The sequence below is a fragment of the Ranitomeya variabilis genome, chromosome 8, assembly GCF_051348905.1.
Source record: "Ranitomeya variabilis isolate aRanVar5 chromosome 8, aRanVar5.hap1, whole genome shotgun sequence".
Lineage (NCBI taxonomy): Eukaryota > Metazoa > Chordata > Amphibia > Anura > Dendrobatidae > Ranitomeya > Ranitomeya variabilis.
This window is the reverse complement of record NC_135239.1, coordinates 169575560-169719738: the sequence shown is the minus strand read 5'-3', so window position 1 is coordinate 169719738 and position 144179 is coordinate 169575560. Positions and strand designations below refer to the sequence as shown.

Here is a 144179-nt window from a genome sequence, read left to right as displayed (position 1 = left end):
GCAGCCGAGATCCGCCTCCTGATTCTCAATGGTGGGCGGAGACAGAGAAAACGAAACCGCCCACGAAGGAGAAAGCGGGAAAAGGACCAGGAAGTGACCCACGTGGAGGACGCCATGGCGAGTAGCTCGGAACCCGAATGTGAGGTGGAAGCAGAGGTCTTCCCCAACTACCCGAACGAGCACCGCAGCCAATGCTCCACGGACAGCGCTGGCCTCTTGCAGGCTGAGATGGAGGACTTGATCCACCAGCTCCTTCAGCTGAACGTGAAGGCCCAGGCTCTGCACCAGGTGGCGCCGGAAGGAAGACCTCTGGCATCGGATCCCGTACTGCTACCGGAGTCGCTGCTGAGACCCTCGCCAACACAGCCAGCGGAACCCGCCGCGGAGGAGGAGCCTGTATTGGCTTGTGAGTCCGCCGACCCCGTCCCGCTGGCAGAGGCCTTGTTAGTAGGCCCCATTGCGGCACCCCCTCTCCCTGGGACCCATAGACGCCAACGCCTGTTACCATGGGAGGAGGCAACGGGCATGGAACACCGCCTGAAAGCCCCGATCACGCCAACTACCCTGTTGTGTGAGACCCGTGCGAAGCGCACGGTATGCCGCTGGGTGAACCCAGGATCCAACCTCATGGGGTTCCCCGGGGTGAAGACACGGGAAGGGGAGATGGTGCAGGCCCTGAGCTGGGAGGAATACCAGGCCCAGCTGGAACAGCAGTGGGAGGAGAAGGAAATGGCGTACCAGGCCGGGCTGGAGGCCTACCATCAGAAAGATCTGGCGGTCAAGGACCGGGCCCGCAAGGACCCCACCGCTCACCAGGCCCCGCGCAGGCAGGGCATCATCACCACCTTCAAGCTCCGCGGAGGCTGGGGCTTCATTAAAGAGCCGGGCCTGTATGCGGAGGTGTTTGTAAACCGAAGGGATGTTGAGTCGCATCTCAGAGAGGGCCACCCAGGCCGGGATCTCTACCCGGGGGACGAGGTTAGTTACACCAGGCACTTTGGGGAAAAGGGGTGGTTTGCCCTGAATGTCCACAAGAGGCAGAACCCTGTGACGCCCCCGATTAAGGTGCCAGTGAAGCTGACCCCTGTAGCAAAGGTGCGCCCTTGTGGCCAGCCCATGATCACCACCAGGACCACCGAGGTCACTCCAACGTGCACTATGGTCAAGACCACGACATGCAGCATCGTCACTTCAACCACCATCGTGGCCAAGGAGGCGCCTCCTCAGGTGGGTGGTGCTTCTGCTGCTCCAGCACTGAAGACAGTGGGTACACAAACCCCCAGATGGGACAGTACTCCCCCTTACGCAGTACCAGGCGGCGGGCAATATCCAAAGGGGTTGCCTCCGCCGGTGCTGCCCCCTGATTGGTTTAAATAAATATCTGAACACTTTGCCAATGTAAATAGTTAACTGTTTGTTTTCCTGCTGTTTGCTGCTAAAACCCATCCACGGTTAACTCTTAAAGGGATCCCTTTGTTGACCCGGGATCCCTATTGCCTTTTTGTTTGTTTTCTACTTGTTGCCTCAGTTATCAAGAGACTGCCGAATCATGGACGGTGAATGATTCAAAAACTGATGTTGTAAATAGTTTGCACCTTCTTAAAGGTGCTCTCTACTGGTTTTATAAACGGAAGGACTCTTTGCGAAGACACTGGTCGCAGAACCAGCACCGGAGTCCTTACTGCAAACAGACTTGCAGCTTGAGAAGTTGCACTACCTCACAGAGACTTGGTCCCCTCTTAAAGGGGATGTTCATCAAAAGCACTTAAAGAATGATGATGTTTTGAAAGAAAGTACTGATAATGTTGATATGTGAAAGTTATATATAGCTAACTGGTTGATTGTAAGAAATGTTTACTGATGTTGATAGAAAAATGAGGACAGAAAGTGAGCCCGTACGGGGTTAGTCAGTGAGTCCTCCTAGGAGCCGCACAGAGATGGCTCAGTAATCTTGAACTGAAAGATGGAAGATATGTTCTATACTGTGTATAGTAGTGGAAAGACAGTAGGCCCGGGCAGAAAGGGGCGGTCCTGTAACAGAAAGGAGAGGCAGCAGGCCTGGAGCAGTTAGGACAGGCGGTCCTGCAGACGTAAAGTAGGAGAATGTAGAAAAGTTGAGTAGCCTTATAATGTCTTATAAGAGGGTCTTTAGTGGATTTAGCGAGTACGTCCTTAAAGGCAATGTTAAATTATTGTTCACAAATTTTGCACTTAGTAGAATACCCGGTTGGGTAAAAGAAGTTATTTATAGTATGTTATTTAAGGTATTTAACCATGTTTGTAACGTTCAAGTGTCCTTACCTCCCATAAAGGGAAGCTCTGTTAAAAAGTTTACTTGTACTTGCATTTTCAAAATTGTATGTCTTTTTGCTGACATGTATTGTTGTTTTCTTCCGACGCCAAAATGTAGCGCCCCCACTGCCGCAGGGCCGAGGGGTACCCGGTACCGGGCCTCTGAGTCTCTGCTCCGGGGTTGTCACGGTGGCTAGGCCCGGTCCGTGACCCTGCTGAGGGGCGCACAATCAAAGATGGTGGTATGGTGCTGATGTTATGGTGCGGTGTAGTGCCGGTCGCGGTCAATAACGAGGACACCAGGTTGCAGTCTCTTTACCTCTTTACTGAAGGCTTCTGAGTCCTCAGTCCGGAATACGGTTAACCGGGCTGCGCAAGTCCGGCTGGTCCGATGGCACCTCCAGAGTTCCCTTTGCAGGTGGAAATCTGTGCCTACCTTCCTGCGCTTGTGTGTTGTGGTCCTCCCCTGCTGTGCTTACGGGATAGTACCCCACAACTGTTGTGTCTGTTTCTCGTGTTCCCTCACAACTCGATCCTGATGTTCTCCCTCTACGTCCCCCTGATCTTACGGTTAGGACGCACCCGTATGACGGGGAGGCTCGGAGCTCTTCCGGGACTCCAGCGTCGCCCCACTCCTGTTGTTACCCCCCTGTGTCTTCCTGGGTCTGAGTGAGACAGCCCGCCTGTAACTGACTGTCCTGCCGTAGGTTTGAAGTTTGGCTTGGAGCTCTATACTTCCTCGGCGTTCTGGCCACCGGTTATGCGCCTCAATAGGATGTTGCCTCGTCTTACAGCACGACTCCTACTGGTATTCTCCTTGTTGCGTTGATCTCGTTTCTCACTCAGCACAATAAACCTCGCTTCTTGTCCTTCCTTGAGGTACCGCCGCTATATCGTGCAGGCGCGGTCCCGTAACGTTCTCTCTGGTTGCTAGGCCTCTGTCAGGATCCCACCCCTGACAGGGACCCCTCTGAATCTTCCCCTACAACACCCTCTGCCACAAGGTGTTGCCTGGTTCCAACCCAGTCAGCTTTCTGTTCTAACTTCCTGCCTAACCCCCAGTTTTACCAGATTGTGAGGAGTGGCCTAATGAATAGTACCCTTAGCTCCCCCTGGAGGCCAGACTGTGAAATGTATTGGTATCTGTGATACCTGGTCAGATGAACTCCTTCAGTGCCATCAGACGTACCATAGCCCCCCTTAGCGGCGGAGCATCAGTACTGCAATGACCAGGACTCTGGGGCACTGCAGGAGCAGTATATGGATCCAATTATATATGGAGCAGTATATGGGGCCAATTACATATGGAGCATTATATGTTGCCAATTACATATGGAGCAGTATATGGGTCCAATTATATATGGAGCAGTATATGGGGCCAATTATATATGGAGCAGTATATGGGACCAATTACATATGGAGCAGTATATGGAGCCAATTACATATGGAGCAGTATATGGGGCCAATTATATATGGAGCAGTATATGGGACCAATTACATATGGAGCAGTATATGGAGCCAATTACATATGGAGCAGTATATGGGACCAATTACATATGGAGCAGTATATGGAGCCAATTACATATGGAGCAGTATATGGGGCCAATTACATATGGAGCATTATATGGGGCCAATTACATATGGAGCATGAACCCTACCATTTCATTTTCTCAGCTATCATTTACGCTTGGATTAAATTGGCAAAGCCAATTAAAAGATCCAACAAATATGAATAAATAAAAAATTTCCACTTAAACTTAATCTCGATTATGAATGAATCCACTGTTCCTTCCTTCCTGGCTCCAAATTGGATTAAAAAAAAGAGTAAGGGTCATTCATAATGGAACTAACTTTATTCCCTTTAAAGGGAACCTATCACCCCGTTTTTTAAAGATTAGATAAAAATAGTGTGAAATAGGGGCAGAGCTGGGCTTTACATTAGTGCCTTTTTGGTGCCTTTATTAGGCTGCCGAAATACCTGTGTGAAGTGGCCGTTTTGTCCTGTCACTCAAGTTGGTCAGGTCGGATGGGCGTGGTCACAGCGCTGTTTCTCCCCCAGAATCCAGCTCATCATTACGTTGGTGGCGTAGTGGTGTGCGCATGTCCAAAGAGAAGATCCACTGACCAGGAGATTCAAAACAGCGCGGTCTTCGCTATTTGCCGTTTACCGGTGGGCGCGGCCATCTTTCCTGTGGCCGCGCGTGCGCAGATGGAGCGCTCTGCTGCCCGGGGCTTCAGGAAAATGGCCGCCGCGATCTCCATCTGCGCACGCGCGGAATCCCGCGGCCATTTTCCTGAAGCCCCGGGCAGCAGAGCGCTCCATCTGCGCACGCGCGGCCACAGGAAAGATGGTCGCGCCCACCGGTAAACGGCAAATAGCGAAGACCGCGCTGTTTTGAATCTCCTGGGCAGTGGATCTTCTCTTTGGACATGCGCACACCACTACGCCACCAACGTAATGATGAGCTGGATTCTGGGGGAGAAACAGAGCTGTGACCACGCCCATCCGACCTGACCAACTTGAGTGACAGGACAAAACGGCCACTTCACTAAGGTATTTCGGCAGCCTAACGGGGGAATAAAGGCACCAAAAAGGCACTAATGTAAAGCCCAGCTCTGCCCCTATTTCACACTATTTTTATCTAATCTTTAAAAAAAACGGGTGATAGGTTCCCTTTAAGGAACTTAAAACAAAATTTAATCTCCCATCTAGTGATTTTTTACACTTTTTATTTATTAAAGATCTGGTACATAACTTACTGAATAATAAATCCTCTATCTCTGAGATAATTTATATAATTTTTTTTATGTTTTACTTCTGAGATAATTTATATATTTTTTTTTATGTTTTACTACTTTTGCCCAAGAATATCACCTTTTAAAAAATATCCCACAACCTCCTATCAGTATATAATTTCTAATGCCCTCATATGTGTACACCCCCTGATACACCCTCCATCACATATATCATGGAACACTTATAAAAAGAGACTGGTAGTGAGCAGTGGAGCCGCCGTGCTGAAGCGACAGAAAATTTTTCAGGATCTTTTTTGATATTTTATGGAATTTTCCTGTTTAGAATTATTTTTTTCCCATTTTCAATACTATTATCCAATGGGAAAGTCTTGGATTTTCTAGACAGCTCTTGTACATAATTTTTTCACTAAACAGACATTTCCCAATTTTTCCCTGTAATTTTGCCGCTTCTCAGAAGATCAGTATTTACTGAGAAATCCTCCAAATTACTATTTCCTTGGAAATTGTGACGGCCAGCACCCGTATCACCTATATACGGGTGGAAATGCTTAATGACAGCTTGTGACTCCTGAGTCACTATTTCCTAGAACACAAAAGCCTATGTGTGCATAGTAGTATTGACAAATCACAAGGTAGTAACATTACACCACCATCATGAGAATACGGGTAAGTCAGATATTACCGCCAATGCTTCGTCTCTCTTCTTGTTTTAGTAATCATGTCTGCCCAGATCTAGCTGCTATAGTGACAGACAGGATCGGAAGGTCAATGGAAGATCCTAAGTGACACAGAACATCACCACGTGGCATGTCACTAACACACTTCATGGAGAGACTCAAGAACACGGTTAGCAATAAACCACATTGGATATCTTGTATTTTAAGCCCTTAATGCTCTCGTTAATTAGTGCTCCATGACTTCTATATACAGCATGGTTCTTGAACAGGTACTGTCTATGCACTCCCGCAATAAGAGCCCAGATTAAGTCGATACCGACTGCAGAATTTGAGGGGTTTGACAGAGGGAGAGTGCTCCCTCTGTCAGCCCATCAGCACCCTAGCAGCATCACTACGGCATGCAAATGTGTTGACATGGCAACTGAAACCCTAAGGCCGGGGTCACACTTGCGAATGCCTTGCGAGAAACTAGCGCGAGTCTCTCGCATCAATACCCGGCACTGACGCCGGCACTCGGGACTGGAGCATGCAGCTGCATGTATTTCTATGCAGCCGCATGCTCCGGTCCCGAGTTTCGGTGGCAGTACAGAAGCCACTTGATTAATGGTAACGTCTCTTTTTTGGCCACGTTCATACGTTCAGTATTTAGTCAGTATTTTACCTCAGTATTTGTAAGCCAAAACCAGGAATGGAACAATCAGATGAAAAGAGTAAGAGTATGTGTCCACGTGCCGTTTTACATCCGGAATAGCAGCGGATTGTACGCTGCGTGGAGCCGCAGCGTTCAATCCGCAGCGTCCAGATGTTACAGCATAGTGGAGGAGATTTTATGAAATCCAGTCTCCACTATTCGTGGTAACATGCACCCGGCGGCCCTGCGATTACGGACATGCGGCGCGTCTTTTTAGATCGCAGCATGTCCGTTTACCTTGCAGCGACGCGGCACCGCCGCAAGGTAAAACACAGGGCCCTAAAAATGATAGTGTAAAAAAATAAAATTTGTAAGTGTTTAAAAAGGAAAAAAAAAAATCTTAGTTTTCCCAATAAAAAAAATGGTTTTATTTTGAAAATAAAAAACAAAAGGCCCAAGGGCACAGTCAGAGAGCCGCATCAATTAGACCAGGATTGGAACGCAGTGTACGGACTGGCCGGCGGCTCTCCCGACCCAAGCGTGACAGCTGCATAGAAATACATGAAGTGGTCACATTCAGATTGGGAGAGCCGCCAGCCAGTCCGTGCACTGTGTTCTGATCTATGTCTGATTTCTACAGCTGTCTGAAGAAGTGATTAAAAAGCCAAATCAATCCAAAAATGATACCAATAAAAATTATAGCTCATCATTACATGAGAAAAACAAGCCCTCACGCAGCTCCAGTGACAGAACAAGTTTCAGTATATGACTGCAAAGTTTTTTTGCGTCTTAAAAGGAAATCAAGATTTACTTCAAGACCTATATTACCAATAATTCCACTATGTAAAATTAAATATTACCATAATAATAATATTATAGAAGCACAAATATTGCAATATAACAGACAAATACCACCAGACCATAACAACATACAGTAGTCAGTGATATTACCGCCACACTGATCACTAATAAAAAGCACTATACAAAGACATTCCACCATTCAATGATCATATACCGGTAATGATAATATCAGTTTTACCCCAGGGCTCTGCAGGCCATATGTTGTGTGTACTGTAGAAATACTCAGCAGTGATGCTCGTTAATTGCTGTCATATCATTTCCCTTCATTTTGTCATCGTGAATGATACATTCCTGTTCTTTGTGTAAACTTTTACAGCCCCTATAAATTGCAGGAGATGTCACTTAACTCAATTATATTTCGCCATTAATTCCACAGCGCTTTACAGACATTGTCTTCACTGTCACCATTGGGGCTCACAATCTAGATTCCCTATCGGTATGTCTTTGGAATGTGGGAAGAAACTGGAGAACTCAGAGGAAACCCACTCAAACACGTGGAGAATATACAAACTCCTTGCAGATGTTGGCCATGGTGGGATTTGAACCGAGGACCCCAGTGCTGCAAGGCTAACCACTGAGCCACCGTGCTGTCCTCCAAGTAATCTTTTTGAAGGTGAGATTGTCCAGTGGCAAAATTTGAAGTTTAAGTATTAATGCCTAGAACAAAGGGTTTTTTTAAATTAAAAGTTAAAAAACTTTGTAAAGTTTTCGTAAAAAAAAAAAAAACAAACTTTTTTTTCCAATCAGAAGAACAACAAATTTGTCATTTACTTCTGATAAGTTTTCATTTCATTAAAAAAAAAAAATTGCCAATTTATTAATTGACAGATTTCTTGTGAAGCAGTTACAACTATTTGGTCAGGTGGAATGTGGATTTTCGGGTCCGAACTTGTTGCCAGAGGGATATCTAAGGTACAGTGTCAGTACTGAACTGCCCCAGAGCACATTCCAGCTCCTGTTCCCACATGATCAGCGTGCGCACGGTATATCAGGACATTTTTCTTTTTTTCAGGCTATTAGGCAAATGTCTGCCCAGGGTTACTTTATGAAATTGCTATTTTTTTCTTTCATTCACACATATGCATGATCCAATCACTCATGAGACAAGTTATTGTAATTCTGCAGTTCATCTGCACACAAGGCCGGAATAACATCCGGAGAAATCGCACAGAGATCACCAATATCACTTGGTAGTTTAGGTCCATAATTTGCCATAACAGACTGTAGGTAACATTAGCCTATGTTACAGAAAAATAGTAAAAATTGTATAAAATCAAGAACAGCTTGGACTATGCTAGAACAGTGCAATAAGCCTCAAAATCAGACAATGGGATGGAAGGTAAAAGTCTGATTTTAGCAGTGTTTAGTGGTTGTGTAGATGTAGAAACATTGACAGGCGCACAACTTGTGCTGGTTCGGGGGTGGTAGGTGTCTTGCAGCGCCGGTTTAGTTGCGGTAGAATATGTTTGTAGGTGTAGTAGACGTATAGTGGCGGGGGAGCACCAGGATTCATGTTGCAAGTGGTTGCGGCTGTGGCAAAGAAAAGTTAATAAAGTAGTAATGTTGGAAAAATGTTACCATTTAAAAGAATCTGTCAGAAGGCTTTGCTATGTAATCTGAGAGCAGTAAGATGTAGGGGTAGAGAACCTGATTCCAGTGATATATCACTCTCTTTAAAGGGTGCTGCAGGCTTTTTATTTAAAACAGTTCCTTCTGCCACAGATTTGGCAGTTCTCTGAATGCTGAGCCCTGTATAACCCCGCCCACGCTTCTGATTGGCAGATTTCGGCTAATCAGTGCTGGGGGCGGGCTGGACCAGGAAGCATGAGAATAATCTCCTGCTGATAAAATACTGATTGTATTAAAAGAGCAAAGCACAGCCTAGTAAGTGACACATCACTGGAATCGGGGTCTCTGTCTCCACATCATACTGCTCTCAGATTACAGAGCAAGAAAATGCTGACAGATTCCTTTTAATTGAATGGCTGTGTAAAGGGGACTGAGGATTCGGAACTTTGGATCAGAAAAGCAAATCATGCCACTTCATCAACACCTGTGCCCCTTATAGTCACCCTATGGCTCTACCTTTATTCTCCTTTTCCTGACTCTGCCCTTCCCCAAACAAACAAACAAAAGCCCACCACGTAGTAACACCCCTCAGTCTGTAATTCTCTACTTTACTCAAAAGGGCTTTCACTTTTCAACTCTTTTTACTCCATGCGTGCCCGCATTAAAAATAATAACATCAGCGGCTACTCACCTTCCCCAGGTCCAGCGCTTCTACTTTGCTACTGACTGCAGAATGCAGTGGTGACATCACATCAACAGTGCACTTCACTGCTGCAGTCAATCACTGGGCAGAGCCGCTGAGCTTAGTAATTATTTACAGCCGTGACAGGCGCTGCTGACGTGATCCCTTTGCTGCCGCCTGGATCAGTGGCAAAGAGGCAGCACTGGACCTGAGCAGGGCGAGTAACAGATGATTTTACAGGAGCAGGCCAATGAAGTCTAAAAGCTGAAAAGGAAAAACCTCTTTAAAGAGTAAAGTCTTTTTCATTTTTATTTCATAAATCAATAGTACACATGGAAATAAGTAACTTTGTAATTTATCTTATCAGGGAAATCTGCTTTTTTCACCTCCTGGACTGATCATTTAATCTCAATTTAATGGTAAAATCTGTATTCAGTGGTAAAAAAAAAAGACTTTCCTATAACTGAGATAGGAGATGACAGTTGGTGCTTATAAGACTCTATGGAGGAAGCTAGAGGCAGACGCAGGCATTCTGCTGCAAGTTCTCCTGAAGTGACGCTTACAGTTCTCCATAAAATTTTATGAGCACCAACCGTCACCTCCTCTCTCAGCAATCGGAAATGTGTTCACTAGAACCACACTTTACCCTTGAATTGAGCATTTTGAAATTGAAAGATCAATTCAGGAGGAGAAAAAAGCGTATTTCTCTGATAACATATATTACAAAGTTTCTTATTTTCATGTGTACTATTGATTTATGAAAAAAGATTAAGTGAAACAACAGTTATTCTTTAAGTCCTTACCCCCCGAGCCAGTTTTCACCTTCATGACCCGGCCAACTTTTACAATTCTGACCAGTGTCACTTTATAAAGTTATAACTCTCGAATGCTTTCAACGGATCCCGATGATTCTGAGAATGTTTTCTCATGACATATTGTACTTCATGATAGTGGTAAAATACACAAAATAGTTAATAAATAACATTTCCCACATGTCTACTTTACATCTGCATTATTTTTTAACCCCTTCACCCCCGGAGCTTTTTCCGTTTTTCCGTTTTCGTTTTTCGCTACCCTCCTTCCCAGAGCCATAACTTTTTTATTTTTCCGTCAATTTGGCCGTGTGAGGGCTTATTTTTTGCGGGACGAGTTGTACTTTTGAACGACATCATTGGTTTTAGCATGTCGTGTACTAGAAAACGGGAAAAAAATTCCAAGTGCAGTGAAATTGCAAAAAAAGTGCAATCCCACACTTGTTTTTTGCTTGGCTTTTTTGCTAGGTTCACTAAATGCCTAAACTAACCTGCCATTATGATTCTCCAGGTCACTACGAGTTCATAGACACCTAACATGACTAGGTTATTTTTCACCTAAGTGGTGAAAAAAAATTCCAAACTTTGCAAAAAACAAAACAAAACAAAATTGCGCCATTTTCCGATACTCGTAGCGTCTCCATTTTTCGTGATCTGGGGTCAGGTGAGGGCTTATTTTTTGCGTGCCGAGCTGGCGTTTTTAATGATAGCATTTTGGTGTAGATACGTTCTTTTGATCGCCCGTTATTGCATTTTAATGCAATGTCGTGGCGACCAAAAAAACGTAAATCTGGCGTTTCGAATTTTTTTCTCATTACGCCATTTAGCGATCAGGTTAATGCTTTTTTTTTATTGATAGATCGGGCGATTCTGAACACGGCGATACCAAATATGTGTAGGTTGGGGTTTTTTTTTATTGATTTATTTTGATTGGGGCGAAAGGGGGGTGATTTAAACTTTTATATTTTTTTTATTTTTTTCACATTTTTAAAAACTTTTTTTTTTTACTTTTGCCATGCTTCTATAGCCTCCATGGGAGGCTAGAAGCAGGCACAGCCCGATCGGCTCTGCTATGCAGCAGTGATCATAAGATCGCTGCTACACAGCAGATTTGCAGGTGTGCTGTGAGCGCCGACCACAGGGGGGCGCTCACAGCCACCGGCAATCAGTAACCATAGAGGTCTCAAGGACCTCTATGGTTACCTTCCTGACTCATCGCCGACCCCCGATCATGTGACGGGGGTCGGCGATGCGCTCATATCCGGCCGCACGGCCGGATGCGGTAGTTAAATGCCGCTGTCTGCGTTTGACAGCGGCATTTAACTAGTTAATAGCGGCGGGTGATCGCGATTTCACCCGCCGCTATTGCGCGCACATGTCAGCTGTAAAAAACAGCTGACATGTCGCGACTTTGATGTGCGCTCACCGCCGGAGCGCACATCAAAGCGGGGGTCCCGACATGTGACGTACTATACCGTCACATGTCGGGAAGGGGTTAAACATTTTTTTTTCGGTTAGGATGTTAGAAAGGTTAAAAGTTGACCAGCGATTTCTCATTTTTTAAAAAACAAAACAAAACAAAACCATTTTTTTTCAGGATCACATTACATGTAAAAAGACTTTGGGAGAATATGTAAGAGAAATTACCCCAAAGTTACCCCATTTTGGAAACTACACCCCTCAAGGAACATATCTAGATTCTCATGTGCTTCACAACATTTTATAAGATTGAGTTGTGAAAATGAAAAAAAAAAAAAATCACATTTTTCCCACCAAAATGTTCTTTTATCCCCAATTTTATTTTCACAAGTATAACAGGAGAAATTGCACAATACAATTTGTTGTGCAATTACTCCTGAGTACGCCGATACCTTAAATGTGGGGGAAACCTACTGTTTGGGTGCAGGGCAGGGCTCGGAAATGAAGAAGCACCATTTGACTTTTTGAACGCAAAATTGGTTGGAATCGTTAGCGGATGCCATGTCGGGTTTGGCGAGCCCCTGATGTGCCTATACAGTGCGTCAATCTGGGTCATCCTTGCCGAGATGCTGCAGCAGCTGGATTTTGTAAGGGTGCCATTTGTGAGTAGCTAATATTCACCGAAGGGATGTTCGACTGATGCCAGATCGCCGCGCTGAATTTGCAGAATGGGCAAAACAAAAATTGGAACAGGACCCTCAGTTTACATAGAACATTATGTTCAGTGATGAGGCAAACTTTTTGGGGTTGGCCATTTATATGGATACGCCTAAATAACATGGGAATGATCACAGTTTTCTTGCGCAGGGTGTCTTACATTGAAATCTGCTGCAATGACCCAGGTACTGCGTTCACCAGACATCACCATAATTTCTATCCGCTCCTCACGTGTTATCCTCTGCGACATGTCAATGGCTGTAAACAAAGAGAAACTTGTAAATAACTCATGAAAGAATAAAGTTATGTTAAAACCAAGCACACCATTGTTTTTCTTGTGAAATTCTCAATAAGTTTGATGTGCCCCTCTTCCCATTGGAAAAAATAAAGTTGGATCCAAAATGTCTGACTTCAAAATGGCCACCATGGTCACCACTAGTGAGGAGCGAGTGTACTCGTTGCTAGGGTTTTCCTGAGCACGCTCGGGTGTTCTCCGAGTATTTGTTAGTGCTCGGAGATTTAGTTTTCATCGCGGCAGCTAAATGATTTACAGCTACTAGCCAGCCTGAGTACATGTGGGGGTTGCCTGGTTGCTAGGGAATCCCCACATGTAATCAAGCTGGCTAATAGCTGTAAATCATTCAGCTGCAGCAATGAAAATTAAATCTCCGAGCAGTCATAAATACTCATAGACTACCCGAGTGTGCTCGGGAAACCTGAGCAACGAATATACTCGCTCATCACTAGTCACCACCAATCTTGAAAAGTTTTCCCCCTCCCATATACTAATGTGCCACAAGCAGAAAGTTGATATCAACAACTATTCCCATTTTATTTAGGTGTATCCATATACATGGCCCACCCTGTAGTTTAGGTGCACTGTGGGGCTCAGAAAGGAGGGGGCATTTGGATTTGGGAGTGGAGAATTTGCTGAATTTCTTTTGGTGGGTGAGGAGCCATTTCGCTTTTCCAGAGCCTTTATGCTACCAATAATCTGAAAGCCCCCTATATTTCCGTTACCAGATGACAGACATGAGTGGGGACTTGCTTTTTTTGTGGATTGAGTTGAAGCTTTTGTTGGGAACATTTTACATAACATTTGGATCACATTTATCCTGCGCTCTACGCTGAGCACTTCCTTTGGGGTTTCCATCAAAATCTCTGAGTGACGACTTTATTCTTCAGATCGGTGCGATTACAGCGATACCAGATTTATATAATTTTTTATGCCTTGCTTCTGTCACACACTAAAAGACACTTTTTTGCAAAAACTTGTTTTTGTGTCACCATATTTTGAGACCTATAATTTTTCCATATTTTGGACAACAGAGCCATGTGAGGGCTTGTTTATTTACTTTATTACTTAGTCTCTCTTTGGGACTTTAACTTTTTTCACTTTGATCGCTGTTATAAAGCATAGCAATGCACAAGCGCTGCTGTACTTTATAAACTATCAGTGCTGCACTGACACACAAGCTTGTTAGCCAATACTCTGAGCATGTTCTAACAAGCTTGCTAACCTGGTGACCTGGACATTGTCATGATGACCTCGGGTCACCATGGCAACGATCACACTCCTGCGATGATTGGACGGTAGAGGGAGTTCCCTCCCTCTCCTTGTCTTCTAAATGCTGCAATCGATATCAATCTCAAAAATTAGGGGATTAATCTGCTGGGAGTGATGCCAACTATCATGTTAGCGGAACACCCGGCGGCGATCACACACACGCGCGCAACTCCTTTGCATGCAAAATTGCCAGTATGTATCCATACGTCCAATGTCAGGAAGTCCTTCCCAACCAAGATGTATGGATATGTCTAAGGTCAGGAAGGAGTTCAGTGAAGAATGGGGAAAGTAAATATTGGGCTTATGACTGTATAGGTCAATGGCTATATTATAATAACACTCCAGAAAAAAATGCTGCTCTGAATTGTGTAATGAAAGACCTGAAGCCCAATGGACCCTTACATCTATGAGCGGAGGTTAGAATCTCAGGATTCACAACCTCCTCAGCAATTTTTTTTAGGACAACTGAATGTAAAAAAATCACTGATTGACCAAAATTTTTACAAACGTAAATTACTCCGATTGTGTAAAGAGGCTACACCTCCGTGTTCCACCCCAAAGCCTCCCCAACATAGCTCTGAGACTCATACAAAGGTAATTTTCTTACATGTTGCGTTAATAATTGTAAATACCCTTTATTTATTATGCTTTGCTTATAAAGTGCAGTCATATTATGCAGCGCTTTAAGACCTTCAGCATCACTGTCCCCATTGGGGTTCACAATCTAGAATCTCAATCAGTATGTCTTTGGAATGTGGAAAGAAACTGGAGAACCCGGAGAAAACCCACGCAAACACGGGGAGAACATACAAACTCCTTGCAGATGTCGTCCTTGGTGGGATTTGAACCCAGGACTCCAGCGCTGCAAAACAACAGTGCTGCCCCTTTGTTTGAATTTAGAAAGTATCTTAATGAAAGCTTGTAGCTTCAGATATCTTTTCAGAATAGGCAGTCCTGTATATGTACATGAGAAATACCAGTATCTTGCATTTTTCACCAGTCTTCCCTTCTGACAGTCTCTCTATCTCTGATTTTAAGCACTGTCTGATTTGGAGGGAGTATATTAGTTGCTATGATGTCTCCCATACACAACACATTCAGACAAATGGATTCCTGCTCTTCTTTCTCTATAGCGCATACAGAGATGAAATACAGCATAGAAAATATATAGCAGTACTGAGCTATGTGGCTGCGAATCCAGAAATTTAGTGAGCTAAAAGTGGCTTAAAGTTGGAGCTCCAACTGCCTGCACCTGTCCCTATCAGCCCCTATCTGCTTGTCTCTCACAGTGCTGTCTTAACCTGACACCTCCTCATTATACTGGCTCTTTATGTTGCAATGACCAAGATGGATTTAAGGTGTTTTTCAAAGTGGATGGTGAGTTCAGGAGACATGGGGGAGGGGAAAACATGGCTCATAAGTGGAGAAAGAAGCAAAATTTCCTGATAAGGATATATTGCCAAGTGTACAGGTCCTTCTCAAAAAATTAGCATATAGTGTTAAATTTCATTATTTACCATAATGTAATGATTACAATTAAACTTTCATATATTATAGATTCATTATCCACCAACTGAAATTTGTCAGGTCTTTTATTGTTTTAATACTGATGATTTTGGCATACAACTCCTGATAACCCAAAAAACCTGTCTCAATAAATTAGCATATTTCACCCGTCCAATCAAATAAAAGTGTTTTTTAATAACAAACAAAAAAACCATCAAATAATAATGTTCAGTTATGCACTCAATACTTGGTCGGGAATCCTTTGGCAGAAATGACTGCTTCAATGCGGCGTGGCATGGAGGCAATCAGCCTGTGACACTGCTGAGATGTTATGGAGGCCCAGGATGCTTCAATAGCGGCCTTAAGCTCATCCAGAGTGTTGGGTCTTGCGTCTCTCAACTTTCTCTTCACAATATCCCACAGATTCTCTATGGGGTTCAGGTCAGGAGAGTTGGCAGGCCAATTGAGCACAGTAATACCATGGTCAGTAAACCATTTACCAGTGGTTTTGGCACTGTGAGCAGGTGCTAGGTCATGCTGAAAAATGAAATCTTCATCTCCATAAAGCATTTCAGCCGATGGAAGCATGAAGTGCTCCAAAATCTCCTGATAGCTAGCTGCATTGACCCTGCCCTTGATGAAACACAGTGGACCAACACCAGCAGCTGACATGGCACCCCACACCATCACTGACTGTGGGTACTTGACACTGGACTTCAGGCATTTTGGCATTTCCTTCTCCCCAGTCTTCCTCCAGACTCTGGCACCTTGATTTCCGAATGACATGCAAAATTTGCTTTCATCAGAAAAAAGTACTTGGGACCACTTAGCAACAGTCCAGTGCTGCTTCTCTGTAGCCCAGGTCAGGCGCTTCTGCCGCTGTTTATGGTTCAAAAGTGGCTTTACCTGGGGAATGCGGCACCTGTAGCCCATTTCCTGCACACCAGACTCAGTCCACTGCTTCCTCAGGTTCCCCAAGGTCTGGAATCGGTCCTTCTCCACAATCTTCCTCAGGGTCCGGTCACCTCTTCTCGTTGTACAGCGTTTTCTGCCACATTGTTTCCTTCCAACAGACTTACCATTGAGGTGCCTTGATACAGCACTCTGGGAACAGCCTATTTGTTGAGAAATTTCTTTCTGGGTCTTACCCTCTTGCTTGAGGGTGTCAATGATGGCCTTCTTGACATCTGTCAGGTCGCTAGTCTTACCCATGATGGGGGTTTTGAGTAATGAACCAGGCAGGGAGTTTTTAAAAGCCTCAGGTATCTTTTGCATGTGTTTAGAGTTAATTAGTTGATTCAGAAGATTAGGGTAATAGGTCGTTTAGAGAACCTTTTCTTGATATGCTAATTTATTGAGACAGGTTTTTTGGGTTATTAGGAGTTGTAGGCCAAAATCATCAGTATTAAAACAATAAAAGACCTGACAAATTTCAGTTGGTGGATAATGAATCTATAATATATGAAAGTTTAATTGTAATCATTACATTATGGTAAATAATGAAATTTAACACTATATGCTAATTTTTTGAGAAGGACCTGTATTATATTCACTTGTACTATAGATTTATGGAGAGTTTGACTTAATGCAAGTGACCACTGAATCCTTTAGGGATTGCCCACTGCTTCGAAAAATATTATGTGCTCAGGATAGTGCAAAAAAAGGGATACCTACCTACTGGATCTGTGTCTCTGTCAATCTGTGGGTAATAACACAGAGACCGGTGATTTGCCGCAAAATACATGCATGCTGCCATAGTGAAAGGTTACCCTTTCCATGTAGGAGCTTTTGTAAGAACAGGATAATATGGGAGTGAAGTGTTTGTATAACAAAAGTACAAAAAGCAGTAAACCATTAATTGCCAGTGACTGCTATTTCATGATGATGACACATTTCCAGTTCTTGATCGTTTTCTTAAAAGTCTCAGACAACTCCTTTAAAGTCAGAGAATATAAGATCAAGATAATGCAAAATCTGAGCACGTCCTCGTTTCCTTGGCATTGCACAAGAAGTACATTGTATGTACAGTAAAGACCAAACGTTTGGACACACCTTCTCATTTAAAGATTTTTCTGTAATTTCATGAATATGAAAATTGTACATTCACACTGAAGGCATCAAAACTATGAATTAACACATGTGGAATTATATACTTAACAAAAAAGTGTGAAACAACTGAAAATATGTCTTATATTCTAGGTTCTTCAAAGTAGCCACCTTTTGCTTTGATGACTGCTTTGCACACTCTTGGCATTCTCTTGATGAGCTTCAAGAGGTAGTCACCGGGAATAGTCTTCCAACAATCTTGAAGGAGTTCCCAGAGATGCTTAGCACTAGTTGGCCCTTTTGCCTTCACTCTGCGGTCCAGCTCACCCCAAACCATCTCGATTGGGTTCAGGTCTGGTGACTGTGGAGGCCAGGTCATCTGGCGTAGCACCCCATCATTCTTGTCACGGGGAAACTAGGTGAGCGAGAGCTAAATACCCGGGCCCCTGCAGTTTCCCTCAGACTAGGGAAATCCTGACTGACCCTCTACCTGGAGTATACACTGATGGTGTGCATGTCCAGGCCTCGAACCTCACCCTAACTCCTGTAAACCCTAGGCTGATACCTCCGCCCTCCACCCAGTGAAGAGGTAATATTCCAATACCCACAGATAGAACAGACAAGGCTAAAGGAAAATATACACCACGCCGCAGTCACTCAGAAATACACTATAAGTGTGCAGGGCAAAATAAATACAAATATAGGAAGGAGTAAATAAGACAGAGGAAAATACACCACCAGCAACGAATCTCCAAACCAGCTCACCACTCCAGACCGAGATAACAACGCACAAGACAGAAGCTATAATCGGCAACGCCCAATAAACAGGAGAACTATTTAAAGGCCATGGGAATGGCCCAGCTTCCAATCCGAGGATCAGGTAAATTAACCCCGGAACAGCTAGACAAAATCTAGCAGACGCCAATGAGCAAATAGTGGTCAACAGCGGAATTACCGCTGTCTGTCGGACGACCTAGTCTGAACAGCGTCCGACATGACAACTCTCCTTCTTGGTCATATAGCCCTTACATAGGCTGGAGGTGTGTTTGGGGTCATTGTCCTGTTGAAAAATAAATGATAGTCCAACTAAACGCAAACCAGATAGAATAGCATGCCGCTGCAAGATGCTGTGGTAGCCATGCTGGTTCAGTATGCCTTCAATTTGTAATAAATCCCCAACAGTGTCACCAGAAAAGCACCCCCACACCATCACACCTCCTCCACCATGCTTCACGGTGGGAACCAGGCATGTAGAGTCCATCCGTTCACCTTTTCTGCATCTCACAAAGACACGGTGGTTGGAACCAAAGATCTCAAGTTTGGACTCATCAGACCAAAGCACAGATTTCCACTGGTCTAATGTCCATTCCTTGTGTTCTTTAGCCCAAACAAGTCTCCTCTGCTTGTTGCCTGTTCTTAGCAGTGGTTTCCTAGCAGCTATTTTACCATGAAGGCCTGCTGCACAAAGTCTCCTCTTAACAGTTGTTGTAGAGATGTGTCTGCTGCTAGAACTCTGTGTGGCATTGACCTGGTCTCTAATCTGAGCTGCTGTTAACCTGCAATTTCTGAGGCTGGTGACTCGGATAAACTTATCCTCAGAAGCAGAGGTGACTCTTGGTCTTCCTTTCCTGGGGCGGTCCTCATGTGAGCCAGTTTCTTTGTAGCGTTTGATGGTTTTTGCCATTGCACTTGGGGACGCTTTCAAAGCTTTCCCAATTTTTCAGACTGACTGGCCTTCATTTCTTAAAGTAATGATGGCCACTCGTTTTTCTTTACTGAGCTGCTTTTTTCTTGCCATAATACAAATTCTAACAGTCTATTCAGTAGGACTATCAGCTGTGTATCCACCAGACTTCTGCACATCAGAACTGATGGTCCCAACACCATTTATAAGGCAAGAAATCCCACTTATTAAACCTGACAGGGCACACCTGTGAAGTGAAAACCATTCCCAGTGACTACCTCCTGAAACTCATCAAGAGAATGCCAAGAGTGTGCAAAGCAGTCATCAAAGCAAAAGTTGGCTACTTTGAAAAACCTAGAATATAAGACATAATTTCAGTTTGTTCACACTTTATTGTTAAGTATATAATTCCACATGTTAATTCATACTTTTGATGTCTTCAGTGTAAATGTACAATTTTCATAGTCATGAAAATACAGAAAAATCTTTAAATGAGAAGGTGTGTCCAAACTTTTGGTCTGTACTGTATGTGTTAGCAGAGTGTTTTCATCATTCTCGTGTCACCTTCTGTTAAGGAAATTCCTGTCCTAGTCAGGAATGGTATGACTAAAATAGCAAGTGCTTAGCTTTATAGTACAGAGTTAAGCCCAGCCCAGTTCTCTCCACCCATAGAGGTAAGGCCAGCCTAGTCCTCTCTGCCCGCAGAGGTTGCCACTTCCTCACAAGGAACTCCACTGATACACATCTACTGTTACTACTTGCTTAATATCAGTCTTACCTGCAGTAAGGAAATAGCAGAACATAGATTAACGGACTTCGTATCATTTCTGTGAGATTCTTCATCGCATTTCACCATCTTTCATCTTAAGCAACAATGGAAAACATTTGTCACAAGTTATAAGAACAGTACACCTAGAAATAAACGATAGAAGTAAATGCAAATGTGTTCCCTGACTTTAGTCAGTCTGCAGGATTTTTTGCATGCTCTTTAAAATAAATCAAATTTGTAGACATTTTACAGACAACGCGTTTTAATTTCCTCTTGATACTTTCTACTTTGAGTTTGGAGATGATTAATGGTTGGCCGGGATTAGCTGTCCCATCTATTGCAGATAGATGTGGGGGAGAACTCCTGCTGCGGTTGTTCGCTATACAGATATAGAGAGATAGAGTTTATCTGAAGTTTGAAAAAAGAAGTAAATGAACTCCTGGGACACAAGCAGAAGAATGCAATCTATCCATATTTCCCGTGATACTTGATAAGATCCAAAGTTACTGAAGGGGAAACGGTTTCCTTACTTTTAGTTTTAATTTCTTACATTAAATGTCACAAAATGCTTTGTTTCTTCAACTATATTTATATTCTGTATTTGTGGTGATTCAGTGTATCTGTCCATTTCACCCAATGACCGACTGCCATTCATTGGGCCCCCAGAGGATAGTTTTCTAAGGGTACCGTCTCACTATACGATTTACCAACGATCACGACCTGCGATACGACCTGGCCGTGATCGTTGGTAAGTCGTTGTGTGGTCGCTGGGGAGCTGTCACACAGACCGCTCTCCAGCGACCAACGATGCCGAGGTTCGCTGGTAACCAGGGTAAACATCGGGTTACTAAGCACAGGGCCGCGCTTAGTAACCCGATGTTTACCGTGGTTACCAGCGTAAAAGTAAAAAACAAACAAACCGTACATACTCACCATCTGATGTCCGTCAGGTCCCTTGCCGTCTGCTTCCCGCTCTGACTGAGTGCCGCCGTAAAGTGAAAGCAGATCACATCGGCGACGTCACCGCTGTGATCTGCTCTCACTTTCCGGCCGGCAGACAGTCAGAGCGGGAAGCGGACGGCAAGGGACCTGACGGACATCAGATGGTGAGTATGTACGGTTTGTTTTTTTTTTACTTTTACGCTGGTAACCACGGTAAACATCGGGTTACTAAGCGCGGCCCTGCGCTTAGTAACCCGATGTTTACCCTGGTTACAAGCGATCGCATCGCTGGATCGCTGTCACACACAACGATCCAGCGATGACAGCGGGAAATCCAGCGATGAAAGAAAGTTTCAAACGATCTGCTACGACGTACGATTCACAGCAGGGTCCCTGATCGCAGTAGCGTGTCAGACACTGCGAGATCGTAACTATATCGCTAGAAGGTCACGAATCGTGCCGTCGTAGCGATGAAAATGCCACTGTGTGACGGTACCCTAAGGGCCACTCTGTCCATGCAGTCTATATATTTATTTATTTCACTTATAAAGCACCATTAATCCCATAGAGCTTTACAGACATTATCAACACTGTCCCCAATGGGGCTCACAATCTACATGGTGTCCCTAAAGTCTGGACACATAGAAACTTTTAATTTTAATTAATTGAATTTAATTAATAATAATAATAGAATTTTGCAAAGCGCATCAAACTTTGTATCGCAAATCAAATTATGGAAATCAAATTGAAGAAGTTATTTAATATTTCTATTAAATAAAATGTTGCCTATGTGTCCAGACTTTAGGAACACCCTGGATATTCCTTATCAGTCTTTGAAGTGGGGGAGGAAACCCATGCAAACATGAGAACATACAAGCTCCTCACAGATGTTGTCCTTGGTGGCATTTCTACCCATGACCCAAGCACTGCAAAGCAACAGTACTGACCACTGATCCATCATGCTGCCCTGTGCATATGCACTTTTAATTTTATTATTGACCTTGTTATAATGAAAGGAATTGTCTCAATTTCCTATCTTGAGGAGCACAGGATTCCTCAGTCTACCCTGGCTTCTTACTTGACGGGTATGGGGTGTGCCTTAACACTTGACAGTTTGAGACGGTGGCATGGCTGAGCTACTGGCCCAAAGGCAGCTTAGTCTCTGCTGCATAGGAGGCCACAGGGGCACTAATGCTGACCAGATCCAGCAATCCATCCAGCTTCAGTTTGGTGCCCGCAAGCTGTAAAGCAAACAGCTTGCAAGTAGGGATGAGCAGTCACGTTCTCACTTCTTGCTTATGAAACTGGCTGTCACAATACTGTAGCAGAATTTTCATGGGAAAATTGGCTTCTTCCCTGTCCCTCAAGCTTGGAGGACACCATGCTATCCCTGTACCCCAGAAGGTGGAGATGCTAGGGTCTCGTACCGTGCTATGCTCTTATATGCACACTCATCTGTTTCCTCCCCCACCCAGGGACAGACAGGGGAAACAGACAGAAATAAAAGAAAACTACAATCATACAAAGGCACTCACAAACTACCAAGTGGAAATCAAGAGATCAGTAATTGGGGTAAACCAAATGGGTAAATAATTAGTATAAACACACAATATCAAATCCATGCAGATATCTTGTGTAAACTACACCAACTGACTGCTACTAATTCAGAACTCTCCTTCACCACCAAACCAGGAAGTTGTAAACTATCACCAGCAATACCTGAGAGGAGTGGCCAACTCAGAACAGCTGAAACAATTCAGGATTGAGAGCTCTAGGAGATAAACAGACCTGATTACCCCTTGTAATAACATAACAAGGATCAGAGACTCAGTTAAAAATTGGACTCAGATTTTGGGACGGACTCGTCAGTCCACAAAAATACATGGACATGTGAACAGCCCCATAGACTATAATACATGTTCTACCCATGAAAAACCTGGATGGAACTCCTACATAAAAAAATGAAGTCTGAATGAGTCCAGAGTCTTATTACTTTTCAAAAAGGTACAAGCTGTAGGAAGAAGAGTAGTAAGAAAATGTCTATTGGACACATACAGATATTTTTTTTCTTTGGATATTGGAAAGAATAGGATTCTGAAAAGGAATCATGGTAAATCTTGTAGTGTGCTTACAATATGCCTTTAATGTCGCTGCAGGTGTAATATAAGAGAAACTTACCTTTATGGAATATACTAAAGTATCCACATCACAATATTATTGTTACCTGATAATATTTGTGAAAATAATACATATACCCTACACTGGATAAATTCTGGATCCTATCTAAATATTATAAACTCCTGTTCTTAGATGTTGCTACAAAGAATCAATGCTCCATCATGTTTCCATCAACTAGTCAAGAATGCTAAAAGCTTTCTATAAAATGTTAATATAAATTATTGCTTCATTGTGGACTCTTGCAAATATATGCATAAACTATTCACAATTTTTAAGCTTTTTAAAATATTAGAATGATTGTGCAGTAAAAACAAATGTCAAGCGGTGAAGAGACTCAGAAACGGTGCGGTATTTGCATAAACTATATCTTCAGATTTATTTCTTGTATTTTAAAACTACAATTTCAGGGCTAGAATACGAACAGTTGAAATCGTTTATAAATCTTTGGAAGAAGAGGGGACGGCACCCCTTACCAGTGTCACCAACACCATTTGAGAACCTATTCCTTCCGAGCTCACTGCCCTCCCATTTGATTTCCCTTGTATGTAGACTATTAAACCATTCACTTTGTTCAGTGGACCCCGGATTTGTGCATGCATGGGAAACCGAAATGGATACTACCTTATCGGAAGAGGATATACAGAAAGCATTTTTGTTTACACACAAGATGTCGGAGGATGGGTACTTTCAGGAGAGGAATTACAAGATCTTGACAAGATGGTATCGGGTACGAACAAAGTTGCATGTGATCTTCCCTTCGGTGTTGGATGTGTGTTGGCGTTGTGGAACAGATAGGGGCACAATGTTGCACATTTGGTGGGATTGTGACCAAATCAGACCTTCTTGGGATGGGGTATTTAATACATATTGTAAGATCTCAGAGGAAAGAATCACTCCCTCCCCCCAGATTCCCCTCTTATCTATGCGTGGCACCCCAGGAGTCTGGATGCCACAGTGGCAATGCCTCCCTCACAGGGGGTGATGTCATGCCTGGAAGCAAGAAGGGATTCTCCTAGCAGGTACGCTGGTATGCAACACCTTTCCTGACTCCAGACCAGAAGGAGGAGCTCTAAACCCGGTTTCAGGGGAACTTCCCTAAAAGTTCTGGTCTGTAGGCGGGGTTAGTCAGTGGGAGTTCAGTGTGAGACAGTGAAGGGAGAGGAAGCGTGTGAGGAGAGAGACTGGGAGTGGAGCTGCGACTGAGCTCACCCCAGGATTGAGCACAACGGACCTGACACTGGAGTCCGTGGTTGTGTGGGAACTGCAGGCCCCACAGCCAAATCTGGAGGACAGGAGATTGCAGGTCTCCTGGCTCCAGCTGACACCCGAAGGCACAGCCGCATACAAGAGCCCAGAGTCACCACGAGGGAGTGACACCTGGAAAAAGCTCAAGATTCCTGCCATGCGGGTAGTGTTCCACCTGAGGGACAGACTGAGAGAGGGACTTGAGGAGAACTACAAGTGCACACCACCAAAGTACAGCACAGTACGGAAGCCCCCAACCCCACCTGGCTAGGGAGATTCTGAACTGCATCCAGGCTGCCCAGATCTCCAAATGCCACCTGTTACCTGTGCTCCGACGGCACCTACAATTAAAGGTAAAGAAACTACAGTTCCTGTGTCTTCCAATTATTCCTGCACCTCAACATCCACAACCCCTAATAGACTGTCCTGGTAGCACTGGGGCCTCCGCTCCTCCTGTGGGGTGTGGTTAGGGTTACAGTTGAGATTAGGGTTAGGGATGTGTTTGGATTAGGGTTTCATTTATAATTGGGGAGTTTCCACTGTTTAGGCACATCAGGGGCTCTCCAAATGCGACATTGCGTCCGATCTCAATTCCAGCAAATTCTGCGTTGAAAAAGTAAAACAGTGCTCCTTCCCTTCCGAGCTCTCCCGTGCGCCCAAACAGGGGTTTACCCCAACATATGGGCTATCAGCGTACTCAGGACACATTGGGCAACAACTTTTGGGGTCCAATTTCTCCTCTTACTCTTGGGAAAATACAAAACTGGGGGCTAAAAAATAATTTTTGTGTAAAAAAAAATATTTTTTATTTTCACGGCTCTGCGTTATAAACTAGTGAAACACTTGGGGGTTAAAAGTTCTCACAACACATCTAGATAAGTTCCTTGGGGCCTAGTTACCAATATTGGGTCATTTGTGGGGGGTTTCTACGGTTTAGGTACATTAGGGGCTCTGCAAATGCAACGTGACGCCTGCAGACCAATCCATCTAAGTCTGCATTCCAAATGGCGCTCCTTCCCTTCCGAGCTCTCCCATGCACCCAAATGGTGGTTCCCCCCACATATTGGGTATCAGCGTACTCAGGCCAAATTGGAAAACAACTTTTGGAGTCCAATTTCTCCTGTTACCCTTGGGAAAATTCAAAACTGGGGGCTAAAAAATAATTTTTGTGGGGAAAAAAATAATTTTTATTTTCACGGCTCTGCGTTATAAACTGTAATGAAACACTTGGGGGTTCAAAGCTCTCACAACACATCTAGATGAGTTCCTTAGGGGGTCTACTTTCCAAAATGGTGTCACTTGTGGGGGGTTTCAATGTTTAGGCACATCAGGGGCTCTCCAAACGCAACATGGAGTCCCATCTCAATTCCAGTCACTTTTGCATTGAAAAGTCAAATGGCGCTCCTTCCCTTCCGAGCTCTGCCATGCGCCCAAACAGTGGTTTACCCCCACATATGGGGTATTGGTGTACTCAGGACAAATTGTACAACAACTTTTGGGCTCCATTTTCTCCTGTTACCCTTTGTAAAATAGAACAAATTGGAGCTGAAGTAAATTTTTTGTGTAAAAAAAGTTAAATGTTCATTTTTATTTAAACATTCCAAAAATTCCTGTGAAACACCTGAAGGGTTAATAAACTTCTTGAATGTGGTTTTGAGCACCTTGAGGGGTGCAGTTTTTAGAATGGTGTCACACTTGGGTATTTTCCATCATATAGACCCCTCAAAATGACTTCAAATGAGATGTGGTCCCTAAAAAAAAAATGGTGTTGTAGAAATGAGAAATTGCTGGTCAACTTTTAACCCTTATAACTCCCTAAAAAAAAAAAATGTTGGTTCCAAAATTGTGCTGATGTAAAGTAGATATGTGGGAAATGTTACTTATTAAGTATTTTGTGTGACATATCTCTGTGATTTAATTGTATAAAAATTCAAAGTTGGAAAATTGCGAAATTTTCAAAATTTTCGCCAAATTTCCATTTTTTTCACAAATAAACGCAGGTAATATCAAAGAAATGTTACCCCTATAATGAAGTACAATATGTCACGAGAAAACAATGTCAGAATCACCAGGATCCGTTGAAGCGTTCCAGAGTTATAACCTCATAAAGGGACAGTGGTCAGAATTGTAAAAATTGGCCCGGTCATTAACGTGCAAACCACCCTTGGGGGTAAAGGGGTAAAGAGCCATCTGACCCGGTTCTGAGTACCCCATGGCCCTATCGGGTGTTGCATATGCTCCCAGGCCCTATAGGTACACAGAAACGTAGTCTTGAGATTCTGCTTGGCAGCAGCATGTACAATAATACCCAGACACTGGCAGACATCAGTCACTCCATCTATGTCGGAATGGCAGGACAAAATTTTGTATGTTTATCATATGAAAGGTTTGTTCTGTTGTGTCAACCCTGGATTCTCTTTATGAACTCACCCAAATTATTTTCCTGACGAGAAAAGACTTCACAATACTGGGAAATAATTGATTTGGTCACCCATCCTAGACACTTGTTTGATCCCCACTATTTATCTTTCCGAATAGGGAAAATATTGATCTTCTTCTTCTTCTCCTCCTTCTTCTTCTTCTTCCTTTTATATCTAATAGAATTTATATATCCATCTTAGGTAGCGATATGCACCAATGTTGTGGTATGTTTTCCGTTTGTTTGTCTTTTTTTTTCTTTTCTACTTGATATATCTTTTGCATAACACAGAGAAAAGAGTATAGTGTAGAAATTATCTTAAATGCATCTGTGATCACTTGGATATACAAGAGCGGTATTATAATTCTCTGGTTATTGTATGCAGTGAGGCCCAGCGTGGCCCAAATGATTTTTTTTTTATGTTATGTTTTGTTATTTATAACCAATTAACTCTGATTAAGCTAAAAGTACAATTTCAGGGGAAGAAACCAAAATTAGGCTTTGCTAAGACCAAGGTAAACATCAGGAGGATTTTTCAACATATATTTTTGGTGGAAGCCTATGGCATACGGCTCTCTGTACAGTGGCATATGTTGCCTGTAGATGTCCATGTTAAAAAACAAAAAAAAAAAACAAAAACAAAACTAATTTTAATGGATACCGTTGCAAAGGCAACTACCTGCCTGATGAACCCGGCGCTGGCTTAGAGAAGTCACTGAGCGCCCTGCTGGCGATTCAGCTGCTCCATGTCAACAGAGCATCTTCTCTTCTTCCAGACTGCGCGTTTTCGACGAGATGTGACTGCTGGAGTTATGTTGATTGACAGCTGGCTTCCCGCAGTTAGGCAGCAGGGAGCTGGTTGTCAGTCAGCATCACGTCGGCAGTCACACCCCATCCGGGAGCAGTCGGTCAGTCAGCATCACGTTGGCAGTGGCGCTCCATCCACAGAGCAGAGTGGAAAATAAGCCGTGACATCAAGAACGCAAGACAGTGAATCACGAGCAGGAGCGGTCTGTGACTACTCTGTGCCGGCAGAGATCAGCGCCCGGCACAACAGGCAGATCGTTAGCAATTACCCGATTGTTAGTGCTTAGGCCCATTGTAATACAAAATAAAGTCCCGGATAAGCCCTTTAAAGCTACATTCACACAATGAGCTTTTGGAAAGCTAGTGATGTTGCAGATTTTTTGAGATTTTTTTAAAATATGCAGCGTAAAAAACTCAACCAAAACTCACTGTGGGAACGTAGCCTAACTCAAACAGAGCTCAACCACTCCAATATTATTCGGCATGTGTTTGTGCACATGAAGCCTTTTAGGCAGAGGCATACTAGCTTAGTTTTTAGGCAGAAGACGCTTCAAGAAATTGCCAGCGTAGTTTATCCTGTCCCGAAGTGTCCTTCTAGTTGTCTTTGCAGTAGCTTTGCCGCCAATATCTGTTTTTCTAAATTGTGTATACAAGATAGTGGCAGCGCCGCACTGACTGACTCCCGGACGTAAAGTGAAAGCAGATCACAGCGGTGACGTCACCGCTGTGCTCTGCTCTTACTTTCCGGCCGGCAGTCAGTTAGAGCGGGAAGCAGACTGCAAGGGACCTGACGGACACCGGAATGTGAGTATGTACTGTTTTTTTTTTTTTACTTTTACGATGGTAACCAGGGTAAACATCGGGTTACTAAGCGCGGCCCTGCGCTTAGTAACCCGATGTTTACCCTGGTTACAAGCGAACGCATCGTTGGATCGGTGTCACACACACCGATCCAACGATGACAGCGGGGGATCCAGCGATGAAATAAAGTTCCAAACGTTCTGCTACGACGTACGATTCTCAGCAGGGTCCCTGATCGCTGCTGTGTGTCAGACACAGCGATATCGTATGGATATCGCTGGAACATCACGGATCGTACCGTCGTAGCGACAAAAGTGCCACTGTGAGACAGTACCCTTAAAGGGAATCTGTCACCCTATAATCTAAGGCCACCGGCATCAGGGGCTTATCTTCAGTATTCTGTAATGCTGTAGATAAGCCCCTGATGTCACCTGAAAGATGAGAAAAGGAGGTTACATTATACTCACCCAGGGGCGGTCCCGCTGCGGTCCGGTCCGATGGGCGTCGCGGTTCAGGTCTAGCACCTCCCATCTTCATACGATGACGTCCTCTTCTTTGCTTCTTGCCGCGGCTCCTGCGCAGGCGTACTTTGTCCTGTTGAGGGCAGAGCAAAGTACTGTAGTGCGCAGGCGCCAGGAAAGGTCAGAGAGGCCCGGCGCTGGACCCGGACTGCGCCGCCCAACACCGGGACCGCCCCCGGGCGAGTATAATATAACGTTTTTTTATCTGTCAGATCACATCGGGGCTTATCTACAGCATTACAGAATGTTGTAGATATGCCCCTGATGCCAATGGCCTTAGCTTATAGGCAAATTTTGGGGTGACAGATTCCCTTTAAGAATGGTTCAGTCAGCCATGATTTCGAAGCCTCAAGCAGTTAAAAAAAAGTGGAAAATGATGGAAGATATGCACAGCAAGTCATTTTTACATTGCTGTTTGTCACTTTGTTCATTGTCTTTAGTGCTTTTTTTAGCACTTTTTCAAGCTAATTTCAGACAGAATCAGCCAGAAAATAAATGTTGTGTGCTCAAACCCTAAGGCTACATTCCCAGGAGCTTTTGATGAGTTTTTGATGTTGCAAGTTTTCTGCACCCACTAAGTAAAATAGGTTACTTTCATTTCTTTGAAATTACACAGTGTAAAAACTTCACCAAAAACTCATCGTGGGAATGTAGCATTATATCTCCAAGATTTTCCAAAACACTTTGTCTGCTTTTATAATGCAATACCCACGTGAAGTTTTCCTGAAGAAGAGGTCTGTCCAACCCTGAAACACATCGACATTTTATTATATAAGGCTACGTTCTCACGATAAGTTTTTTACGTTGCATATTTTCAAAAAAATGCAAGTAACCTATTTTAGGCTGGTTTCACATTTGCGGTTGTGGCCGCAGCGTTTGTACCGCAAATAAACGCATGCGTCGTGTATTCCTATATTTAACATTAGCGACGCATGCGTTTTTTTTTGTTTGCGTTTTGCCGCGTTTGACGACGCATGCGTCGTCTCGTCGTTTGCGGCTTGGCGTGGAAATGCAACATGTAGTAATTTTTAGAGGCGTCTATTTGCCGCCTGGAAACGCATGCGGTCGATTGCGCAAGGATTGCGACAAAAAAACGCATTGCTGTCTATGTAAACGCATGCGTTCACAAGCACATGCGTTTGGTTGCATTCTTGAACACATGCGTTTCAATAGAGAAAAACATGTCTAGACACTGATAAGCCACCCCCCACCATCAAGGTGATAAAAGGGAGGGTGTGGACAGTTGCAGGTCACTTCTCCCCAGACTCTGAAGCAGACGAGACACAGACAGGCTACATCTTGGAGGAAAACAAGACCCTGAACAATGTGATTATATCCTAGCCAATGCCTTTATTTTCTATTTTCTGTCTACATGTCCTAATTTCTGCCATTTCTTTCTTTCTACATGCATCAGAATGTCTTCTTCGGAGTCTTCATCTGGTGAGGAGTTTCGGCCAGGACAGTCGGAAGTGGAGCATGTCAGTGAGGTGAGTACTTGCCTCCTCAGATTGGTAAGTATTCACTGTCACATCTACACATGTGACAATTAGATTTTTTCTTTTTTTTAGAGCTCTTCTACTGCGGCAGAGACAGCGCAGGAGCAGCGGAGTCAAGGTCCGGTGGAAAGACGGCAGTGGGTACGTATACAAGGCTGACTGTCCTCCATGTAATATTCTTGAATCTTCCTTTCTTTCCACTCGTATTTCTTTACTTTTTTCTTCTGGAATCCTTTTGTATGTTGACTTTCCTATTCATGCCATTTGTCAGCATCTTTTTTCTTTCTTTTCCTTATTTAATTGAGCAAACTGTAATCACTTTCTTTAATTTTTAGGTTTCACAACGGGAGGATGATCTTATTGAGAATGACCTCCTCATCCCCCTGGTCCAGGAGCGAGTCTCGTTGTGGGACACCCGGGATCCACTGCACTCGAACAACATCATGATCCGGCGGTTATGGAATGAGGTGGCCCAAGCGATGTGGGATGGCTTGGACAATGCCCCGACACGGGTCCGAACTGCATTTGGTAAGTATTGCACTGCAGTGTGAAGCAGCAGAGACCTTGGCCGTGCTCACTGGACTGTGTGTGATGAAAGAAACTCTCAGGAGTTTCTCTCATCACACACAGTTGTGTGAGCACGGCCAAAAGTCCTTTTTCTGACCATAATTTTTTTTTTTAACAGTGGCCAAAGTCAAAACACGTTGGCGATCGATGAAGGACTGCTTCAACAAGGATCTGCGTCAAGAGAGCCGTGTTCCCAGTGGTTCAGGAGCAAGGATCAGACGCTACAAATACCATCAAGGTCTGTCATTTTTAAGACCGGTCCTTGCCCAGAGAACGTAAGTATTTATCACGTGCATTAGGTTGTATTGTATTGCCATAATCTGTATTTTTACATTCCACAGGATTTTGCGTCTGGTAAATTTTTGATAGTAATTTTCTTTTTCCTTTTTTCACAGCACATACAGCACTACTGTTGGCCCAGGTTCTGGAGCAGTCCTTCATCCGACAGCCACGGACCCGTCCCAGCCATCCAGCAGTGCAGCAGCAAGTGGGCCTTCCACACTAACTGGAGACCAGGGAGCTGGTCCATCAGGTCTTCCCCTTTCGCAGTCCTCTTCCCCTGCCCCCTTTTTTTTGGGCTCCTCCCGGCAGCGGCAGAGGGCTTCGGAAGGGTCACTCATGCCTGAGTTTTTACACTTGAGCTCGGTTTTACACGACGCAATCAAGGCTTTGGGTGACCGAATGGATGTTTCACATAACCTCTTGAATGCACGTATCCAGGAGGTCAGCAAAAGCCTTGACCAAGTGAAAGCCGACCTCCAGAGGCCATCACATCATTTTTTTAATCAAATTGAGCAGGGCATGTCGGAACACCTTACTCCTGATCTCCAGCTGAGTGTCATGCAGGCCTGCAATGCTGCTTACGTGCAGGCTATGCAGCAGAGTCGGTATTTCCAGCAGACAGTGGTGGCATATCCACCTGTGCCTTCACTGTCACGATTATCCTCAATGCCGACCTCTGCTGCATACCACTGCACGGCCACCTCAATTCCTTCCACAGCCGGACACCACTACAGCACCACCACCATGCCGAGTGCAGTTGGACATCCCACCGCCACCACCATGACATCCGCTGCACCTGCTTGGACCTCCTCCACTGACACCACGATGCAGCAGGACCCTGGCATGGCCTTCCGTACCACCGCCTCCACGATGCAGCAGGACCCTGGCATGGCCTTCTGTACCGCCACCTCCACGATGCGGCAGGACCTTGGCATGGCCTTCCGTACCGCCACCACCACGATGCAGCAGGACCCTGGCATGGCCTTCCGTACCGCCACCTCCACGATGCGGCAGGACCCTGGCATGGCCTTCCGTACCGCCACCACCACGATGCAGCAGGACCCTGGCATGGCCTTCCGCTCTACAAGCGCTATGGACTCTGGCATGGCCTTCCGCTCTACGAGCGCTATGGACTCTGGCATGGCTGCACGCTCTACGAGCACTATGGACTCTGGCATGGCTGCATGCTCTACGAGCACTATGGACTCTGGCATGGCTGCACAATCTACGAGCACTATGGACTCTGACACAGTGCAGCCGGACCCTGACAGGTCACCCGCCACCACGCCACGCCATATGAGCCCACCAAGACTTCCCACAAACAGGCAAACAAAAAAAAAACACAGAAAAAAAAAACAGAGGACTCTTAGCATTCCTCCCCCTTCACCTCCCAATGTGTCTGTAATGTCAGGTTTGTCTCACCCTTCCAGTGCGTCTCAAGTCTCTCATGTGTCAAGCCCCATCCCTCAACTTCCAGACCCTTCTAGTTTCATTGCCCCTTCTCCTGCCACCTCTGCGTCTTCCACGGTTAGCCAGGCCTCAGTTCTTCACACCCCCCGTTTACATCACTCTACCCCAAGCCGGCGCAGTGAATAATTTTTTGAGTTGTTTACAAAATAAAAAAAGTTTGATTTGCCACAATTATGTTTGGTTTATTGTGTCTTCCGCTGCCGGCAACACACACCGTGCACCAAGAAACTTCGCCACACACTTACTTTTTGGGCCACATCATATCTCCAGTAGTTAAAAATAAAAAGACTGCAGTTTTGTGTGTCTTTAGTATACAGATATGAGGTGGGCCAAAAAATATTACATGTATTATCTCCATAATCTCTTTTTGTCTGTGCCTAGTGTGGCAGTCTGAAGAGAAAATGGTGGAAATACAATGCAGACCTCTACTGAACAGGTCAGGTGTCAAAAAACTCATTAGTTATGACACCTGACCTGGTGAGTAGAGAACTGCCTTGTATAACCTCCATTTTCTCTTCTTTGTACATAATCTATTACACACAAATTAGGGACGATGGTGGTCACACACTACATATCTATGCTCACCTGCACAGGTGTCAGAAATAGTGAATTCATGAGCCTGTATATGTTTATCATGAATTCATTATTTCTGACACCTGACTTGATGAGTATAGACAGTGTGACAGTGATTGTCTCTTCAGTCTGTGTCCAATGGATACAGGAGAAGAGAATCATGACGCAATGATGTCAACAAGCTTACCAATAAAGCAACATGGCTGCCATTACTAGCAGTATGTGGCCAGTGTTTTATATCAGTATTTGTAAGTCAAAACAAGGAGTGGAACAGTTAGAGGTAAATTATGATATTAACATAATAACTAGCACCTCTGCCTTTATCACCCACTCCTGGTTTTGGATTACAAAAACTGATATTAAATACAGATCAAATACTGCTAGTTTTACGACAGCCCTGGTTTGGAGAGGAAAAAGATAGGAGACATGGTCAACACAACCAAAAGTAAAGTTTATTAATGAGAAATATTATTATCATTGTAGAAAATTACTGGTACAGATGTAATTACAACAGGACATTTACACAACGTTGTCCTACCATGACACACGTCCAATATCTGAATAAAAAAAGGCAGCAAATTGGTCCCGCATGTGACCAACTTCAGCAGTTGACCGCAGCGGGTGATGCTGGAAATCGGGCAGTGGGTGTGCAACTGGTTCATCCAGTTCAATGTTGGGTTGCTCCTTAACCATTATATAATTATGCAGAACCACACAGGCTTTGACCACCTCGTCGACTGTTTCCACTTTTAGATTTATGGCTGATGCAAGAATGCGCCATTTAGCGACCAGAATGCCAAAGGTACACTCTACTGTTCTTCGGTCCCTGGTCAGTCTGTAGTTAAAGATCCTTCTAGTGTGGTTCAAGTCCCGACTGGAATAGGGCTTCAGTAGGTTTTCACACATCAGAAAAGCCTCATCCCCAACCATAACAAATGGCATCGGTGGACCTTGAGTGTTGGGGAGAGGTTGTGGCGGGGGAAAATTGAAATTGTTGACATACACACGGCGGCCCTTATCCGAGTTCTTGAAAGTCTGGGAATCGTTGCTACGGCCAAAAGCTCCAATGTCCACGGCGATGAAGCGACAGTTCGCATCGGCTATTGCCATGAGCACAACAGAAAAATATTTTTTGTAATTGAAGTACTCCGATCCTGTTCTGGCAGGTTTGATAATGCGGATGAGCTTTCCATCCACCGCTCCTAAACAGTTGGGGAAATCACACACACTCCAGAATTTTTCCGCAATTTCAAGCCACATGTCCAAGGCTTATAAACTCATCCCGGAGTACATTCCCGGAGTACATTCCACAAAGCCCGGCAGGTGTCCACAACTATTCCGGACAGGGTGGATATTCCAAGCCGGTATTGGAAGTGGAGGGATGATAAACTCTCTCCGGTTGCAAGAAATCTGGAAGAAAAACAAACACAAAAAACATTACAATCTATTCTTTTTATGGTGTGGTTACGCTAAAGAAAGGAAAATACCCCAAAAATACATGTCAGAAAACACTAAATTTGGACTGTCATTGGTTTAGATTTGGAACGTACCTTAATGTAACCAGCAGACGTTCCTCTGGTGGAATCGCTCTACGGAGCTGGGTGTCCAGTCTCCGTATGGCTCCTTGGACACGAGCAAGCAAATCCCGGAACGAGTCTTGCGACATCATTGTGTATTCCTGGAATTTCTCCGGGTTGGCATTAAGCTCGCCATACAACATGTGATAGGCTCCACGGCTCTCACGTAGTTCGATAATGGGGTGTCTCCAAAAACGCCTACGTTGTCTCCTTCTCCATCTTTCGCGATTTCTGTCTTGCTCCCAAGCAAAAGCACAGCAAGAAACAGCTTGAAGCTTAAATCCAGGTTGAAATAAAAGCTCTCCATGCGAAGATCCATCATGACACAGGATACAGTAGCAAACTGTTAAAATTTCAGTAGCGCTAGGGTCTATATATAGAGATTCCATAATACATGCCCTCTGTAGTCCCATTGGCGGTGTCTGGTTATCTTGATTTTTCTCTTGTGAAATTTCTCATCATGCGCACCAAAAACGCAAACGCAGGAAAAAACGCATATAAACGCGTAAAAACGCTGCGATTTTTTAACCGCATGCGTTACCGCATGCGTCAAAAAAACGCCGCGTTTGTACGCGTTTATATGCGTTTTTTCCACCACTTGCGGATGCGTTTTAAACGCTGCGGATTTAAACGCTAATGTGAAACTAGCCTTACTTCATGGGTGTAGAAAATCTGCAACATGAAAAACTCATCGTGGGAATGTAGCATAAAGGAGAGAAAGCGATTGTAACATCCCAGAGTGACTGCAGACTTATCGATTTGTACCGGACAACCGCTTCAGGGAGTCCATGATTCAACAGGTCAGTGCTGTTTTGTCAGCGCATATGAAGTAGGTGGTTTTAATATTGTGGCTGCCTGTTGTACTTTAATCTCTATAATAAATAGTGCTTCTGTTGTACAGAAGAGGCATGGACAGAAAACTGAGTCTCGTTCTGTCACTAAGCAGCGTGTTAATCAGCAATATCGAGTAACAGATGACTGACCAGGATGGATTCCTACATGTCTGACAGTAATAGGATAAAACTATATGTTTTTATAGATTAAAATGATTTTAGATTTTAATTGATGAGACTTTTGCAGAGGTAGCAATATTAGAAATGTTTATTTATTTATTGGGAAAATGGTTGGTGATTGAGACTTTCATGTTTTTAATAAATGTTCAAACTTTTAAAAACTTTTTAAAGGAGGGGGATAGGCGAGAAACATGTTCCGCTGGTGCCGTGCTAATTGAAGGCCATTATGGGAGATTGACAGCATCATGTAACTGATTAAACAGCAGCAATCAGGGCTGAGTCAGGTCACTGGTGTGAGGATACAATGTATTTTACAGACAGGTCTGCTCTGTAACCCTCCAAAAAGCACTTAATAAATGTAAAAAAGGATAAACAATTTGCTGCTCATATGTTCTTTCTTTTGGAGGAGTTGAAGAAACTTTTTTTTTTCTCTGCGTGTGAAAGAAAAACTGATGACACTCGGACCGAACTCTTATCAAACTCTGATAAAACAAAATCGGTCTGTTTTTCTCGTACGTGGAAAATACTGACGTGTGAATGAGGCCTAATGCCTACAACTGGGCTCACATGTGTACGATCCTCTAGCAATAGTTGTAAAATTCAGGGACATAAACTCATCAATGTTCGGCCAGCTGGTATAATGGGCTGTTTTTCCTAGTTCTGCAAATGACTGGCCCTCTGTAGCCTAAGCCTCTCTCATTTACCCTTCAGTCCCAGCACATGAAATCCACTGTCCTCAGGACACAGCCTCATTATTTATATATAAGCTCAGTGAGATGAGAAAAAGTTGGTACAGACCAGACTTCGATGAATGTGCGGAGAAACTCAGTACAAACCTCTCATGTTTCTTGGTACAAGTTGAATGATGAATAGTTCATTCCCACTAAAAGAGTCACTGTGCCGAAAACAATGGCGCTTTTCAGTAGGAAATATAACTTTTTTATGTATTTTCAGGCAATAACGTGTTAACTTGCCCCTGCACAGGATACTCTTTAGACGTCAAGTCCACGTGTTTTATTGCTCTGTAGTTTACATAAAACAAAATTAGGAGACTGGAGTAACTTAATGCGATGACATCGAGATGCCAGGCGAGACAAACTACGGGTCAGATCAGAGATCAACAATTTTTACGTAGTTTCGTGACTTTCTGACAGCGACAGTCGTGGGTTTCCACAGTAAAAAAAATATATATATTACTTATTTTTAGAGAATCTGTCATCTTTCCTGATTGTAAATATTTACATTCTACATAAAGGAAAGACTTTGTAAGATCTTGTCTTAGAGCTCTGCACCATTATTCATTTATTCCTCCGGGAAATGAATACATTGAAAATTAGGGACTTTTATTCCCTTTGTCCAGGCGGTGTATGGCACTGGGGCCACAATGTATGGATCTACTGAGGTGCTGGTTGTAGAAACGCCAAAGGGTGCAAGAAACAGTCCAGTCTGGAAGGTTTTTTTTGCCCCAGTTTGTGTGTTCTAGATTAACATTGATCAATACTGAGGGGATGTTTGAATTATTTTGGGGCTCTGATCATGGTTCTGACTCTATAGCTTTGGTCCAGGAAGGGCAAGATTTTATTTAGGGGTCTCAATTAATTTAGGCATCTAGTCTGATGTTTGCCTAGTGTAAAAAGTTTGCATGGACTCCATCCAGCCGTACCGCAGTGGAGGATAATTGAGGCTATCTTCACAGGCAACGCTGTTTTCAAATCTGCAGCCTGTCACTACTTTCAGCATTTTTTTACCCATAGAAAGCAATGAGAAAGTGCAAAAAAAAACAGCAAACAGGTTGTTTTTTTTTTTAAATGAAACTAACTTTATCAAACATGTACTATAGACAAATCACCCAAAAAAGCAGTAAAAACTGTGTTTTTAATGCAATGTTGTTACTGCCAATAGAGCAGGTTATGGCTGTGGGGAAAAAAAAAATGCAAAAACGGTGCATGTGAACACAGCCTTTAGAGCCTGTGGGAGCCACGAGAAGCAGCCAGCACTGCATCTTGATGAGCTGTGTACAGGAAGCAGCTTGGATGGAGGAATTTTTTATGTTGCACCCTCTACACTTCCAAAGAGCCTAGACATACTCTATCCCCCTGCTCCTCCACAGAGACCCTCTCTAATTTCCCCACATTTCATATCTCCAGCCCTCTCCTTTTACCCAAAGAGCCCTGATACTTTGTCTCTCTCCCATGTCCTATGGCTGAATCTCTGCCCATATACGCTCTTCTCCCCATATACGCTCTTCTGCCCATCAGGGATGCCACTAGAAATTTCAGGGCCCCATACTGGCAAACTTTTCGGGGCCCCTTTGAGACTCCACCCAGGCTCCACCCAGCCCCGCCTCCACCCCTCGAACTGTCCACAGCCCCACCGCTCTCTCTTGGAAAACCTCCACCTATCACACATTAACAGTTCCCATCACCAGATCACACATATAGCCAGCAGCTTTTGATTTGGCCAAAAGATTTTTTAAGCTGCCACCATAACACGGTAGACACTTTTGGCCGGGCCCTACTCTACTGTAACCTACTAAATATTTGTTAAAATATGCAATACAATTTAGGTATATTTTTATTTATTTTTCAATTTTTAAAATGACCAATAATATCACATACAACGAACAAATACCGCTACACCATGTCCAGACCACATATTACCACCACAGTGATCGAATAATATCAAATACAGGGAACAAATATCACAACACCATGACCAGACCACATAATACCACCAATGACCGAATAATATCACATACAAGGAACAAATACCACCGCACCATGACGAGTCCACATATTACCACCACAGTGATCGAATAATATCACATACAAGGAACAAATACCGCTACACCATGATCAGAGACCATATTATTACCACATAGTGACCAAATAGCACATACAAGGGACAAATACCACCGCACCATGACTAGACCACATATTACCACCACAGTGATCGAATAATATCACATGCAAGGAACAAATACCACCGCACCATGACCAGACCACATATTACCACCACAAAGTGACCAAATAGCACATACAAGGGACAAATACCGCAACACCATGTCCAGACCACATATTACCACCACATAGTGACTGAATACTACATTACTGATCAGTAATAAAAAAATACAATACTATCACCGTAAGTGCCATTAAACACAGGAGATCTGTACTTTGTATGCAGTGTCTGTGTACAGGTAATACAGTGATCACCGGTGGTATTATACACAGGAGCTCTGTATATAATGTATAGGTAATACAGTGATCACTGGTGACATTATACACAGGAGCTCTGTATATAGTATACAGTGTATAGGTAACACACTGACTCACCAGTAACGTCTCTAGGTGAAGTCCTTCATCTTTCATCCAGCACAGACCGCCATCACTTCTTCCAGCCAGGACTTCTCTCTGCAGGAAATAACACAGTTATCTCGAGCTCCGCTTGTAGAACACATTACTTAATTTTTCCCAACTTCTACATTACACCACATGAAGAAAAAAAGGCGACATAGTGTCACTCTACACAGTAACAGGACCGCCCCCCATTTAAAACAGTATCCTCAAAAAATAAAATAAACACATGACTGCAGTAATATCCCTTAATTAGCCCCTATGGTAATAATATTCCCCATCCTTGCACCCGTGTGTCTCATTCCTGGCTCCAGCCATATGTTCTCCCATCCTGCTCTCATGAGTATCCATCCTGCTCCATATAATCTCCCCATCCTGACCCATCTGTCTCCATAGTATCCATCCTGCCCCATGATCCAATTCTGCCTCCATGTCTTTCATTCTGCCCCGTGTCTCCAATCATGCCCCGTATCTCCATTCTTGCCCCACCTGTCTCCAGTCCTGCCCCCAGTGTGTCCAGCATTCTGCCCCCAGTGTGTCCAGCATTCTGCCTCAGTGTGTCCAGCATTCTACCCCCAGTGTCTCCAGCATTCTGCCCCCAGTGCTCCAGCATCTCTGCCCTCAGTGTCTCCAGCATCTCTGCCCCCAGTGTGTCCAGCATTCTATCCCCAGTGCTACAGCATTCTGCCCCCAGTGTCTCCAGCATTCTGCCCCAGTGTGTCCAGCATTCTGCCCCCAGTGTCTCCAGTCCTGCCCCCAGTGTGTCCAGCATTCTTCCCCCAGTGTCTCCAGCATTCTGCTCCCAGTGTCTCCAGTACTGCCCCCAGTGTGTCCAGCATTCTGCCTCAGTGTCTCCAGCATTCTACCCCCAGTGTCTCCAGCATTCTACCCCCAGTGTCTCCAGCATTCTGCCCCCAGTGCTCCAGCATTCTGCCCCCAGTGTCTCCAGTACTGCCCCCAGTGTGTCCAGCATTCTGCCCCCAGTGTCTACAGTCCTGCCCCCAGTGTATCCAGCATTCTGCCTCAGTGTGTCCAGCATTCTGCCCCCAGTGTCTCCAGCATTCTACCCCCAGTGTGTCCAGCATTCTGCCTCAGTGTCTCCAGCTTTCTACCCCCAGTGTCTCCAGCATTCTGCCCCCCCCCCCGTGCTCCAGCATTCTGCCCCCAGTGTCTCCAGCATTCTGCCCCCAGTGTCTCCAGCATTCTGCCCCCAGTGTGTCCAGCATTCTGCCCCCAGTGCTCCAGCATTTTGCTCCAGTGTCTCCAGCATTCTGCCCCCAGTGCTCCAGCATTCTGCCCCAGTGTGTCCAGCATTCTGCCCCCAGTGCTCCAGCATTCTGACCCCCAGTGTGTCCAGCATTCTGCCCCCAGTGCTCCAGCATTCTACCCCCAGTGTGCCCAGTAAAAAAAAAGTTCTTCTTACCTGGCCGCGCTCCTGCGGCGAAGACGAAGCTCCCTCGACTGACACTGATGTCAGACGCCGGCAACGTGTGCGCTGCTGGTGATGTCAGCTGCCAGACTCCGATTGGCTGGCGGATGTTAACTACTGACGTGCGGGCCCGCATCCGCACGTCAATAGTGTTGCCGCTGCGCCGCTAAGGGCCCGGATTAGCCTGCCGGTAGGGGCCCGGTGAGCAGATGAGATGGGCCCCCTCTGCCCACCGGGCCCCATACGCCAGTCAGGGCAGTAATGCCCTGATGGCGGCCCTGCTGCCCTTATACGCTCTTCTGCCCATATACGCTCTTCTGCCTATATACACTCTTCTGCCCACATACGCTCTTCTGCCCATATACGCTCTTCTGCCCATATACGCTCTTCTGCCTATATACACTCTTCTGCCCATATACGCTCTTCTGCCTATATACACTCTTCTGCCCATATACGCTCTTCTGCCCATATACGCTCTTCTGCCCATATACGCTCTTCTGCTCATATACGCTCTTCTGCTCATAAACGCTCTTCTGCCCATATTCGCTCTTCTGCCCATATACGCTCTTCTGCCCATATACGCTCTTCTGCCCATAAATGCTCTTCTGCCCATATACGCTCTTCTGCCCATAAATGCTCTTCTGCCCATAAAGGCTCTTCTGCCTATATACGCTCTTCTGCCTATATACACTGCCTTGCGAAAGTATTCGGCTCCCTGGAACTTTTCAACCTTTTCCCACATATCATGCTTCAAACATAAAGATACCAAATGTAAATTTTTGATGAAGAATCAACAAGTGGAACATAATTGTGAAGTTGAAAGAAATGTATTGGTTATTTAAAATTTTTGTGGAAAATAAAAAACTGAAAAGTGGGGCGTGCAATATTATTCAGCCCCTTTAACTTAATACTTTGTTGCGCCACCTTTTTCTGCGATTACAGCAGCAAGTCACTTGGGGTATGTCTCTATCAGTTTTGTACATCGAGAGACTGAAATTCTTGCCCTTTCTTCCTTGGCAAACAGCTCGAGCTCAGTGAGGTTTGATGGAGATCGTTTGTGAACAGCAATTTTCTGCTCTTTCCACAGATTCTCGATTGGATTGAGGTCTGGATTTTGACTTGGCCATTCTGACACCTGGATACGTTTATTTGTGAACCATTCCATTGTAGATTTTGCTTTTTGATTGGGATCATTGTCTTGTTGGAAGACAAATCTCTGTCCCAGTCTCAGGTCTTTTGCAGACTCCAACAGGTTTTCTTCAAGAACGGTCCTGTATTTGGCTCCATCCATCTTCCCATCAATTTTAACCATCTTCCCTGTCCCTGCTGAAGAAAAGCAGGCCCAAACCATGATGCTGCCACCACCATGTTTGACAGTGGGGATGGTGTGTTCAGGGTGATGAGCTGTGTTGCCTTTACACCAAACATATCATTTGGCATTGTTGCCAAAAAGTTCGATTTTGGTTTCATCTGACCAGAGCACCTTCTTCCACATGTTTGTTGTGTCTCCCAGATGGCTTGTTGCAAACTTTAAACAACACTTTTTATGCATATCTTTGAGAAATGGCTTTCTTCTTGTCACTCTTCCATAAAGGCCAGATTTGTGCAGTGTATGACTGATTGTTGTCCTATGGACAGATTGTCCCACCCCAGCTGTAGATCTCTGCAGTTCATCCAGAGTGATCATGGTCCTCTTGGCTGCATCTCTGATCAGTCTTCTCCTTGTTTGAGATGAAAGTTTAGAGGGACGGCAGGGTCTTGGTAGATTTGCAGTGGTATGATACTCCTTCCATTTCAATGTATTGGTTATTTTAAATTTTTGTGGAAATTCAAAAACTAAAAAGTGGGGCGTGCAATATTAATCGGCCCCGAGGGGCGTGGCTATGTAGTCCAGGAAGAAAGAAGCACCTTTGGAGAGCTCCGACCATCCTGAATAGATCCTGCCGTGGATTCCCCTGCTATACCGGCTGCACCGGCTGGAGAGGAACCCTCAAGATCCCAGGAGGCTGGCGACCCCTGGAAACGGTGGTTTTGAAGCCCAGAGAAGCTGGGAAGTGAAGTGGCCTGAGCGGGCAGTGTGATCCCTGGGCTGCGGCGGCCATCTTGGGCGCGTGTTCCACTATACAGGGACGCGGCGCCGGCGGTTGTTGGAGCCGGATATATCTCCTCTGAAGAGAGCGGGCACCTGCGCTGGGACGGGAGCGCTGTGGAACACTGAAATACAGGTGCTGGGTCCGGAGCGGCGGGCGGCACCCGGGGGGCAGCGGTAATTACTGTGGCGTGCTCTCCAGCAGTGAGGAGAGCGGCGCTCCATATTAAGACAGCGGTGCAAGCTGGGAGGTGAACATTTATAATAATAATAAAGGGGTAGTGCGGTGTGATGCCCTGGAAAATTGGGCCCTGCACCCCCCCTTGTCTTACAAGCCCCTGGTTGTGCCATAAACTTTGAGAGGGATTAACCCCTCCCTCTCTGCTGTGCTGCCTGTGGAGGCTGTGGGCTGCTCTGGGACGTAGTGCCTATTAACCCCTGTGCTGCTGCTTTTATGATCATCTGAAAGCTCCCTTGCCTGGCTGATGATCTTCCTAGGAGCCATCTCAGTATTTAATATTGGCAGCTCAGTTATTGGAGAATAGACCAGCTATAACTATATGTGTGATCCTTCTGTGGGGTCCTTCTGCTAACCGCCATGCAACATTCTAAAGGAGCGGGGGCTGCTGAGAAATTAAAGAAATTTTCCAGAGAAGGCACCCCTGATAATGTGCGCACTCTCAGAAATAATTCTACGCAGCACCAACGGAAAAATTATCCGCCTGACAGTAATGAGGAGGGAGAACAGGACGAACTAACTCTCAAACAAGCGTCTGAGCAACTGATGCAGGCCATTTCCCTCACTAGATCCTCTCTTACTGAGAAAATAGAGGACGTACATACTGAAGTTGGTCGCTTGCGACATGACATGCAGGCTATGAGAGGGCGCATCTCGGAGGTTGAAACAAGAGTGTCTCAGATAGAGGACACCATTACCCCCATGGAAGCTAAGTTGCCATCTCTGTGTGCGGTTCCACCATTACTCCAAAGCAACATGCCCGCTGCCTTGGAGTCATCCTTGATTCCGAGCTTTCATTCACCCCCCACATCCGATCACTGGCTCGCTCTTCTTATCTGCATCTCAAAAACATTTCCAGAATTCGCCCTTTTCTTACTTTCGACTCTGCAAAAACTCTTACTGTCTCACTTATTCATTCTCGTCTGGACTATTGTAACTCTCTACTAATTGGCCTACCTTTTACCAGACTCTCCCCGCTCCAATCTGTCCTGAATGCTGCTGCCAGGATCATATTCCTCGCCAACCGTTACACCGATGCCTCTACCTTGTGCCAGTCATTACACTGGCTACCCATCCAATCCAGAATCCAGTACAAAACTACTACCCTCATCCACAAAGCACTCCATGGCTCAGCACCACCCTACATCTCCTCTCTGGTCTCAGTCTACCAACCTACCCGTGCCCTCCGCTCTGCTAATGACCTCAGGTTAGCATCCTCAATAATCAGAACCTCCCACTCCCGTCTCCAAGACTTTACACGTGCGGCGCCGATTCTTTGGAATGCACTACCTAGGTTAATACAATTAATCCCCAATCCCCACAGTTTTAAGCGTGCCCTAAAAACTCATTTGTTCAGATTGGCCTACCGCCTCAACGCATTAACCTAATTATCCCTGTGTGGCCTATTAATAAAAAAACAACAACATAATCACGTTCCTCCATCATGTTCTCATACACTTTATGCAGTTAATAGCCTCTGTGTCTGTACTGCTACACACTTAGGCTGTTAACTGGTTCATGCAGCTTTACATGAACACCCGAGCCTTACACTATGGCTGGTCCAAATAACTAAAGCAATTGTTACCATCCACCTCTCGTGTCTCCCCTTTTCCTCATAGATTGTAAGCTTGCGAGCAGGGCCCTCATTCCTACTGGTATCTGTTTTGAACTGTGATTTCTGTTATGCTGTAATGTCTATTGTCTGTATAAGTCCCCTCTATAAGTTGTAAAGCGCTGCGGAATATGTTGGCGCTATATAAATAAAATTATTATTATTATTATTATTATTATCAAAGGCTACCGGGTCCGTGAATGCTTGGAAACAGAAGGCAGATGACTTGGAAAATAGACTGCGCCGTAATAACATTCGAATAATTGGCTTGCCGGAGCGCACAGAGGGTCAGCAGCCTGAACAATTTCTAGAAGACTGGCTGAAAACTTCCTTGGGAGATGGATTCTCCTCAACGTTTTCTGTGGAGAGGGCCCATAGAGTACCAACGAGGCCTCTCCCCGCTGGAGCCCCACCCCGGCCTTTCTTGGCGCGTCTTCTCAACTGCAGGGACAGAGATGTGATACTCCGCCTGGCGAGGCAGAAGGGCCCTATTAAATTCAATAACGCCACTATATCGATTTTCCCGGATTTCTCTATGGAGCTCCAAAAGCAGCGAGTTCGATTTGTGGAAGTTAAGAAGCGGCTCAGGGATAAAAGCATCCTCTACTCCATGCTCTACCCGGCTCGGCTCCGTGTTGTCCATGAAGGTTCTTCCCTGTTTTTTACAGATCCGGCGGAGGTAACCGAATGGTTACGTACATACAAGGCGTCTACTGTGCCGGACTCCTGAGCAATCTCTCTTATCCAATGGCAATACAAATGGAGCTTTCCGTACAAGGTGTTGAGTTTACCAACAATACCGAACGCTGATTCCAGTGAGGGTATCCCCTTTTTTGATTGACTGTAGGAGTGAAGGATTAAACTCCTCTTCTGTTCAAGTGTTATTTTATTTTGGTTTTTATACCAGTTTTGACTTTTTGATATGTTTAATAGTCGCCATTGATAATTCTGTGCTCTGGGTGGTGTTCCTGATCTCTACACAAGCCATGGTGCATAGTGTTCCTTTTCTCAAGTGTGGCTATGGGGTCTGAGATTGTGTGTATGACTTGGAATGTATGGGGAATTAAGACTCCTCGTAAAAAAATCAAGGTATTTTCACAAATTAAGCGATATCACCCCCATGTTGTAGCACTAGTAGAGACACATTTGACCAGGGACACAGCTAAGTGTACACAAAAACCATGGGTGCAGTGGTCCATTCATGCATTTCATACCAGCTACTCAAGAGGGGTCTCTCTGCTAATTCATAGAAGTGTTAGATGGGAGGCCAGAGAGGCAAGACGAGATCCTGAAGGTCGTTTCGTTTTCGTACACGCTTTTATTAATACTCGGGAATATGTGATATTGTGTATCTATAACCCACCCCCAGCTAGTATATCGGTTCTCCGTATGGCAATGGGATTCTCCCTAAATTATCCTGACGCTAGTATTATTTGTATGGGAGATTTTAACTTAGTCATGGATAGTTCCTTAGATAAATTAAGACTGGGGGAAGGGATGTCTGGAGGCCCTTCTGTTCAATCCTCTTCTCCGTTGTGTTATGGTTCTCAATGGCAAGAGAACATAGCCCAGCAAACATAAGTACTAGCTCTTGGAAGGATGGAAACTAAACTGACCATGAACTAAACCTGCCGCACAACTAACAGTAGCCGGGTAGCGTTGCCTACGTTTTTTATCCCTAGACGCCCAGCGCCGGCCGGAGGACTAACTAATCCTGGCAGAGGAAAATATAGTCCTGGCTCACCTCTAGAGAAATTTCCCCGATAGGCAGACAGAGGCCCCCACATATATTGGCGGTGATTTTAGATGAAATGACAAACGTAGTATGAAAATAGGTTTAGCAAAATTGAGGTCCGCTTACTAGATAGCAGGAAGACAGAAAGGGCACTTTCATGGTCAGCTGAAAACCCTATCAAAATACCATCCTGAAATTACTTTAAGACTCTAGTATTAACTCATAACATCAGAGTGGCAATTTCAGATCACAAGAGCTTTCCAGACACAGAAACGAAACTACAGCTGTGAACTGGAACAAAATGCAAAAACAAACGAGGACTAAAGTCCAACTTAGCTGGGAGTTGTCTAGCAGCAGGAACATGCACAGAAAGGCTTCTGATTACAATGTTGACCGGCATGGAAGTGACAGAGGAGCAAGGTTAAATAGCGACTCCCACATCCTGATGGAAACAGGTGAACAGAGGGGATGATGCACACCAGTTCAATTCCACCAGTGGCCACCGGGGGAGCCCAAAATCCAATTTCACAACAGTACCCCCCCCTCAAGGAGGGGGCACCAAACCCTCACCAGAACCACCAGGGCGATCAGGATGAGCCCTATGAAAGGCACGGACCAGATCGGAGGCATGAACATCAGAGGCAGTCACCCAAGAATTATCCTCCTGACCGTATCCCTTCCATTTGACCAGATACTGGAGTTTCCGTCTGGAAACACGGGAGTCCAAGATTTTTTCCACAACGTACTCCAACTCGCCCTCAACCAACACCGGAGCAGGAGGCTCAACGGAAGGCACAACCGGTACCTCATACCTGCGCAACAATGACCGATGAAAAACATTATGAATAGAAAAAGATGCAGGGAGGTCCAAACGGAAGGACACAGGGTTAAGAATCTCCAATATCTTGTACGGGCCGATGAACCGAGGCTTAAACTTAGGAGAAGAAACCCTCATAGGGACAAAACGAGAAGACAACCACACCAAGTCCCCAACACCAAGCCGAGGACCAACCCGACGCCGGCGGTTGGCAAAAAGCTGAGTCTTCTCCTGGGACAACTTCAAATTGTCCACTACCTGCCCCCAAATCTGATGCAACCTCTCCACCACAGCATCCACTCCAGGACAATCCGAAGATTCCACCTGACCAGAAGAAAATCGAGGATGAAACCCCGAATTACAGAAAAAAGGAGACGCCAAGGTGGCAGAGCTGGCCCGATTATTGAGGGCAAACTCCGCTAAAGGCAAAAAAGCAACCCAATCATCCTGATCTGCAGACACAAAACACCTCAAATATGTCTCCAAGGTCTGATTCATCCGCTCGGTCTGGCCATTAGTCTGAGGATGGAAAGCAGATGAGAAAGACAAATCTATGCCCATCCTAGCACAGAATGCTCGCCAAAATCTAGACACGAATTGGGTTCCTCTGTCAGAAACGATATTCTCCGGAATACCATGCAAACGGACCACATTTTGAAAAAACAGAGGAACCAACTCGGAAGAAGAAGGCAACTTAGGCAGGGGAACCAAATGGACCATCTTAGAGAAACGGTCACACACCACCCAGATGACAGACATCTTCTGAGAAACAGGAAGATCCGAAATAAAATCCATCGAGATGTGCATCCAGGGCCTCTTCGGGATAGGCAAGGGCAACAACAATCCACTAGCCCGAGAACAACAAGGCTTGGCCCGAGCACAAACGTCACAAGACTGCACAAAGCCTCGCACATCTCGAGACAGGGAAGGCCACCAGAAGGACCTTGCCACCAAATCCCTGGTACCAAAGATTCCAGGATGACCTGTCAACGCAGAAGAATGAACCTCAGAAATGACTTTACTGGTCCAATCATCAGGAACAAACAGTCTACCAGGTGGGCAACGATCAGGTCTATCTGCCTGAAACTCCTGCAAGGCCCGCCGCAGGTCTGGAGAAACGGCAGACAATATCACTCCATCCTTAAGGATACCTGTAGGTTCAGAGTTACCAGGGGAGTCAGGCTCAAAACTCCTAGAAAGGGCATCCGCCTTAACATTCTTAGAACCCGGCAGGTAGGACACCACAAAATTAAACCGAGAGAAAAACAACGACCAGCGCGCCTGTCTAGGATTCAGGCGTCTGGCGGACTCAAGATAAATTAGATTTTTGTGGTCAGTCAATACCACCACCTGATGTCTAGCCCCCTCAAGCCAATGACGCCACTCCTCAAAAGCCCACTTCATGGCCAAAAGCTCCCGATTCCCAACATCATAATTCCGCTCGGCGGGCAAAAATTTACGCGAGAAAAAGGCACAAGGTCTCATCACGGAACAATCGGAACTTCTCTGCGACAAAACTGCCCCAGCTCCGATTTCAGAAGCGTCGACCTCAACCTGAAAAGGAAGAGCAACATCAGGCTGACGCAACACAGGGGCGGAAGAAAAGCGGCGCTTAAGCTCCCGAAAGGCCTCCACAGCAGCAGGGGACCAATCAGCAACATCAGCACCCTTCTTAGTCAGATCAGTCAATGGTTTAACAACATCAGAAAAACCAGCAATAAATCGACGATAAAAGTTAGCAAAGCCCAAAAATTTCTGAAGACTCTTAAGAGAAGAGGGTTGCGTCCAATCACAAATAGCCTGAACCTTGACAGGATCCATCTCGATGGAAGAGGGGGAAAAAATATATCCCAAAAAGGAAATCTTTTGAACCCCAAAAACGCACTTAGAACCCTTCACACACAAGGAATTAGACCGCAAAACCTGAAAAACCCTCCTGACCTGCTGGACATGAGAGTCCCAGTCATCCGAAAAAATCAAAATATCATCCAGATACACAATCAAAAATTTATCCAAATAATCACGGAAAATGTCATGCATAAAGGACTGAAAGACTGAAGGGGCATTTGAAAGACCAAAAGGCATCACCAAATACTCAAAGTGGCCCTCGGGCGTATTAAATGCGGTCTTCCACTCATCCCCCTGCTTAATTCGCACCAAATTATACGCCCCACGGAGATCTATCTTAGAGAACCACTTGGCCCCCTCTATGCGAGCAAACAAATCAGTCAGCAGTGGCAACGGATATTGATATTTAACCGTGATTTTATTCAAAAGCCGATAATCAATACACGGTCTCAAAGAGCCATCTTTCTTAGCCACAAAGAAAAAACCGGCTCCTAAGGGAGATGACGAAGGACGAATATGTCCTTTTTCCAAGGACTCCTTTATATATTCTCGCATAGCAGCATGTTCAGGCACAGACAGATTAAATAAACGACCCTTAGGGTATTTACTACCCGGAATCAAATCTATGGCACAATCGCACTCCCGGTGCGGAGGTAATGAACCAAGCTTAGGTTCTTCAAAAACGTCACGATATTCAGTCAAGAATTCAGGAATCTCAGAGGGAATAGATGATGAAATGGAAACCACAGGTACGTCCCCATGCGTCCCCTTACATCCCCAGCTTAACACAGACATAGCTTTCCAGTCAAGGACTGGGTTATGAGATTGCAGCCATGGCAATCCAAGCACCAACACATCATGTAGGTTATACAGCACAAGAAAGCGAATAATCTCCTGATGATCCGGATTTATCCGCATAGTTACTTGTGTCCAGTATTGTGGTTTATTACTAGCCAATGGGGTGGAGTCAATCCCCTTCAGGGGTATAGGAGTTTCAAGAGGCTCCAAATCATACCCACAGCGTTTGGCAAAGGACCAATCCATAAGACTCAAAGCGGCGCCAGAGTCGACATAGGCATCCGCGGTAATAGATGATAAAGAACAAATCAGGGTTACAGATAGAATAAACTTAGACTGTAAAGTGCCAATTGAAACAGACCTATCAAGCTTCTTAGTACGCTTAGAGCATGCTGATATAACATGAGTTGAATCACCGCAATAGAAGCACAACCCATTTTTTCGTCTTAAATTCTGCCGTTCACTTCTGGACAGAATTCTATCACATTGCATATTCTCTGGCATCTTCTCAGTAGACACCGCCAAATGGTGCACAGGTTTGCGCTCCCGCAGACGCCTATCGATCTGGATAGCCATTGTCATGGACTCATTCAGACCCGCAGGCACAGGGAACCCCACCATAACATCCTTAATGGCATCAGAGAGACCCTCTCTGAAATTCGCCGCCAGGGCGCACTCATTCCACTGAGTAAGCACAGCCCATTTACGGAATTTCTGGCAGTATATTTCAGCTTCGTCTTGCCCCTGAGATAGGGACATCAAGGCCTTTTCCGCCTGAAGCTCTAACTGAGGTTCCTCATAAAGCAACCCCAAGGCCAGAAAAAACGCATCCACATTGAGCAACGCAGGATCCCCTGGAGCCAATGCAAAAGCCCAATCCTGAGGGTCGCCCCGGAGCAAGGAAATCACAATCCTGACCTGCTGAGCAGGATCTCCAGCAGAGCGAGATTTCAGGGACAAAAACAACTTGCAATTATTTTTGAAATTTTGAAAGCAAGATCTATTCCCCGAGAAAAATTCAGGCAAAGGAATTCTAGGTTCAGATATAGGAACATGAACAACAAAATCTTGTAAATTTTGAACTTTCGTGGTGAGATTATTCAAACCTGCAGCTAAACTCTGAATATCCATTTTAAACAGGTGAACACAGAGCCATTCCAGGATTAGAAGGAGAGAGAGAGAGAGAAAGGCTGCAATATAGGCAGACTTGCAAGAGATTCAATTACAAGCACACTCAGAACTGAAGGGAAGGGAAAAAAAAAAAAATCTTCAGCAGACTTCTCTTTTCTCTCCTTTCTCTGTCAATTAATTTAACCCTTTTTGGGCCGGTCAAACTGTTATGGTTCTCAATGGCAAGAGAACATAGCCCAACAAACATAAGTACTAGCTCTTGGAAGGATGGAAACTAAACTGACCATGAACTAAACCTGCCGCACAACTAACAGTAGCCGGGTAGCGTTGCCTACGTTTTTTATCCCTAGACGCCCAGCGCCGGCCGGAGGACTAACTAATCCTGGCAGAGGAAAATATAGTCCTGGCTCACCTCTAGAGAAATTTCCCCGATAGGCAGACAGAGGCCCCACATATATTGGCGGTGATTTTAGATGAAATGACAAACGTAGTATGAAAATAGGTTTAGTAAAATTGAGGTCTGCTTACTAGATAGCAGGAAGACAGAAAGGGCACTTTCATGGTCAGCTGAAAACCCTATCAAAATACCATCCTGAAATTACTTTAAGACTCTAGTATTAACTCATAACATCAGAGTGGCAATTTCAGATCACAAGAGCTTTCCAGACACAGAAACGAAACTACAGCTGTGAACTGGAACAAAATGCAAAAACAAACGAGGACTAAAGTCCAACTTAGCTGGGAGTTGTCTAGCAGCAGGAACATGCACAGAAAGGCTTCTGATTACAATGTTGACCGGCATGGAAGTGACAGAGGAGCAAGGTTAAATAGCGACTCCCACATCCTGATGGAAACAGGTGAACAGAGGGGATGATGCACACCAGTTCAATTCCACCAGTGGCCACCGGGGGAGCCCAAAATCCAATTTCACAACACCGTTGGCACTGTTTATGGGTGGTAGCGGATGGCTGGACCTATGGAGAATTCGTCACCCTGGGTTAAAGGATTACACTTGCCACTCGTCAACTAGGCAGTCTCTGTCTCGTATAGACTACATATTTGGGTCTAGTGATCTGGCATTAAGGGTAGATAGCATTGAGCATGGCAATAGGGGAATATCGGACCACAGTCCAGTTATTCTTAAACTTAAATATGGTCAACCAAATAACTTTATACCCTGGAAATTGAATCCCTTCTGGCTGAAATTAATAGATTCTAGTGATAGAACGGTGGATCAGTTGAACTGTTTTATCCTCACCCACCCGGATCCCTCAAATCTTGGTCTGTTCTGGGATACTTTGAAAGCGTATCTAAGGGGATGTTTGTCTTCCACTATTTCCTATATTAAAAGAATAACGGCGGGAAGGGATGATGAGATGGAGCGACAGTTGAAGGAATCCGAGGCCGCCTATGTAACTAACCAAACTAGTGGCAACAGGGTAGCATGGCTCACTTCCCAAAGACTATATACCCAACATATAGACACAAAATCCAAACGTAAATTGTTTTTTACCCGCCAATCATATTTCGAATTGGGGAATCAAGCCAGTAAGCTATTGGCCTTTTTAGTACGCCAACACAACACATCCAACACAGTATTGCAGATTCGGGCACCTGATGGTTCATTGGTATCCTCTACTGAGGAGATCCTCCAGTGTTTTCATGATTACTATAACTCTTTATATAAGTCTAATAGTGGTTTTGGTGTTCCTGAATGTGCAGACTATTTATCGGACATAGTGTTCCCCTCATTGAGTCCAGTTCAGCAAGCCTTTATGGAAGCTGAGTTTACTTTGGAGGAGGTTGAGCAGGCTATAATGGACATGGCCACCGGGAAAGCCCCTGGACCTGATGGGTTCCCTATTGAGATGTATAAGAAATATCGAGGTCAATTGGCACCACTTTTATTGAAAGTACTTAGGAGTATATGGGAGGGAGAGACGATGCCCGAAACATTCTATGATGCAAACATTATTGTACTTAAAAAAGAAGGGAAGGATCCTTTGGAATGTGGATCGTATCGCCCCATATCACTAGTAAACGTAGATTACAAAATTTTCACCAAAATATTGGCCACTAGGCTAAATACGCTCATATTGGACCTTATACACCCAGATCAGACTGGTTTTATGCCCGGGAAAAGTACTTCTATCAATGTCAGGCGAGTCCAATCGGTGATTCAGTATAGCTCTCTAGAACCGGATAATAGCTGGGCGCTGGCATCACTAGATACGGCCAAGGCATTTGACTCTCTCGAGTGGCCTTTCCTTTCCGCGTGTCTGCAGAAGTATGGTTTTGGAGGAAAATTTATTAGGGGAATAGACAAGCTGTATAAGAATCCCAAAGCGCGTATAATCGTAAATAATTCCATCTCTGATTCTTTTACATTACACAGGGGAACCCGACAGGGATGCCCTTTATCCCCAGCTCTCTTCGCCCTTGCGATAGAGGCTTTAGCAATACGCATAAGATCCTCTAAGGATATCAAGGGAATAAATATTGCAGATCGTATGGATACCATTGGCCTATATGCTGATGATATGATAATATTTATGGATAAAATAGAAGAAACTCTACCACAAGTGATAGCAACCATAGATAAATTTAGCAAATTTTCTGGCCTATATATAAATTGGGATAAATCTGCCCTGATGCCTCTATCTCATACTGCGGCTCCCTGTCTTGGGATTCCCACATCGCTACCTGTGGTTTCCAACTTCAAATATCTGGGTATTCATATGTCTCAATACAGTCGGTTAGACCTACAACAAAACATTTACCCACTGCTGGATTTGGTCAAGTCTAAATTTATAACATGGAGTAGACTCCCCCTCTCAGTTGCAGGCCGCATTAATTTAATTAAGATGATACTGCTTCCCAAACTCAATTATTGTTTTCAACATAGTGCTGTACCAATACCCAAGTCATTTTTCGCAAAATTAAACTCCCTAATTACATCCTTTATATGGGGAAAGGCCAGACCCAAACTCAAACTATCTATTTTACAGAGACCGAAAAAGGGGGGTGGAGCGGCTTTACCAGACCTCTATTTGTACTACCTTGCCGGACAGGCTAAGGCGATAAGTAAGTGGATGCCTGATAGCTCCCTACCTAATTCTGAGAGTCATTTAATTCATTCTGCCCAGATTAATTGCCCACTGGGATTCTTGGAGATGGAGAAAGTTGGTACTTGTCGTCTGTTACCTATGCTCCGGCTGGCGAGACTGATATGGAGACAAATAAAAAGAATTATTAAATTTATGAATATCATAGCCGAGATGCCACTGTGGAACAATGGTTATATACCTGAACTACTAAATCATCCATCCACTGATTTCTGGATCTCTCGCGGTGTTCTCTCGGTAAACGATATACATAACCAGGGGATTTTTGTAACCTTTGAACAACTGCGAAATAATTACAACATCCCTAGGTCTCAATTCTTTAGGTATTTACAACTAAGGTCAGCTTTCCAATCACACATGCGAAATGTGGGTACGGGTCGGGCGATCTCTTCTTTGCCTTTAATAGGTATCCTCAAATCGCAGGGTCCTCAAGGACTTATATCCTCTCTATATACATATCTGCTATCCATGGGAGATGGGTCGGTCATCAACTCTGTCAAGGGGAAATGGGAGGAACTCCTTCCCGATGTACTGGGAGAGGATTGGGAGGATATTCTTGAATCTTCAACTAAAGTTTCCCCTTCAATCAATAATAGAATGACCCAGTTATATATCATATATCAGGCCTATTTAACCCCGACACGGCTCTTTAAAATGGGCCGCTTGCATTCGTCAGATTGTTTACGATGTCATGCGCCCAATGCTGATTTTGTTCATATGATCTGGAGGTGCCCTGTAGTTCTTCATTACTGGAGAGAGGTGACGACACTATTAACATCGTTATTGTCGATCTCTGTCCCGCTTGAACCGTTGACCTGTTTGTTCGGGGTGTGGGACATGGAGGCCTGGGATCGCTACACTGGGATCTTTCTCCGAGAGACACTCTTTTTGGCAAGAAAGGTATTGGCGTTAAGATGGATGGGTGGCTCCCCCCCGACCCTTAGAGTTTGGATCGATCTGGTGAACTCAATTATCCCATATGAAAAAACAATGTATCAAAATAGAGGATGTCCAGGTAAATTTGAGAAGATATGGGGCAGATGGAACTCCTCTTGTCATACTCTATAGTCTGCACTGACTAGACATCTACATAGGAGGGTGGGCTTGTGGTGTTTGGGGACATCGCTCATAGAGCAGGATTTAACTCTGTTTTCTTTTGGCGACTTACTGTTACTGTTAGTGGTTAAAGTTAAGTTGTATTATAGGTAGTTTTCTCTTATAAGTAACTAATGATTTACCATGCACATTTCATTATTCTGTAACTTCTGATATGATGTTGCTCTACAACTATTTGTATGTCACGGTATAATTGATGGTAATTGCAAATGTGTGCACTGTTTGTTTATACTGAACTAATAAACTAATTTTAAAAAAAAATATTAATCGGCCCCTTTACTTTCAGTGCAGCAAACTCACTCCAGAAGTTCATTGTGGATCTCTGAATGATCCAATGTTGTCCTAAATGCCTAATGATGATAAATATAATCCACCTGTGTGTAATCAAGTCTCCGTATAAATGCACCTGCTCTGTGATAGTCTCAGGGTTCTGTCTGAAGCACAGAGAGCATCATGACGACCAAGGAACACAACAGACAGGTCCGTGATACTGTTGTGGAGAAGTTTAAAGCCGGATTTGGATACAAAATGATTTCCAAAACTTTAAACATCCCAAGGAACACTGTGCAAGCGATCATATTGAAATGGAAGGAGTATCATACCACTGCAAATCTTCCAAGACCCAGCCGTCCCTCTAAACTTTCATCTCAAACAAGGAGAAGACTGATCAGAGATGCAGCCAAGAGGCCCATGATCACTCTGGATGAACTGCAGAGATTTACAGCTGAGGTGGGATGGTCTGTCCATAGGACAACAATCAGTCATACAACTGCACAAATCTGGCCTTTATGGAAGAATGGCAAGAAGAAAGCCATTTCTCAAAGTTATCCATAAAAAGTGTTGTTTAAAGTTTGCAACAAGCCACCTGGGAGACACACCAAACATGTGGAAGAAGGTGCTCTGGTCAGATGAAACCAAAATCGAACTTTTTGGCAACAATTCCAAACGATATGATTGGCGTAAAGGCAACACAGCTCATCACCCTGAACACACCATCCCCACTGTCAAACATGGTGGTGGCAGCATCATGGTTTGGGCCTGCTTTTCTTCAGCAGGGACAGGGAAGATGGTTAAAATTGATGGGAAGATGGATGGAGCCAAATACAGGACCATTCTTGAAGAAAACCTGTTGGAGTCTGCAAAAGACCTGAGACTGGGACAGAGATTTGTCTTCCAACAAGACAATGATCCGAAACATAAAGCAAAATCTACAATGGAATGGTTCACAAATAAACGTATCCAGGTGTTAGAATGGCAAAGTTAAAGTCCAGACCTCAATCCAATCGAGAATCTGTGAAAAGAGCTGAAAACTGCTGTTCACAAATGATGAAGATCAAAGTATGAAGATAAAGGGGCCGAATAATATTGCACGCCCTACTTTTCAGTTTTTGAATTTCCACAAAAATTTTAAATAGCCAATACATTTCATTCAACTTAACAATTGTGTTCCTCTTGTTGTTGATTCTTCACCAAAAATTGACATTTGGTATCTTTATGTTTGAAGCATGATATGTGGGAAAAGGTTGAAAAGTTCCAGGGGGCCGAATACTTTCACAAGGCACTGTATCTTGTCAGTGGTATAATCAAAGTGGCGGGATCAGAAAAAAAAAACCTGTCCTGGGTCTGTCTACATTGTAACTAGTTAAAAGAAAGTTCCTGATAGATAGCTTTTTATTGAGAATAATAGAATTAATGCTAAGAACCAGTCATGTAAAGGACTCTGCCAGGTTTATGTTGGGGTCTACATCAATTGGCCAGAAAAAATAGCTAAGTGTTATTTGTTCTGACATAACAATGGAGTCTGAGACGGAGCCTTCTAACGTGAACCTGTCCGGAGACATACTGTATATATTCACACTGGGTCATTAACTCTTGGAATGTTATGAAACATTAAGTTGCATGCCACTCCTATAGTTTTCTAGTATTGTGCTCATGACTGAAATCAATACATCAAAAGCAGTTAAAGAGTAACCATTTTTGTTTCTTATTTTATAAATAGTACAAGTGAAAATAAGAAAATTTGTAATATATCTTATTAGAGAAATATGCTGCTTTCTCCTTCTGAACTGATCTCAAAAATTTCAATTCACGGGTATAATCTGTCTTCAGTTAACACAGACTTTCCCAATCCTGAAATAGGAGGATAGGTTGGTGCTCATGATGTTCTATGGAGAACTGTAACTGTTGTTTCAGGGGTCTTGCAGCAGAATGTCTGCCTCTAGCTCCTCCCTGAATAGAATTTTTAAAGCACCAACTGTCATCTCTTTAGTAATGGAAACATTTTTTTTTCCATGGTTTGAGAGTGAAAGATCAGTCCAGGAGGAGACAGAAGCAGATTTATCTGATAAGATATATTAAAAGAGTTGCTTATTTTCATGTCTACTATTGATTTATGAAAGGACAATTAAAATGATGGTTCCTCTGTGAGAAACACCTAAGGTCAATTCACTATTTTTTACTAATCAGCTTAATAAACAATTGGTCATGAGCTGGTTAACCCCTATGGACTGAGCCACTTAGTATGTTAATGACTAAGACTCAATTTCCAATTCTGAGAAGTGTCACTATATATGGTAATAACTCTGGGAAAAAAAATGAAAATTTTGCAAGGACAGTAGTACCCCCATAAGTGACCCCATTTTATACACTACACCTCTTAATGAAATCATCTAGGAGTGCAGTGATCATATTGACACCACTGTGCTTCACTACATTGACATTAGTGGTGAAGAAAACAAAATTAAATTTTTACCACTATCATGTTGTATTAGCCCAGATTTTACATTTTCATAAGGATAAAAAAGTAAAAATGATCACATAATTTGTACTTCACGTGAATGACAATACCACCTTATGTGACTATACAGTACTGTTTTGCCACATGGCGAGACTCAGGTGGGAAGGATCGCTATTTGACCCTTGGAGAACAAATTTTGTTAGAATAGATTGCAGCCTTCATATACAGATACCCTTAGTGCCAGAAGAGCAGAATCCCCCCTCAATTGACCAGTTGTAGTGAGGATTTTGACTCCATGGGTGTTTTCCAGAAACGAGCAGCAGTAGATGTTGCTAAGTGCAAATGCAAATATTCAATTTTAGCGCCCAGTACGTTGTAGTGCCCAGTAAGTTGTAGTGCCCAGCTCATTCTTCTGGAGGCACAAACCCTGTAAATTAAGTGGTCTACAGTAATGCCAAAGATGTGGACCCTAACTTCAGTTTAGGCACACTGTGGGGCTCAGAAGGATGGGAGCATTTGGATTTGGGAGAGCAGATTTAGCTGGATTTCTTTTGGTGGGAGCCACATCACTTTTCCAGACCCTTTATGCTACCAGTAATGTGGAAGCCCCGTATGTTTCTGTTTAAAATATGATGGACCTGAGTGGGGACATGTTGCTTTGTGAGATGAATAGAATCTTTTATTGGTGGCATTTTACGGTACAGAACATTTTGGATCACATTTATCCTGAGCACTACGCTGAGCACTTACACCAGGGTTTCCATCTAAATCTAGAAAAGACGTGATTCAGTTGAAACCCTGACGGATCCATTCACTAATGAAGCAGCAATGTTACTCTGGACTCCACCTGTCTTCTGTTTGGCAGTATCCTGCTTTTCAGAAGTGCACAAAACTGTGTCCAACTGCCCTTTTATGCATGACTAAAAAAGACGGACACCGCCGTATCAGAGGCCAGACAGCGTCTCTAGTGCCTCCGTCTACTTCATTATAGGGAATCTTCTGCCAGAGGTTCCGACTGAATCACATATTTCAGAGACTGACACGGAAACCCCCATGTAAGCTCTTAGTGCAGAGAGCAAGATAAATGAGAGACAAACTTTACTGTGATCTTTGGGAGGCAGAATGAAAAAATCAACAGCGGGTGAAGAATTGGTTCTATTTATTTTTCACGCTATTCCTTGTGTGGTATAAGTGATTAAGCGACTTTATTCTTCGAGTCGGTGCAATTACAGTGATACCAGATTTATATAGGCTTTTTATGCTTGGCTGCTTTTTTTTCAAAATGAGGTTTTACATCGCCATGTTTTGAGAGCTATAATTTTTCCATATTTCAGCCTACAGAGTCATGTGACTTCTTGTATTTTGCAGCAAGAATTGACATTTTGAGCGGTACCATTTTCAGACACATTATTTTTTTAATCACTTTATATTCTGATTCATGGGAGGCAGAATGAACAAAAAACAGCAATTCTTTTTTTTTTCTTATGACATTCACCGAGTGGTAAAAATGATAACACAGCTTTATTCAAGTTACTACGATTACAGTGATACCACATTTTTTTATGTTTTGTACACAATAAACAATTTTATTGAAAAAATATTGTTTTTGCATCGCTTTATTCTGAGAGCTATAACTTTTTTATTTTTACGCTGATGGCGCTGTATTTTTTTGCGAGACAAGATGATATTTTCAGCAATACCATTTTTATTTCCATTAGCCTTTTTGATTGCATTTTATTCCACTTTTTTCCAGCGGTATAATGAAAAAACATAGTTTTTTTGCCATGTTTTTTATTTTATTTTTTTGTGGTGTACACTGAAGGGACTAACTGATGAGACAGGTTTATAAGTCATGTTGTTCTGGATGCAATGATATCAAATGTGTGAATTTCTTTCGTTTATTTTTGTTTTTACATCATGCATTGCAATACACCAGCACTGCAATGCATGAAACCTGTGACATTACACAGACATATCGCCTGTTAGACCCTTCTGGTGGCTGGGTGTAACAGACCACCATACCTGGCATACCAGGAGGTCATTGTTTGACCTCCGGGTGCCTTGACAACCATCGGCTCCCCGTGATTTTGTTATTGGAATGCCAATGGGGGTGAGAAAGAGAACCCCATCCCTCTCACGACCTTCCAAATGTCACGATCGCTCTCAGTCGTGGCATCTGGAGGGTTAATGAGGGATATTTCAGCACCTCCTGCACGAACATGCTGTGATCAGTCAGTCAGTAACAGCTGTCAACAGGGAACTGTCACTGTGTGCTTACAATCTCCTGCTGATAAAACACTGATTGTATTGAAACTACGGCAAGCTGCTGAGCAAGTGACGCATCCCTGGAATCAGGCTCTCTGCCCCTACTTTACGATGTTCTCAGATTAAATAGCAAACACCTGTTGACAGATTTCCTTTAATGGAATCTATTACACCAAATGGGGCATAAAAAATAATGATGATAATGTCACCAGAGATTGTAAAGACAAAACCTGTAAGGTCAGTTTAATCTTATGGAAAATCTCTGCTATTCACATCTGTATTTATTCTATCTAAGTGGTGATGACATGCAATAAAATGAGGTAACAAAAAATTAGATTAAAGCATATTTTAAACTTTTGTTCTCACGCAACCATCAGGCATGGTGAATGATACAGCCGCAGTGGGAAATGTATCACAGCGGAAACGTATCAAGCACCGCTCCATTTACTTAGATATGGACTCAATCACAATATTCTCCTGCAGTGTATGGTGACAGTGACGGACTGGGGTGACAAGAGCCCACCAGTAACACTGACTTTGGGGGGGCCCACTTTTCACCTGCATACAAATATTATACTACCTTCGTTCACAAATGTACCTATATCTCTGTATAATAATAAACTGGGCAGCGTGGTTAATGAATGATGAGATGCTGCTTTTTTCTGTGCAGAGTGAATCAAGTGAATTATGCCAAGTACTGCCCATACAGTAGGGTGGGGGCCCCAGATCTGCACTGGGGCCCACCAGGGGATTCCTCTGTTACCCTGTGGGCCGGTCCGAGCCTGTATGGTTATATCAGTAACTGCATCGGCTCCAGAGCATCGCACCGCGCAGGTCCAATCAGCAGGAGCGCACAAGGGCAGGTAAGCTTAGAGAAAACTATTTAATAGTAATGTTAAAGGGTTAGTCCCCCCAAAAAAGCAGTAGGGGCTGGATAAAGGATAAGGTCGCAGTCACTTGGGTCTGACCCACAGCGATAACGAGATTGGCGTTCTGGACTCCAAGAACAGGGCTCTACAGCCCCGATCGCAGGAGTTCCCAGTGGTCGGTCCCCAGCGATCAGCAACTTATCCACTATGGATAAGGGACACCTTTTTTTTAAGTAAGAAATAGGGACATATTTCCCTTTTCAAGATTCTGATCTATGAGCCAGATTGGGGAGCAGAAGAGCGTTCTCTTTCTGGAAAGCTAGGCATGAAGGTGAGCAAGAGAGAATGTATATATGTATATATATATATAAATATATATATATATATATATATATATATATATAATTTTTTTTTCACTTCTTCATCTCAGCAGCCATAACTTTATACCCTTTTTTATTTTTTTTTTTTTTATATCATTCCCCTCGCACATTGAATTCCGCCTCTCTGACTAGTTTCCTATTCACCCTTTCCTCTTGGATTGACAAACGTTGCTAATTTTCCTGTGTGTGTAAGGAGGTGAAGCACAAGAAGAGTCCGGGGCCGGTTACGTTCTCGGCTCTATGCCTGGAACCATTGAGCTGTGCTACAGGTTCCCCAAGGGGCAGACTTAGAGACTGGGACAGGAAGGAAGCCGGGCAGAGAGCAGGAAAGGCGCGCGCGCAAGGAGCAGAGCAGCGTGAGCAGCGGTCAGAGCAGGGTGCAGCTGCGCACCGAGAGAGAGAGAGAGCTCCCGGTCAGAGGATAAATACAGGGAGATCGCCCAGAAAGACTGCATCTTGTGAGTACATGAAAGTGGACTCTGCTGTGACTGGAGAGGGGCACTTTGAGACCCGTGTAGAGACATTGGCCCGTGCAGAGACTGTGACCCCCTGGTACTCACGGTATCAGTACAGAGACTGTGACCCCTGGTACCCACGGTAATAGTGCAGAGCCCTTGATCCCTGGTGAGAGACTTAATAATAGACTGACCATCGTTTTCCCGGGATAGGCTGTGCTGTAAAAGCTAAAGACTCAGAGCCTGTGTATATCACATTAACTCCTGAAACCCCAGGCAGCAGGCTCCTAGAGACTACTCAGCCCACGGACAACAGAGGGACGACAAGTGCCGCTGTTTCTCGGCACCTACGTTGGAGAAGACGACCCTTCAAGCAAGTCCTCATCAGACTGATAAGTGTTCTTTTTCTCAAGAAATCCTGCTTAATTCTGTTACACTGTTTGACTCCCATATTTTTGCACTGTTTTATTGCTTGTTATTTTCCATTGCTTCCTCCCTGCGAGGAGAACCTTATTCCTGTTATTAAACCCCTCAACTGTTAGTCTGTCTGTTCCGTGGTGACACACTCAGTACCTGCATACTATTACATCTGTACGCTGGTGTCAATACAAATAATTATCGTGGAAGGAAGATACCCGGTGCCTTGGATTTTTGGAGTACATAGTTCCCCATACAGCTCGGTCCTCAACAGAAACTTCTGCAACAAACCAGCTCCGTGTAAATATCGCCTAAATGTTCTCCAACTGCGCTGACCAGTGACCCCCCCCCCCCAAATGCCGTGGACAGAATCCCAACTCCCCGCACCCCTGTGTATTGCTGTACTTTTAGGATGCAGAGTATCACAAGTGTGGCCATTGAGGGATTAGGAGGTTTGTTTCGCAGGCTTCAAAATGAAACATGAGCGAATGTATCAACACACTCCATAAATGTAGCAGATATGATCCAGGGGAAATGTTGCATTTGTCTGGATTTTAACCCCTTTCTGAAATATAGGATATAATAGTACGTGACGTCCTATATATCAGGTGTGGGTGTACGACCCTGATCCTCCTGGACACCTGGGGGCACCGGCTGTGTAATACAGCTGCCATTTGGTGCAAACTGCAGCAACTGGAGCTAAATCCTATTGCTGCTTATTAACTCCACTGTCAATATCTGACAGCCACATTTACGGCACACGATCCTCACGGTACTGCTGTCTTGTTACACCTGCGAAGTCTCGAGCTTCATAGGAGACTGTGATTTATGCCATTTATTGCATTAGTGCAAGCGATGATTGCACATTTAAGTTTTCCACTACTAGGACAATCCCTTCTCATACCCCAGGCTTGACCCCAATAAATTAAAAGAGCCTATACTCCCCTTTCATGCTGGCGCCATTCCTGCCGTGTCGGCACTCGCAGTCCCGGAACTCTCGTGCGTTTATTGTGACACATGACCCTGGCGCCCAATCAGTGCTGGCGTCACTGTCCCCGCCTCCTTTCGAATTGAACATGAAGAGGAAGTCGGGCTGCAGCTGATCTCTGATTGCTCAATTCGACAGGCTGATTGGGCGCCGGGGTCACGTGTCACAACTGCATGAGGGTCCCGAGACCACGAGTGCCGACATGGTTTGAACGGTGCCAGCAGGGGAGGTGATTATAGGCTTTTATATTTTATCGGGGTCAAGCGTGGGGTATGAGAAGGGGTTGTCCTAGTAGTGGAAAACTTCCAAGTTCTCAATGGGGACTAAGAAAAAATGAATAATATTAACCCGTTACTGCTATTGGACGGGATAGTACTTCCAATGGCAGTACCCCCACTCTGATGTGGGCTCCAGCGGGGAGTCCACATCAAAGCTGGGACATGTCAGCTGTTTTAAACAGCTGTCATGTGATCGGGTGTCATCGTTTTGTCGGCATAACAACCAGAGGTCTCCTTGAGACCTCTATGATTGTTGATGCCGAATTACTATGAGCGCCCCCCTGTGGTTGGTGCTCATAACAATGCAGTAATTTTGCTACATAGGGGCGATCTGCGCATCGCTCCTATGTAGCAGAGATGATAAAGTTGTGGCAGCTTCTAGCCTCCCATGGAGACTATTGAAGCATGCCAAAAATAAAAAATATATAGTTTTAAAAATATAAAAAAAAATGTAAAAATATAAAATTTTAAATCACCCCCCTTTTTCACCCCATTAAAAAAAAAAAATCAAAAAAAATCAAACCTACACACATTTGGTATCGCCGCGTAATATTAAAAACGTCAGCTCGGCACGCAAAAAATAAGCCCTCACCTGACCCCAGATCACGAAAAATGGAGATGCTATGGGTATCGGAAAATGGCGCAAATTTTTTTTTTAGCATACTTTGAATTTGTTTTTCACCGCTTAGGCTACTTTCACACTAGCGTCGGGAAAGACCCGTCGCTGTGCGTCGGGCCGACGTTCCCGACGCTAGCGTGGTCTCCGCCGCACAACGGGGGCAGCGGATGTATTTTTCCAACGCATCCGCTGCCCCATTGTGAGGTGCGGGGAAGTGCGGGGAGGTGGGGGCGGAGTTCCGGCCGCGCATGCGCGGTCGGAAAAAGCGGACCGTCGTGAGCAAAAAATGTTACATGTAACGTTTTTTTCTCCCGACGGTCCGCTACCACACGCCCAAGCGTCGCAAAACGGACGCGACGTTTGGCAATGCGTCGCAAATGCGTCGCTAATGTTAGTCTATGACGAAAAAACGTATCCAGCAAGAACTTTTGCTGGATGCGTATTTTCGGCAAAACGACGCATTTGCGACGTATTGCAGTTAACGCTAGTGTGAAAGTAGCCTTAGGTAAAAAAGAACCTAGTCATGTTTGGTGTCTGTGAACTCGTAATGACCTGGAGAATCATAATGGCAGGTCAGTTTTAGCATTTATTGAACCTAGCAAAAGAGCCAAACAAAAAACAAGTGTGGGCCTGCCCGTTTTTTTGCAATTTCACCGCACTTTGAATTTCTTTCCCGTTTTCGAGCACCGACATGGTAAAACCAATGATGTCTTTTAAAAGTACAACTCTTCCTGCATAAAACAAGCCCTCACATGGCCATATTGACGGAAAAATAAAAAAGTTATGGCTCTGGGAAGAAGGGGAGCAAAAAACAAAAATGCAAAAACGAAAAAGTTCCGGTCACGAAGGGGTTAATATATACATTTTTTTTCAAAGAGTTAAAAATATTAAGAAAAAAGTTTTAATTTTTGTGAAAAAAAAAAAGGTTAAAAAATAACCAAAACCATTTTGTATTGCAGCATCCGCAAAAAAAAACAATTGATCTAAAATGTAATCCTAAAGCAAAAGACACAAATATTACAAGAAAACATCATCTGTAAATGCCACCGCTGCTCCACAGGAATAACACGGCTCAGAAAACAGTGAGGTTATGTTCACACGATCCTTTTTTCACTGCGGATTTTTCAGGTCCTTTTTTGGGAAAATCCGCAGTGAAAACCGCGGTGCTTTTCACTGCGGTTTTTTGTCCTTTTTCTACTGCGGATTCCACTGCGGGTTTCCAGCTGCAGTTTCCTATTGGTGCTGCTGGAAACCCCCTGCGGAATCCGCAGCAAGAATTGACACGGTACTTCTTTTTTTCCGCAGAAAATCGGCGCGGATTTTCCTGGGGCAAAAAGGATCGTCGGCACAGCGGGTTTTGTTTTCCATTGGGTTACATTGTACTGTAACCTGCATGGAAAAAGGATGCGGATCCGCAGCAAAAACCGCACCGTGTGAACATAGCCTGACACTGAGCACTATTTATTTATTTATTTATTGTTTACAATTTTTTTGGGGGGGTTCATCACTTAAAAATAAAATAAATAATTTAAAAAAACTCCAAAAATAAAACTATACAAGTTTTGGAGAAACAAAAAAAAGAACAGAGAGGAAGTGTAATGTCGCACTGTTTGTCTTTGGCAGTAATGTCGCACAGCTCAGTGCACGGACGGCGCTTTCCTCAGGTGCCGAGATGTTTACACTGTGAGCCAAGAAGGGACGAGGAGGAGGAGGAGGACGGCGGAGGAGGACGGCGGGGCAGGAGGAAGGTTCTGTGGTAAAAGTAAGGAAATGGAGTTTGTGTAATGACGAGGCTGTAGAAATGCCGCTGAGGTGACAGGAGCGCCATTGCACAGGACGGACCCCGGAGCGGGAGGAGACGCGCCGGAGACTGGGAGCAGCACAGGGCGCGGGGAGGTTCTGGGAGGAGGAGGAGGGTGTAGCCGGCAGCAGCGGCAGGAGGAGGAGGCTGAGCCCGGACACTTCTCACACAGCGGAATAAGGAAGCGCCGTCACCCCGGGGATCCCCCGACCAGTACCGGAGCCGTCACCCGGAGAGGCCGCCGACACCGCAGGTACGGGGCCAGCAAAGTGACAGAAAGGGGCGGCGGAGGACCGGGGTGAGGGAGACCGAGCCGGGAGGAGAAGTGCCGGAGTGTATCCACAGAGGAGGAGGAGGACGGCAGGTAGGGTGAGGAGGACGGCGGCGGGTAGGGAGAGGAGAAGGATAATAGCAGCAGGTAGGGAGAGGAGAATAGGATGACCTTAACAGGTAGGGAGAGGAGGACAGCAGCAGTGAGAGGTGGGGAGAGGAGGAGGACGGCAGCAGGTAGGAAAAGGAGTGGAGGACGGTAACAGGTAGCAATGGATGAAAAGAAAGGAGGAAAATTAGTGGTCAGCAAAACTCACAAGATACATTTTGGCCAAAATCAGTAAATGTTCCCATTCTGGCAATGTAGACTGCAGTGCGCTGACAATGGGATGTGTTAGGTTGGAGCATTCACCACGTAGACTGATAATAATATTAATAATGGACATTTTCCATGTTCCGCAGCCCCTGTGGTGTTTTGCTGGTGTAGTATGGCAGGGTGATGGTCAGATCTAAGAAACAAGATGACTGGGGGAGCAGAGACGGGGGGCAGTGCCAGGTGTGGTGGGCATCGCCAGGTGTGGTGGGCAGTGCCAGGTGTGGGGGCAGTGCCAGGTGTGGTGGGCAGTGCCAGGTGTGGTGGGCATCGCCAGGTGTGGTGGGCAGTGCCAGGTGTGGGGGCATCGCCAGGTGTGGGGTGTTCGGTGGGACTGGATGCCATCGGGTTCTCCTTGACTTATATTTGTAGTAGTTCCGTCTCCTCGTCAGTTCTCCCAAGTGTCTGTGTGACCTCTGTGCCGTGTGAAGCGGCTCCAAGGAGCTGGCTTGTCTTCCTGGATCTGGCTTCTGTCTGCAGAATACGGGTATAGCCACATTTCCACTCCGAGCACATAGTAAAGCAGATCTCCGGAGGGTACAGAAGTGATCGGACCTGGACAGGTGCCCTCATTCGGACGCCTTGTTACAGAGCTGTTCCTTACGATCACATTTTGCGTTTCACGGTCAGAGTATGATGTGAATCTCGGATAGGTCGTAGATCCCCTGACCTGAGCTCAGCACTCTCCTAGGCCTGTATCAGGTGTTCGAGACAGGAGACATTGAAACCATCCAAGTGGGGGCTAGTCAGACCCAGCAGCATCATCATTGGGCAAGTGACCGCTAATTAATGGGATCAGTGGAGGTAGCGGCAGCATTGCTGCCCTCATTGCTTACCCATCTCACATGAGGAGTGCTGTTCATAGAAAGATAAGGAGGGCATTCATTTTCCCTTGCACCCGTTACTTTAAGGTGCTACAGAAGCACAGTGCTCTAGAATAAAGCCCATTAATGATGCATAAGAAGGCGTGTCGGCTGTTATTAGGGTTAATAGTGTAATAACCACCCGCGGACTGTACAATGAATGCTGTAAAATAACACAGTAATCAGGTTGATGATCCTCAGCGTCTAAAAGTCAGAAGGAGAAGTGTCTCATGTTCTCGTAACTTTGCTCCTATACTTTTTTGTGTGTCCCTCGTGTGACCGCTCTGATGATATAACTAATGTATATTTAATATTGGATGACCCATGTTGTGTAATGGAAATCTCTGTATAAAGACGTCTGTGTTCCTTCTTCTTCCTGTTTTGAGTATTTCTTCTTCTTGACAAGGTTTCCATTGTTTTAGCTGATTCCTGAGATTTTGTGTGTTTGGTGCTTTTTACGGCAGCCTGGAGGAGAGTGAACAAGTGCAGCAATTACCTAGAAAAATCTGGACGGTTCTGCTGCACCAAGATGAAGAACAAACCTTAGTGAGATTCAATTGTAGGATTTTTTATTTTTGGCAATTTGCTTTCTTTTTTTTATTTCTCTTAGGGTTTTATTACATTTGTCATGCATGAGGGATTGATCAGGGGATCAAACGATCAGATTTTGATCCTGCATTCCAGAAATATTCTAATGTGGCATTTCAGGGATGCACCATGCAAACCTTTACTGCCCCATTAATGACCCCATAAAATATGTGAAAAAAGTCACATACAAGTCTCTGAGTGTGTGAGAACTGTCCAGTCAGAGGGCTGTGAGATACAATGTAACAATATCATCTCGGAATATATGAACAGTGCGCTAGCATAAGAAACAAGATGGCGCTACACCGCAAAGAAATCTGAGACCACGTGTAAATAGGCTGACTAACCTGCATAGGAAAAAGGTATGGTTTTTAGAAGGCGGTACTTAAATCCCTACAGTCAATATCTAAAATTACTCCATAGAATAAGGAAAGGGATAGCTCTCGCCAATAAAAAAAAAACTTTATTTTCTTCCAATAAAGTGCAAAAAAAGCTAGTTAAAGGTTACTGCCGTTTCGCACTGGCAGACGGCCAGAGCTTACTGCGTCTGCGCAGAACAGTACTACACAGCGCAGGCGCCGGTTTGAAAACGTAAACAGCGCTGAGGGGGCGGCGCAAAAAGACCAAGAAGATGTGAGTGACGGCAGAGGATCTGGCCAAGCTGGGGAGGGAGGACCAGCCTACGTGGCTAGAGACACCAATTATGGCTAAGTATCAAATCGCTTTTTTGGGGGGTATACTTGAACCTACAACTAAAAGAGCCACCTTGTTAGAATGCAGCATTACTGCTGCACAAGGTGGCTCTTTTAGTTTATAACGGCTGGAGGGGGGTGACAGTGGCCCTTTAAAGGGATTTTCCACCAGTATTTGGAAAACCGTGACCATATGGCCCAAGTGTGCTTTTTAAAAGAAGAAAAAACAACTCCCTGATGGATCCTCCACCGCTCCTCCATCCTGCTGACCGGTTCCCTGCAGATCTTGCCTTCTCTTCTGGACCGGTCAATGATTGGTGCCATCCAAGTGGGGGACCCGACCAGCAGGATGCAGGAGCGGTGGGGGATCTATGGGTATGAGTATGTGCTATAGGTGGGGGATCTATAGGTATGAGCATATGCTATAGGTGGATCTATGGGTATGAGTATGTGCTATAGGTGGGGGATCTATGGGGTATGAGTATGTGCTATAGGTGGGGGATCTATGGGTAAGAGTATGTGCTATAGGTGGGGGATCTATGGGTATGAGTATGTGCTATAGGTGGGGGATCTATGGGTATGAGTATGTGCTATATGTGGGGGATCTATGGGTAAGAGTATATGCTATAGGTGGGGGATCTATAGGTATGAGCATGTGCTATAGGTGGATCTATGGGTATGAGTATGTGCTATATGTGGGGGATCTATGGGTATGAGTATGTGCTATAGGTGGAGGGGATCTATGGGTATGAGTATGTGCTATAGGTGGAGGGGATCTATGGGTATGAGTATGTGCTATAGGTGGAGGGGATCTATGGGTATGAGTATGTGCTATAGGTGGAGGGGATCTATGGGTATGAGTATGTGCTATAGGTGGGGGGATCTATGAGTATGTGCTATAGGTGGGGGATCTATGGTTGTCAAAAGAATGGTGTGTCAGCGCTGCTGTGATTACGCTATTAACTCCTCGCTCTTTGTTTGGACATTTGTCAGGAGCATTGTGTATTACCTTGGAAGCAGCGTGTTGTAAAAAAGGAATGTCTTCTGCCCTTGCCAAATAAAATTTGGCAGTTCAGTAGCAGCCGTTCTGTCCACAGTAACGGTACGCAGACTTCTGGGGCATTTACAGGTGCTATCATTATGGCTGATGATATTTTTATTGTAACCGTACCAGCAAACATCATGCTGTTTTCAAAAACGTTTTTCATGGGTATTTCTTTTAATGGGTTTGTCACAATATCTTATTACAACCCCTTGGAACTGTGATTTTGAAATCTACCGTATGTCAATGTATGCTGCTGATACATTGGGTGAGATGGGCAGCAGATCCGCGGGATTACCACATTCACATCTGCAGCAGTTTTTGCTATTGCGGTTTTTCCGCTGTGGAAACTTTACAGATTTTGCTGTAGAAATGCTGTAGTGATAATACGCAGGATAAAATTATGCTGTAGATTTAAAACAAAAAACAAAACAAAACCATTTCTAAGATAAATAACAGGATCAACACAATATAACATTATGTGGAAAGATGTCCTAGATTTGGAGTTTGATGGTTAATGCAAGCACGTTTCACCCAGAGCGGCTCATCATCCATACTGTCACCAAAACTTGTACCCTGAACAGTGCTAAAATCTTTTAATATACAAATAGCCTCTTCAGAAAGGAAGAGGACAAACTCTAGTGCCACCTATGGGATGTAGCGGTCCTGAAAGTCAATATCGACCCTTTAATGAGCCTTTCTACATGACTTAGGTTGAGAAGCCAAACCAGACTCTCGTACGTGTTTCCGGTTGCATCAGTGCAAACCAGGAAATCTGATATGGTTGGGTGAGAGGCTTCTGACAGGGGGACTAAAGGCTAAAGTTTTCCCATGTGGAGAGTACCAAATCAATGTAAGGAGACTGGTAGGCCAAGCAGTGCTCCTCTGGAAGCAGCAATCCAAAGAGTCAATATTGACCCATTTGAGCACGGATGGGGAATCTTCTTTTCCGCCAAGGGCTATTTGGATACTTATTACCATCCTTTGGGGACTGTGCAAATTGTGCACTAATTCTGCCCACAAGGTACGTCCTGACGAGGACACTGGTGTCAGAACGTAATCTTTCATTGCACGTGCATCTATGTTGAGTCTGTGAGGTTTCACGGAGCAAGAAGAAATTAAGGCCGGCGACCATCAAAATACAGCTGCCGGCTCAAGCACTGTGGTCCATGGGACTCTGCCCGGGGGGGGGGGGGGGGGGGGGGGGCTGGATAAAAGGTCATCGAGTGCCATAAACAGCCCGTGGGCCTGAGATTCACCACCCCTGCTCTAAAGGGTCTTGCAACATGACTTAGGATAAGAAGTCAAACTACAAATTCCATTTTTCAGTCACATGTTTCGGGGTGTTTGCCCCTCATCTGTGCAAAGTAGGAGATCGGATTTGGCTAGGTTAGAATTATTTTGTAATCTAATCTCCTGTTAGATGGCAGCAATACTCTGGATTTTGTGTTTCAGTAGAAATACAAGATGCGATGGGGTTGGTTAGCAAGTGTATTTTCTCACACGTCCCCAAAAAGTGAATCCGGGAGCTGTTTCTGGCACAAATCAGAGTCCGTATCGGGGTGCATTGAAGCACGAGGATAAGAGCAGTAGGAAAATACTATTCTTGTTCACACACAGTAGGAAAATAAGAGCGCGCTAGTCAGTCAGGACTAATCTCCACTCACAGCCCGCCGAGGAAATGGATGGAGGTCTCTGTCATTTACTTTTTATTGTTTTTGGATGGCTGCAAAAGGAACGGAAGATTCGCTTTTATGGAGGCTTTATGTGCCGCTTATCTGATCTGTTGCTTTAGTTCTGGTCATTATCTTATTTTAGCTTTATCCCTGCAGTAATGGAAATTTGCAGTCTGGGACAGACTTCCTGACAGTTCTGTGGCTGGAGGGTGATTATCCGCTCATTATAAAGCATCGTGATGACCGATATGTCGTGTGCCATCATTTTATTTCTTTTTTGTTTGCACCTACACCAGTTTTTTTTAGGTTTAAAAAGCAATGATAAATCCCCCCCTCCAGTGTGTCTATCATAACAGACCAATTGAGACCCCTTATTCGTCAGTAGATTATTTGCTTGCAAGGCTTTACCATGCATATGAATCCCTAGGGTGGGTTCAGACTGTGATATTAGTTTATGCTCCGATTATTCACAAAATGCGGCCATATGCCCAAATTTGTACAACAGATGGCAAAGGAACGTGTTGGGCATCCGTCGAATGTATAGATTGGCAAAATCCTTCATCTTCTATCTCTGACATGTACTGAAGGGTGCAAGTTCACTATTAGAGAGCGATCTGGAGCTCAGGGAAAAGTTTCCCTCCTGAAATACCGTAATCCATATTTAGCTGATTCTGTCATTCAGGAAAATTTATATGTCGCATGTTCTTATTCATTTAAAGGTTCCTGATCTCGGGGCAGTTCTGTAACATGGGTTCTGTTGTGCCTTGAATCCCCCATTGAGGGTCTCTTTCCTCCAGTCCCTTTAGGGCTCACCGTATATATATGTAAGCCGTACATCGGCATGTGACGGAGCATGTCAACATTTTTCATTTTCTGAGGAAATTGTATGAAAAAGGAAGAATAAATCATAGGGACTCCGTGTACCTTATGAGCACTCTGCAAAGTCAAGCAGTAATGTGGGTGCGGATATACTGTAAGTCCCAGACTGTAATCTTGCCTGGCTTTTGTAACTTCCTACAGTTTGGTGTTACTGTACTGTGGCATAATCGCACCTCTGTTCCTCAGCTCGTCAGATGATCATTTCTTCAGCCTTCCTTTTAAAAGTTTCATATTTTCATTTTGGCTTCTTTGCAATCAGCGTCCTGACTTTCTTGCTCACTTCCCTCTTCTGAAGTTTTGTTTGACTTTCAGTGAGCAAGCGGAGACTTGAAATTGTCTCCTGTCCTCCTTTCTTACCGCATGTAGCAAGCTGGGTTCTGGTTGAACCAGTTTGGCTGCTGTTTTCCACTTTGTTTATGGCAGTGGGTGTCATAGCTGAGATTCTGTTACAGTAGCACATAAGGTGTGCAGACCTTCCAAGTGTTTATTATTATTATTATATTTTTTTTATTAATAAAAAAATCTATTTTGTAAATTTTATGAATATTGGTAGCTGTGTATGAGCAAAGTTTGGTCTTTGTGATTAGTCCTTGCTTGAATTTTATAGTTTCTTAATGAAAAAATAGTTCACTCTTAAAGGTTTTTGTTTTTTTGATTAGACACATTAAAGGACAAACTTTTAGAGTGACCCCTTTGTGCTGAAAAAATAAGTACCCCCCCCCCCCCAAAAAAAAAAGCATTCTTGCCCACTCAATCGGCTCCGCTCCGAAAGATTTGTCTTCCCAGAGATCTTGTGACATTGTCACATGAGCGCTGCAGCTTATCAGCGGCCACTGATGGGCTGCAGCAGTCCCACTTCCGTCAGACATTAACCATTTCACAGCACGTGGACTGGAGGAGCGGCGCCATTCTCGAAGTTAAGTATTCATTTTTTTTCTTATTTCACAGCTATGAATAAGAGTTTTTCCAAAATGTGTAAGCCTTGTTTTTGTTTGTTTGTTTTTACGTGCACATATCGCACTTTTTTTTGTTAAATCTAAGGCTAAGTTTTAACCATTTTCCTTTGGTGCTGGATAACATCACATTTTTGGACCATTGAATGCCTTTTGCTTTCATACAGCACACTAGCAGCATTCAAAAGTGAGTGTCCAGTAGTGGGACGTGTTAGTTGCAGGTACAGTGGCATGTAAACGTTTGTACACCCCTGGTCAAAATTACTTATTGTGGATAGTTAGGCAAGTTGAAGTTGAAATGAACTCTAAAAGGCCTAAAGGTAAAGATGACACATTTCATTTGTATTTTAGGTAAAAAATATATATAGTGTTTTTTGTTTTGTTTTTCATTTTAAGAATTATAAAAATGGAAAATGGTCCAATGCAAAAGTTTGGGCATCCTTGGAAATTTGTGTTCTCAGATAACTTTGACCAAGGTTACAGACATTAATTAACCTGTTAGGGTTATGGCTTGTTCACTATCATCATTAGGAAAGGCCAGGTGATGCAAACTTCCCAGCTTTATGAAAACCCAGACTCATCTAACCTTGTGCCAAAAAACAGCATCCATGGGTTCTTCTAAGCAGCTGCCTAGCACTCTGAAAATGATGCAGACCCACAAAGCAGGAGAAGGCTATAAGAAGATGGCAAAGCGTTTTCAAGTTGCCCTTTCCTCAATTGAAAATGTGATTTAAGAAATTGCAGTTAACAGAAACATTGGAGGTCAAGATAAGGTCTGGAAGACCAAGAAAAATTTCAGTGAGGCCTGCTCGTAGGATTGCTAGAGAGACAAATCAGAACCCCACTTGACAGCAAAATACCTTCAGAGAGATTTAGCAGACTGTGGAGTTGTGGTACATTGTTCTACTGTTCAGAGACACCTGCACAAATATGGCCTCAATGGAAGAGTTATCAGAAGAAAACCTCTTCTGTTTCCTCACTATAAAATTCAGCATCAGAGTATGCAAAAGAACATCTAAACAAGCCTGATGCATTTCAAAAACAAGTCCTGTGCATAGACGAGGTAAAAAAGCGCTTTGGCCACAATGATCAAAGGTATGTGTGGAGAAAAAAGGGCACATAATTTCAGGAAAAGAACATCTCACCAACCATTAACCTCTTTCTGACCTCGGACGGGATAGTACGTCCGAGGTCAGATCCCCCGCTTTGATGCAGGGCTTGAACAGCTGACATGTGCCCGCAATAGCGGTGGGTGAAATCGCGATTCACCCGCCGCTATTAACTAGTTAAATGCAGCTGACAGCGGCATTTAACCGGCGCTTCCGGGCAGGCGGCCGGAAATGAGCGCATCGCCGACCCCCGTCACATGATCGGGGGTCAGCGATGCTTCTGAATAGTAACCATAGAGGTCCTTGAGACCTCTATGGTTACTGATCCCCGGTAGCTGTGAGCACCACCCTGTGGTCGGCGCTCGTAGCACACCTGCATTTCTGCTGCATAGCAGCGATCTGATGATCGCTGCTATGTAGCAGAGCCGATCGCGTTGTGCCAGTTTCTAGCCTCCTATGGAGGCTATTAAAGCATGGCAAAAGTAAAAAAAAAAAAAAAAAGTAAAAAAAATGTGAAAAAAATATATAAGTTTAAATCACCCCCCTTTCGCCCCATTCAAAACAAATCAATAAAAAAAAAATCAAACCTACACATATTTGGTATTGCCGCGTTCAGAATTGCCCGATCTATCAATGAAAAAAAAAGCATTAACTTGATCGCTAAACAGCATAGCGAGGAAAAAATTTGAAACGCCAGAATTACGTTTTTTTGGTCGCCACGACATTGCATTAAAATGCAATAACGGGCGATCAAAAGAACGTATCTGCACCAATGTGCTATCATTAAAAATGCCAGCTCGGCACGCAAAAAATAAGCCCTCATCCGACCCCAGATCATGAAAAATGGGAGACGCTACGGGTATTGGAAAATGGCACAATTTTTTTTAGCACAGTTTGGAATTTTTTTTCACCACTTAGATAAAAAATAACCTAGACATGTTTGGTGTTTATGAACTCGTAATGACCTGGAGAATCATAATGGCAGGTCAGTTTTAGCATTTAGTGAACCTAGCAAAAAAGCCAAACAAGTGTGGGACTGCACTTTTTTTGCAATTTCACCGCACTTGGAATTTTTTTCCCGTTTTCTAGTACACGACATGCTAAAACCAATGATGTTGTTCAAAAGTACAACTTGTTTCACAAAAAATAAGCCCTCACATGGCCATATTGACGGAAAAATAAAAAAGTTATGGCTCTGGGAAGGAGGGGAGCGAAAAACGAACACAGAAAAATGGAAAATCCCAAGGTCATGAAGGGGTTAAGTGGACCAATCATGCTTTGGGGTTGTTGCATCCAATGGCACGGGGAACATTTCACGGATAGAGGGAAGAATGGATTCTATGAAATTTCAACAAATTCTTGATATGAGCATAACACCATCTGTAAAAAAGCTGAAGTTGAAAAGAGTATGGCTTCTACAAATGGATAATGATCCAAAACATACGTTAAAATTCACAACAAACTACCTCAAAATGCGCAGCTGAAGAATTTACAATGGCCCTCACAGTCCCTTGAACTGAGCATCACTGAAAGTCTGCGGCTAGACCTCAAAATAGCAGAGAATGCAAGACGACCCAGGAATCTCACAGAAACTGGAAGAGTTTTCCCTAGGAAAATGTATGAAAATTCCTCAAACAAGACTTTTGTCTGGCTACAAAAAGCATTTACAAGCTGTGATACTTGCAAAAGTATTAACCATGCAGGGTGCCCAAACTTTTGCATTGGTCCATTTTGCAGTTTTCAGAATGTAAAAGATGAAAATGTACATTTTTTTTTTTTGTGCCTAAAATACAGGAAATTTGTGATCACTAAACTTTATTTCTGCGCTCGTTAGCTTCCTTGGCAACTAGATTGCAAAGAGCCGATGCGTGGCTGTGTCAGCCAGGGGCCTGTTGAAGGCCCAAAACGCTGTTATCTTGGACCTATGAAGACCAGTAGTATTCCTGTATAATGCAGTAAACAAAACGAGCAATAAAAAAAATGTAAAGGTTTGAAGTGTGGTTCCTGTCGTGTACAGTGGGAGTTAATGCAATCTTCCGATAGTTACATTCCGAGAGTCCCCTCGATGCATACCTCTGACTTGTAGGTGTGAGCATTGCCCAACTTAATGCATTAATGTGATTGGTCACTGTCATTTTAACAAACTTGGCATTAATCAATAGTACAGGTTAATATAAGAAACATTTGTAATTTACATTATCATAGAAATCTGTGTTTTTTTTCTCCACTTAGAAGCCATTTTTCCTCTCCTCCACCCTCCTGAACTTCCATCTACTAATGAAAAACCGCTCTAATCTGTCTTGGTCAAACAAGACAAACTACCAGCACAATGAGGTGTCAGGTTACACCTTCTATTATGGTATATGGAGGTTGCAGCACAATGAGAGACAGACACACAGATGGAGCTGCAACTGTTTGTTTACTTCAGATCTGGATTCGCAGCAACAAGCCTCAGTACTGCTCTATAATGTCTTCCATGCTGCTACTTCTATGTGCACTACAAAAAACATCTAGTATCCATATACCAGCTCAGGGAGCACAGAAAATTAGAGATAGCAGAGGGGGAAACTGGTGAAAAAATGTAGGATACAAGTCATTTAATTGTCAGGAATTTATTAATTTCAGAATTTTTATATTGTCTCCTAATTCCAGTACAATAGGCATATAAATACCGTATGTTACCAATCCAGAGATGTATGCAGCCGAAGAAAAATCTGCGCAGCACATGATCACTTCTGACAAAAGTACATCCAGCCAAAAACTGGCAGGCGTCTCACCAGAGGGGCCCCCTCGTAGTGCGAGAGACACTGCTGTAATATCAATCCCCTGGAAGCCCATAATAGGCAAAATACAATGATTAAATGCTTAGGGGCTCGTTCAGACAAGCGTACTAGACAGACGTGTGGTGTCCAAGTAAAAATTGCACAGCACACTGACCCCATGTTGTTCAGTAGAGTTGCATAGATTAAATTTTTTTTTTCACATATACCAAGGGTCATGGTGAAAAAAAAAAAAATTGCAGCATGCACTATTGTCTTCCATGGCTCCTAGGGGACTGCCTATACAAGTCTATAGGTGCGTAAATTAAAAAATAAAAATGGATGCCATATGGAACATTTTACTAAGCTGTCTATATGTGGTGATTGGTGTAGACTTGGTCTCCACACTATATAAGCCAGCCCTTTGGTAATTTTTTTTTTGTATAGTTAATAAAGACCTGTTGATGGCGAAATAAAACTTTTCCTGAATTTTTAAATTCATCACCTGGGATTCGACGCTGTTTTCTTTCTATTTTATGTCGCTGATTCTCCAAGTGGGTTCCTTGGAGCTTAAACGAGTGTCCACACTTAGTGCTGTCAGCCCTTCTCTTTTGTGTCAGTCATTACATGTCTAACGCTTATAACACCTCCTTTAATTTAAAATAAGCTCTGGAGGCAGATTCTCGGGGAGATCTATGTCCGGCCCATAGATTTTAACAGCTCATTTACATATTTAGAAAAAAGTGTATTTCCCTGGAATAAGACATCAGATAACAGATATCAATATATAATTTTATTCAGCTTCCTATGACCTACGTGTCCATATAGACGGCTTAGGAAGATTGATCCCACTGACAGATTCCCTTTAAGGCTATCCACTGCCATTGTACTGTAAATACTTGCAGGATTTTGATGGCAGCCTGGTCTAAGTGTTCAGATCACTGTGTTAGGTGGCATGTACAATGTCTGGGATTCTTGGTGAAGTGTGGCATTCCCTGCTGTTCATATGTCTCCACATCCCATGCTATCTCAGGACGGACTTGTTCATTCATTAGAGGGTGCATGCACCAGGTTAAGCGGAGCTCACATATCCGAGTAAAGTCCATGATGTAGGTGGCTGGCCACAGAACTCCTGACCCAAACTCGCCAGATTCATATGTGCTGACGTCCGGTCAGGAGACTTGCAGCCCATCCGTGTTCGGTTCATGAATGTCGGATATATTAAGCCAGTCTTAGGAATACATAGTACGAAAGAAGATTATTCCCACTTGTAATCCTCCACCCCAAGGACGTTCCCAAACCCCCCACTTTGCGGGTGGTTGTCATATAGACAGCCCCATTGTGATCCACTTTGCTTGATTTTGCCTCCAGAATCGGGGGTAACAAAAAAAGATTTGTTAAACATAACTCGTTTGTAGAAAAGTAGTTTTCATAAGTTTGTAGAAAACAATAAAATAGTAATAATAAGATAATAAACGAGCCCATTTACCTATTGAGTACTCTCTGACCGGTCACAATCTGGTATTTATCTCCAGTGACTGGAGACCACACAACAGACCAATCCACCGCCGGCATGTAGAGACATCTGTGCTGGGGCCGACCCTATAATGATTTGGGGAATTGGTAATATTTCTTTACAATATCCGTTATAGGTATTTGTGCAGTTGTCCATAGTTCTCATGTATAAGGCTTATGTGCTGTGATTAGAAGATGGCGAGTATCATGTCGAGGCCATGACCATAACCACACTGCTCTTACATTTCTCGCCATGTGTTTCACTCTCTCAGCTACATTCATGAATTGGTTATTTATTACAACTCTCCTTTTCCTCAAGCTCTTGGACTTTGAATTCTTAAGACTCCTGTAAGTTTGTTTTTTTTTCTTTGCATTAACCTTTTTATTTTAACATATGAGGCAATAGCGAGTGATAAATCCTGTCCTGCGAGATAAAGCTGCATACAATATAGATGAAAAGATTTGATAGGGTTGTAGGAAAGAGAGGAGAATGTATTCAGCGTTGTGGCTGACGTAATAAAGCGATATATTTATTGGCTATTGTATTGTTATAATTGCCTACCACTTTTATATGTTTCATAGTATTACAGTATGGTTTCTATACTGTAGCAGCTCGTGGGACGTTGCCATGTGATATAGATATACTGCAGATTTTATGTCTCCAAAAAAATCAGAATGTATTAAAGGGATTGTCTCATCTTCTTAAATGGGTGAAGTTGCGTATAAAAACAAGCAATTTTGCAATCTTGCCCTTCTTAAAAATCCCCCGTTCTTTATAACGTAATGGACTTCTTTTTTTTTTTTAGATTAGTTTTGCTTGTTGCCTAGATTCCTGGTAACCTCTTCAGTCTATAAGACTACGTCCCCACTGTCAGTAATCGGCAGCGCTTTGGACGCAGCACATGTCTGCTCCTTCCTTCCAAAGCGCTGGCGGCTTTTGAGGCAGGTGATTCCGCATGTGTGTTCATTGAACCATGCGGAATCACCGCACCCAATACTTTGGACAGTGATATTTATCTTGCGGAAATTGAGCGTCTCTGCCAGATAAATAGACATGCTGTGGTCTGGAAAGATGCGCTGCATGTGCGTGCATAGTAGAGATGGGATTTCTTGAAATCCCATCCACTATGCTGTAACATCTGGCCGCTGCAGGTTGGACACTGTGGAGGTACACAGCGTCCAGCCCGCAGCGTTTACTGACTGTGAGAACATATCCAAAGAGGCGACTGCCTAAGCAAGGAGCGCAGCACTTACAAGCTGTTTGCTATAGAGCTTGCAAGCACTGCTCTGAAGCTGGCTGGCACAGCCAGTGCTTCTGAGGTAAAGCTATGTCTGCTTGCAGTAATAGCGAGCGCACAGAATGGGCCAGGGCTCATGACTGGTACTACTGTACGTGTGTGACTCCATATCCAGGCCTCCAGTGGTTAATAAATTTGATTTCCATTGATGATTTTTGTGTGATTTTGTTGTCAGCACATTCAACTTTGTACAGAACAAAGCATTCAATGAGCATATTTAATTCATTCATTCAGATCTAGGATGTGTTATTTGAGTGTTCCCTTTATTTTTTTGAGCAGTGTATTTAGTACCAGTCGTGAGCGTGACACTTGTTAGTTGGCTTGAGTTATTATGTGGGTGGGGTTCTTTGTCCTATTTGGAATCTGTCTTGTTACTTTACATCTCTTACTTTGTACATGTCACTGGTGCCACTTCTAGGAACATTCTGTTTTGGTATATGTACAGTATGTCTTTTGTATTTAATTATTTTTAAAAGTATATTTAATAAATTGTTAGCTTTTATGAGACCTTTGTGTGCACTCATTTTCATATGTAGGTGGGTAGATTAGTTTTGGAGTGTGTCTCTAATATTTTCCTTTTGTTTGCGCAGTCTTTGTGTTGGTATTCATTATGTGGATACTTAGACTAGACTAATCACACCTGGGCAATACACTAGAACCAGTATGCTACTTTTTGCAATTAACTCTGCATTAATTTCTGCATTTTGGGGCATTCTGCACTTATGGTCATTTTGAGCATTCTATATGTACTAGATGATGGCCTGATTCTAACGTATCGGGTATTCTAGAATATTGTAGGTAGTATATAGCACAGGCTACGTACTATATTGCACAGTGACGTAGTATATAACATAGCTACGTAGTATATAACAGAGCTACGTAGTATGTCACATAGCGTACGTAGTATATAACATAGCTACGTAGTATATAACACAGCCACGTAGTATATAACATAGCCACGTAGTGTATTGCACAGGTATGTAGTATATTGGTCAGCCACGTAGTATATAGCAGTCCACGTAGTATATAACATAGCCACATAGTATATTGTAGAGCCACGTAGTATATTGCACAGGCACGTAGTATATTGCACAGCCACGTAGTATATAACACAGCCACATAGTCTATAACACAGAGCACATAGTATATTGCACAGCCACGTAGTATATTGCACAGTCACGTTGTATATTGCCCAGCTACATAGTATATAGCACAGAGATGTAGTATATAACAGAGCCCACGCAGTATGTAACACAGCCCACGTAGTATATAGCAATGTGGGCACTATATGCGTGGTTAAAAAAGACTTAAAATATAAAATAAACATATACTCACCTTCCAAAGGCCCCTTGAAGTCCTGGCACCTGTGTGCGGTGCACGCGGCAGCTTCCGGTCCCAGGGTCACATGACCATGATGTCATGGCAGGTCCTTCTCGCATAGCATCCTTGGCACCGGAACCTGCCGCTTGCACTGCAGAGGACAGCCGCGACGTCGGAAGGTGAGAATAACCTTTTTTTATTATTATTATTATTATTTGTAACATTAGATCTTTTTACTATTGATGCTGCATACGCAGCATCAATAGTAAGTTGGTCACACCGGGTTAATAGCTGCGTTAACGGAGTGCGTTACACTGCGGCATAGCGCAGTCCGGTAACGCTGCCATTAACTGTGTGAGGTCTGACTGGAGGGGATTATGGAGCGGGCACTGACTGCGGGGAGGAAGGAGCGGCCATTTTGCCGCCGGACTGTGCCTGTCGCTGATTGGGCGTTTTGCCACGACCAATCAGCGACTTGGATTTCCATGACAGACAGACAGAGGCCGCGACCAATGAATATCTGTGACAGACAGACAGACGGAAGTGATCCTTAGACAATTATATAGTAGATGGTCATTTTTTGAACATTCTATATGCGCGGTCATTTTTTGAGCATTCTGTATGCACAATCATTTTTGGAGCATTCTATATGTATGCTCATTGCTTATTTTTTGAGCATTCTATATGCACGGTCATTTTTTTGAGCATTCTGTATGCAGTCATATTTTGAGCATTCTGTATGCAGTATTTTTTTGAGCATTCTATATGTACGGTCAAGCAACACATTAACTACACATATAGTCATATTACCTGACAGCAACTTCCCCTCCCCCCACCCTTTTTTCATGCTTTATTATTTCTATTTTACATTTATCTCTAACTTTTAACATGACATGTGCCTCCTTCAGCTTTTTGTTGCATATCCACTGCTGATATCTTGATCTGTATAACTTGCAATAAAATGTTATATTTATTTTTATACATTAATGTGACCACATCTCACTTTTCTGTTCTCTCTCATCATTGTTAATTTACCGAGGGTAGCTTTTCTTCATATTCATTGTCCAATACGTGTGTCTGTATGTGCATGTGTGTGTGTATATATATGTATGTATGTGTGTGTGTGTGTAATAAATATATATATGTATGTGTATGTGTATATATATATATATATATATATATATATATATATATATATATATATATATATATATATATATATATATATACACACATTTAAGATATATGCAACTGTGCATGTAACATAAACTTTATATACATTATTATCACATGTACATACACGTATATTTGTTGCCTTTGACCCTTTTTTTGTACTTAAAAACACAACTGTTGTTTTTTTGTTTTTTTTAACTGGGTTTTTCAGGTTCCTCCTATAAGCTTATAGAGAAATAAACACACAATTCAACATCGTCTTTAAATGCACAAGCTCTTGAGTTTTTAGCAAATCAAATACATTGTGCTTGGACTGTTAAACACAGCAGATTTTCTGCTCAAAATAAAACAGCAGTGAAAAAAAATGCAGCATTTATGCAATGTGGAAACATGGTCTTGGTTTCCTTTTATACTCTGCGGACATTAGTTTCGAAAGTGGAATAATTTTTTTTTTTGTGACTCGGCAGGAAGTTTTGGTTTTGCTGTGTGTTTATAGGTTACTTCTGTCCCTCATCGATTATTACAGGGACCCGCTAAGGTGCTGACTGACGGTGACCTCATGGTTTCTCTTAGTCATGTGAAACTGTTTTCCATCTCTTCCACATCGTCATAGACTTGGTCACATCTACTTGTGAAACCATTTACTCTAGAGCTTCCGGCTTTGTGTCCAAGTATATCCTTGGAGGACAATCCAGGAAGGAAAATCTCGGCTAATTGCCTTCAACTTGGCCGGAGAGGAAACTGCTGACTGTCGTGCACGCTCCCGAAACTGTCCGGCTATTGCAGAGAACAGATTCTAATCTATTATGTGATTACTGAAATGTTTGTGGTCAAGAGATTTTCCCAAATTATACATTTTATGATAATAGCACATATCCTTAGCATCGGGGGTCTGTGTGTAGCTTGTTCAATTACCGTAAATCCTTTTTTGGCACTTGATTACACTTGCAAAGTTACTTCTGTTCTGGAAAGTAAACCGTCCCATTGTGATCCGTGGGTCCTAGTAAAGACACATCCTCGGAGATCACTGAATTAGGGTATGTGCACATGTTCAGGTTTTTTCGCGTTTTTTTCGCGATAAAAACCCTATAAAAACTCATTAAAAATGCATGCATTATGCATTCTATCATTTAGAATGCATTCTGCTTGTTTTGTGCACATGGTGCGTTTTTTTTTCCACGAAAAAAATGCATTGCAGTAAAAAAAAAGCAGCATGTTCATTAACTTTGTGGATTTTCTGCGTTTTTCCCGCAATTCTATGCATTTGGAAAAAACGCATGAAAAAACGCCCGAAAAACACGAACATGCGGATTTCTGGCAGAAATGTCCGGTTTTTGTCAGGAAAATTTCTGCTAGAAATCCTGACGTGTGCACATAGCCTTAGTTACGTTACTTCTTGATATCAGATCCTATATTCTGTTTTTGATCATTTATCTACTTCAAAGATCCAATCACAGTGACACCCAGAAAGTGACATTTCAGGGTTATGTAGATCTCTTGGACCTGATAAGGTTAGTGTACTTTGCTGGAAAGCCAGTAACAAAATGGTTGATTAGAACACTTCTTAGCCTTGACCTGCCATACTTACTGAAGATAGTCTTGTAGACTTTAGACCTGTGCTTCTCCAACTTTTCCTGTCAAAGCTTTACCAGACAAAGAACGTAATGCCTAGGGCCTAACAGTTTTTGATCAAAGGCCATGCCAAAATTAAGTTCTTATATTACCGTATTTATTTTATGGCTTTCATCTCGATCTCAAGCCATGGTGACTTGATGGATGAACACTCTGTAGGAAGATCGATCTTGTGCAAGCCTAGATAGGTCCACCAGGGTCTTTTCTGGCATTATCTTGATTTTATCAAACCATCGGGTTGCTGGTCTTCCTCTTCTCTTTGTTGTTATGTTATGTCTCCTGAATTCTGCATACTATAAAAATGAGTAAATTATGTTGGAGCTAAGCCAGAGATGCTGCAGTCATATAAAGGACTGAGCAAGTGAACACTTCTGTGAAAACTGCTTCCCTCTCTGACATCAAGAACCAGTTTGAGAAGCTCTGCTTTAGACTGCTTGTGCTTGGTGATCTATCTGCAAAAGTAGCCTACGCCTCTTATCTTCTGCTTTGTTAATAGTTAAGAAATTGTGGCTTCTTTGTTAATGCTGTAGTCATCATTATTTTACTTGGAGCTGTTGGATCTCATGAAAATCTTTTCTGTGATCACCTAACCAGGAAGATTTACTTATTGAGCATGCAACCTATACCTATACCATTATGTGACCCTAAGAAGGTGGAGCACGCAAAACATCCCAAAAATATTTATGAACTGAAACCCATTTGCAGAGGGACTAATGGTTCAAAATTCCTTCTCAATTTTATGCAATTCTTATTTGCAACCACAAGATATGTTTAGTGGAGGTGATTACTGATGATAAAAGGGGGTTGACTTCTTCTGGAGATGGGTCCACCTTAAGTGACGACCTAAAGATATTTAAATGGAGTGGCAGCGCACATGCTTCACCGCCACTGCATTAAAACTAATTGTGTTTATGGGAGTGAAGAGGAAATCATGTCTTGGGGTCTAATGATTAACCCCCAGCGCTATTTTTTTTTTTTTTTTTCTTTTCAATAACTTATTTTTAGGTTTTTACCCATTTGGTCATCCATGAAACACGGTCCGAGTACAGATCATGATGCCCGGACTGGCCGGCGAGTTTTCTCACCTGATCGTGATAGGCCTCATATATACTTATTCATTGTTGACTACATTGGTCAAAAAAGTTTTGAGGTTATGTAACCCCTTATTTTGTGTTTGTTACCTTCTATCTTTTCTAGTTCCTTTATGTAAAAAAGACAAGAGTATTATAGGAGCGATACAATTATTAGCAAATTAGAGTAGTCTTTCTGTTAGCCAATAAAGGTATAATTTGTAGAACGCTTATGTATATTTTGACATGGCACTTGAGTAATGGGCGTAAAAAAGGTTTTCCCATAAAGGAAAATCAAGATTTATATGTTTTTTTTATAAATTCGATAGAATTGAATATAGTGGGACGCACAATGCCACATCTAGATGTATTCTCTTCTTGGATGTAGAGAACGGGGGCTATAGTGAATATTTGCTACTTTTGTCATCTTTTGAGCGTTTTTGTTTGGTAACGACCTTTTACCGTGAGTGTGTTTTAAGTTGAAAGAAAAAAAAAAATCTTTTCTTTACGTTTTGGCAGAACAGACAATGGAACTTTAGGTCCGGAATTTGCTGAACTCATTGGAACGGGCTGTTTATATCTGAGTCAGTGGAAAGATATTTCATGCACCGCAGGGAATTTTTATTTGCTTGGTCTTGTTAGTAGTATTATTACATAAATGTTTTTGAGAATAACCCTTCAGTTGTCACTTTCAGTTCAGTGTATTCTTTTCGAGAGTGCACAGAACCACAAGTTGTCACTTTCTGTGTATATGTAATAAAAATCTTCATTGTTTCTATTCTGTAAGTGTAGGGTCACACCTACAGAATTCAGCTGTGGTTAGTTTGCAGCTCTTTGTATTTTTGCTAAAGAACAACTTTTTTTTTTTTTTTTTGAGCCATTAAAAAGATGTCTAATGCTAGGTTGTCATTTTCAGACTTTCACAAAAACCGCCACATTTTTGTGCTTGTCCTAAAAAGACACAGGTCCTAATTCATCATTGCCTTTGTGTTGTTTGTGTATTTTTTGTCTACTTTTGCACCATTTTTGTGCCTTTTTTAAGTCTTATTTTATACGTGCTCACCTGTGTTTTTTTGGTTTTGGTTTGTTTTTCGCATTGTGAGTGGAGTTTAGCGATTCCAAATGTTTTTGCCTGGTACATCACTTGCGACTTTTTAAAAAGTTGTTAAACTTTGCTCAACTGCATTACCGCCTCCCCTCCCCCCACCCTGGTGTATTTTTGAGTACACCAAACTTTTAACACTTTTTTTTTTTTTAATTTGTAAATTTTGATGCCTATGCGCGACTGTTGGTGCCAAAAGTCACAAAAATAACAGTTCAAGGTAGAAAGAAAATTTTTTAACTTTATGCCAAATTCATGAACCACATGTGTGATTTTGATAAATTTGGAGCTCAAACCGACAACTATTATCACAAAAAAGGAAAGGGACTTTGTCAGAATCCTGTTTTTCAAGGGAGTTGAAACTCTAACAAAGAGCTCAGCAAAAAGCACTGTATGTTTGTGAACGTAGCCTAATTTTCAGGCTCCAATCTTCCTTCCTTTATTCATTTTCAGACACCCCATTTATTCTTTCTTCTTATCTTTTCATCATTTTTTGAGTACGTCCAGTTCTAGATAATGTCACAGTTGTGCCAAATTTTAGCCACTCCTTGTTGACTTCAGTGTTCCATGGTATATCTAATGCCTTGGGAAAATAAAGTGTGTACCCTTCTGACTGATAACTTTCAACAATGAGATCCCTTTGCTGTATTGTTAGCTGTTTAGGGATCATGATTTTGCTGTAAAATGCAACTCAGAAAATTTCAGAAAAATCCTACTAGAACAGTTAATCTTTTTATATGGGCTTAATCCCTTTACTCCAGCGCCACTGCAGCTGACGGCTTCTCCAAATTCATCAAGAGGTGAACGCTTCTCAGTGAATTTAGCACATCTTACTCCAGCACCCTGTTAATCAAGATTTGCATATAAAGCACCCTGTCCTTTGATTACAAGCTCCTGCTTACAGCTACCGTCCAGAGGACAAAATTGAGCTTAATGCAATCTTTTGGACCGGAGCTGCACAAAATGTGTCCATGTAGCCGAAACCAATAAGTCAATCTTCTAGGGCGTCATCATGATTTTCCTGTTAGGTCTGACTTGTATATACATAGCATAATTTTATTGGTTAGTTATATTAGTGGGTGGTAAATAATAGTAAACGTGGTCTTTATTTTTCATTTGAATGTTTTACACAATGCTAAACAAATCAGGGCAGTAAAGAATATTGCTCTTATAAAAGCATCGGATAGCTGTCATGTACACATTATGAGCAGTCGGCTATAAAGGTGCGTAACATAACAGTGCACAGTAATTGTAAGAACTGCTACGTGAGTTGGAGACGTCCAGAACGAAAGCAATCCCAGGTTCACCTTTGAGTCTCTGCCACTTCTTCTGGTATCTGTTATTGTCTGCAGCTCTGCAGACAATCAGTAAGCTCAGTGGCTCTGCCCAAGTTGATGGCACAAGCCTCTCGGTGTCACTGAGCTCATGGATTCCGGTAGTCTGTCGACATGACGTCAGCGCTGCAGACAATAACAGACACTGGGTGCAGTGGCGGAGTCTCCGCGCCGGACCGGGGAGGGAGATTAAGGCGCAGGGTTTTTTTTTTTTCTTTTTTTTTAAACAAATTGCAGGCAGGGGATAGAGGTTTTCCCGTTAAAAAATAAAAAATCCGTTTTAAGACTGTAGTGAATTTTCTAACCTAATTCAGGAGATAGATTTCCCCATTTGAAATGTGACAGAACGATCCTTTTCTTTAGTCCCTGGATGCGCCACCTGCATACCTCTCATGGCGCCCTGCGGCATAATCTGAAGACATTTTGAACAAATATGCATTGTGTGCCCTGAGGCAGGAAACATTTGTGCTCATTTATTATGTGACTGATGGATTTTATCACTCACCCGGATGATTTCCTTATACTAGGCACTAATACAAGACAGGTTACGTTTCATCGATGGCCAACTAACGAGAAGAGTAAAGGAGGTGCGTTACCAGGGCTCCGTATAAAAGAACGATGGCCTGGGACTGGTCAGCTTCAAAAGTGAAAAATGTAGATGCTAAATGTTGTGGGTTTTTACTTTTTGGTAAGGAAATGAGTTCCCTTGTCTGTACTCCAATCTTATTATGGCTATGGGGGATTTACGCCAGGGACTACACCGTGGCGAAACACTCACAGGGGATAGCACCATCTGTTTGGGAAATGGTGAACATTAGGGTGGATCTTGACCTTTTTCCTTTAGATGAGATTAGTGTTATCAGGACAATGATAAGAGAGCTGTGGAAATCCTGACACATTAGTGCTAACCTGTCACATAATATCATGTGCTAACGTGTCACGCAGCTCGGATCATTTGCTGGGATCTGCAACTTTCTTGCTGTTTGATATGAAAAATGTTCAGAAAGCTGGTTTACCATGTTCAAGGTTAAGTTTCACGTGGCTCCATCATAGATAATCTACAATCCGGATCGCCCGTTGTTTGACTCAAATGTCTACACTTAGATGTATTTGGTTGGTCTGTGTTTTTCATCTAGAAAAAAAAAACGAAAGACGTTTCATCTGGAAAAAGAAAAATGTTTTTTTACATCCATGTGATATGTGCATGGCTTCTGTTTTTATACTTCATTAAAGGAGTTTTTCAGGACTTTTTTTTTTTGCGATGGGGCTAAGAATGTAACAGCAGGTAGTTTTTTTTTTAAACTATCCTCCGGTTCTGCTTTGCGATGATCTGTTCCGGCTCCGAGCAGTCATGGACCTCTCCTACCGGCAAACATTTACTTGTGGTGACATCAAGTTGACAGAGCAGTTTCTTCTCTTTCTCTCTGCTTTGTATATGGGGCATCACTGGCGACATCATGCTGACTGACAGCTGGCTCCCCGCTGCCTAATTGCAGGGAGCTAGCTGTCAATCGGCATAACGTAGGCAGTGATGCCCCAAAGAAATAGAGCAGAAAGGGTTGCTCGGTTGATGTAGAAACCAGAGAATAAGCCACCTGAGCTGGGACAGATTGTCCCAAGTCAGAACAGACAGGTAGTTAACAACTACCTGCTGGTAAGGGTTTTTATTTATTTTTTGCTCCATTACAAAAGATAAAAATAAAAACCCAAAGTCCTGGATAATCCCTTTTAATAAAAAAAAAAATATGAAAGGTAAAATGCAATATCCTATGTTAAAGGGGTTATCCAATTTGGGAAAACAAATGTTTTTCGGCTGCAGTTAGTTAAAACCAGATTGTGCTTTACTCACCCTCCCAGGTGAGTCTCTGCTGCTGCTTCAGGTGTCTGACATTACGTCAACCTAACTGAGCTCGGCCCGAATGGACAGCACGAGCCGCAGAGCCGTCACATTGACAGGGGTGCCCATAAAAACAGAAACTGGGAGCAGCAGCGGAGACTTGGCTCTTGTCCTGGGGAGGGTGAGTAAAGCACAGGTTTGTTATTTTTTTGTTAGTTTTTCTTAAAATGTACCTAAGAGTAAGACATTTTCTGAAAACCCTTTTAACTACTACAGTGGTTCCAGTAAAAATGTAGAGTGTACATTCGACATTTGTTTTTCAGTTTCATTGAACTAAAAAAAAAAAAAAAAAATCATTAGTCCAGCAGCGTTTCCTTTTATATATGCGGCAGATTGGAGAACTAATGCACTGCACAGTTGTACGGTCAGGATGCTATGCGTTTTGCATACTGGCAGTAAAAAGACGTAAACTGCACTTGGTTGATTGAGACCTTAGTGAAAAATCTAATTAATATTCCATTCGGATGCGGATTAATCTCTCATGCATGTGGAGATAGAAAGTGTAGGCTTTTATTGGAGGGGTACGTCAGTCTGTAGGCTTGAAGCACACGTCTAGAGGAAGGCTCAGCTGTAATGTGAACGCGGCTGAATGTGCCCTAAATAAACCCATCTTCTCCGGGGATTGCGCTCTTCTACTCTTTGAGCAGTTTTCTATTTCCCTCTGTTATCGTACAATCATTATTCTGCCAAGCCGCGATGCGAACTGCTGAGATTCCGGGTATCTTTACATTTCCATCATATATAACCTATAATTAATTGCACATATCAGACCTCAAAATAAAAAAAATTCCAAAATGTTATTGAGAATAATAAAAATAAAACAAGAGACAGCAATGATGTAAATGGTACCAATGTTAGAGGCACCCCAGGCCAGAGGTAAACTTATTACAACAATGAAAACCACCGCTACATTATCTAATCATCCTATGGATAAACAGTCTCTCTTGCCACATAGCGTAGTTATATTGTGCTTCCATAGATACATCATGATAAGGGGCGGCATAGTAAAGAATACAAATATATATAACGCTTATATTACCTCTGGTCTGATTGTGCCACGACCCCTACGCGCGTTTCGGCCGCGTGTGCCTTCTTCCATCATGCGATTCTCCAGGTTACAATCGATCTTCTGACGTTAAGCCTAAGATATAAATAATTGGATCTGTCCCCATAACACCATAGTGGCGGCAAACCCAGAAAGCAAATATTGACTATTGCTCACCATCTGGGATAGGAAAAGAATAAAAAAAAGTAACTAAACAGCGTGACAACAAGGAATATAGTTCAGTAGCCATCAGAGGCCTAGAATCCAGAAGACGCGGGGTCAAGGACAGGCTGAGGCTGTAGGATGACTTGTCTTCTCACATCACAGAGCTGGAGTGGTCACCAGCCCTGCCCAGTGTCCGGCAAGGGTTACAAGCAGAGATCTTGAAAACTGGAACAAATTGATGCACAAAGTATATTAGGAAATTGCCAAACTTTTTACTGTATAGCTATATTTTACTTGCTGAGGCTGGCGCACTATTTAAAGGGGAGGCAAATGGCCTAACTTTGCATTATAATGTTTTTGTTTTTTTTTATTCTGTGAGAATATTTGTTATTGCACTTCCTCCTCCACAAAATCACACACCACAAATTCCTGTGTGGTGTAACAATACAACCACATTAGTTTACTTATCTGCAAGCTTATAATTATATGTCTACTGCCCCCTGCTGGGGGAATCCTATGTCCAGACACAACTAAGCTTCACCCATTTAAAGTCACATACTTGCAAAGGAAATGTCTGGTGCTCTATTGTAATGGCCTATCTTAAAGGAGTAGTCCCGGCATGGGACTCAAGTCTGTAGTCCCTCTATGTGAATCCTCACAGTGGCCACATTCAGACTGGACGTGTCTGGCCTCATTCAATTCACTCGTATGGAGCGAGGCTGCGCACGTCTAGTCGGCACATGACCGCATTAATTCTTATTGCATTGTTGCAGTGATGAGCCCGCCAATGCCTGGCGCTTGCAAAAATATAACTTCAAGCCTGGAAAAATCCTACTGTCGATTTGTATTTTTGCTGTATACCGTACTTTGCTACAACTGTGCCTGTTCTCATTCTTTAGGCCCTGTGTTCCTATAGTGTGTTTTTGATGAAGCATCTCTAGACCCATTGGGTAAATTAAGTTACTTGTGCTTTTTTTAATGCATTTTTTTACATATGTTTTTATTGCGTTTTCAGCTGCAATTTTCATTTTCTCTTGGTATGTAATGTTTTAAATAAAACTGCGTTATTTTGGAAACTTTCTATTTCTGAGCTTTTATAAAACTTGATTAATACGCCTTTGGACTTTGGAGTGGCCTAGTCAAAGTCCTGACCTTAGTCCGATTGAGATGCTGTGGCATAACCTTAAGAAGACTGTCCATGCTTGGAAACCCTACAGTGTGGCTGAATTGCAACAATTCTGCAAAGATGAGTGGGACAAAATTCCTCCAGGGCGTTGTAAAAAGCTCATTGCCCGTTATCAGAAACGCTTGATTGCAGTTGTTGCTGCTAAGGGTTGCCCAACCAGTTATTAGGATTAGGGGGCAATCACTTTTTCACACAGGGCCCTGGAAGTTTGGATTTCTTTTTCCCTTAATAATAAAGATTGCATTTTGTGTTTACTGGTGTTATCTTTGTCTAACATTTAGAAATATTTGGTGTTCTGAAACTTAAGTGTGACAAACATGCTAAAGAATAGGAAATTAGGAAGGGGAAAACACTTTTTCATACAACTGTAGATATAAATTGCATAAAAATGTGAGTGTTTTTTATTATTATTTTCCTATTGCTCATATAGAAAAATGGAGCTAAAACTTCATTTTAATAAAAAAAATATATATATATATATTTATTCCACTTTGTATTAGGTCATGTGAAGCACTTGAAGGGTTAACAATCATATTAAAGACTATTTTATAAGTGTATAGGAAATGCATTTAAGAAAAAGAAAATTGGAATTTGTGGTGGGCTTCTAATATACCGGTATTGACCTTCTGCACTTGAGAACTGAATCGTCCCCTAAAAAAATAGGTTTCTGAAAGTTTCATGAAAAGTTGTAGCTAAACTTAGGTTGTCTATTGTCACAAAAAAATAATTATCTGCTATTGCCTTAAGTGATGCCCCAATGATATTGTTTAAATTTCTAGTGTATTTCAGAATTTTAGGGCCAAGTTGCAAACTGGGCAGTTTCCTAGGGCTCCCAAAGAAGATGACTTCAAAGAGCAGTCTACGGCTGTGTGCACACGTTCGGTATTTGCAGAAAATGCCTCTGCTGCAAATTACTAGAGTGTTAGGGTATGTGCACACGCTGCGGATTTCGCTGCGGAACCGCAGTGTTTCCGCAGCTGCGGGTCCGCAGCGGTTTCCCATAAGTTTACAGTACAATGTAAACCTATGGGAAATGAAATCCGCAGTGCACATGCTGCGGAAAAAAATGCGCGGAAACGCAGCGGTTTATTTTCCGCAGCATGTCAATTGTTTGTGCGGATTCCGCTGCGGGTTTCCACCTGCTCCCATAGAAATCTGCAGGTGAAAACCCGCAGAGAAAACCGCACTAGAAACCGCGATAAATCCGCAGTAAAAACCACAGCGGTTTTTCACTGCGGATTTATCAAATCCGCTGCGGAAAATTCCGCAGCGGAATCCGCAGCGTGAGCACATGGCCATAGAAAACGATGCGTAAAATCTGCATGATTTTGATGTGGGTCTTTTTTTTTTTTTTCATTTTAATGGCTGAAATACACTGAAAGAATTGATATTTGCTGCTGGTTTAAAAAAACCCAACTCTTTGATGGTTCTAATCTGCATGGAAAAAAACATCGTCTGCAGGAGACTTCAGAAATCTCATTCACTTTGCTGGTGCTGTAAAATGCTGCTGCTTTTTTTTTTTCCATTGCACAAAAAACGCATGGGATGGATGCAATTTGTGAACAAACCTTAAGAGTGGAGCTGGAAAACATTTTGTTTTATGGCCATTGCAATAGTTTGCAGGGTGCCCTCACATTGCATGGTGAGCAAAGCACTAGAGATAATGGTGCAACTGGTGAATTACACCTGCTCTGTGCGCTGTCTCTTTAAGGCACGGGAGTAATTCTCATGCACTGTATGGCAGTATTATTTGGACACTGAATTGTGTTAGGGGCAATTGTGTGGGCAATATATGGCAGTGTTCCTATACATGCATGCATGGAAGAGACCTGTCAGTTACTGTCAGTGGGTGGAGAGAAACCACTGAGGACCTGCCTGTCTGACTAGTTCCCGTATGTTTGTTTTTTTTTTTAACCCTACAGTGTCAGACATACCGGACTGAGATCATACAGCCAGTGCCTGATCCATGCTGATGATCGCGGATCGTTTATCAGCTGTCTTTTAAAGAGAAAAATAAAGAGCATTTTGACTTTGCGCAAAGTTCATCAACAGTGTGCGCCATTGTTAAAAATTTGGTGCAAAAAAACCTCAAATGCCACACGACAAACCCACAAATGGTAAATTGGGCCATTAGGTTTGTGTCTTAGTTAGTGATGAGCGAATATACTCGTTACTCGAGATTTCTCGAGCACGCTCGGGGGTCCTCCGAGTATTTTTTAGTGCTCGGAGATTTAGTTTTTCTTGCCGCAGCTGAATGATTTACATCTGTTAGCCAGCACATGTGGGGGTTGCCTGGTTGCTAGGGAATCCCCACATGTAGTTATGCTGGCTAACAGATGTAAATCTCAAGTAACGAGTATATTCGCTCATCACTAGTCTTGATCACAAAATGTGTTTTATGCTTTTATTTATTTTACTCACTTATGTAGCGCCATTAATTCTACAGCGCTTTACATACATTATCATCACTGGCTCACAATTTAGATTCCCTATCAGTATGTCTTTGGAGTGTGGGAGGAAACCGGAGAACATGGAGGAAAACCACGCAAACACGGGGAGAACATACAAACTCCTTGGTGGGATTTGGACCCAGGACCCCAGCGCTGCAAGGCTGCAGTACTAACCACGCTTTTATTTGTGCAGTTTTCATTACTGCCCCTAATAAAGAGAATATATAGAGGGGTGGGGAGGGTAGAGGAATGCAGCGTGCCCCGTGTGGTCTCCTTCCGGGGGGGTAGATTTGGTGTAGCGCATTACAGCTCACTCTCGGTATGACAGATGTGAATCGGCCCCCGTGATGTGACCAGGTTTGGACGCTGGGGTGGTGGATACTTTGGTGGCTTTTACTCTTCTGTTTATGTATCTGCAATATAAACGGTGAGGATTTTATTCCAGGGAGTTTAATGAACGCAGGCACTCAATGGATAGATATCCATTATAACAATAAATAATAATAATAATAATAATTAGGAATCTGTCCAGAGTAAACCTGATGCACCCCTGGTCTCAGGAGACAAAATGTTTTGCCAAGAAATGTGTGAAATGGAACATCTCCCTGTCTCCAAAAAGTAGGAAATAATCAGAAAATGGCCACTTCAGCTAAAGCTATAGACATCTATGCGGTTGTCCTACCCAACCAACGCTGACCTTCACTGGATTGTGTGTCTTCTTCTGTAGGGTGCACCATGGCTCCATTCCTGCGGATTGCCTTTAACTCGTTTGAATTGGGACCTATGCCAGGACAGTCTGAACAATGCCAGCCATTCTGTGCCGTGAAGGTGAAGGAATCCCTCCCTACAGGTAAGAGGAGAATAGACTTGTTGCTCACGAGTTAACCCCTTCCATTCTAGACTCTTATTATTAATGCCAGGCTTCTTGTTGGTTCCCATTACTTTTTTTTATTTTGTTCCCAAACCTTTGAGGTCCATGTGTCATACTAGGCACCGATTTATCAGCACAATCTTGGCAGGTGTTCCAAGGTATCGGGGCTGATTCAGAGACCCTCTTACCCCATAAGGAGCAGTAATCCATGGATGGATGATGTTAGTCGCCTAATAATCTCCATATATGACATATACACAAAAATATAATCATGTATGTAAAGAAAGGATGCATGCAAGAATATTTTTTTTCCAATGTAAAGATTTTTACGTACCAGTTAGCCATAACTTCAGAAAACCCCTGCCTAATATTAGGTAAGTCGCCCTCATGATTCCACGCTAACTCATTGACACGTGGACTCTACAAGACCTGTGAAGGTGTTCTGTGGTGTTTGGCACCTTGACTTTAGCAGTCACATATTATGTCATTGGAAAATGAAAGTTCAGTTTAAATCAGGTTTTAATGTTAAATAATTTTTAGACATTTTTTTTTACAAAGATTTTTTTTCTTGTCACAATCTGTATTAAAATATATATTTTTAAAATCTTGGTGGTGATGCACTGATTCAGACACCATCTTTTGCATTGAAGCATCTAATGAGCAACTGCAATTTTTTTTTTTGGTAGCTATGACATCGCCTGTTGTGATTAGTGGATCTTTTATCAGCGGTGTATAAAGTCATTGTAATCCAATCTGTAATGGTAATGCAACTGCTGAAATGTACCAGGAAGTAGGAGCTTAAAATGTGTTAAACACGTATATTACTTACCGGTAATGTGTTTTTACAGAGCCCATGACCGCACCAACGAATATAAGGGTGCTGTCATGGGTGCCAGGAAAATACGTATATTACTTACTGGTAATGTGTTTTTTCAGAACCCATGACCGCACCAACAAATATATAAGGGTTCTGTCGTGGGTGCCAGGAAAACACGTATAGTACTTACCGGTAATGTGTTTTTACGGAACCCATGACAGCACCCTTATAGTCGTTGGTGCTGTTATGGGTGACAGGAAAATTTAAAAATTTCTTTTGTTAAATGCAGATTGTGATAATGAAATACAGTTGCCAAATATGTTTAAAAATACTTGAACACAAAAGCCTGATTTAAAAAAAAGGGTCATTTTCCGAAATTACGTTCTCTTTTAAGTCCTGTAAGTTGCGCGGTGAGGTCTCCGTGGATCAGACTTGAATTTCAAGGAAATCTCACAGATGCTCAATCAAGATTGAAATTCTTGTAATGTTGAAGCCAAGTTGTCACCTGAAACTCTTATTCCTGAAACAATGTTGGCAGTGTGGCAGGGTGTATTATCCCGCTAAATCATGCAACTGCCATTAAGCCATAAAGGTGCAGTAACATCCACGTAAATTGTAGGACACAAGATGTCATCCCAGTACAACACTGACCAGGCAATCAGACTTCTATTTCCAGCTTGCTTTCTTCCTATAATGCATCCTGGTGCCATCTCTTTCCAAGGTAAATGACACGACGGCCGTCCACATTCTGCTCCCCTTCTCCATGGTCTACCTCTGGGGATCATGTGCCCACTCTTGGTGGTGCAGATGAATTAACATAATGCCTGGTGTTTGTCTCTGTTATCAAATTAGCTGATTTATTAGTTAGTTAGAAGAAGGAAAAAAAGAGAAAGTATTAAAAGTGCTAAAACAAACAAGTTTTCAACTTTGAACCAAAGACTTCACCTTCTGTAGCGGACAGAATTCAGCACGGGCTCTTACACTAAGTAGACAAGTACATAGGAAGCTGCAATGCAGTGCCTTCTGAATTATTATTATTATTTAATTTTTTTTTATCACAGGCAGCAATCATCTTTTTTTTTTTTTATCAGACCATGGGTGTTAGTCTTCGTTCTCCTCAAGGAGCCATAACTTTTGTTATTTACACCTTTTATCTGACTCTGCTCCAATTTTCCAATTAGTAATTTCTGTTTCATATCCCATATATTACAGAGAAAGGAAAGACCCTTGTCCAGAAGAAGCCCACCATGTATCCAGAGTGGAAGTCTTCATTTGATGCTCACATTTTCGAAGGTCGGGTGGTCCAGATCGTGCTTATGAAGGCGGCTGAAGACCCCCTCTCTGAAGCCACAGTTGGGGTGTCTATGCTTGCTGAGCGCTGCAAGAAAGGAAATGGAAAAGCGGAGTTCTGGGTATGTAAAAAAGCAAAACAGCGGAATGATGACCTGGTTACATTAGTGGGATTTCTACAGTCTTGTAGTCTGTGATCGTTTTTCTCTGAGCGTTTTGTCTTTTTGCAGTTGGACCTGCAGCCCCAGGGCAAAGTGCTGATGTCCGTGCAGTACTTCCTTGAGGACGCGGGTAGGTCATCCTAAGGACACTTGTATAAGTGCGTGCAGTGGGTGATTCCGAGCAGAGCGTCCATGTGTGATGTGCTGCGCTCTCATTTCTGTCTCCTACGTGCGAGCGTTCTCTCGGCAAACAATCTCGCACCTCGCATGTGGCTCAGCTATCAGTGTGAAGTTGATGGAGGACACCGCATGGTCTGTAGTAACTCTTTCATAGCTGGATTGGTGCCTTGCAGAATGAATACACTCCGGTCTCATGTTATATCAATGCTATGAACCATATATCATACACAGCCGTTCAGGCAGACTGAGATCTGCCGTCATTAGAACAGACAAGTGGATAGATAAGAGGTCATTTCTGTATACCTTTTATGAACAGGAAGAAGGGCAAGAGAAAAGAGGTATGCAAAACCAGTGATCAGTTTATATACAGGTTATTTGCTTTTTTAAAGGGATTGCCCAGGTTTGTGATGAAGGTCGCTCTTATGTGACTTCATACTTTTGAATCCTGACAGTGCACTTATTCCAGGATTCTCTGGTGGCTAGAGCGGGCGGTCACATGCTGACTAGACGTGCTTGGCCGAGCTCAAATCAGTTGTATTTAGTAAGGCCGAGCACATCTAGTCTGCTTGTGGCTGAAAGTATTCACATCTCATACTTGTGGTCTCAAGACCACCCGCTTTCACTGCTGAATCCATGTGATGCATGCAGAGTGATTGCAGGCTCTCAGTCCAAACCTGGGCATGCCCATAAAGTCTAGGGATGTATAGTAAGGCGTAAAAAAAATGGACAGCATGAAGGATTCTGTTATACTAGATACCATGTGCTAACACATATTCCTAGCAGACAGTGCCTGCAGCAGCGCAGGAATGGCATTTCTATCCGCAGAGGTGCTAACATTAGTATATGTCGTTGGTAGTAAATATAGAGCCGGTGCATCTTCTGTATTTCCTTTTTGCATTTCCCCTCGCACTCGCTCGTCTCCCTCCCTTTCGCAGTGTTACCTCCTCCCTCATACACATCCCAGCTGCACAGAGCAGGTCCTCAGTCCGTGTCCTGTTAATGCTGATTCCAGTCCTAGGATAGCTCTGCTGCCGTACAGGGTACCATGTCTGTCCGGCGGAGGGGTCAGTGCGCTGCTTGCTTGCATGTTACCGTCGGGCAGCACACTCTGCGTGCCTGACAGTGAGGGAATGAAAGCGGTGCGCGTGCGTGTACAGCCCTGTTCTGTTCATGTGTGCGGTGTGTTTTCTAAGTTTATCTTTTCCAGTCGATCATTTATATAGTTTGTTGCCTCTTACTTTTTTTCTGCATTTCTCTTAATTCTCCACTGTTTTGAGCATTTTTTGGTAATTTGCTACAGCACAACTGCATATAAACGCTAGTAGTAATCGTAGTAGTCATGGCTGGGATAGGACTAAGCGTCTCTGATCCAGCCACAGGTGGTCGGACTAAGGAAACAGCTGAGCAGCGCTGTATCCGTAGCTCGGGATATGCTCATCACATTCATTATTCTCTCCCGACAGATTGCAAACAGTCTGTGCGCGAATCTGAAGGACTCCAAACCATCAACAGGCGACGGGGAGCCATCAAACAGGCCAAAATACACTACATTAAGAGCCATGAATTCATTGCCACCTTTTTTGGCCAGGCAACATTCTGCTCCGTCTGTAGAGAGTTTGTGTGGTAAGGAAACCTCTCCTCCGTTACTGGCGGCATCCGAATATACGACCGATAATCTGGCCGCCTGCCACCTCTCATCACTCGTCTCTTCTTCTTCCTCCAGGGGCTTGAACAAGCAAGGATACAAGTGCAGACGTGAGTTGCTAAACTATCCTACTGCTTATCTGTACAGCTTTCTGTATATCCCGAGTACTCTCTACAATGCTGTGCAGGATGAGGAAACTGATATTGTTCAGTGAGCGGCATTATACTAGTGAGATCGTCAATATTGGATGATCAGATTCTGCCGTATCCTTCAAGAATCTTCAATTTCTGAACACTGGATTCATTTTTGGGCTGAGAGTCTGGAGTTTGGGTCTCAAGCTCCATTTCTGGCCATTTTATTCAGCCACTTTAATGCTTGAGGATAAATGCTTTGTATATTTTGCTGATTATTAAAGTGCTCACCTACAACATGCAGGTGCCTATTATCCATACATAGGTCTCTTCTCTTTCTACCTCATTACCTTTCTCCATTGCAAGGAATAATTCTACGTAGTTTCTTGTTCTGCGATTTTCCCTCTTCCTTTCCATATTTTTTTTTGTCTTCAGTCTGTCCTCCTTCTCGGTGATGAGGTCATTGAAAGCTTATAACTAGATGTCTCTTGATATGGATAAAAACTTTCTCTTTGCAGAGTGCAATGCTGCCATACATAAAAAATGCATTGAAAAGATCATTGGCAGGTGTACGGGCACAGCTGCCAACAGCCGGGACACCATGGTGAGTGAGCCGTCTCCACTAAACTAATGCATTATCATACATGGATGCATATATATACAGTCATGGCCAAAAGTATTCACACCCCTGCAATTCTGTCAGATAATACTCATAATACTTTTCTTCCTGAAAATGATTGCAAACACAAATTCTTTGGTATTATCTTCATTTAATTTGTCTTAAATGAAAAAACACAAAAAGAATTGTTCTAAAGCCAAATTGGATATAATTCCACACCAAACATAAAAAAGGGGGTGGACAAAAGTATTGGCACTGTTCGAAAAATCATGTGATGCTTCTCTAATTTGTGTAATTAACAGCACCTGTAACTTACCTGAGGCACCTAACAGGTGTTGGCAATAACTAAATCACACTTGCAGCCAGTTGACATGGATTAAAGTTGACTCAACCTCTGTCCTGTGTCCTTGTGTGTACCACATTGAGTATGGAGAAAAGAAAGAAGACCAAAGAACTGTCTCAGGACTTGAGAAACCAAATTGTGAGGAAGCATGAGCAATCTCAAGGCTACAAGTCCATCTCCAAAGACCTGAATGTTCCTATGTCTACCGTGCGCAGTGTCATCAAGAAGTTTAAAGCCCATGGCACTGTGGCTAACCTCCCAAGATGTGGACGGAAAAGAAAAATTGACAAGAGATTTCAACACAAGATTGTACGGATGTTGGATAAAGAACCTCGACTAACATCCAAACAAGTTCAAGCTGCCCTGCAGTCCGAGGGTACAACAGTGTCAACCTGTACTGTCCGTCGGCATCTGAATGAAAAGGGACTGCATGGTAGGAGACCCAGGAAAACCCCACTTCTTACCCCGAGACATAAAAAAGCCAGGCTGGAGTTTGCCAAAATTTACCTGAAAAAGACTAAAAACGTTTTGGAATAATGTTCTCTGGTCAGATGAGACAAAAGTAGAGCTTTTTGGGCAAAGGCATCAACGTAGAGTTTACAGGAGAAAAAGAGGCATTCAAAGAAAAGAACACGGTCCCTACAGTCAAACATAGCGGAGGTTCCCTGATGTTTTGGGGTGGCTTTGCTGCCACTGGACTGCTTGACCGTGTGCATGGCATTATGAAGTCTGAAGACTACCAACAAATTTTGCAGCATAATGTAGGGCCCAGTGTGAAAAAGCTGGGTCTCCCTCAGAGGTCATGGGTCTTCCACCAGGACAATGACCCAAAACACACTTCAAAAAGCACTAGAAAATGGTTTGAGAGAAAGCACTGGAGACTTCTAAGGTGGCCAGCAATGAGTCCAGACCTGAATCCCATAGAACACCTGTGGAGAGATCTAAAAATGGCAGTTTGGAGAAGGCACCCTTCAAATATCAGGGTCCTGGAGCAGTTTGCCAAAGAAGAATGGTCTAAAATTCCAGCAGAGCATTGTAAGAAACTCATTGATGGTTACCTGAAGCGGTTGGTCGCAGTTATTTTGGCTAAAGGTTGTGCAACCAAGTATTAGGCTGAGGGTGCCAATACTTTTGCCTGGCACATTTTTGGAGTTTTGTGTGAAATGATCAATGTTTTGCTTTTTGTTTCATTCTCTTTTGTGTTTTTTCATTTAAGACAAATTAAATGAAGATTATAATACCAAAGAATTTGTGTTTGCAATCATTTTCAGGAAGAAACTGAGCATTATCTGACAGAATTGCAGGGGTGTGAATACTTTTGGCCATGACTGTATATAATATGCAGCTTACCAGGATGCAGATAATTATATATTGGCCTCATTTGTCTATAGGGTCAGTGAAGGCGGTCACAAGGGAGCGCTAAGAAAGTAACCCAAGGAAGGAGGAAAGGTTGTCGAGCACCACTGCAGCTCCAGCCGAACACCTCCAAGGGAGGACAGGAGAAGATACCAGGAAAAAAGATCAGTCGCAGGAGCGCTGAAGGAAACTCAAACAACATGTAACGTTTAACCACAACGTATTTCGACGGGAACATCTGAGGAAGACTGTGTTCCCGTCGAAACGCGTTGTGGTTAAACATTACATGTTTGAGTTTCCTTCAGCGCTCCTGCGACCGATCTTTTTTCCTAGTATCATTTGTCTATAGGGTATTTTATGTGACATTTACTCGCAAGTGGAAGTTTTCTGATTCACTTTCTCCACTTTTCCCTTCTGTTTTCAAAGGATTTAAACAGGACTTAGATTTATCCTCAAAGTAAAAAAAAAAAACAGGCTACCTACCTGAATGTTGTGCTCTGCCGGCACAGAGTAGTCATGGACCACCTGTGATTCAGCAATTTGCAATGATGCTGCATCGACAGAGCAGCAGATTCTCTTCCCCTCTGCTCTGTTGATAGGGTGTAACTGCCGACATCATGCTGATTGACATCCAGCTTCCCACTGCCTAGCTGCGGAGATGCAACTGTCAATCTGCATGACATTGTCAGTCGCTCCGTCAACAGAACAGTCCGGAAGAAGAAGAGCTGCTCTGTTGACGTTGAGCAGCTGGATCACCAACAGGAGTGGTCAGTGACTGGCTTTCTGCCAACGCCGGGTAGAACAGGCAGGTAGATGGCCACTACTCATCTGTAAGGGTGCTTTCACACTGCCTTCTGGCACTCTTTTGTTGGTCGCATCGGGGTCCATCAGTTTTGGGAGTGTATGCCTACTGGAGGCGGACATAGAGATGTAGTAGAATGCATCTGTGTCTCCACCTCCAGTATGCATATATAAAAATGATGCATGACAGAGTGTACGTTCTCTCTGTCTGCACCATTATAGTTTATGGTCCCGTTGGCACAAAATCCGTTTTGGTCGCACGTAAGCCCCATCTGGACCAACATATGGGTGCCAGAATGCAGTGTGAAAGCAACCTTAGTTTTAAGGCACATGTTAAAAAAAATGGAATAAAGGCCTGGATAAACCCTTTATAAGGATTTTTGTATGCAGCATTCTGGTAAATGACACTATTATCTGAATGAGCCAATAACTACGGTAGGTTGGCTGAGCCAGCAGTCATTTAATTGATTGGCCTTTCCATAACCGTTTTATTAAGAAATCAATAGTCCAGATTCTTCTTTGAAATGTCAAACCAATATTTCTATCTGTTCTTCAGATTAGAGAATGAGCAGCTTACTAGAAGCAGATCAGGAGGAAACGTGTGACTATATACATGAACAGGATGATACATGTGTGAAAGTGATATGAGAACTGATTCTACAACCCCCAATTATCGCTTTTAGCACTTTGTGCTTTTAATATTTTTAAGAAGTTAGTGAATTGAAGAAGTGTGAGAATCCGATTTGTGTTGTGTCCCCATCAGCATTTTACCCACTATCACAAAGGCTGTTACCGCTGTCCTTCGGCTTTTTTGGTACATAGGGATTTCACTACAGGGGTTCTCGCGCTAGGACCCGTCCTGTGATCCAGACTGGTGAGCTGCTGTAAAGAGAAGCTTGTGGTCTGGAGGACTTGGTGCGACCACATATTGCACAGGTCTTCGCCCTGGTGGCAGCAGCTCATTACAAGGACCCACATGATGGGCAGCTCCTCTTTTTGGAAAGGGCCAAACCCTAAAATAGTTGTCTTTGGCCTATGGCTATGTGGCCTTTCCGAAAATATGAGCCACTTATATGAAGGTAAAAACACACACACATTGATATGTCTCCGTGTAAGAAACAAGCATGAGTGCTGCACAAAGCCAAACACCATCCCTCCTTTGCCACAATGCCCAAGCTTTTCTTTCTGAGCCTACATTTTGCCACCTTTTTATGAAATTGTTTAAAGGATTGTGTTAACAGAAAACAACTTGCCATTTGAATTGTGTTTTTATGTTGTGTTATATGTATTTTTCATATCACAATCTATATATAAAAAAATAGAAATTGTGCACTTTTCACACAGACCACATGGGCTATTTTACACTTGTACTTACTGTTCTTTACAAATCACTTTTCAGAAGTCTCATTATCACCAGAGGCAGGGCACCTCTATACACCGCTAATAACACAAGACCACCATTTATAACAGGTGATATCACAGATTACTTGTTCCCCCTGCTTTAACAGTGACCTTTGTACACTCTCATTAGACGCTTCAAAACAAAATATAGGGTTGAGATCTGAATTTTGTGGCTATGTACACGTGTTGTTTCCTGAAACAGGAAGTTAGTCTAAAAAAGCCCCAGTGGCCATTAGGAAAATTGCATGATTTTTTTTCTTCTGTAATATTTTTTAGATTTGGATTCTATTTGAATTGACTGATATTTTATATGTTTTAGTTCCAAAGGGAAAGATTTAACATAGATATGCCTCACCGGTTCAAAGTGTACAATTATAAGAGCCCTACCTTCTGCGATCACTGCGGCAGCCTGCTATGGGGATTGGTGAAACAAGGGTTAAAATGTGATGGTGAGTATACAGACCCCTAGTTCCTCTAATGTCTTACCTCAAGCTTCTGCTACAGTACGACCAGGTCAGATACATGGAGATCTTCACACGAGAACCTGCACAACTTCTGTTAAGTCTTTACCGAGGAAACAGCAATGGTCTGGAAATTGTAAATGTCTAATTTCCATGAGTTGTTCTCCTTAGTAGCTCCCATATAAGTCGTGTATTAAAGGGATTGTGCTACAAACAACATAAGGTGTGATTACTTGGTAGGTCTTACTGCTGGTTGGGGCCTACACCCTTGTGACCAGACGTCCTAATTCTCTCCATTCACTGCTTATGAGAGCGGTGGTCTCATGATGAATTGTTAGACCCCCAGCCATCATATGGTTGTCATATATTCTGAGGATGGATGATACTTGTTGGATAGTGGATGAGCCATTTAGGCAGATCTCACTAATCCTATATAACTGGCCATAAAGGATCCAGGGGATGCAAAACACACCTTTACCTATGGCATTCAGGGCATTTAATAGCTTTTATTTAATTTTAATTCACAGAAGCAGATGTATAAGCCCTGTGTGCTGCATTTTGTATCTGTGCAGCATGTTATCTCCGTTTTAGACTTCTCCTCTTGTCCTCAGTTGTCTTTTGCCGTTGTATTGTGCCAAGACCAGAGGTGATGCGTGACGTTATTAATGCCGTACTGTGGCCAAGTGCTAAGGGAATACATTTATAGCACAGGCACATTCAAAGGGACTCTAAATCATTAACCCCAATGACTCTGGTCACTTGTTTCCTTCTTATAACCCTTTTTCCCCTATAGTCAGACTGTTATACAAGTTTTATAAAGGTACCTTCCTTCCTTATCCTCCACACACACAATGTCATTTTTTTTATATCTAAAAAAAAAAAGGCCAAAATTTTGTGGTGATTAATTTTTCAATATTTTGTTTTAGCAGTTGTATTTTTATTTGCCTAATTCATAGCTCCAAATCAAATGGATAAATAGCAAAGCTAACATTCTGGCTGCCACTAGAGGGAGCCGATGTGCCTAATGTATACAGTATGCTCTAAAGCTCCCTCTAGTGGTGGTTGCTGCCAGTCAAAATGTTATGTTTTACATTTGTATATGCCGTAGATTTGGTGCTTGGGGAAAAAATGGCTCGGAATCCAGAATGAAGATATATTAACGCGCATGTTCATTTGAATTTGAAAATGACTTTATAATTAAAAGTGGACATTTAATTTAAGAAGGTGCAGTCAAAACATATATATATTTTTAGCCAATGTTAAATTACTGTTAAGCCCTTAAGTATTCTATGAGGTTTCTTGCACTGAGAATGTCCTACAACAGAGGGAAAGACAGACCGTCAGAAGCACTGAATTCTCTCATGATATTTAGAGCGCACACAATGTATAATATGTCTGTCTCTTCTATTCTGTAGAGTGCGCTATGAACGTCCATCACAAGTGTCAGACTAAAGTGGCTAATTTATGTGGCATCAACCAGAAACTTCTAGCCGAAGCTCTGACCCAAGTCAGCGTGGTAAGAAATGAGCTAGAACATGTGCAGGGAGCAAACCCAGCTGATCCTTGGGTTGTGTGATCTGAATAATCCCTTTAATTGTATTGGGTATATCGGCTATTAGAGGGCACATGCTTATATTGCATTCCTGATGGCAGTGTTAAAGGGGTAGTCTGGGCAAAAGGTGTTTTATACCTGGGGGTAGGGTTCTCTAAAGATAACAAAATAACTTCCATCTGCCTGACATCGTCCACTTGGACTCGGCACTGGAAGCCATGGCCGCTCCATCCAACCAGCCGCAGGATCATAGCTGCCTGCTATTGGTCACAACTGTCAAGTGACTTGAATTGAGAGGTTTAAATCATCTGACCATTGCAGCCTATCACAGACTTTAGTGGTCCTGTGACTGGTTGAACGGCTCTTGGCTCAGACAACGGAGGTAATGATCACTATTTGCAAACCCTTTAAGGAGGTTTTTTTTTTTCTCTCTCCTTTTTTCTTTTTTTTCTTTCTCTTTTTTTTCTCTCTCTTCCTGTTTCATTCGTGCTTTCTCTTTCTTTCTTGCTATCTCTCGTTCTTTTTTCCTCTAGTTCTCTTTTGTTCTCTTGTTCTTTTACTTTCTCTTTTGGTTTCTATTTTGCTTTCTCTTGCTTTCTCTTTTTCTTTTGCTTTCTCTTTTTTCTTTTGCTTTCTCTTTTTTCTTTTGCTTTCTCTTTTTTCTTGTGCTTTCTTTTTCTTTTGCTTTTTCTTTTTTTCTTTTGCTTTCTCTTTTTTTCTTTTGCTTTCTCTATTTTTATTTTGCTTTCTTTTTTTGCTTTTTTTATTTTGCTTTCTCTTTTTCTTTCTCTTTTTTTTGCTTTCTTTTTTTCTTTTGCTTTCTCTTTTTTTTCTTTTGCCTTTTTTTTCTTTTGCTTTCTCTTTTTTTTCTTTTTCTTTCTTTTTTTTTCTTTTTTCTTGTGCTTTCTCTTTTGCTTTTGCTTTCTCCTTTTTCTTTCTTCTTGTGCTTTCTCAGTTTTTCTTTTGCTTTCTCCTTTCACTTCCTTTTTTTTTTTTAATTTACTTTCTGGCTCTCCCTCTCTTTTTCTCTTTCTCACGCTTACCCTTTTTCTTTTGCTCTCATGCTATTTTCCTCTTGCTCTTTCTCCAGGTCTCTCTAAATTTAATGTTGTGGTTTTTTTTTTTTTCTTTTTAGAAAAACCGGAAATCCGATTCCGGCTTAGATAACATTGCCATATACCAGGGCGTAATTCCAAAAGGCCCAGGTGCTGCCGGACCCGGACTGGATACAACAGGTAAGTAAAAACTGTGGAGAAGAAGGAAAGATTTTCATTTTCACATTAAGTGAAATCTTAGTAATGTACATGGAAAAAAATATATATGATTTTCATTTTTTTGGGTCAGCAGACAACCAGTATGACCGGCTTTGGGAGGGGAGCAGTCCACGGCCAACTGTCAGGGTCTCCAGCCTCAGAAACCGAGTAACCGTAGATAAATTTGTTTTTCACAAGGTCCTTGGGAAGGGCAGCTTCGGCAAGGTAATGGTTTGTGGCGTTCAGCAGTATCTCCATCTTCGGCAGAGTGCACCACTGACTCTCCTGGCTGCTGCTCTTTAGGTGCTGTTAGCGGAGCTGAAGGGCAAGAACGAGTTCTTTGCTATAAAGGCCCTGAAGAAGGACGTAGTTCTCATCGATGATGACGTGGAATGTACTATGGTGGAGAAACGCGTGCTTGCTTTGGCTTGGGAAAATCCCTTTCTCACACACATTTACTGCAGCTTCCAGACCAAGGTAATGAGATCAGGATCATAAGCGAGGGTCTGCAGGCGCGTGCGCTGTGTACATGGGACCCTGCTTGAAAATAAGTGATTGCATTTGACCCTACAACTCTAGTGTGCCCTCTAGGCCCAAATGCCATTTTCTGGGAAATTGGTGGCAGCCAGGGACCAATCACTAACCTCATGAGCAGTTTTCCAGGGATGTAAATTAGCTCTCTGGTGGTAAGAAAGAAAACGGTGTTACTAGTGCCAAATGTTGGACGTAGCTACCCTGTAAGTTTAACCCTCTAACCCCCTTGCCCAACGTCCACTATACATGTATATATGTGCTACACAGCCATTGCCTGTCTCTGACAAATACCCTTGATGCCTGCTGATTGACAGCGGCATTTATGTGATACGCCGGTTCCCAGGTGGCTGATTGGTTTTCTATGGACGGCGGGGTTTTGCTAAAGGCACCCGGTGCCACCATCTTTGTGCTCTGTTGAGAGATTGAAAATTAAACCTATTTGGTATCGCCAAATGTGCAAAAGTCTGATCTATTAAAATAGAAAGTACGGTAATGTAACTCGAGATGGTGAAGAGAAAAATAAATCATTGCCATTCGTAGAGGAGATGCAGAAAACACCTAAGGGTTTTGCAACAAATATTTTTGGGTGCAATTTTTCCATGATGTGAATCTTATTCTACAATTCCTCTAATATTTGGGTTTTTTTCATTATGTCTCCAATAGGAACATCTGTTCTTTGTGATGGAGTTTCTGAACGGAGGAGATCTGATGTTTCACATACAAGACAAGGGTCGGTTTGATCTTTTCAGGGCTACGTGAGTATATTTCTTACATTGTGTCAGTCACTAGAGAAGGGGCAGCAATAAGTTTACAGTACAGCCACAGTCCTATAACCCCACGTCTGTGCCTGGGGACTCTGCAGCCTGATCCGATCCAGTGTACAAGTCGCCTTAAATTTCCATGTGTGACTATAGAGTTAGAGGGTTCTTCAAAATGAGGGTCATCGAATCCGTACACCAATCCACTGCGACTGAGAGCTTCAGGAAACTGCCCAGTAAGTGTTGCTCAGTCATTCCTAAAGGGGCTGTCCCGTGAATCAAATTATCACCTGTACATAGGATGGGTGATAACTTACTGATCAGTGGGGTACGGCCACTGGGACTCGCAATGATCATCAGAATGGGGATTTTTTTTTTGTTCATCTAAGATGGGGCACTTTATGGTGCAGCAGGTTAGATGCTACATTCATTCCAAGGGAGCTTCTAATCACTGCCTGTAATCTTATTCCGGCAGCCCTATAGAGAATGAATGGGGCAGGGGTTGGGTATTTGACTCGCTGCTCTATTCTATAGTGAGGATAAAGGTGTCTCCTAGGAATAAAAATTTCCTATTCTGATTGGTGCGAGTCCCAGTGGTTGGACCTCACTGATCAGTAACTTATCACCTATAACTTTATTATAGTGGATAACCCCTTAAACCTCCCCCTTTACATCAAACAGCTGTCTCTTCCGATTTCCTCTTTCATAGTGCAGTGTGGCTTAGGAAAAGTGCGCCTGTGTTCTTTATAAATATCCAAAAAAGGAGTTAAACCGCACCCTCCAGACATATAGCCTCTGTGGGCATATAGGCGCACGTCAACACCAGGGGGTCCAGCCCAGATGTAAGTCCAAATCCAAGAAGAATCAAAAAGACAGCGCCACAATGGACAGCGAAAAAGATAGCTTACATTTTATTCTGCCTCCTGCGGCGACATTTCGGTCAGAAGACCTTTATCAAGCATCATACTTGATAAAGGTCTTTTGACCGAAACGTCGCCGCAGGAGGCAGAATAAAATGTAAGCTATCTTTTTCGCTGTCCATTGTGGCGCTGTCTTTTTGATTCTTTTTGGATGTGTTCTTTATAAGGGACTGGCCCCCCAGACTTCTCTGGTAATGGCTTTTCTCACCAATAAATAAAAGGATCAGCCATTGTAAATTTGACTGCCGGATCTGCATGATGTAGGGGCAGAGACCCTTAATCACCTGTGTGTCACTTACTGGGCTACTTGCTGTAGTTTGATACCCTGCCGCTGATAAATCAGTGAATGTGTCACTAGAGAACGAATACACCTGCTGCCACGTTGTCCTACATATTAAATTGCTGCATTCACCCTCTACAATTTCATTGAATTCCATCATTGGGCAGCTGTCGTGAGACATTTTATTTCACAGTGCTTAAATATATAAAAGAAATGTGATAAGCCATGTCTGTGGCTAAGTAGATGAGTAAATGTCTAATACCATGCCACTTCTTATTCCTGCAGGTTCTATGGAGCCGAAATAATATGTGGATTACAGTTCCTTCACTCCAAAGGCATTATTTACAGGTAAGGGCGACCCGTTTTTTTTCCTCAGAGGCAGAAATAAAAAACAAATGATTGAATGTGTCTTAAAGGAAATCTGGCAGTAGAATGAACCCTCCTAAGTCGTCCGTATTGGGCATGTAGGTCATAGAGAGCTGAATAAAATATCTTGATATCTGCAATCCAATGTCTTATTCCAAAGAAATCCATGTTTTTCTGATATTACATGAAGGGGAATTACCAGTGTGATGGCCGCTCTCTGTTCTCCTGATCTCACTGCAGAGCTGTGTGTGATTATACCAGACACAACTGCAGGTTCCTATTAGTTTCCATCTCACAGGCAGACAAGGTTGTAATACAGCAGAGCTGTGAGAGCTGCAGCAAATGGGTTTGTGAGGAGACAAAGTTCAGTTCTACTGTTCTGTTGTAGTTACATGTCTCACACTGGTAACTCCCCCCTTTAATTTTTATTAATCTCTGGAAGCAGATTCTCAGGGAGATCTATGTCCAGCCCATAGATCTTAACAGCCCATTTACATATAAAAAAAATTAGATTTTTCTGGAATAAGACATCAGATCGCAGATATCATTTTATTCATCTTCCCGTAACCTACATGCCCATATAGATCCTACTGACAGATTCTGTGTAAAGCTGGGGTCATGCATTGAGTTCTCAATGAAACTGTTCCAAAATGGATAGAAGAGTGATTTCTTATTTGACTCAAGATAAGATGTCTCACAGTTTATTGCAAAGCCATTGACAATTATTTATCTGCATGATTGCGAAGTCATTGACCATGGCTCAGCCCATAAGCTGGGCACAACTGTTAGGCTACTTTCACACATCAGGTTTACAGTGTCAGGCTAAGGCTGGTTTCACACTAGCGTTTGCATGAGCTGTGGAGGGCTGCGGACTTCCTCTGTGAAGCTCCGCCCTCGGCCGCACCTCCGCCTCTAGCTCCGCCTACTTCTGCATGCGACCGGCATGCGGCCAGCGTACCTATGTTTAACATTAGGTACGCAGGTCGTGCCGCTGTATGCGGATGCTTCCGCATGCGTCGTTTTGACGATGCGGAAAAAAAAAATTGCTACAAGCTGTGTCCTACGCTGGTCGCCGCATCGTCAAAACGACGCATGCGGAAGTATCCGCATACAGCGGCACGACCTGCGTACCTAATGTTAAAGATAGGTACGCTGGCCGCATGCCAGCCGCATGCAGAAGTAGGCGGAGCTAGAGGCGAATGCTGGAAGAACTGGATCCGGCTCAGATTTTGAAAAACTGATGCGACGGATCTGTTTTTTTGACGGATCGGGCTAGCCTATCTAGATTATTGTATAAAAAAAAAATTTGGAGCATGCTCAGTTTAAAAAACCGGATCAGGCTGCAGGATCCGGCACCTTCCGGCTCCCATAGGCTTTCATTGTAGCAAACAGCCGGAAGCACCGGATCCGGCGCTTCAGGCTTTTTCACCGGAGACAAAAAACGTTGCAAAGGACGTTTTTTCAAGAAACCGGAAGCGGCAGATTTGCCGGATCCGGCAAAAACCGGACGAAACGCAATGTCATCCGGCGCAATCCGGCACTAATACAAGTCTATGGGAAAAAAACCTGATCCGGCGGCAACATTTGCCTGATCCGGTTTTTTGAAAATTAGCCGGATTTAGCCTGATGGCGAAAACCTGATGTGTGAAAGTAGCCTTAGTTGGGTGGGATTATGGCCGGTTTTCATTATGAAACGTGTAGAGGGAACCTGTCAACTAATTCTGGGGCATCGTGAATTGGAATCTGCCTTCATTATAGCAGCCGTGTATGTTTTTCGCGGTAACACTGGGGCATTTCAGAGAAAACATTCTTTGACAGGCCATTCGGGGACTATACAAAATTGATGACTAGTCCAAGGGCTTCACCCCGCGGTGATCCCTATATTTGATAGGCATGTGTTTATAAGGAGACACCTGTCAGTTATTGGGAGCAGGGCGGGAAGAAGCCGTTGAGGACTTACCTCGGACAAGTCATCTGAGAGTAAAACCTACATGGCTGCAATAACGCAGCCAGTGTCTGATTAATGTTGCCTGTGTTTTGAGCAGCATGAATTAGCTGACAGGTTTTCTTTAAATATTTTAGAACGCCACAAAATAGATTTGACTGTAATTATTGCTGGGGGGATGCAGGCACCTTAGTCTAGCTAAATACTAAGGCTCTGTTCACATTACACGTAAGCTTTGTGTCAGGAAGGTTTCCCCAATGTATATCTCCGATATTACAAAAGGGCTTCCATAATGGGTTAAAAAAAGCATAATGCATGGTATTCAGGATGTAGGATTTTTTGCGAGATGTATTTGTACATTCAGCTACACTTTTTTCTGTACGTTTATGAAAAGTGATTGGCAAGGGTACACTCTTTTGGCATCTCTTGGTGAGTAAACCCGTATAGATAATGTTTTTTGTTTCCCAGATATGAAATGTAAATGTGAACAGGGTTTAAGTGACACAGTTAGCAGTTGGTTGGCTGCAGCGGTGGTTCCTCATGTGTCCATCAGCCTCATTTCCTATTATTATAAATATTCATTTTGGGACCCCTGCAACATTTATTTTTGTTTAATATAGGGATCTGAAGTTGGACAATGTAATGTTGGACAAGGATGGCCACATCAAGATTGCAGATTTTGGAATGTGCAAAGAAAATGTATTTGCCGATAATAAAGCCAGCACGTTCTGCGGGACCCCAGATTACATCGCTCCAGAGGTGAGATCGCTGACGGTGATTGTTGTACTCGGTGTATACAGTAGCACAGCAAATATGTGATAAAGTATCATGCGTTGTAACCCTACAGATTCTGCAGGGGCACAAGTACACGTTTTCTGTAGACTGGTGGTCCTTTGGCGTCCTGCTGTACGAGATGTTGATAGGACAATCGCCCTTCCATGGCGACGATGAGGATGAACTGTTTGAGTCAATTCGAGTAGACACTCCACACTATCCACGCTGGATCACCAAAGAATCCAAAGACCTCCTAGAAAAGGTAAAGATGTCTCTCATTACTTCCAGCTACATTGGGGACATCTTCTGTTTAGCACCTGCCATTTAATTGCTCATTGTGGTTTGTTTTTCTCGCTAAGCTGTTTGATAGAGACCCCACAAGAAGACTTGGTGTGACCGGGAACATCAAACTACATCCATTCTTCAAGACTATCAACTGGACTGCTTTGGAAAAAAAAGAAGTGGAACCGCCTTTCAAGCCTAAAGTGGTAGGTGCTTCAGTCCTTTGAGGGTCTCTACACCCTTGTATGTTGGGTCTTATATAAATGATATGTTCTGATGTAGCAAAAATGTTTCACCACTAATGTCACCATAGACACCTATCATCTATTGGACTCTGCCCTCCAGTGGGGTCTGGTTGTTGACTCCAGTTAATAATGACAGATTTGTGCCGTATTCTGATGGTTATTTTCTACACATTTTTAATGCTATTAACAGGTATAGATTTGTTCCAGAATTTGCACCATTTTTTTTCTTATTAATAACTCCCTCTCTGTAAACCATGCACAGTTGTCTTCTCAAATCTTATAAATCTTTAAATAATTTTAAGGCACATTTTATGCCCAAGACTGGCGCTCACTGTTTATGTATGTAGTTGATGTAGGTTTGTCCATGCATTGAGGTATTGCATGTTTTTTGGAGATGTTAAGTACATGTAGCTACTATATTCCCTAAAACACTGATCCTCTAAATATAAAGATTGTGTGTGGCATTACAGCGTAGCCTCATTTACTTTAATGGCCTTCCAATGTAGGACATGCTTAGGGGTGGAACTGTAGCCATAGCAGCAGGGGTCCGGGACGGCAGGTGCAGGGGTGGGACAAACCGACTTGGGCAGTAGATAGCCGCACACGTCTCTCTCCCACCTCCAAAGCCGAGCACTGGAAGAGGAGAACAGAATTTGCTAAGGTTTAATCTAGTTATAGGACTATCCATCATGTCTCAGGCATGTGATCAGCTGCAAGAGCGAAAATTAAAGAACAACTTTACATCAGGCACCTGAACTACAAGTGAACAACTTGGTACTTAATGACCGAACCAATTTTTACAATTCTGACCACTGTCAATTTATGAGGTTATAGCTCTGGAACGCTTCAACGGATCCCACTGATTCTGAGACTGTTATTTCTTGACATATTGTACTTCATGTTAGTGGTAACAGTTCTTCAATATAACTTGTGTTTATTTATGAAAACAACGGAAATTTGGCGAAAATTTAGCAATTTTCAAACTTAATAGTTAATAAATAACATTTCCCACATGTCAACTTTACATCAGCACAATTTTGGAAACATATTTTTTTTTGTTAGGAAGTTATAAGGGTTAAAAGTTGACCAGCGATTTCTCATTTTTCCAACAAAATTTACAAAACCATTTTTTTAGGGACCACCTCACATTTGAGGTGAGTTTGGGAGGTCAATATAACAGAAAATACCCAAAAGTGACACCATTCTAAAAACTGCACCCCTCAAGGTGCTCAATACCACATTCAAGAAGTTTATTAACCCTTCAGGTGCTTCACGAGTACTAAAGCAACGTGGAAGGAAAAAAATGAGCATTTTTACTTTTTTCTCAAAAAATTTACTTTGGAACCAATTTTTTTTTTTATTTTCACAAGGGTATCTGGAGAAATTGCACAGCAAATTTTGTGGTCCCTTTTCTCCTGAGTACGCCAATACCCCGTATGTGGGGTAAAGCCATTGTTTGGACACATGGCAGGGCTCGGAAGGGAGGGAGCACTGTTTGACTTTTTTAATGCAAAATTGGCTGGAATGAATGGTGGCGCCATGTCACGTTTGGAGACCCCCTGATGTGCCTAAACAGCGAAAACCCACCAAGTCTAACTCCAACCCTAATTCCAACACACCCCTAACCCTAATCCCAACCTTAACCGTAATCTCAACCACAACCCTAACCCAACTCTAACTTTAGCCCAACCCTAACCCTAGCTTTAGCCCTAGCTGACTTCAAAAATTAAACATGATTTTATTGATACAATGATAAGTAACATACATAATCTTACACACAAAAATTGAGGAAGGAAAAGATAGGATCCACAATAGAAGCCCTGGGAGTAAGGGGTTGGGGTAAGAGGCAGTTCCACAAATTACATAAGTATACAGTATTGGAAGATCATGTAAACATATACTGTTCTAGTGCAAATGTAGTAATATTGCAACAATCATAAAGTGCTTGTGCTGAGAGGATCTACCATTAATTATAAACTGATAATGTGGAAAGCAGGGGCATAAAGTAAATATACTGCCTGTACCAAAGTTTTAACAGTTGCATACACTTACCCCTGTTGTAAAGTGCCAGTGCACAGACCACAGAATTCCCAGGGGCCGACCCCAGACGCACGTTTCGCGTAAGCTTTTTCAATGGGGAAAAATTTCCTTGTGTTGCTGGGTGCCGGACGGCAGATCTCGGCGGGCGCACTGCGCATGTGCCCACCATTTTCTTCCTGGAAGAAGAAGCCGGCGGCCCAGGGGACTTCACGGGGGGATGCAGGGACATTGGAGGTATCGGTGGGGGATCGGGGGACCCCATTTCTCTCTCCTCTGATGGGCGATCACATCAAAGGAGAGAGAAATTAAATGGGAAATTGGGCTTTTTTTTTTTGCAGTCGCCGTTATACCATTAATAACGGCAATCGCAACACTGGGGTTGATAAAAACCGACCCGAATCATGTTCTCTGGGGTCTCAGCTACCCCGGTAACCGAGACCCTGGAGAAATTCCAATTCTGGGGGGCGCTATACATTTATTTCTCAGCGCCGTTAAAAAGTGGTTCTGAGGTACCCTTTACTGCCGCCATTAATGGGCTTGTCGGCGGCCGTTAAGGGGTTAAGCAACAAAGCAGTGTATATGTGGTATATGTAATAGCACTCTATGTGTATGTTTATATGTACATGTACAGCTCTGGCAAAAATTAAAGAGACCACTGCACAGTTTTATAAAAATCAGCTTCTCTACATGTCTGACAGCCATTCCATACCAGTGTCAGTTGAATTCCAACCAGAGTACACCTCATTCTATTTAATGTGCTTCTGATTAGGTGATCACCTGAACCAAATCTTATGTAACTAAGGAAAGTATAAAAAATGTGCTGCGGTGTTCACAATCCTCTTGCAATAGGACAAGCTGGATGGCAAAACAAGTGCTAGTAATATCCCAAAAGTAATAGGAATGAAAAAATAACTTTTAACCATGTCAAAGGAGTTGAAAAGAGGAAAAGAAAGGCTCAATTCTGGCTTTACTAGCAGAGGGACACAGTGAGTGTCATGTTGCCTCCATCCTTAAAATTTCTAAGACGGCAGTCCATTACAACAAGGTCAAGCAGCAGACATTGGGGACAACAAAGCTACAGACCGGCAGAGGGCGAAAACGACTCTCCGCTGTCCTGGATGACCGTCATCAGCAACTGCAGGATGACATCAAGTGACCTACAAAAGGAATGGCAAATGGCAGCTGGGGTGAAGTGCACGGCAAGAACAGTACATAACAGGTTCCTAGAGTCAGGACTCAAGTTATGTAAAGCAAGATAAAAAAGCCTTTCATCAATGAGAAGCAAAGGAGAGCCAGGCTGAAGTTTGCCAAAGTCCATAAGGAGTGGACCATAGAGGACTGGAGTAAGGTAATCTTCTCTGAGTCTAATTTTCAGCTTTGCAAAACACCTGGTCATCTAATGGTTACACGGAGACTTGGAGAGGTGTACAAACCAGAGTGTCTTGCACCCACTGTGAAATTTGGTGGAGGATCGATGATAATCTGGGGATGGCTTCAGCAAGGCTGGAATTGGGCAGGTTAATCTTTGGGAATGACGTATGAATCAAGCCGCATACAAGGTTATCCTGGAAAAACAGTTGATTCCTTCTGCTCAGGCAATGTTCCCCAACTCTGAGGACTGGTTTTTGCAGCAGGACAATGCGCCATGCCACACAGCTAGGTCAATCAAGGTGCGGATGAAGGACCACCACATCAAATCTCTGTCATGGCCAGCCCAATCTCCAGACCTGAACCCCATTGAAAACCTCTGGAATGTAATTAAGAGGAAGATGGATAGTCACAAGCCATCAAAGAAAGAAGAACTGCTTACATTTTTGTACCAGGAGTGGCATAAGGTCACCCACAATCAGTGTGAAAGACTGGTGGAAAGCATGCCAAGACTCATGAAAGCTGTGATTAAAAATCATGGTTATTGCTCAACCCGAACATACTTGGACCTGTGGGACTTGGCGCACAATACAAGGCAAGCTTATTTGCGGATGATTTACTATTGACTCTATCCAGCCCACTCACCACTCTCCCAAATTTATTTTCAGTTCTACGTAGATTTGAGTCGATCTCAGGACTCAAAATTAATGTTGACAAATCCGAAGCCCTATTTCTTAATACCACTAAGGACATGCAAACAAATATTATCTCCCAGTTCAAATTTACAAAAAATGAACATTATATAACTTATCTCGGTGTTAACCTCACCTCTCATAAGTCAACCTTATTTAAGTGGAATTATCTCCCATTAATAAAAAATCTTCGAGCTGACTTAACTAGATGGTCTGCCATGAAGTTGACCTGGTTGGGCAGATTGCATGCAATTAAAATGGTCTCTTTGCCTAGATTTCTGTATTTATTCCGCTCTCTCCCCATACCGTTGCCCCATGAGACCCTACACGAGGTTCACTCTATGATTTCAAAATTTATTTGGCAGGGGAAAAAACCCAGAATCCGTCAAAAACCTATGTTCATACATAGAAGACTGGGGGGGCTCTCCATGCCTAACTTCACACTGTACTACAAATCGGCTCAGTTGGCCCAATTGGCTAATGCCTGCGCTGCCAACCGTGCTCCGAGATGGGTTGACCTGGAATCGTCCCTCTTACTTCCGTTTTCCCTGCCGGGCCTTATGTGGTCCACACAAAAACTACCAAAAGGTCTACACATTACAACACCTTTCACAGCACACTCCCTGATCCTTTGGAGGAAGGAAAGATTTAAATTTAAACTCCAATCTGAGTCCGCCCCGCTGACCCCCCTCTTCTGCAACCCCATGTTCCCACCAGGGCTTGACCCACGTTCTTTTACTTGGTGGAAAGTTAACGGAATTACTACTCTAAAGCACCTCTGCTCACCTTTTAATATAATTTTATCTAGACAAGAATTTCTCCATAAGTACAATCCACCCATCAACGAAACCTTTCGTATCTATCAGGTTTTCCATTTTGCGGAACAGTCTCTACAACCGAAAATCCCTTTTCGCGCGACTGGCTTTGAGCAGAGATGCATGGATGACCCACTGGGAAGGGGAACTATTTCTCTGCTATACGGATCCCTCAATACTACACATGGAGTTGACAAATTGCATTACATGAAACAGTGGGAGGAAGATCTGGGTATCCAATTAACTTTGGAAAATTGGAGACGATGCTGTGACACAGTTTCCAGGGGTAGTCATCAAGCCTCCCTGGCAGAGACATCCATTAAGGTCTTACACAGAACATATCAAGTTCCAAGTAAACTTCACGCTATATACCCCAACATTTCAGATAAATGCTTTAGAGGATGTGGCGCAGTGGGAGATATGAAGCATATTTGGTGGGAATGCCCGATTGCCTCGGCTATGTGGCAGGAAGTAGGATTAATAATTGGAAAAATGTGTGGCGGAGCAGTACAACCTGACCCAGCCACATTTCTCCTGGGAGCCAAATACCCGGGATTTACTAATAAGTTCCACAGGCTGATAGGCCAGCTGCTTATGGCCGCTAAGCTTCATATAGCTACCAGCTGGAGGTCGCCGTTTCTCTCTGTCCAGACAGTTAGGGATAAAATGAATTCAATCCTCTTATATGAACGTATACATGCGACTAGGGAGGATCTGTGGGAGGCCTTCTACCAGATTTGGAAACCGTGGATGGATCTCAACACGAACTTAAATCTTGAACAAACCTTGACTTTATCTATTTGACACTCTATTACCCTGTGAGAGATTCTAATAACACTGGGGTTGAGCCGGCGTTGGGTGGGATGCAGGGAGGTAGGAGGCGGAACTCATAAAATGGAACATAGTATAACCTTGTCTGGTAAATATACTACAGCTTATCACGAAATAAAGTGCAGTATCTCATTCCCCTCCCCATTTTCCCTCTTTTATGTCTCCCCATGTTCTTGTCTTGTCATATTTGTATCTTTGAATTTGAGTTTAATATATGTATGGTTTTTCCACTTTGTTCAGATTTAATGCTTATTGAACTCCCTTGTAAGGGAAACTGTTGTTCAATGGCTATGTTATTGAAAATAAAAAATATTGAAACTAAAAATCATGGTTATTGCACAAAATATTGATTTCTGAACTCTTCCTGAGTTAAAACATTAGTATTGTTGTGTGTAAATGATTAAGAACTTTTGTTTTGCATTATTTGAGGTCTGCAAGCAATGCATTTTTTTGTTATTTTGACCATTTCTCATTTTCCAAAAAATAAATACAAAATTTATTGCTTGGAACTTCGGAGACATGTTGTCAGTAGTTTATAGAATAAAAGAATAATTTACATTTTACTCAAAAATATACCTATGAAGAAAAAAATCAGACAAACTGAAAATTTTGCACTGATCTCTTTAATTTTTGCCAGAGCTGTATATGTGTGCAACAGAGCAGTGTGTATTGCATAAAAACTGAATTAGAATTGGTATTAAACAGTCCTCCTCATCATGAGACCAAGACGACACCCAACAATTGATCTACAGGACCTCGCCATTGTGAGGCTTCAAGTAGGACATTCTAAGACGGAAGTGGCCACTGGACTTAGAATGTCAGTCATCTGCTGGGTGCAACAGAGAAAGAGAGAGACTAGAAGAGTCACAGAAAGGCAGAGAAGTGGGCGTACTTTGGCCACATGCCACACTGATGACCGCTTCATTGTGAACAATGCCCTTCAGAACCAGATGATTAATCCCACACAACTCCAGGCACATGTAAGGGAGGCAAGAGACTCCCAAGTGTCACGTTAGACCATTCAAAACTGTTTACATCAGTATGACCTGCAAGGTACCTGACCACACCAGTAGGCACAGGAGTCATTGTCTTCCATGGGCAATCAAGGATCTACACTAGACGAGGGACCAATAGTCTTCAGGGCTGTTCACTGATGAAAGTCTAATCATACTGAGCAGAAATGATTGCCGCCAACGATGTTGGAGACGTAAAAGAGAGCGCTATGACTTGGCCACTGTTGTCACCAGACGAACCTTTGGTGGTGGTTGTGTTACAGTATGGGCAGGTGTGTCGCCCTGCACTTTGTGACAAACCCCTATTACGTGAACAACATCGAGTCATTGGGCATCTGCACAAACAACACTGGCCTAATTTCATCTTCATGGACAACAATGCTCCAGATCGTCGAGGTCACGTCAGTAGGAAATGGCTGCTATAGACTGGGGTGCCTTAAATGGAGTTGCCTGCACTTTCTCCAGTCCTGAATCCCATAGAAAACCTATGGGACCAGCTGAGTTGCCATGTAGAGGCTCGTAACCCTGTACCCCAGAACCTCAATGACCTGAGGGACACCCTTCAAGAAGAGTGGGATGCCATGCCTCAGCAGACCATAACTTTACTTGTGAGAAGCAGGAGGTGTCGTGGTCAGCTGTAATTGACGCTCAAGGCCACATCGCACGTTATTGAGACAGTGACATTTTTGGGGATATACTCACTGCTGCTGTTGGTTAAAAAATATCACTATAGCATGACTTTTTAACGTTTTCTATAAACTTCACAGGAAAGCCAAATATCCCTAACTCTGAGTAGTGTGGGTAAATAACTTTGTTTCATGGATGTGATGCTTGTTCAAACTCGCCTGTGGCAAGTAACAGATGTGGGCAATATGAAAATCACACCTGAAACCAGATAAAAAGGGGAGAAGTTTACTCAATCTTTGCATTGTGTGTCTGTGTGTGCCACACTAATCATGAAGTACAGAAAGAGAAGAAGAGAACTGTTTGAGGACTTGAGAACCAAAATTGTTGAAAAATATCAACAATCTCAAGTTTACAAGTTTATCTCCAGAGATATTGATGTTTCTTTGTCCACGGTTTGCAACATAATCAAGAAGTTTACAACCCATGGCACTGTAGCTTATCTCCCTGGATGTGGACAGCAGACATAAATTGATGAAAGGTTGCAAGGCAGGATAGTCTGGATGGTTAAGCAGCCCCAATCAAATTCCAAACAAATTCAAGCTGTTCTGCAGGCTCAGGGTGCATCAGTGTCAGTGCAAACTATCCATCGCCATTTGAAATGAAACACTATTGCAGAAAACTCAGGAGGACCCCACTACTGACAAAGAGACATAAAAAAGCTAGACTGCTGTTTGCAAAAATGTTCGCGAGTAGGCGAAAGCCCTTCTGGGAAAGTGTCTTGTGGACTGATGAGACCAAGATACAGCTTTTTGGTAAAGCGCTTTATTCTACTGTTTACTGAAAATGGAATGAGGCTTACAAAGAAAATTACCCAGTACCTATAGACAACTATGTCTTGGGGTTGTTTTGTTCCTCTGGCACTGGGTGCCTTAATTGTGTACAAATCATCATGAAATCTGAAGATTACCAAAGGATTTGGGGCACAATGTAGTGCCTAGTGTCAGAAATCTGGCTTTGCGTCCTAGGTCATGGGTCTTCCAGCAGGACAATGACCCAAACCATAGTTGAAGAAGCACCCAGAAATCGACAGAAACAAAGTGCTGGAGAGTTCTGAAGTGGCAGCAATGAGTCCGGATCTAAATCCCACTGAACACCTGTGGAGAGAACTTAAAATTACTGTTGGGAGAAGGCGACTTCACATATGAGAGACCTGGAGCGGTTTGCAAAAGAGTAATCCAAAATTCTAGCTGAGAGGTGTAAGAAACTTGTTGATGGTTATAGGAAGCAATTGCTTGCAGTTATTTATTCCAGAGGGTGGGCAATCGTTTGAGTTGAGGGTGCCAACAGTTTTGTCTAGCCCATTTTAGGGGTTTTGTGTGATATGATGTCCAATTTGCCTTTTTTTTTTTTTTTTTTTTTTTGTGCTGTTTGAATACACACAAAGGAAATAAATGTGTGTGTATAACAAAACATGGTTAATTGCAATAATTTTCTAGGAAAAACACTTCATTTTCTGGAACAATTTCAAGGTTGCCAATCTTTTCGACCACGACTGTATGCATGCATGCAGAAGAGTAGTCTGTGCATGTAGCAGCAGAGATGTGTGTTTGTGTGTGTGTATGTAGCAGAGCTGTGTGTATGTATGTAGCAAAGCTGTGTGTATATCTACAGTGTATGTATGTAGCAGAGCTGTGTATCTACTGTGTGTACAATAGTGTTTGTGTGCGCTGCTGAGCTGTTTTATGTATAGTGTGAATACTGCAGAGCTGTGCGCGTTAAATGCTCATGCTACATAGAAACACTTAAAGAATCTTACTGTAAGCTCTGCCCTCCCTATCCTATCTTAGAGAACAAACATTAGTGGTATTGACCCCTCCATCTCCTTACACACCAGGAAATTTTAATGAGTAGGAAATGTTGTTTTTCCCTGTTTTTTGATTATCTATATCTGGGGTGGTGTGTATTAGTAAGGTGGGGTTTGTAGTTCAAAAAAATATGGTATTTGTCTCGACCGCTCTGCATATTAGTAGTCGGCATCAGGAAGTTACGTCACATGGACAAAGGACATTTAAAAGTTTTCTCTGGGGCGCTGGCTTTTCTAGTTACGCCCGCAGACTTACAAGTACGGTCCGTGTCAGGTGCAGCTGCCAGACTTGCGCCTTTCTGCAATAAAACATAGGCTCACATTGGTCTGTGCATTGTGTACTGCGCACATGGACAGCACATAGACCGAAAATACACCTGTCTGAACTTAGCCTTAAAATGTAAATTATGAATTGCTTATTTTTTTTGTGAAATTTTCCTATACAATTGAAAAATTTTGTTTTTCTTTTACCTTTCTGTAGAAATCTCCCAATGATCACAGCAACTTTGACCGGGAGTTCCTTAGTGAGAAACCAAAACTGTCCTTCAGTGACAAAAATCTTATCGATTCAATGGATCAAGCGGCATTCCACGGATTCTCATTCATCAACCCCAAAATGGACCGAATGCTGGACAAATGACCATAGCTCTTCATTCCTTTTTTTTTACCTCTGAACTGTAGTCATAGATTTTACACTAAAGGGAACAACATCCAGTCGCATCAGTGCGAATACCGGCCTGTAGAATAGACCGACCATCACCGAGCTCCTTTTATAATATTATTTTTCCTAATATTCGGATCACTCCAGCTGCAAATATGGTTTATTAGAAGCGTAAATATTTCATGCCTTCTGGGGACTGTACTTGAATGTAGTTTGTATGTTGAAAAAAAATATAAATATTGGATATATATATATGAATCTTGCTGTATATACTGCTACGGGGGTAAACTTAGTGTAGATGGGCAGGAGGGTTAGGGCAATTAAGTGACTTGGATTAAAATATTTTTTACAGTCCACTCCAGCTTTGTTCATAAAAAAATAAATGGTCATCCACCTTACCAGTCTAAGTGGTCATGTTTTACATCATCTTATTATCCTGTCACAGCTTGGTCATCAACAAGGGTTATATATGAAAAAGGAGTCTCTCACCCCCAAAAGGCATTTTAAATGTCTCATACAGTGTTGTAGGGGACTTAGCCCTTATGTCACCACCAGCCAGCTAACGCTCGGCATGCTCATTGCTATCTAATTAACGCTGCTAGTGATTAAACTAAAGTAAATAATGACAACATTCAATAGCGCTTACGCAGGTGGTAAATTAACTTAAAATGAAGTTAATAGCAATAATAATTAAAAATCAGAATAATACTAATACATTTTATTCACAGTGTAAAATCAAAAGCAAACTGGATTCGTGTGGTAATGTGTGGGGACAGAGCCTCGTGTGGTAATGTGTGGGGACAGAGCCTCGTGTGGTAATGTGTGGGGACAGAGCCTCGTGTGGTAATGTGTGAGGACGGAGCCTCGTGTGGTGATGTGTGAGGACGAAGCCTCGTGTGGTAATATGTGGGGAGAGAGCATGGTATGGTAATGTGTGGGGACGGAGCCTCGTGTGGTAATGTGTGGGGACGGAGCCTCATATGGTAATGTGTGGGGACAGAGCCTCGTGTGGTAATGTGTGGGGACGGAGCCTCGTATGGTAATGTGTGAGGAAGAAGCCTTGTGTGGTAATGTGTGAGGACGGAGCCTTGTGTGGTAATGTGTGGGGACGGAGCCTTGTGTGGTAATGTGTGAGGACGGAGCCTTGTGTGGTAATGTGTGGGGACGGAGCCTTGTGTGGTAATGTGTGGGGACGGAGCCTCGTATGGTAATGTGTGAGGAAGAAGCCTTGTGTGGTAATGTGTGAGGACGGAGCCTTGTGTGGTAATGTGTGGGGACGGAGCCTTGTATGGTAATGTGTGGGGACGGAGCCTCGTGTGGTAATGTGGGGGGGCCGGATTATGTGTGGTAATATGGTGGGGGGGCGGGATTGTGTGTGGTAATGTGGTGGGGGGGATTATGTATGGTAATGTGGTGGGGGCAGGATTATGTGTGGCAATGTGGTGGGGGGAGGGATTATGTGTGGTAATGGGGGAGGGATTATGTGTGGTAATGTGGGGGGCAGGATTATGTGTGGTAATGTGGGGGGCGGGATTATGTGGTAATGTGGTGGGGGGATTATGTGTGGTAATGGGGTGGGGGCGGGATTATGTGTGGTATTGTGGTGGGCGGGATTGTGTGTGGTAATGTGGGGGGCAGGATTATGTGGTAATGTGGTGGGGGGGTGGAATTATGTGTGGTAATGTGGGGGAATGGGATTGTGTGTGGTAATGTGGTGGGGGGGCGGCATTATGTGTGGTAATGTGGGGGGCGGGATTATGTGGTAATGTGGGGGGCAGGATTATGTGTGGTAATGTGGGGGGCGGGATTATGTGGTAATGTGGGGGGCAGGATTATGTGTGGTAATGTGGGGGCGGGATTATGTGTGGTAATGTGGTGGGGGTGGGATTGTGTGTGGTAGTGTGGTGGGGGGATTGTGTGTGGTGGTGTGGGGGGGCGGGATTGTGTGTGGTAATGTGGGGGGCGGGATTATGTGTGGTGATGTGGTGGGGGCGGGATTATGTGTGGTAATGTGGTGGGGTGGCGGGATTATGTGGTAATGTGGGAGGGATTGTGTGGTAATGTGGGGGGGCAGGATTGTGTGTGGTAATGTGTTGGGGAGCGGGATTGTGTGTGGTAATGTGGGGGGCGGGATTATGTGTGGTAATGTGTGGGGCGGGATTATGTGTGGTGATGTGGTGGGGGCGGGATTATGTGTGGTAATGTGGGGGGGCGGGATTATGTGGTAATGTGGGAGGGATTGTGTGGTAATGTGGGGGGGCAGGATTGTGTGTGGTAATGTGTTGGGGGGCGGGATTGTGTGTGGTAATGTGGGGGGCGGGATTATGTGGTAATGTGGGGGGCGGGATTGTGTGTGGTAATGTGGGGGGGCAGGATTGTGTGTGGTAATGTGTTGGGGGGGCGGGATTGTGTGGTAATGTGGGGGGCGGAATTATCTGTGGTAATGTGGGGGGGCGGGATTGTGTGTGGTAATGTGGGGGGCGGGATTGTGTGTGGTAATGTGGGGGCGGGATTGTGTGTGGTGTGATGTGGGGGCGGGATTGTGTGGTAATGTGTGGGGGCGGAGCTACTGTGCAGGGGGCGGGATTAGCGAGTAATCACGATGCCTCATATATATAGATACTAGCACTGTACCTGTTATAGTACCTTGGAAAATAACTTTTAATTCATACAGTATGTAAATGAGGAGGCTTTGGTGCACCCTTGGCGTGACCAAGAGTTTGGTGCACCGTTTTGCTTTCTCGTTTGCATATTGTGCTTTTCCTCCGCTTATGATTGACAGTGCTAGCTTCCCAGAGTGATCACTGTGTGAATGCTGGCGGTGTGCGCGCGGCTGGATACATGCGCTATGATCGGGTGCATTTTCCTGCCAGCCTCCTACTGCTGCTCGGAACACCAATACACCAGGAAGTGCAGCGATCGGCGTCAGAAGAAACGAGGCAGGGAGGCGAACTCGTGCGGCTGCACACACGCAGCCAGTCAGTATTCAGACATTGTTCACCTTGGGAAGTGAGCACTGCCATCAGAAGCCGGAGACGGCCCCACTATGCGAATAAGGAGGTGTAACAGTGCACCCGGCTCCTGGCCACCAAAAGGGTGCATTGAAGCCTCCCTATTTGGGTATGAATTATTTTATCAGGTACAGTGTTAGTATGGTTGTTTAAGGGCTAAGTTCCTTACAACACTGTATTGGCCATTTAAAATGCATTTTGGGGTTGACGAGGCCATTTTATTCTACATTTTGCGCAACATTTTTGTATAATTTTTCCTAGTGGAATCAGTCGGGTGCTGATTTAAATCATTTAAGGATACTAGTACTATAATTGTGATAGCTGCACATTGTACAGTCGTGGTCAAAAGTTTTGAGCCTGATACAAATTTTGGTTTTCACAGTTTGTTCATTGTTTTTAGATCTTTTACTCAGATGTTTCTATGGTCACTAAGGTACAATTATCAGCATTTCGGATTTTTTTTTTTAACTTTTATTGACAAATACATTAAATTCATGTAAAGACTTAATATTTCCAATGTTGACCCTTATTTTTCCAGACTTTTCAGCGAAGAATGGGTTATCACAATTTCTGTGTTTTATTTTTTTCCACCTGGTTTTTGACGATTGAGCACAGGTTCTCAATGGGATTGAGATTTGTCAAGTTTCCCAAGATTTTAATGTTTTGTTTAGTCGCTTAGTGCTCCCTTCTGCTTTGTGTCATTGTCTCCATCAAGCTGGAAAAGCATTGCTCGTTACCAAATTCCTTCTGGATCGTGGGAGAAGTTGCTCTTGAAGAATGTTTAGATCCCATTCTTTATCCATGGCAGAGTTTTTTTTAACATAATTGTGAGTGAGTCCCCTGCATGGATGCGAAGTCCCCACACGAGTGGTCTCGGGAGGCTTTTGTTGGAATGACACAGGACTGACTCATGGTAGCTCTCACCGTTAGGGTTGAGCGACTTTCATTTTTTTAAAATCGAGTAGGGTTTTGGGAAACCCGATTTTGTCCAGAGTCGAGTCGAGTGCAGTCGGCCGATTATCGCTAATAGTCGGGGATCGACCGAAACACGAAACCCAATGCAAGTCAATGGGGAAGCATAGTCGGCAGTGAGTGGAGGCCAGGAAAACACCTACAGTGCCCATTTTAATGCCAAAAACATCCATTCTTGTTTCTGAAGCTTGCCAATCTTAATTAACTGTATAATAATAGTTGGGCATAGGGAATTGGGGGAAAGTTGTGGGGGGAGTAGGGCTGGCTCAAGTTTTTCGTGGGCCCAGGAAATGCGGACTACGTCACGGCGGTGTTGCAGGGAAAGGTAAGTATTTAAAAGTTGCAAGTGCTGTGATCCTGAGCAAGCAGGGGGGGGCCCACTCGTTCGCATTGCCACTGGCACAGGGCCCCTCAAAGTACGGCGGTGTGTTTGCATGGCGGGGGCGCCTCCCACCAGCAGCGACACTTTTGCGTACTCTGAGGGGCCCTGTGCCAGTGACGTCGCCAACGAGTATGCCCCCCCACCTGATGAAGGAACCTGCACTTTCATCTGCACCTTCCTCTTTGTCCCTGTGTAAGGTGGTATAACATGCGGGAAGGGGAACCTTACTTTCAGCAGGGACAGATTCTGGCTGTGTAGAGTACAAGGGGAATGTAGTGGTCTAGGTCAATGTACCAGCAGACTCATTTAGCAGTGGCTGGGCAATGGGCAGGATGAGGAGGAAACAGATATAGGGCCAAAGAATAAAGTAGGCTACATGCAGTTCAAAATTGGTAACAGGACTAAACAGGCGGCATTGCTTTGTTCAGTGGAGTAGCAAACCCAAGAGCAGCAGACACTGTTTCAAGGGCCTAACCACACTAGTAGGCCAAATGCAGTTTAATATCTGATAGTATAGGGCGAAAGCCAGAATGTGGAAGCTCAGCTTTGTTCAGTTGAGGACAACACCAGGGAGGGGCAGACACCTTTAGTAGGCCGGAAAAGCCTATTGCACTTTTTAAAATGGTAATTTGGAGCAGAAGGTTGAAGCTCAGCTTTATTTAGTTGAGGGCAACACCAGGGAGGGGCAGAAGCCGTTAGTAGGCCCTAACCACCATTTTTTTTTTTAAAACCACTTAATGAGAGCCGGAAGGTTGAAGCTCAGCTTTATTTAGTTGAGGACAACACCAGGCAGGGGCACACAGACAGACACCTTTAGTAGGCCGGAAAAGCCTATTGCATTTTTCAAAATGGTAATTTGGAGCAGAAGGTTGAAGCTCAGCTTTATTTAGTTGAGGGCAACACCAGGCAGGGGCACACAGACAGACACCTTTAGTAGGCCGGAAAAGCCTATTGCATTTTTCAAAATGGTAATTTGGAGCAGAAGGTTGAAGCTCAGCTTTATTTAGTTGAGGGCAACACCAGGGAGGGGCAGAAGCCGTTAGTAGGCCCTAACCACCATTTTTTTTTTTAAAAACCACTTAATGAGAGCCGGAAGGTTGAAGCTCAGCTTTATTTAGTTGAGGACAACACCAGGCAGGGGCACACAGACAGACACCTTTAGTAGGCCGGAAAAGCCTATTGCATTTTTCAAAATGGTAATTTGGAGCAGAAGGTTGAAGCTCAGCTTTATTTAGTTGAGGGCAACACCAGGGAGGGGCAGAAGCCGTTAGTAGGCCCTAACCACCATTTTTTTTTTTAAAACCACATAATGAGAGCCGGAAGGTTGAAGCTCAGCTTTATTTAGTTGAGGACAACACCAGGGAGGGGCAGAAGCCGTTAGTAGGCCCTAACCACCATTTTTTTTTTTAAAACCACATAATGAGAGCCGGAAGGTTGAAGCTCAGCTTTATTTAGTTGAGGACAACACCAGGGAGGGGCACACAGACAGACACCTTTAGTAGGCCTGAAAAGCCTATTGCATTTTTCAAAATGGTAATTTGGAGCAGAAGGTTGAAGCTCAGCTTTATTTAGTTGAGGGCAACACCAGGGAGGGGCAGAAGCCGTTAGTAGGCCCTAACCACCATTTTTTTTTTTAAAACCACATAATGAGAGCCGGAAGGTTGAAGCTCAGCTTTATTTAGTTGAGGACAACACCAGGGAGGGGCACACAGACAGACACCTTTAGTAGGCCTGAAAAGCCTATTGCATTTTTCAAAATGGTAATTTGGAGCAGAAGGTTGAAGCTCAGCTTTATTTAGTTGAGGGCAACACCAGGGAGGGGCAGAAGCCGTTAGTAGGCCCTAACCACCATTTTTTTTTTTAAAACCACATAATGAGAGCCGGAAGGTTGAAGCTCAGCTTTATTTAGTTGAGGACAACACCAGGGAGGGGCAGAAGCCGTTAGTAGGCCCTAACCACCATTTTTTTTTTTAAAACCACATAATGAGAGCCGGAAGGTTGAAGCTCAGCTTTATTTAGTTGAGGACAACACCAGGGAGGGGCACACAGACAGACACCTTTTGTAGGCCTGAAAAGCCTATTGCATTTTTCAAAATGGTAATTTGGAGCAGAAGGTTGAAGCTCAGCTTTATTTAGTTGAGGGCAACACCAGGGAGGGGCAGAAGCCGTTAGTAGGCCCTAACCACCATTTTTTTTTTTAAAACCACATAATGAGAGCCGGAAGGTTGAAGCTCAGCTTTATTTAGTTGAGGACAACACCAGGGAGGGGCAGAAGCCGTTAGTAGGCCCTAACCACCATTTTTTTTTTTTAAAACCACATAATGAGAGCCGGAAGGTTGAAGCTCAGCTTTATTTAGTTGAGGACAACACCAGGGAGGGGCAGAAGCCGTTAGTAGGCCCTAACCACCATTTTTTTTTTTAAAACCACATAATGAGAGCCGGAAGGTTGAAGCTCAGCTTTATTTAGTTGAGGACAACACCAGGCAGGGGCACACAGACAGACACCTTTAGTAGGCCTGAAAAGCCTATTGCATTTTTCAAAATGGTAATTTGGAGCAGAAGGTTGAAGCTCAGCTTTATTTAGTTGAGGGCAACACCAGGGAGGGGCAGAAGCCGTTAGTAGGCCCTAACCACCATTTTTTTTTTTTAAAACCACATAATGAGAGCCGGAAGGTTGAAGCTCAGCTTTATTTAGTTGAGGACAACACCAGGCAGGGGCACACAGACAGACACCTTTAGTAGGCCTGAAAAGCCTATTGCATTTTTCAAAATGGTAATTTGGAGCAGAAGGTTGAAGCTCAGCTTTATTTAGTTGAGGGCAACACCAGGGAGGGGCAGAAGCCGTTAGTAGGCCCTAACCAAAGTTGAAGGCCAAATGCAGTTTAATTTCTGATACTATAGGCCGAAAGCCAGAAGGTGGAAGTTCCGATTTAGACAGTGGAGGACAATTTGAATTAGGGACTGCAGACAGACTTAGTAGGCTGTCCCCTGTGGACCATGCATCCACCACATTAACCCATTGCGCCGTAATGGACACGTAATCTTCCGTGGCCATGCCTACAGGTCCATGCGTCTGTTGTCAGGTGCACCTTTGTACTCACAGATTGCCAGAGTGCATGGACAATGCGGTCTTCTACATGCTGGTGGAGGGTTGGGATGGCTTTTCTCGCAAAAGAAGTGTCGACTGGTTAGCTTGTAGCGTGGTACAGCGTAGTCCATCATGGCCTTATTAATAGTAAATAAAATATATAACTAGGCTCTATGAACTTTTAAATAGGTTCCAGGGGTACACGGGCAGCATTGGTGTGGTCAGTGGAGGAGTATTGCAAGTAGGGGCTGCAGACAGGCTATCAAAGGCCTAAAATAACAAACAGTAGGCAGTCATGGCAGTTTTACATCGGTTACATGGATACACAGGCAGGCACTCCAGGCAGCATTGTGGTCAGTGGAGGAGTATTGCAAGTAGGGGCCGCAGACAGGCTATCAAAGGCCTAAAATAACAAACAATAGGCTCATGGCAGTTTCACAGCGGTTACATGGATACACGGGCAGGCAGCTTGGTGGTCAGTGGAGGAGTATTTAAAGTAGGGACCGCAGACAGGCTTCAAAGGCCTAACATAAGAAAATGGGCTGGCTGTAGGCACTTTATAATTGGTTCCAGGGGTACACGGGCAGCAGTGGTCTGGTCAGTGGAGGAGTATTTAAAGTAGGGACCGCAGACAGGCTATCAAAGGCCTAACATAACAAACAATAGGCTCATGGCAGTTTCACAGCGGTTACATGGATACACGGGCAGGCAGCTTGGTGGTGGTGAGTGGAGGAGTATTTAAAGTAGGGACCGCAGACAGGCTATCAAAGGCCTAAAATAACAAACAATAGGCTCATGGCAGTTTTACAGCGGTTACATGGATACACGGGCAGGCAGCTTGGTGGTCAGTGGAGGAGTATTTAAAGTAGGGACCGCAGACAGGCTTCAAAGGCCTAACATAAGAAAATGGGCTGGCTGTAGGCACTTTATAATTGGTTCCAGGGGTACACGGGCAGCAGTGGTCTGGTCAGTGGAGGAGTATTTAAAGTAGGGACCGCAGACAGGCTATCAAAGGCCTAACATAACAAACAATAGGCTCATGGCAGTTTCACAGCGGTTACATGGATACACGGGCAGGCAGCTTGGTGGTCAGTGGAGGAGTATTTAAAGTAGGGACCGCAGACAGGCTATCAAAGGCCTAAAATAACAAACAATAGGCTCATGGCAGTTTTACAGCGGTTACATGGATACACGGGCAGGCAGCTTGGTGGTCAGTGGAGGAGTATTTAAAGTAGGGACCGCAGACAGGCTATCAAAGGCCTAAAATAACAAACAATAGGCTCATGGCAGTTTTACAGCGGTTACATGGATACACAGGCAGCTTGGTGGTGAGTGGAGGAGTAGTGCAAGGAGTGTCTGTCCCAGTACTCCCAAAATATAAATAGATGTTAATGTCTCGCAAAACAACCAAAACAAAAAAAAAAGGTGGCATACTTAGGTACAGGGGTGGGCTCATCTACTGAGTTTCTGACATAGTAATTTGGCAGTAACTATTTAATGGTGCCAATATAGGACACAGACACAGACTACTTTAAGTTGCATCATAGATGTCTACAAATTTGTATTGTCAGTGCCAGACATTGAATGATGTCAGCGAATAGACTAAAGATTGGTGGAGCTGTGCGACATAATTTTGCACGTGGTAGAGCACATTTTGAGCTGGGGTAGGGGGGAACTCTCTTGAGGCCGGCGGGACCGCCCCAGGGCCCCTCATGTTACAACGGTGTGTCTGACGTTGGGTGCGCACCACCACCGCCAGAGACACTACATTGTACTATGAGGGACCCAGTAGCAATGCCGTCAACCAAAAGCGAGCACACCCACCTCTTCAGACAAACAGCAGTCTCACGGGTGCTTGCGCCAAGTCGCGATACCACGGCCCCGTGTGGGGAGTTTTGCCATTTAGGGAGGTGTAAACATGTCGTATGCTGTACAATCAGCTGCAGCAAATTAGACATTAGAAAAGTAATTCACAGGCAAGAGCTTTTCATAGGAAAGCTAGGTGTCGGCCGGGCAAGGTGGGGCAAAAGATTTCGAAATCCAGTTGTGGTTCATTTTAATGAATGTTAGATCGTCAACATTTTGGGTAGCCAGACGAGTCCTTTTTTCGGTTAATATTGAACCTGCAGCACTGAATACTCTTTCTGATAGGACACTTGCTGCCGGGCAAGCAAGCTCCTGCAATGCATATTCTGCCAATTCTGGCCAGGTGTCTAATTTGGAGGCCCAGTAATCAAATGGGAATGACGGTTGAGGGAGAACATCGATAAGGGATGAAAAATAGTTAGTAACCATACTGGACAAATGTTGTCTCCTGTCACTTTCAATTGATGCAGCAGTACCTGTCCTGTCTGCGGTCATAGCAAAATCACTCCACAACCTGGTCAGAAAACCCCTCTGTCCAACGCCACTTCTGATGTGTGCACCCCTAACACTCCTAGTCTGCTGCCCCCTGGAGCTCGTGTGAGAACGATCACGTGCGCTGTGTGCTGGGAATGCCTGAAGCAAACGGTCAACAAGAGTTGATTGTTTGGTTGCTAATATTAGTTCCAAGTTCTCATGTGGCATAATATTTTGCAATTTGCCTTTATAGCGTGGATCAAGGAGGCAGGCCAACCAGTAATCGTCATCGTTCATCATTTTCGTAATGCGTGTGTCCCTTTTTAGGATACGTAAGGCATAATCCGCCATGTGGGCCAAAGTTCCAGTTGTCAAATCTCCGGTTGTGATTGGTTGAGGGGCAGTTGCAGGCAAATCTACGTCACTTGTGTCCCTCAAAAAACCAGAACCCGGCCGTGACACGCAACCAAATTCCTGTGCCCCCGGGAAAGGTTCGGCATTAAAAATATACTCATCCCCATCATCCTCCTCGTCCTCCACCTCCTCTTCGCCCGCTACCTCGTCCTGTACACTGCCCTGACCAGACAATGGCTGACTGTCATCAAGGCTTTCCTCTTCCTCTGGTGCAGACGCCTGCTCCTTTATGTGCGTCAAACTTTGCATCAGCAGACGCATTAGGGGGATGCTCATGCTTATTACGGCGTTGTCTGCACTAACCAGCCGTGTGCATTCCTCAAAGCACTGAAGGACTTGACACATGTCTTGTATCTTAGACCACTGCACACCTGACAACTCCATGTCTGCCATCCTACTGCCTGCCCGTGTATCCTCCCACAAATAAATAACAGCACGCCTCTGTTCGCACAGTCTCTGAAGCATGTGCAGTGTTGAGTTCCACCTTGTTGCAACGTCTATGATTAGGCGATGCTGGGGAAGGTTCAAAGACCGCTGATAGGTCTGCATACGGCTGGCGTGTACAGGCGAACGTCGGATATGTGAGCAAAGTGCACGCACTTTGAGGAGCAGGTCGGAGAACCCAGGATAAGTTTTCAATAAGCACTGCACCACCAGGTTTAAGGTGTGAGCCAGGCAAGGAATGTGTTTCAGTTGGGAAAGGGAGATGGCAGCCATGAAATTCCTTCCGTTATCACTCACTACCTTGCCTGCCTCAAGATCTACTGTGCCCAGCCACGACTGCGTTTCTTGTTGCAAGAACTCGGACAGAACTTCCGCGGTGTGTCTATTGTCGCCCAAGCACTTCATAGCCAATACAGCCTGCTGACGCTTGGCAGTAGCTGGCCCATAATGGGACAACTGGTGTGCAACAGTGTCATCTGCCGATGGAGTGGTTGGCAGACTGCGTTCTGTGGAAGAGCTGTAGCTTCTGCAGGAGGACGAGGAGGAGGAGGAGGAGGGGGTGCGAACGCCTACAGCCAACTGTTTCCTAGACCGTGGGCTAGGCACAACTGTCCCTAAATTGATGTCGCCTGTGGACCCTGCATCCACCACATTCACCCAGTGTGCCGTGATGGACACATAACGTCCCTGGCCATGCCTACTGGTCCATGCATCTGTAGTCAGGTGCACCTTTGTACTCACAGATTGCCTGAGTGCATGGACGATGCGCTGTTTAACATGCTGGTGCAGGGCTGGGATGGCTTTTCTGGAAAAAAAGTGTCGACTGGGTAGCTCGTATCGTGGTTCAGCGTACTCCATCAGGGCTTTGAAAGCTTCGCTTTCAACTAACCGGTAGGGCATCATCTCTAACGAGATTAGTCTAGCTATGTGGGCGTTAAAACCCTGTGTACGCGGATGCGAGGATAAGTACTTCCTTTTTCTAACCAGAGTCTCATGTAGGGTGAGCTGGACTGGAGAGCTGGAGATCGTGGAACTTTCGGGTGTGCCGGTGTACATGGCAGACTGAGAGACGGTTGGAGACGGTATTGTTTCCGCCGGTGCCCTAGATGCAATATTTCCTCCTACAAAACTGGTGATTCCCTGACCCTGACTGCTTTTGGCTGGCAAAGAAACCTGCACAGATACTGCCGGTGGTGCGGAAAATGGTGGCCTTACAGTGACGGAAGGGATGTTGCGTTGCTGACTAGCTTCATTGGCCGAGGGTGCTACAACCTTGAGGGACGTTTGGTAGTTAGTCCAGGCTTGAAAATGCATGGTGGTTAAGTGTCTATGCATGCAACTAGTATTTAGACTTTTCAGATTCTGACCTCTGCTTAAGCTAGTTGAACATTTTTGACAGATGACTTTGCGCTGATCAGTTGGATGTTGTTTAAAAAAATGCCAGACTGCACTCTTCCTAGACTCGGATCCCTTTTCAGGGATTGCAGACTGAGCTTTAACCGGATGGCAACGCTGTGCTCCAACAGGTTTTGGCTTTGACACGCGTTTTGGTCCAGATACGGGCCCGGCAGATGGAACCTGTTGCGATGTTGATGCCTGCTGCGGCCCCTCCTCCACCTCCGCTTCTGAACTACTGCCGCCTGCACCCTGTTCCCCCAATGGCTGCCAATCGGGGTCAATAACTGGGTCATCTATTACCTCCTCTTCGAGCTCGTGTGCAACTTCGTCTGTGTCACTGTGTCGGTCGGTGGTATAGCGTTCGTGGCGGGGCAACATAGTCTCATCAGGGTCTGATTGTGGATCTGTACCCTGAGAGGGCAATGTGGTGGTCTGAGTCAAAGGAGCAGCATAGTACTCTGGCTGTGGCTGTGCATCAGTGCACTCCATGTCAGAATATACTTGTAATGGGCATGGCCTGTTAAATGTTTCACTTTCTAAGCCAGGGACGGTATGTGTAAAGAGCTCCATGGAGTGACCCGTTGTGTCGCCTGCTGCATCCTTCTCTCTTGTTGTAGTTTTTGCTGAGGAGGACAAGGAAGCGACTTGTCCCTGACCGTGAACATCCACAAGCGACGCGCTGCTTTTACATTTACCAGTTTCGGAAGAGGAGGCAAAAGAGCTAGAGGCTGAGTCTGCAATGTAAGCCAAAACTTGCTGTTGCTGCTCCGCCTTTAAAAGCGGTTTTCCTACTCCCAGAAAAGAGAGCGTTCGAGGCCTTGTGTAGCCTGACGACGAAACTGGCTCCACAGCTCCAGACTTAGGTGGAATATTTTTATCCCCACGACCACCTGATGCTCCACTACCACTACCATCATTACCAGCTGACAATGAACGCCCACGACGACCTCTTGCACCAGACTTCCTCATTGTTTTAAAATCTTAACCAAAGTAACTTTATTTGTTGCTGTCAAACAACTTACACGGTGAGCTATAACTTCAGTATGATTTCAATATCCCTTAACAGGTTGGTGAGACCACAAGGAAAATCAGGCACAATGTTACACACTCTGTTTTCTGTGGCACAAAATCACAGAGATGACACACACGCAGGACTGTCACTCAAGCACTAATGTCAATATTAATCTCCCACCTAATTTATTTTTTTTTTTTTCTCAGGGAGACTTTAGAAACCAAATAATATTAAAAAAAAAAAAAAAAAAAGGCTTTCTATGGCCCACAATTAGAGAGAGAGAGGTGGCACAACCAGGAGTCAAGACTGGCGCACAAGCTGAAAGGGCAATATTACTCTCCCACTGTTTTTTATGTTTTTTTTGTTTTTTTCAGGGAGACTTTAGAAGCCAAATAATATTAAAAAAACCAAAAAAAAAAAAGGCTTTCTATGGCCCACTGAATGAGAGGGAGAGAGGTGGCACACCCAGGAGTCAAGACTGGCACACAAGCTGAAAGGGCAATATTACTCTCCCACTGTTTTTTTAGGTTTTTTTTTTTTTTTCAGGGAGACTTTAGAAACCAAATAATATTAAAAAAAAAAAAAAAAAAAAAAAAAATAGGCTTGCTATAGCCCACTGAATGAGAGATAGCACACACAGCAGTGGCACACAAGCCCTGACTGAGGCCAATATTTTTCTCCCACTGATTGATGTAGTGTTTTTGTGTTGAGGTAGAATTTAGAACACAAATCACGGAAAAAATAAATAGGCTTTCTATGGCCCACTGAATGAAAGGGAGAGAGGTGGCACACCCAGGAGTCAAGACTGGCACACAAGCTGAAAGGGCAATATTACTCTCCCACTGTTTTTTTATGTATTTTTTGTTTTTTCAGGGAGACTTTAGAAACCCAATAATATTTTAAAAAAAAAATAAATAGGCTTTCTATGGCCCACTGAATGAGAGGGAGAGAGGTGGCACACCCAGGAGTCAAGACTGGCACACAAGCTGAAAGGGCAATATTATTCTCCCACTGTTTTTTTAGGTTTTTTTTTTTTTTTTCAGGGAGAATTAGAAACCAAATAATATTAAAAAAAATAAATAAATAGGCTTTCTATGGCCCACTGAATGAGAGGGAGAGAGGTGGCACACCCAGGAGTCAAGACTGGCACACAAGCTGAAAGGGCAATATTATTCTCCCACTGTTTTTTTAGGTTTTTTTTTTTTTTTCAGGGAGAATTAGAAACCAAATAATATTAAAAAAAATAAATAAATAGGCTTTCTATGGCCCACTGAATGAGAGGGAGAGAGGTGGCACACCCAGGAGTCAAGACTGGCACACAAGCTGAAAGGGCAATATTACTCTCCCACTGTTTTTTTAGGGTTTTTTTTTTTTTTCAGGGAGACTTTAGAAACCAAATAATATTAAAAAAAAAAAAAAAAAAAAAAAATAGGCTTGCTATAGCCCACTGAATGAGAGATAGCACACACAGCAGTGGCACACAAGCCCTGACTGAGGCCAATATTTTTCTCCCACTGATTGATGTAGTGTTTTTGTGTTGAGGTAGAATTTAGAACACAAATCACGGAAAAAATAAATAGGCTTTCTATGGCCCACTGAATGAAAGGGAGAGAGGTGGCACACCCAGGAGTCAAGACTGGCACACAAGCTGAAAGGGCAATATTACTCTCCCACTGTTTTTTTATGTATTTTTTGTTTTTTCAGGGAGACTTTAGAAACCCAATAATATTTAAAAAAAAAAATAAATAGGCTTTCTATGGCCCACTGAATGAGAGGGAGAGAGGTGGCACACCCAGGAGTCAAGACTGGCACACAAGCTGAAAGGGCAATATTACTCTCCCACTGTTTTTTTAGGTTTTTTTTTTTTTTCAGGGAGACTTTAGAAACCAAATAATATTAAAAAAAAAAAAAAAAAATAGGCTTGCTATAGCCCACTGAATGAGAGATAGCACACACAGCAGTGGCACACAAGCCCTGACTGAGGCCAATATTTTTCTCCCACTGATTGATGTAGTGTTTTTGTGTTGAGGTAGATTTTAGAACACAAATCACGGAAAAAATAAATAGGCTTTCTATGGCCCACTCAGTGAGAGATGGCACACACAGGGATGGCACTGTAGCAGAAATGCCAATCTTAATCTCCCACAAAAAAAAAACAAAAAAAAAAAAAAAAAACTGTCCTACAATTACTATCTCCCTGCAGTAATGTAAGCCAGGTATGGCAGGCAGCAATAGGAGTGGACTGATGCACAAATTAAATAAAAAGTGTGGACAAACAAAAAAGATAGCTGTGCAGAAAGGAAGGAACAAGAGGATATGTGCTTTGAAAAAAGCAGTTGGTTTCCACAGTGGCGTACACACAGCAATACAGCTATCACGGAGCCTTCTAGGGCAGCCCAATGAGCTACAGCGCTGAGGGGAAAAAAAAAAAAAAATAGCTTCCACTGTCCCTGCACACCGAAGGTGGTGTTGGACAGTGGAAATCGCTGCAGCACAAGCGGTTTGGTGGTTAGTGGACCCTGCCTAACGCTCTCCCTGCTTCTGACGAAGCGGCAGCAACCTGTCCCTAAGCTCAGATCAGCAGCAGTAAGATGGCGGTCGGCGGGAACGCCCCTTTATAGCCCCTGTGACGCCGCAGACAGCAAGCCAATCACTGCAATGCCCTTCTCTAAGATGGTGGGGACCAGGATCTATGTCATCACGCTGCCCACACTCTGCGTTCACCTTCATTGGCTGAGAAATGGCGCTTTTCGCGTCATTGAAACGCGACTTTGGCGCGAAAGTCGCGTACCGCATGGCCGACAAGCACAGGGGTCGGATCGGGTTTCATGAGACGCCGACTTAGCCAAAAGTCGGCGACTTTTGAAAATGATCGACCCGTTTCGCTCAACCCTACTCACCGTTTCTTCTCCAGACAATTGTTCTTGCAGATGTCCCAAATAGAGATGATCGAATCATTTAAAATTAGAATTTGAGGTTGGGCCAATTTGTCCAAAAAAACTTGATTTGCAGCGAATTTGTTCAAAGCCAATCTCATTCAATGTAACTAGCTGAAAGACATTCTGAGCGGTTGTCCTGGAGTGAGGAGGCCGTATGTCATTTGATTACAAATACGGACTACAGTATTTGGAAATGTTTGAGATAGTCTCCCTGTCCCCATACTGCTGAGCTCCAACTTTTCAACACTAGCTCAAAATCGTCCAAAAATGGCAGCTGAATTCCCTGCCTAGTCTTTTATATGAGGTCTGATTTAAAATCCAATTGGCCACGCAACGCCGTGTGAAGTCATAGGTGCAGGACTTTCTGGTGAAGCCTGCGCAGCTGCTCAAAAGGTCATTGCTCCACTCTGATGCTTCAGCAGTGTATGAAATGGCGGCAGGCATTTTATTTTTACATTTTGCGATCCTCATAAATCGAATCAAATTGTTTGAATTCATGGGGACCTGCAAATTTCAGGAAACTTGCAGGTCCCCATGAACTTGATAATATCAGATAATATTGAGATATTGATCAGATGTGTCATTCGGCGGCTCTCGTAGAGAACACTCGTTGGACTGAGCGCTCCTGTGTATGGGAAAGTCAGCCGAGATTGCTGTGAACCCGAAGTGTTGTTCGGCCGAGAGTCATCTCATGTGTATAGCCAGCTTTGAGCAACCAGTCTGCTCTTATTCTGCCATGCTAATTGAATTATATCAGCTGCCTTGTCCTCGATAACGCTTTCTCCTGAGCTAGTGAAATTACTGCAATGATTAAGCAGGTCGTTGTGTGACTGGGTTGAAATTTAGTGGAAATGGGATTTTTATGATTAATTTTCATGGCAAGGAATGACTTTACAATTTTTTGTAATTCATCTAATTACTTTTCAGAATAATCGATAGTTAATGCAAACTATCACAAATGTTATTTTTCGCAAAGTTTGCTGCTTCAGTCTCAAAACTTCTTACAACAAATCCATCAGATGACAAACTTGTGGCCTGATCTTCCCACACTAAGCTTGAAGCAGACCACGCTATCCACTGATCAGCAGTCACATTGCATTAGCGAACTGTGTCGCAGCACTGTGTGTTTGCTGTGAATTGCTGCAGATTTGTAATAAGGTGGATAGCCATGTGTTTTCTAACAGGTGATAAATGTTAAGAAAAAGTTGTTTTCTTTTTCTTACAGTTGCGCTCTGTCAGTCTGCAGTAAGATGCCAAGGACTTGGCATGAGCAGGAGCAACATGCACAAGGAAAGTTTGGGACCTGTACAGGTGCATCTCACAAAATAGAATATCATCAAAAAGTTTAAATTTATTTCAGTTCTTCAATATAAAAAGTGAAACTCATATTAGAGTCAAACAGAGTGCTCTATTTCAGGTGTTTATTTCTGTTAATGTTGATGATTATGGCTTACAGCCAATGAAAACCCAAAAGGTCTTCCGACAAGCCTACAGCCTGCAGTGATCCTGAACCTACTGAACCGCCGCACAACCAGCTCTGCCCTCTCCTAGTGTATCATCACCCATCCCCTGCAGATTGTGAGCCCTCGCGGGCAGGGTCTTCTCTCCTAATGTACTCGTGTGCCTTGTTTTTTGCTCATGTTTAATGTATTTGTCTATATTTGCCCCGTATTTCACATGTAAAGCGCCATGGAATAAATGGCGCTATAAAAATGAATAATAATAATAAAGTCATTATCTCAGTAAATTAGAATACTTTATAACACCAGCTTGAAAAATTATTTTAAAATCCCAAATGTTGGCCTACTGAAATGTATGTTCAGTAAATGCCCCCAAAACTTGGACGGGGCTCCTTTTGCATCAATTACTGCATCATTGCTGCGTGGCATGGAGGCGATCAACCTGTGGCACTGCTGAGATGTTCTGGAAGCCCAGGTTGCTTTGATAGTAGCCATCAGCTCATCTGCATTGTTGGGTCTGGTGTCTCTCATCTTCCTCTTGACAATACCCCATAGATTCTCTTTGGCCAGCAAACTCACCCGACCTTAACCCCAATCCAGCACAGTGATACTGTTGTTTGTAAACCAGGTATTGGTACTTTTGGCAGTGTGGACAGGTGCCAAGTCCTGCTGGAGAATGAAATGGTCATCTCCAAAAAGCTTGTCGGCATAGGGAAGCATGAAGTGCTCTAAAACTTCCTGGTAGACGGCTGCACTAGCTTTGGTCTTGATAAAACACAGTGGACCTACACCAGCAGATGACATGGCTCCTCAAACCATCACTGATTGTGGAAACTTCACACTAGACCTCAAGCAGCTTGGATTGTGGCCTCTCCACTCTTCCTCCAGACTCTGGGACCTTGATTTCTAAGGTCTAGTGTGAAGTTCCCGCAATCATTGATGGTTTGGGGAGCCATGTTTTCTGCTGGAATACGTTCACTGTGCTGTATCAAGACCTAAAGTCAGCGCAGCGGTCTACCAGGAGATTTTAGAGCTCTTCATTAGTGATGAGCGAATGTACTCGTTGCTCTGGTGGTCTCAGAGTATTTGACTGCTCGGAGGTTAAGTTTTCATCGCCTCAGCAGCATGATTTACAGCTATTAGCCAGCTTGATTACATGTTGGGATTCCCTAGCAACCCCAACATGTACTCAGCCTGGCTAGTAGCTGTTAATCATTCAGCTGCCGTGATGAACACGAAATCTCCAAACACTAACAAATACTCGGGAGATCACCTGAGCGTGCTCGGGAAAACCCAAGCAACGAGTACACTCACTCATCACTACTCTTCATGCTTCCCTCTGCCGACAAGCTTTTTGGAAATGGAAATGACATTCTCCAGCAGGACTTGGCACCTGTCCACACTGCCAAAAGTGCCAATACCTGGTTTACAAACAAAAGTATCACTGTGCTTGATTGGCCAGCAAACTCACCTGATCTTAACCCCAAAGAGAATCTATGGAGTATTGTAAAGAGGAAGATGAGACACCAGATCCAACAATGCAGATGAGCTGAAGGCTGCTATCAAAGCAACCTGGGCTTCCATAACACCTCAGCAGTGCCACAGGCTGATCGCCTCCATGCCACGCCGCATTGATGCATTCACTGATGCAAAACAAAGTACTGAGTGCATTTGCTGAACATACATTCCAGTAGGCCAACATTTCGGATTTTAAAATAATTTTTCAATTGGGTGTTATAAAGTATTCTAATTTACTGAGATATTGACTTTTGGGTTTTCATTGGCTGTAAGACATAATCATCAACATTGACAGAAATAAACACTCATATTAGATATTCATTAGTTATCTATTTCGAGTTTCACTTTTTGTATTGAAGAACTTTAAATAAAACTAAAATATCATCAAAAAGTTAATTTCTGAGTAGCGCCTGTAAGTGTATTCTTCATGATTGCCGGAAGAAGCGGACGCTCTGTAAGATCATTGTCCCGCTGCTCAGCTGTAACCTGTAACATCATGTTATCATCCTAACACCATTAATGTAATGATCACCAATAACACACGGAGCCGTCACAGTTGAAGATCGATTGTATTTAACAGTTCTAAGCAGCGTTGTAATTACATTTACACAGAGCAGGTAGTGCAGGGACAGACCCAGATTTACAGAGTTCTGTACAGTGACTAGAGAACGGACGTAGCACCTTCTTTGGGCTGAAATCACACGTCCAGTAACCTGTTTTAAATGGATCCAGCAGCGATCAATCATAAGCGGACAAAAAATAAAAATCCAGTTGCAATTTTAACATTGAAGTTTATGGGTGACGGATCTGATGAGCCGACATCTGTTTTTCTTTCACTGGTTTTTTTTTTGCTTGCTGGATCAGTTTCAGACGGATGAATGTGAATGTGGCCTTACGGTTCCCATATGGATAGATGACATTATATCTGATTGTTCTACACAGTACAAACATCTTTGCATCGCTCCCATAGTTTTACACTTATATTCTGCAGCCACTTTTAGGACTGGAGGACACTGAGGCACAAGGTAAAAATTGGTTTACGATGACAAATGGCGGCCACTGATCTATGTAGGTGATGACATATTCTGCACACATAGGGGGTATTTCTCACCAAAATACTAATGTAACTGAAGTAATGAGCATGCTACATGGGTATAGTCTGTATATAAAGCTTACACAGGTTCCCTATAAATTACATACCACCAGGTTTCTGCCATCACATCTGAAAACAGCATAATGTAAAGACGGCGATTCCAGTGATGTGTCACTTACTGGGCTGCTTGCTGTAGATGTGATCAAATCACTAGTAAACTTAGGGCCATACAGTCCAACCACACCCCCACGACTGATTGGCACTGTCTGCCTATGCACAGCATCATTGGTGTGGGTGGGCTTATACAGGTATCAGCATTAGAGAACTGCTAGAGCTACAGCAGAGAAAACACTGATTGTTATCAAAACTGCAGCAAGCAGCCCAGTAAGTGACACATCACTGGAATCAGGGTTTCTGCCCCTATATCATGCTGCTCCCAGATGGGAGTAACAAAAACCAGCTCACAGATTTCACCGTATTATAATCAAAATGTCTGATAATGCTTTGTGCAGCTCTCTTAAAAACCTTCCTGTATATCCGATGTGTCTGACCTCGCAATCAATGCCCCATAACCGTGAACGATTTCTCAGATCCCTTACTAACACCAAAGGATTCATACAATAATTAATATAAGCCAAAGCTGCAGTGGAACAAGCCAAAAATGTAATATTTCGGGTGGGGGCTTCCAGCCAAACGATACTAGGAAAAAAGATCAGACAATGTGTTTCACCATCTGTGCTGCTGTGAACGTCGTGCTCTACCATAGGAGTCTAGCAGCTACTCTCTACCTATGGAAAACACATGCACTTTCCGTCAAATTGTGCGTGCATGTGTAAGGCAG

The 144179-nt window shown here is 43.5% G+C and overlaps 1 protein-coding gene and 1 long non-coding RNA gene across 3 annotated transcripts; one reads left to right on the top strand and one right to left on the bottom strand.

The window, feature by feature from the left end:
- The first annotated feature begins 65832 nt into the window (after positions 1 to 65832).
- LOC143787686 (protein kinase C delta type-like) lies at positions 65833 to 123665 on the top strand. Of its 2 annotated transcripts, none has more exons than XM_077276617.1 (18): positions 65833 to 66236; positions 95099 to 95221; positions 97272 to 97471; positions 97580 to 97640; positions 99154 to 99313; positions 99414 to 99445; positions 99985 to 100070; positions 104306 to 104435; positions 105863 to 105963; positions 107135 to 107234; positions 107344 to 107477; positions 107556 to 107729; positions 108450 to 108541; positions 110030 to 110092; positions 112676 to 112814; positions 112903 to 113091; positions 113189 to 113317; positions 123088 to 123665. In XM_077276617.1, exons 2-18 carry the CDS (start codon positions 95107 to 95109, stop codon positions 123244 to 123246), a joined length of 2064 nt encoding a protein of 687 aa, XP_077132732.1. In that variant the 5' UTR covers positions 65833 to 66236; positions 95099 to 95106; the 3' UTR covers positions 123247 to 123665. The 2 variants fall into 2 exon arrangements, with proteins under 2 accessions (XP_077132732.1, XP_077132733.1); XM_077276618.1 differs by having other exon boundaries at positions 65969 to 66236; positions 107347 to 107477.
- On the bottom strand, positions 90149 to 90880 carry LOC143788602 (uncharacterized). The gene is made up of 3 exons (XR_013218679.1): positions 90748 to 90880; positions 90565 to 90666; positions 90149 to 90271 (listed from the first exon to the last, which is right to left on the bottom strand). It is a non-coding gene; the product is annotated as an uncharacterized LOC143788602 (long non-coding RNA).
- Positions 123666 to 144179: the final 20514 nt, after the last annotated feature.

Bases quoted from the DNA above. Each gene is read 5' to 3' on its own strand.
- LOC143787686 (XM_077276617.1), top strand. From the start codon at position 95,107: ATGGCTCCATTCCTGCGGATTGCCTTTAACTCGTTTGAATTGGGACCT. The intron at 97,472-97,579 runs GTATGTAAAAAA...GTCTTTTTGCAG, and splicing joins ATGGAAAAGCGGAGTTCTGG to TTGGACCTGCAGCCCCAGGG. The intron at 104,436-105,862 runs GTGAGTATACAG...TCTATTCTGTAG, and splicing joins ACAAGGGTTAAAATGTGATG to AGTGCGCTATGAACGTCCAT.